Source organism: Callospermophilus lateralis, unplaced genomic scaffold (assembly GCF_048772815.1).
Source record: "Callospermophilus lateralis isolate mCalLat2 unplaced genomic scaffold, mCalLat2.hap1 Scaffold_146, whole genome shotgun sequence".
NCBI lineage: Eukaryota > Metazoa > Chordata > Mammalia > Rodentia > Sciuridae > Callospermophilus > Callospermophilus lateralis.
The window spans coordinates 912058-1056236 of NW_027512598.1; the positions used below are offsets into that span (position 1 = coordinate 912058).

The following is a 144179-nucleotide window of genomic DNA, read 5'->3' on the forward strand; positions in this document are numbered from 1 at the left end:
TTCTTCTCTTCCAGTTTCTCCTCACGTTCTTCCCACAGTTCTTAATTAAATGTTGCTCATCTTTACAACTCACTAAGGCTCCTTGAAACCATCAGTCTTGGTCACTGGAGGTGGCTCCTGTGTGGTTATCTGTTTCCTCTGTAGCCTCCTCCTGCAGCAGCTGTCCACACCATCAGAACCTGCCTCATTGCTCTCTTGCCTACAACACTTGAGCAGCTGCTTATCAGAGAAAAGTCAAATACAAATTTCTTACTTTGCCCATAAAGCCTAAAACAACTAGTCTCCATCTAGTGCCTGCTAGCCTCTGTATAAGTAAGTTTTTGAGTAGCTGTGACTGAAATACCTCACAAGAACAACTTAGTGGAGGAGAAGTTTATTTGGGGTCCATGGTTTCTGAGTTTCAGTCCAAGGTTGGCCGGCTCCATTGCTCTAGATCTGAGATGAGGCAGAACATCATAGTAGAAGAGTGTGGGGTAGGAAAGCTTTCATTTCATGACAGCTGGGCAGCAGAGAGAGCTTGACTACAAGGTGACAGGGATAATGTAATAATTCCCCAAGGGCAGATGGCCAGTGACATACTTCTAGTTATGCTCTGCCTGCTTGTAGTTAACCCCATTAAGCCATTCAGATTAATAGTCCAACAATGGGTTAATCCACCAGTTAGGTTGCAGCTGTCATCATCTGATTATTTCACGTCTGAACATTCCTGCATTATCTCCCACATGAGCTTCCTGGGAACACCTCATATCTAAACCATAACAATGTCCTTTCTTCATTATCCCCTTCTATAGGTTACCCAGGCTCATGCCCTTTTGTTCCTTTTAGAAATCAGGCTAAGGACTCTGTGTTGGCTTTCCTTCTGCCTCAGAGATCCACCTCCTCACTCCTTGCCTTTCAGGCTTAACAGAGATGGCCCCTTCCCTGAGCATTGCATCTAAAGCAATCTCCTCCCAATCTCTCAGATACAGCACATCACCTGGGGTGGTTTATTTTCTTTGTAGTATTTTTCATTTCCTTTCATTTCATTGCTTATTCATTTTGAAAATTTTAAAAATTGCCATCCTTTACCACAGCAATGAGAATCTACCTCTGCTTGAGTTAGGGCTTTGCTACGTTTTTCAGCTCTGTGTCTTTAGGTATGGGAATAACACTTAGTTTATAGCAGGTGCTCAATAAAGAGATGCCAGGATCCCACTGAATTCTTGTGATGCTTTTGGCTCCCCACTTGGTTCAAGGTAATGTACTAGAGTAGGTTTTTGTCATAAAGATAAATTTCAGGTATAGTTCGTAATGTAATAGGAAAATAAAAAGGGATGCTTCTAAATAAAACAGAAGGAAGATGCTCAGTTCTGAAGATTGAAACTGTTCTGGGCTCAGGTGAGATTTCATTTGGAGGGCCATTAATAGGGGAAAATAACCTGTTATTAAAGGCTCCAGCTAGATTATCAGAAACCTCACCTGTTCATGACATAGTCCCATACCCAGGCCTTGATCAGTGTTTCTGTATCTTTCGTTAAGAGGAGGAAGAGAACAACAGACCTTAGGGGATGTGGAACATACCCGCAGGACAGCAACCATAAACCTGAGTTTCCTTTGAAGCCTCCTCCCTTACTTTGAAGATTCGTACAGCTTTTGCATTTTACCCTTTAATGTCTCCACATGGTGATATGGATGCCCCAGGAAGATGTGCTGTGTGAACCCCAGGGCTCAGGTCTCCCAGGCTCTGCTCTTCGGGAGCTCACCCTCCAGTCTGAGCAACATGAAAGACCCTGGATCCTTTGCAGAATTGACTCTGAGAACGTGGGCTTTGTGCTTTAGTGTTTCCCAGCCAGAGTTACTGCCTAAAACTCAGCTTCAAATGCCTGCAGAGGTAAAAATTTGATTGCTATGGAAAGATGAGAATGATTGGAAAAATGTCTCCTCTGGAAAAATGGCTTGCTGAGTAGCAGAGAGCTAGGGGTTTGGGGACAGGAGAGAATGGGGGACAGGAGAGGGTGGGGAAGCAGCCACACAGCTCTCCAACACCAGGGCTTCTGTCAGCACTCCTGACATCAGTTTCCCCCATCACACCAGAATGCTTAAGGCTAATGCAACAGGAGTTTAGTCACATTCCCAGACTCGGTTTACTAAGAAAAGAGTCTTGTACATTTTAGAGCAATTCTCAGGAATACCATTTTTAATGTTTATGTGGACCCTTGATGTACTTAGTTTCAATAACTCTGGGTGGAGGGCCCAGGTATAGGGAGAAAGATGAATCAATGAGAATATGAGTATACAGTATGCAAATTCGAACAGAGGAGGGCTGTCTTCTAATTCTTTTCATATTGTACCCTTACTTTTATGAAAAATAGTTTAGTTACAGTAAGAATAGTTTGAAATGGCATTGAGTATGAACAATTAATATGTTTTGGTTAAAGAAACACTCATCTTGTGAGTATTTGTGTCTCAAGGGTAAATTTGAATTGGAACTTGTTAAGTCCTGGAACCCAAAAGCATTAGACCTCTCTTTGGACATTTTCATTAATAACAAGTTTTTCTTTTCCTAGAAGCCAGGCACATGTCACATATCTGTTCAGAAGCATTTCTCTACTCCAAGGTCACAGTGTCTTCCTCTTTGGTTTTTCTTCCTTCTTTTCTTACACAGGCATTAATATCTTTAATAAAACAAGCGAAAATCATGATTATGTTCTTTATTTTGAAACTCAAATACAGGGACAGTCTTGCCTTTGGTTTCTGTTTAACTGATGTTGAACACTGATTCACACATTTAAGCAAACAAAAATGCTATGGTAAATGGTCCTTTTGTGTGCAAATTAATCCATAAAGCATCCTAGTTATTGCCAGGCTCTTGTTTCCCAAGAGCAGAAATGTTCATATATGACTACATAACCCAAGGAAATTACTAGCACTAATTTACAAAGCTACATATTCAGAATTTTTATTTTCTCATTTGTAAAATTCACTTTATGCAATGTTATAGTAACCTTAATCCATAAATAATTCTATAGTACCTTAAAAGTAAACAGCTAGAGGTGTCTTGTTGCCATAGTTGCTGGGAATTGTTGATCACAAAGACACCTTTAAACCCAAGGAGCACAGTGTTTTCACCATGGCCTGTGATTTCAAGTTCATACAAAATCTGCCAAAATAAGTCTTTCTTAGGTGGAAATTTCCCACTCTGGAACGCTACAAAGGAGGCTTATTTTTCAGGCTAAAACAAATGTGTTAATGACTCGCAAGCAGATTCTAATTGAAAGAGTAATGGAAGATGGGAGACTTCCACCGTGACCCTACTGGGATGCTGCCGTTTCCTGAGAAAGCAATTTATTAGCAGCTCTGAACTTCAGTGTTCCCATCTGTTAAATGGAGATTATGATGAACACCTCCTGTTTGAAGATAAACGAATGAGGAAGTTAAAAGAAAAAGTAATTGGATCTTTGAAGAAGAAGAAAGAGCCTCCTGTTTATCTAGAGAATCTTTCCTTTGCATAAAGTTTACTGACAAATTTTAATTAGACACATCATTCAGAAATTTACTTTTAATGATTTTAAGACGAAGTTATAAATCTCCATCCAAAATTGGCTCACCATTTTATTTGTAGAATACAGCCAGGCATAAGCAGATGGATCATGACTTTTTTTTTTTAATCCCTTTAGCATAAGTAGTTCATTTAATTAAGCAAGCCTGACTTTACATGAATTCTGTGTTGCCATAAGGATACAATAATGGGTTAGGCCTAGCTTTGCCTTCATGTTGCTCATTGTATAGTGAGGGCCAGAGGCTTCCACGAGATACCTCTCAGCCCCGTGATAAGTGATGGATCCAGATGTGTACAAAGGACACTGGGTGTTAACAGTTCTCACCCTTAGCTAATGTCTTCACTGCCATTCTGACTGTGGGACTTCCATTTTTAAGATAGTTTATAATACTAAAAGTAAACTAAGAACAAAATTTGAGATACTCATTTAAATAGTGTAATTGAATTAATACAGAAACAATGGGGCAAAAGTTGTATTTTTTTTGAAAACCTGCATGCTGAATACTTCTTTGATCAATTTCACATTTTACCCCTGGGGGGAAAAATCATGTGGAGTAAGAAGATTGTTTATAAGGAGATCCAGGTTCACAATATTAAAATAACTTGTCAAAAGGTTGGCATTTTAATAGCTAGGAAGGCCCAGATGGCTGGACTCTAAGTTTTTAAAAAGCACTAATATAATTACCTTGCTTAGTGCTAGGTACTAAAATGAATGCTTTATTAATATATAATTATTGGAAGCTACATTCTAATCTATCTTTCTGTCTTGTGGTGGTCTTGGTGTCTCTTTGGGGTGTGCATATGTGTCCATGTGCACGCGCACACACAGCAGTAACAGGCAGCTGCTGGCTGGGTAAGGACAGCTTGATTGCTGAATCCTGCATTCTGAGCTCCTATTCCAGCACCCTTTGATGACACAGAGATAGAGTTGTTCTGGTCCAGTGAGGCTTAGGGTCTGGCAGATGATATAGAAAATAATGGAAACACTGGGCAAGGAACTAAATAAATACTCCTGGCCTATACACGCAAATTTCTAATCAGGACTTCTCTGGGCATCCAGTTAATTACATCTTTAAAATATCATTGTATCAATTTATATTATTTGATTTTGTTTTAATGTGTTATGTATTTCATTTTCCTTGCACATTTAACATTTTATGTATATTTATTTATGTGAAAAAAAAACAAGCTTACTGTATTTGTACAATCTTCTTTTCTATGAGTTCAAAGCAATTCCATGCTCATAAAATTATTATCTTCATGGCTGCCCAAAAAAGAGCAATGAAAAAAATTCATCTTCTTTTAAAATTAAGAGCCACTGATAGTCAAAAGAAGTTAGTGGTTTTCTTTTTTGTAATGGTTGTTTCAACATTTATCACAAAGGCTTTAAAACTAGCCTTTGTTTAGCTTTGTTATTTCCTCACAGGCTTCTTAAAATTAAGCAAATTTACAAAGTGGGATTAATTTTCCTTTAATATTTACAAATTTTCATATATATTCAGAAAAATATAAATATACTTTCCTTAGTTTTTTTTGTCCTTTGTATCTTTCTTTTCATGGAAAATTCTGATGGCCGCCACCACCATCGTCTTCATAATAACTTTTAACCACAGACAAATGGAGAATGTCACATGTCCCAATAAAGAGTGCATCCTTCATGCCATCTGAACAACAGACAGATTCTCTGCCATGATGGGATTTAAAATTAAGTATTCTACTAGATTTAAAATTAAATCTTCTATTTTTGTTTTTTCTAATAGCCTTATAACATAGTGTTTCAAAATCACATCTTTCTGTTGCTATATGCTTAATTAACATCTTGGAAGTGTTTGTATTTTACTGAGACTTACTATATAATAGTTTCACTAATCAAATGTAGTCTCTATTTCTCCTTCAATTTTATAGCTATTAACTTACTACCCTTTGAGTTTTTGACTTAATAATTGAGAAGAACACTTTTGTCCATAAATTTAAATCTCAAAATCCCTCATCTTGTATTGGCTCATTTCTATATTAAATTGAGATGAGCATCTCCACAGACTGCTCTAATTAGATAAGTTTATTATTATCATTCTTTTAAGACTTTCCTATGAGGAATAAGCAGTTTTCTGAGGTCTCTCAGCCAAGTGTCTTGCTCTGCTGCATAATATCCCCTCTGCTTAATATCTGCATCGGCTACTTTTTTGTTATTGAGATTTTTGTAGAATGTACTCTTATGACACTCCAAGTACTCTGAGTCACAATCATTGATCTACTTTATTGCTGTTAAGTTCTCAGATGTATATCAGCTGCTGTTGTGCTTGTCATTGTTGACCCATTGATGGATGGTAAATGGTCAGATTCAACAGTAGCAAATACTGCAAATGAAACAGGAAAACCTTACACTGTCTGGCAGATTTTGAATCATGGAGCTTTTTCTGGCTTTTTCTTGCTCTCTGACCTCATGTGTAACCCTTTCCACATTTTGCACCAAGTTCCAGTCACACTGGCCCTGTTGACTCTTCCTCCCGTGGGCAGACTCTGTCCTGCCTGAGGACCTTTGTCCTAGCTGTTCCACAGCTTAGAACTCCCAGATTTTGGAGAATTTATTCTTTCTTGATAATCACATCTCCGTTTCAGTGTTACTTCTGATAACATCCCTTTGCAAATCATTAAGAAAGGGAGAGGCAAACATTTTGGAAAATATGCCAAGGAAGGAACACTAAATTTAAGAGAAGGAAATCAAGCTGGGCTACATAGATTATGCCTATAATCCCAGTGGCTCCTGAGGCTGAAGCAGAAGGATCAAAGTTCAAAGCTGGCCTCAGCAATTTAGTGAGGCACTAAGCAACTTAGCAAGACCTTGTTTAAAAAAAATGTTGGGGAGGTTGCTTAGTGGTTAAGCACTCCTGGGTTCAATCCCTGGTACCAAAAAAAAAAAAAAAAAAGAAGAAAATCAAAAGTTTTAAAAGAATGTAAGTTGATTTCTTTTTGTTTTTTTTTTCCTTTTTAATTAAATTATGGAATGGCAAAGCATACAAATTTTAACTACTACAATCAGATCTGCACTGCTGGTGGGGAATACTTAGGGATGTGAGGGATGTGCGTTGTGGAATACACACTGGCATTGGTTTGTGAGATGTTCTGCTGATGGTCCTACATTAGAACAAGCAAGCTTTCACATAGTTGGGTAAAGATTCATGTTTGAAGACATTCCTTTCAGTGTTTGAACTGTTGGGATTTTGGAAATAAATTTGGAGTCTACTGGTAGGATGGAGGAGAAGTCAATTGGTTGTGGTTGATGTACATAATAGATCCCAGTGATTAGAAGCCACAGATCAAAGGTACAGCCTGGCTAGATCTTCACCTGGTTTTTAAAAATCACAATAGAGCATAAGATATATAATACAATTCCAAAATACAGGAACCAAATTGCTAGGCTCTTGATCTCAGTGATGGTCTCATGGGTGCTACTATGTAAAAACCCACCAAGCTGTCCATTTAACACAGAGAAATGTTAAAACTCCATTCAGAAGTTTAAAAGATGAGTCCTGTTCCAGACTACCCTGCCCAAGTCTGTTTCTGTAGACTCTTAATAGCACCGATGTCATTTGGTACATTTCGAATATAACTACGTGTGCCACTGTCCATCAACACGCCACCTCCAGATGCTGGAAGAGAGCTCCTCCGTTTTTGCTCATCTTTTGTGCGCATGCATAACTCGCACTGTGCACTCTCTGTTTTTGTTCTGCTATACAATATCCTTTCTCCCTAAGGTCCAATCTTTTGGACTTTTGTCATTGAGATGTTTTATAGACATTCTTTTAAAGGTGATCTAATGGTTTCATGGCTCCTGAACAAATGTTTGCTGGTAGAATGAAAGGAAGAAGGGAAAGGAGAGGAGGGGAGGAGAGGGAGGAGGGGGAGGAGGGGGAGGACGGGAGGAAGTGTGAGGGGACCTGAGCCTGCCCTCATCCTGCCACCTCCAATTATCAGGACCCCTCTTTGCCTAAGTGTGCCCCTTTGTCTTCGCAGAAGCACTTGACATTCAGCACTTGACCTTCCTCGAGTCTGGTTTACATGCTCTCCCATCTTTCCTTTGAGTTTTCCAACCCCCTCTGCAGCCTTCATTTCCACTTCCTCCTGATTCTTCCTTCTTTCCTTTTCCCATTCCTTTTCATCCAAGAGCCTTTCTCTGCACAAGAGTAAAGTCACGTATCAATTCTGGTAGAATTGAGACGACAGTGTCTCAATTCATGAAAATCAAAGGGAGATCAACAGAGGAAAGGGACCAGGGGTAGAAGGTGGGGAGGGAGGGGGGAAGTACTAGAGAGTGATATTGGCCAATGCATATTGTCACATCATGTGCATGTACGAATTTGTTAACGGCAAATGGCATCTTTATGTAAAACTATGATGCACCAATGAACATGTGGGAAAAAAGAAAAAAAATTCAATTCCCAAACTAGAAAAAAATATGAAAGTATGAAAGAATAATTATAATAATGACACTTGGCATTTATTGAGCATTTAGTACCTGCTACAGTAATGCCCTTTGCATGGATTACATATTTAATGGTCACAGGGGCCCCATGATTCTTTCCATTTTACATTTGGGGAACCAGCTCAGTATTAGTACCCAGCTCCAGGTCACAGAGCTGATAAACCAGAGCCAGAGCAAAGCCCACGCTCCTGAGTAATGCTTGTTGCTATCTCCTCACATGATAAGCAAGTATTTACAGTGTCCACATGGTCAGCCATTGTATGTCCATAGTATCTCTTATCTTCTTTAATCTGAAAAATTGGCATTTTAGGAAGGAACCATATAGGCAAAGCACAGGTATTCAGGTGGAGCTTATTCCCATTGAGCAAGGTGGCTAACTTCCCTATAAATCTCAAGGTGATCGTAATGTTTTACTGTGCTGCCAAATTCAAAACTATTAAAACGCCTTTATTCACATTACGGGCTGTTAGGCATGTAATTCCTCTGGTGAAACACCTCTCTGGTAATTCATAGCCAGAAATGAGTTCCTTTTACACCTTGATGAATAGAGTAGTGGAAGAGAAACTAATAAATGTAAAAGAAAAGACTTTCGGAGTTACGTAATGCCTTATTAATTGTACCTTTTCACCTAAATTAACCTTCATATCATAATCCTGCTTGCCTGGTTCCATATGCCCATTCATCTGAGCACTGCTGAATCTGACTTTTCTTGCAGTTCCATTGCCACCCTTACAATGGTGGAGTTTGTGTTGAGAAAGCTGAGTGTAAAGCAGGTATTTGACAAACTTATGGTGGGTGGATACTGTCAGCTAGGGAGGATGTGGGGCCTGCCCCATTTGCTTGGCAGGCTGTGGCTGTTTTGCCAGCAAGATGACAAGGCACACTTCTCCAGGGAAGGAGTGCTTTCTGTCCCTGATTCTTTCTGCTTTTCTGCTTGCTCTCCAATGCCTATCTTTGAGACTGTGTTGTGGAGCTTCCAAATGGTTTATGTCTATTTCTTGATTTTTTTTTCCCCCAGTACAGCTCAAAGCTTTCTGGGGTGTATAGATGGAGGAACATTGACATAGAGAACTGTGGAATTGCAGCCAATTATTCTGTCATGAAATAGGCTTTTCTTCAAAAAAAAGCAGACTCTCAGCAGAGATGAAGTGTAAAATGGCATGCGGTTAGAATTGTTTAACATTCCTCTTCTGTACATATAGTCAAACCCTTTAACAAAAGCTCACATTTTGTGCCCCAGTTCCACCCCAGGTCAAGTGCTGCAGGTCTTGGGAATCCGGGTCTATCAGAGCTGGGAGTCAACTGTTGGAGTCAGGCTCCTTAATGAGATTACTTGACTAATAAATGCCATTTTTGTTCTCTATAGTTCACACAATACTTTTTGAAGATCATTGCATGTAATTCCCTGTAACTTTTAACTACAATGAGAGGTGAAGGAGGCATGTGAGTAGGGGATCAATTTAAAAATAGGACATCTAAAGAAAGGCAAAGGTTTAGTGTTGACTTCTGCAAATGATTATTGTGCATGTTCCCAGGAGTCTTAATTATGTCTTTCAGGAGCTCATTATTTATTTCAGAGAGAATAAGGAAGCTTGCTTTCATTGCATTGGGTTTGGTATCAGAATATTCAGACTGTTTTTCTTTGGCATATGGAAAAGATCTTGGGTTTAAGCAAGAAAAGGAAACACAACAGCAAGACTGGGTCAGTAGGAACAGAACTGTGTAGCTGTGAAGAGCAGGACTTAGAAATCTGCCTGGGTGCAGACTTTTCTTCCCCTACTTGAATTAGTGAGGTCTTACTTACTCTTTATAGGCTCCTGTCTATAGTATGGAGTTGACACAAAGTAGAGATATTGTACCCTGTGTCATAGGAGGCTGGGAAGTAACCTTAATAATGTAGCAGATGAACTGTGAACTGTTGCTGTACCTACTTCAACTATTATTGTTGTCACTTTTACTACTATTGAATAGTCTTCCCAGTATATGTAAAAGCAAGCATGTAAAGCACAAAAATCACATCCCTTTGCAAGTTATTTTTATTTATCATGTTAGTTTATATAAAATAATTTTTATTAGGTCTTTATACGAATCGGGCATGACCTAGCCAGGAGAAAGCAGGAACACCTGATTTCTTTCATGGAAGCAGAAAAACCTCCTGGTTATTGATCCCTGTGTTAAAATAGCTTCCAAAATTAATCCAACTTGTTAAATTTACTGATGCAATCAGCGAGATTTAATTTGATTTAGTCTTTTGACAAATGCAGAAGCAGTTTCATAAAGCTGTCTATAAATGTCTACCGAAATCTATAGTATTTGAGAGACAAGTGAGTCGTTTCTAAAAATTAAAGTTTTATTTAAAATATTAGACTCCATTTCTCCCATCAGTAATTTTCACACAAAGTCAGTTAAAGCTGCATGTTGACAGTGTGCATCCAAACTGAAAAATTAATCAGTCTTGTCGGACAAATGCCAAGAGTACACATATTGATCTCTAATACACAAAACAGCAGGAATTCCCTTCAATAATTAAAGTAAAATGTGGTAACTAATGTAGAGATAAAAAAAGGAAAGTCCAGTGAGCTGGCTGGCTGAGCCCTTATCAAATCTGAGTTCTCTGACTGTATCCAGGACAACCCACCATGTGGACCACCAGCACTTTCTTTGCTGAGATTGTAAAGGGCCAGTCAATTTTCGCTTGTCTGAGTACCTGATGGCAATTTTGTGGGATGCTCTCCAGACAAAGAAAGGACAGATTGTGTGTTCAAGGACTCTTTCTTAGCTGACCCTTGGAATCTCACCTATCCAGAAACCTTATTAAAAATAAATGTAATTGCCAGAGTTCATTTTATGTTTTAACTGCTAGTGAGGGTTATCTTTTCTTCTTCTTCTTCTTCTTCTTCTTCTTCTTCTTCTTCTTCTTCTTCTTCTTCTTCTTCTTCTTCTTCCTCTTCTTCTTCTTTTTAATAAGAATAAAAACATTACTCATTTACCAGAACTATTTTATCTATATCTTAGGGTGTTTTTTCATATTGAGCAGTCATAAAAGTCTTTGAGTATTCATATGCTGTAATTTGCTTTATAGCTAGTTTTAGACTCATATTTTAAAATAGTTGGATTCTAAAATAAATGATTTGACAGCCTCTCAATTGGTATCATAAGAATTTTTTAATTAATATTTGAGGATGTTTTATGAACCCCGAAAGCATCTAACATATTAGATTCTCAGCATTTACAATGAGGACACTTATTTAAATTAATGTCCCTTTGAAATGTATCAGGGTTAACTTTGAATTCTTTTCACTGCCTGTTAGGCACCCACCTTTGAGAAGTAGTCAGGTGATTTTGTCTGAGTGACTTTTTCAGAAGTCCTCCTGGCACTGCTATGGGCTCTGGGGTTCCACAGAGAGGCCACATTAGACCATCCAGCCTCTGCCGTTAGCCATGGGACTCCCAGGGACCCAACACCCACCTTTCCACATCTCCCATTAACCCCAGGCTGAGAGTTCATCAAACAAAAGTAAAGCAAAGGACATTTCTAATTATCAGGGTCCCATTTTATACGTATGATGCCAGAATGTTAAATACAAATTAAGTCTCTTATCCTTCCTCGTGCCATGTGTCATCTTCAAGGTTCAGAAGTTAAGTGGAACTGGGACCTTTTTCTCATTCTCACTGAATATCTGAATCCTACCAAAAAACAAAGAGCTCAGGGATGAGCATTTAATGAGCAGCTGTTCTGATTTCAGAGGCAAAGCCAGTGCCCCCTGTCCTCTCAGGGGTGTGACGAGGTGCTTCCACGATTTAAGATTAGAGACAGTCAACTGACATTTAGAAATGATTGCTCCCATTTGGAAATCTTTCCAAAAGCGAGTTCAAAATAGAATCCTGATCGCTGCTGGGTCCACCACCGTGCAGAGAGGCAGACCCACTCCCTGCTCCCGCTCTGCCACCTGTACTGTGAACCCTGCCTGTGCTACTCACGCCACACTGTCACTCTAATTTAGCAGAAAGGATGCTGTGTTTTGTCATCCCTGCATTTTTAATATCTCTCAATATCAAAGTTCAGCCCTTTTCACTTTTTATTCAGGGTAGAGAAGATTTTTTTTTCCAGAAAAAAATCTTGGCTTCTGTTCTCCTGAGAAGAAAAATTTTAGTTCTGTTTTTCCCCCCTTGCACAATTCTTTTATTTTGACCTATCTGTGCACATCTGTTTGGTTAGTTGTTTTGATGAAAGTCTATTCTGACAATAGCCACCTTCAGCTATTTTACATATAATCGTTGTTATGCATCCAATAGTGTTTATCTGAGTGAAACCAAAATACTGTTAGAAAACAACACCCCATGCCTCGCCCTGCTTGGTCTTGAGAGTCAGGAGTTTCCACACCTCATCACTGTGGAGCATCTCACTGCCAACAGAGCACAGAAAGCCACCTTGATGCCAGCATCCTGAAGTCCCTGGTGGTTGCCTGCCCTCTTGCCTGCAGGATCTGCTCTGGTGGGATTGGGAGGATTGGTTACTGCCCTTGTGTGTTATTCCGCCCTGCCTCCCTGCTTGTCCCACGACATCTGCAGGTGCAATGCTTGACTTCCTCTTAGGATTCTGGTTGAGGAAGTTAAACAGGACAGACACGCAAGCAAAGCCATAACCCTGGAACATCTGTTTAACACCATTTTTCTTAAGTGTGTCTGAATGGACACTGCAGGGAAAGGTAGCCCTCTGCACCCCAAAGTTCTACTTCTGGAAGAGTCAACTGACGATGGATCAGATACATTCCTAAAAAAATGTCTGTACTGAACATTGCAGGTGTTTTTGTTATTATCCCCTAAACAATGCAGACGGTCTCTGATGCACTGATGGATAGTTTCACATACAGTTTTTTGAGCCATATGCCCTCCGAAGAAACTGTCCTTCGAATTTTGAATTTTGCTATTACCTTGGATGAGTGAATGCACCTATGTAGTACAATCCTCTCTCAGTGCTGGGCAGTGGCAGCCAGGTGCAGCTCTCAGTCAGCAACTCAATCACGAGAGTAAACTACCAAGACTTGACCCTGTACCCTGTTGCTAATGTCCAGGGGGTTATCAGAATTTTGACCTATGATATTTCTAGTTGTTGATTTTTTATAGTGACATAACCCCATCTTAGGCATGGAGTACCCATATATTATTGCAATTATTTAGAAGACATTTACATTATATTAGATATCATAAATATAGATGATTTCATTTAAGGGATAGAATAGAGTATGCAAAGGTCATATGCAAATGCCACACCCTTTTATATAAGGATCTTCAGCATTTGCTCATTTTGGTATCTGCAGGGATCCTGGAAACAGTCCCTGAACATCTTGAGGGACAATCATAATGTATTATTTAATCCATACAATAAGCCAGTCTGACAGGTATTTTTACTATTATCTTGACTTTGCAAACAAGGAAACTGGAGCATAAAGTGGAAGAGACACTTGCCCTGACCTGCCCACCTAGCAGGTCCCAGAACCAAAGTTGGATTCTAGTCATGATTTTTATGATTGTTTTAAATTTTAGTTTTTATATGACCAATAGCTGTACTTTTACCATGACTCTAGAATATTTTATAAGAAGTAATACATTTAAAGTAATACATTTAAACATTTAGCCCAAAATAAGCAGGGGGAAGAATAGAAGTGCCATGGATCAGACAATGGGGAATGGAGGGAAGGAAGGGGGAAGGAAATAGGCAAAGGAAAGGCAGTGGAATGACTCCGACATAGTTTTCCCATGTACATGCATGAAAACAACACAGCGAATCCCACCATCATGTACATCCATAAGAAAGGGACTCTAACTAGAATAAGAAAGGTTCCATGCTTGTAGAATTATATCAAAGTGGATTCCGCTGGCATGTATAACTAAAAAGAACCAATAAATAAAAAATAATAAAGGAGATTGAATCTTTGAAGGAGTAGATATAGAAGATCTTAAACACCAGTTGTCACCAACATTTCTGAATTAATGAATTCATTTGAAGTGTCAAAATTTTATTATTGTTCACATGAATGTGTGACTATGTGGAGAAATCAGCTCTGGGCAGGGTTCATGGTCTGACCCAGGCTTCCTAGGTTTAAATCCTCTACTATGTTGCATGGCCATCCACCATTATATTAGTTACCTCATTTGTGAAGTGGGGTGATAATACACGCACTTTGGTGAGTAATGTGAGTAATAAGAAGTTAATATGTATAAATTAAGAATTTTATCATCTGGATCACAATTGGTACTCAGTGCTAGTTATTTTTCTTTTTAATTTTTTTATTGTTGCTATTGATTGACTGGGGATCAAGCTGAGTAACTCATACAGTGGAATGACTCCGACATATTAAGCATGTTTTCCCACTGAGCTAAACCCCTAGTCAAGGATGTTTTGTATTTTTTCAGAGAGAACATATATGGTTTACAAAAGATATGCTGGATTTAGTACCTTTTAACTGATGGCATGGTTTTGCTATTTGTAGTACAATTCACACATTTTAAATAGCAAGTGCTCAGTGTATATTACAGGACATATGAGTGTTCCATCATTCCATCAGCTACAGGTTGTATATGGATCCTCCATACACTGGATTTCCAGTCTTTTGGCAGTTCCACAGTTCTCAGTGAATGCACACCACGCATGTTGGCCCCCAGGACTAGCTCTTCCAATCCTCTCTCTCTTTCTCACAATATTTGTACCCTCTGGATTTCTCTTACCTTGCATTATCTTTGCTGGTTTTCCTGGTTAAGTTATGGAGCACTTCCTTTTATGTCTTACAGGATCCCAAAGGAGACTTGGAGGGACGTCTCCTGTTCTTTCTACCTGCCTCCATTCATGGTCATCTGGCCACCTCGGGTTGATGACCAAATCCTTGTTGCTGAGACTATTCCCATTACCTTTGTGCATATTTCCTCTGAAGAACAAATTGGTGCAATAACAGTTTCATTAATTTAAGTTTGAAAATCTTTCTCTGAAGAGAAGCAATACATTTATTATTGTTAGCAAAGCCCAAGCACGACATGTGTCAATGAGCATTAGAAATGATACATAGCTATGAGGTCACTAGATGAGAAACATTGTAGTCTAAATATTTAACACACTCAAGGTGAAGTTATGAAGTTCATTGCCTGCCAGATGAGGGTCAGCTAATTGAATTAATTAAATAAAGAGGTGAAAGAAATTAACTTGCTCATAAATTGCCCAGAAGATATGTTGTTGAAATAAAATACAATACAAAACCAGTGTGGCAGTTAAAATTCTCAGGGTCCTAAACAACAGGATCTGTAGAAGATGGGAAAACTCTGTAGCAGAGGATTTGAGTGTGACAGTGCAACTAAAATAGAGGCAATGCTGTAACATGCTGTATACCAGTGACTGCCTGACTGTAATTGGCAAAAACAAACAAACAAACAAAAAAAACAGAGATATTTATGTCACCTGACATCATATTAAAGAAAACAATGAAAGGAAACAAGGGAAATCAGCAGAACAACTTATTTCTTATGAATTTATGGAAAAGAGAGATACAGTTTCATTAGGGAAAATATATTGAAGGTGCACTATTGAATTAGTAGTTGATGAAATGAAGTTTACTATTCCTCATGGGGAAGAGGAACAGTGAACATTTATGTCAAACTGTTCAGAATACCTAGGTAACTGATTCTTTACTTTGATCAAGGTGGAGCCCTTTGCTCTTCAACTGCAGGTCTACTTTTTTTTTTCTTGATAGAAAAACTTTGCATCTTGTTGGTTGAAAATTACTTGCATGATGGTTTTTCTTTTCATAAATGGGCCTGTTTCCTTTATTAGAATTGCCTTATAGAGAAATGTCTGAAAGAAGGAGCAGGTGGTTACATTGATTTTCTTTTCTTTGTTCTTTTTTTTTTCTTTCTTTCTTTCTTGGTATTGTTTCAGGTAAATATATTTGGAGTCGACAAAAATTTTTTTAAAGAAAAGCACAGGTGTTTTTACATTCTATTTTAAGTTGTTTCTTTTTTGGGGGGATGCAAATGACAGGAATTAATTGAATTACTAAATATAAACTACTTTAATTTAGGATCAACTGTAAATAGAACCACAATACTTAGATTATATTAAATATTTGGGTCACTTTAAAAGGCCATTCCCTTTTTAACAATTGAGAGTTACGGCATGAATTTTGAAACCTTTTTGCCTGGGACAAAATGAGCTTAGCTGCCTATTTTAAGTTGAATTCTTTTCTTTTTATTTCTTCCTTTCTTTTTTTTTTTAACTCTACCTACCTCAATGGACACTTGCTCTACAGTTTGCAAATTACACTGAAGCTGAAGCATTATATTTTCTTTTTCTTTTTCTCTTCTTCTTCTTTCTTCTTTTTTTTTTTTTGCATTAGAGCATGAGTCAGAATAGTTTTCTCCTTGAGAATTGAGTAGAAAGGTCACTAATCCATTAGCCGGAAAAAGTCACCTGAGATTTGTGCAATGCAGGGACCCAGCATTAGAGAATCCCATGGTCACAATGTGGCCTTATACAGAACCATGTAGTTACAATGTTGCCTGGTCAAAGCAGACCTCCAAATCCCACCCATTCTTACTTATATGCCTTTATTGGCTAACACAGCATATTGGTCTGTTACTGAAAATGGCATATTAGTAAACTATAAGGGGGAATTTTGATAAATAAGAGATAAGGAAAGTCCTTTTAACTTCAAGAGTAGACAACTACTAGTAGAAAACAATTTTAGATCAGAAAAACATTAAAGAATCTCATGTGATATAAACAGCTGTCATTTTCAAGAGGCTCATAAGTAAAAGGTGTGGATAGAATAAAAGCAACATATTATTCTAGCTAAGTTTCATCTAACTGTTCCTTGTTCCTGATCAATGCAAATAGTGAAAGAGAGACTGGGTTACTCTCAATTGTTAGAAAGTAGCTCTCAGTAGTTAGAAAGGAGAATACTCTTTTAAACCAATCCAAATATTTAATTAAGTATGATGGTTCTATTTACAGTTGTCCCTGAACTATAGCAACATTTGTATTTACTAATTGAATTAATTTCTTTCATTTTTCTTTTTTCCCCAAAAGAAAATAGAAGTTGTGAGTATGCTACAAAGGTTCATTCCTTTAGTCATGAATCTTTCCTTGTCCAGAAACTATTCTTTACATTGATTATGGTGTATGATAAAGAGGGAGAGATTAATAAAAAGGCATCTAATGTAAAGTAATAGCAGTATGAGGATTTGATCAATATGCTGGTTGGTCAGTGTAGTAAATGGTTGCAATCAAAGATGAGAATGAAATCATTTTTGGAGACAGAGGCACCTTCCCATGTCCATCTTTCACAAGGACCAGAATGTGGAATCCACCCTTCAACTGGTAGAGGGACCAGAAAATGTGGTATGTATACACAAAGGAATGACATTTCATCTTTAAGAAGAAGTAAATTCTGTCATTTGCAACTGAATGTTCGGAACTGGAGGACCTTATGCTAAGTGAAATAAGCCATGCACAGATAGACAAAGACTGCATGATCTCAGTAATATGTAGAATCTAAAAAACAGAAATTATAGGAGCAGAGAGTAGAATGGTGGGTTACCACGTGTGAAATAGGGGAATGGCCAGGTTGGTCGAAGGGAGAGAAGTTTCATTTCATTAGACAGAGGATTATGATTTTGAGATCTATTGCATTGTTAAAAATAAGGTATCTTATAATTCAGAGTTGCCCAAAGAGTAGATTTTAAGTGTTCTCACAATGAAATATTTAGTATATGGTACTTTTACTAATGATAACTATGATACTTATAAATTATGATAAGTATGATAGTGATCTAATAGATACCATATTCAGCTTGATTTAACCATTTCGTATTATATACCTCTATGGAAAATCATGTCATATCTCATTTAAAAATATATAGTTATTGTCAACTAAAATTAAAGAGCTGAAAAGTTCGCGTAAGGTTCAAACACAATACAAATAAGACATTTCTGAGAAATTTGAAATTGAGTGGTCACACACATGCACACATATCCTGTTTAACACAAGCAGCCTTTTCTTAGGGCTGAATTATTAAAACTGCAGAAAGTGCTGCTGTCATTGTTTCCCAGACTTTGCAAGGAATTTCTACAGTGCAATGGTGAGATAGATATAGATTTTTCCTTATATCTCTGCATAGCAGAGACAGTGGAGGCCTAGAAACTGTTGGGGCAATGAACCAACGAGTGTGTAAGAGTACATATTTATTACTTTGCATAAGAAGCAGAGACCTTGAGGTAGCACAAATGCTGATTTTCCAACTCTGTTTTCTACCACTTTCCTCAGAGCCTGTTAAGTGCCTTCTGTATCTGACTTGAACTCGATGCTGTGTAAAATCTCCAGCCTATCCTTTGAGTCCAAAGAAATTAGCATTGACAGAGCCCTCCTAAGTAGGAGGACACACAGGAATTACTTTTGATTATTGATTTATTTGGGCATCACTTTTCCTCATTTCCATGTTTATTTCAGATTCAGGCTTAATTGCTTGCCCATTTCTAATCAAATATTAAATAGCCACTATTTCTTAAAAGTCAGGTACTTTTACACCGTTTCCATAGTGTAATTGACAATGAAACCATCACCTTTGATTTATCTAGTCATTTGGAAAATTTAGATCAGAAAAGATGGAGCTTCCTTTTAAAATGGTGCTAAATGTGCTTTGATGAAATGTTTGATGTGCAACTGATAGTGAGGGCCAGTGCTCCATGTGGGTGTATACATGGGTGTAAGCAAGACAGGAATAAAGCATAAATTTCTCCAAAGTCCTAAGGGGTCATTTATTATTCCTGGTAAGAAAACAATGTGGCAAGGTGACTTCATCTTCTGCTAATGACCTCATTTCTATTTACCGCTGAAAATGGACATTTTATTCTGCCTTTAAAAAATCAGCCACACAGCAAGAGAACAGTTGAGCCCCATGACATTTCTTAAAAAGAGTTTAAATTTTCATAAAAGAAAATGAGACCTAATGAGGAATGGACAGTTATTGTGATGCTGTTCCTTTATTCCCTAGTCCTTAATTACTTCAGTTATTTTATTGCACATTTTCCCCATCTACAGGGTTCTTTTGTATCATTTGCAGCCCTCTATAGCCCCTCTCCAGAATTAGCTTGTGAGGGTTGATGTGGGAATTATAGCCCAAAAGTACCACCTCTGGATTCATTAAAGGGTGGGCTTCCTCTCGTTAGCTTGTTCTGAAGAAAATTTCCATTTTGCAAGGGCAGTGTAAATTTTGCATATCATTTTAATAGCAAGGCAGGTCAATCAAATTATAATTGGCTCCAATTAGCACTCCCATGAGCTGTAAGATTCTTTACTTTCTCCTGGACTCTACTTAAAAAGAAAATGTTATTTACTGTCACTGAAGTTATAAAAAGTCATCCATTGTTCACTATAAGTACAGAAGAAAGTATAGGTGCCAGCCATACAGCGCTCTAGTGAATATGTGAGATGTGCATACCAACACGCATGTCAGATGGCGCATGCCAGGTGCACCATGTGCCACCGCAGAATGCTTCATTTGAGTGTTCAGGCAGCTATTGGCAACAAAACTTCTAGTCTCCTGCATTGTGTTGGTTTGGAGCTCCTCTCAGATTGATTTAACCCATTTTTCACTGAATCTGAATTCTTTGGAAAAGGTGCATTTTCATAACAAAGGTGAGGAAGCATAGGAAAAAATACAAAGTATATTCTATGTTAAATGCCCCTATTATCATTTGGGGTTCTCTTCTGAAGTCCCCTCCCTCTACACCAAGTCCATCTATGTATAGCCTGGGTATTGCGGTAATTGTTGGGTCTGTGACCTGAGGGAATTGCCAGCTCTTCATAAAGCATCACAGTAACTCTGTGTCGATCTGGTCAGCTCTCATTTTTCCCTATGAACAATTAAAGTCTCTTCTTTGGCAATTGCTATATTTCTTTGGCAGCTTCTGGAAGGAACTAAATGCCTTGCAGTGGTTTTGCTTGTCTTCCTCATTTATTCCAAGCCGTTGTTGAACATCATGCTTTGAGAGTCACTGAGTATGGCCCAAACTTTCAACACCTCATCTTGAGATCTCCTTGGAGAAAGAGGGAAGGGCAGGCTCAATCCTACCCTGGTGATTAGAAAAGGAAAGTTAATTTAAAATAAATAAATCCTTTATGAGAAAAAGAATTCATATATGCACACAAATACATAAAATGGTTTTAGATGTGCTCTCTGTGATTCCACACTAACAAATATGGAGGAAAGAGCTTCACTTGATCATCCCAAAGATGCTGCTAGATCCTTATGGGACCAGGAAAGCGATGGGTCACTTGTTAAGAGCAAAGCCTCCTGCAGGAAGCATTTAAAAGAAAGACAAGGGATGGCAGTACCTTGGAGAGTCAGAGGAGGATGGATGAGGCTGGCACCCACAGAAAACACTACAATCCTAAAAGACAAGGGTGGGACTAAAAATGGTGGTGACAGAGTGTGTCAGAATACTGCGTCCTCTACTGGATGGGTCTGTGACCTTGTGAAATGGCCCACGTGTGCTCAGTAAGGCTGTCACTAAAAAAAGAGACAGAGACTGGAGTTGTGGAGTACTCCCATGTCAGGGGACCTGCAGGAGCTCCCTGAGGGAGGCAGGACAACATGATCGCCAACAAAAAGAGCTGGTATGGTAACAGAGGACAGCAAGGACATTGCCAGGCTCTAACTTGGTCTTTAGATAACACTGACCTGGAGTGGGGTCAGAAAACGTTCTTGAAAGGTCAGATAAATATTGAAAACTTTACCCACCATGTCGTCTGTGCCGCAGCTGCTCAATTCTGCAGTCACAGCATGCAAGGAGCCACAGGCAGACCAGAGTGATTGAACGCTTGTGAGTTTGCTTCAAAATGCTTTGTTTACAAAGGAGCAAGAGTTTAGTCTTGACACCTGGCCATACCAGTGCACACCTGCCATGAGGAAGAAGGAAGAAAGGAAATCCGGTTCCTTTCATGGTTCTCTTTATTGGACACAAGTCCGACTTAGGGGCAGTCCAGATCAGAATGGATTTGGTAGATGTTTATAGTCTGAACTAGCAACCCATTCTCTATGGTCATCTTGCCCCCAAAGTAACCATTTATGAAACAGGTTTTGAAAGGACCCCCTGGCATGTTAGCAGGCCAGCTACATTTCACCCTTCAGTATAGACGTCTTCCTGACCACTGGCCATTTGTCCTTCAAACCTTCAGTCATCTCCCATTTTCCATCATGGTGTTTTAGCTTGTTGAATATGTACTGCAACAGACCTTCTGCCCAGGAAGTGTCATCTGTAAGCACTGGAGCAGAATTCTCTTCCCAGACAAGAATCTTGACTGACATCAGGCAGACTTGCACACACTTTTAAATGTGTCTTGTTTTAAAGTAGGTCAGACTTCCCAGTTGGCACCACAGAAGATGGCCCAAGTGACTTTTACAATTTTGCCAAACTGCAATTTTGTTTGACAGAATTTCTTCTAGAAAATGCCTGGGCAAAGGATTAAATCTCCCTCATGATGGAATTTTATAATGGAACTAGAAATAAACCCTTAAGTGCCAGCAGCATGTGTATTAATATTTCTGCAGGTAAACACTAGAGTGACATATTTCATGTTAAACTGACTGGTTTTATATTTGAGTGACCTGGGTAGGAGTGTGGCCAGAGAACTGAAATCATTCATCACATATTACTTTTACAAAATAGATTGTCAGTACTTCATTTTCCTAATTTATGACTTTGATCGGTAAATCCTCTTAGCTAATAAAAAATATTTCAGATTACTAATATTCACATAGTATTGTTAATATAGAGCCCACTGGCCATGTTGTTTTGGCATAATGTGTTTACGATTTACTCAAGAGGTTGTGAAAGGTTCTGTAAAGTCTAGCTCATTTGAGTATATAAAATTACCATTTTTTATTACAGCTTTTTATTTATCATAGTACATAAAATGATTCTGAAAAACCTCCAAAGAATGCTGAAGTGATATATATTTTCCATTGCAGTATACAATTAACATTTATTGCAAATGCAGATTTTTATGATAAGTAAACTCTGATAGTATTATAACAGATACTTTTTACTTTATTCAGAATGCAATATATCACACAGTTCTCAATTGCTTTTAGAGTGAGGCCCTATATATTTTAACATTGTCATGCAGGCAATAAATGAAAAGTTATTGCAGATCTAAGACATAAAAGTTATGTTTCATTCCATCTCAAAGAGAAAGTCTATAAACAAAGGTAGGTGCTACAAATTTCTGCAGACCTCTCATGACACAAAACCATATTAAATGCAGATTTGATTCTCTTCCATGAGTCTTTAAGGGTCTGAAGTTCTGTAAAAAAATAATCACTAATTCATTTGGTTTGAGCTGCTGTAGTTTGACATCTATCTGCCTCTGCCTCTTTTTGAATACTCTGATACTCCCTCCCTGGATTACATTGATCTTGCCTGCTTCTGCGTTGGCTTTCCCAATACAGGCTTCCTCCAGTTTTTTGTCTCTGCTCATTTGTTTTCCTTTGTAACTTTTATCTAGAGCATTTAGCGTGGTATGTTGTACATTATAAATTCCCAATTGTTATTAGCTGGTCTTATTTATGTTAGTTTCCTGTCATTACTGTAACCAATTACTGTAAACTTAGTCACTTATAAAAACTCACATTTATTGTGTTACAGTTTTGGAGAACAGAGGTCCAACAGGGGTGAGTGGCGACTGACATCGAGGTGTCTCTCCTTTTGGAGATTCAGATCCTGGTCTTTTCTGGCTTCCATAGGCCACTTTCAGTTTTTCACTGGTGGCTTTTCCCATTGTCTTCAATCCCAGGTCACAACGTTTGAGATGCCTCTCTGACTCCCTCGCCTACTTCTTTCTGTACATCCTTTCTTCTTTGGCCTTAAACACCCTGCCTTTCTCTTTAAGGACCCTTAGTATCACATTTGACCTTCCCATGAAGTCCAAGACAATCTTCCCATCTCAACCTCTTTATTTTAATTTGATTTGCAATGTCCCTCTTGCCGTGCCAGGTTACAGGTTCCCAGGTTTCAGGGATAGAATGTGGACTTCTGGGGCAGATACTGTGTTTGCCACACCAGCATTAGGCCCAAACTCTCTCTCAAACGTTTACCTCATTGTTCCCAGCACTCCAAGGACATTTACTTCTGCTTTCCTGCCTCCATCTCAGATTCGAATTTCAGCATGACTGCTTCTAGCTCCAGTGCTCCTCTCCTCTTCCTGTTTCTACTGTTTCTTCTCCTGATCTTTCCTGAAAATCACGTTAGTTTTTCATCATCCCAGCTGAGGATCTTTACTGCCTTGGTTTTCTGAGGCTGTTGCAGAGGAAGACCATTTTATTATTCAGCAGCTCTTTCAAGATATGTCGGAGGTTTGGGGCGTCACCATAGAGGTGAGGGCCCCATAAATGGAGAATTGTTTTCTTCTTCCTGTGGTGGAGCATCCGGACAGGGTCAGTGGATGCTACTGTGGACTGGGATGCCCATGACCCTCCCTTGTCGGGAGGGCAGGGTCTATCTGTCAGTCAGCTCAGGCTGTGCATATTTGGAGAGCCTAGGGTGTGCACAGGGGATCAATTTGGTGAAAGTGAAGAGAGGAGGTGATCCCTAGGAAAGAAAGTCATTGTAGATGGACGTTTTCTGCAGATTCAAAGGGAGGGACATTCCAAATACAGAAGAGTCTGTGACTCAATTTCAGCAACCTTTATCTCCTCAGTTCCCTAAAATCAGAAGTCATAATGCAGTTAAAGGATCAGACTTGAAGAAAAAAAAATAAGATACTGGAGAAGTACCTGTGAAGTGTGAGGGGGACAGCACAGAAACAGGCTGAGTTCACAGATACTGGGTTCCCATATCTGTGTACAAAAAAAAAGAGGAGGAAAACCTTACAGGAAGAAAGAGTGCTGCCCAGCTCTGACAACACCATGGCCATGGTGATAGGGGTGCTCAAGCCACAGCTGCCAGTTGGAGAAAGCTCTGCACTACCCTGGGGGGCGTAGCCAACCCCCACAGGACTGCAGGCAAAGGCTGGGGTCAACTGTGTTCTATGTGGTGGGTTCTCCTAAAATGACACCTGAGTGGAACATCTCTGTCTGCCAGAGTCATCTCCTGGATTTTTTCCATATTTATGTATTCATGCACACTTAGGAAACAACTCAAAATGATTTTAATGTGATTTCTTCATTTTATTTTTCCTAACAACCATTCCTATGTCATATAGACAAAAATCATCATAATCTCTAGAATAATAGAACACTTTAACAACATTTAAATGTTACCAATATTAATTTTAGAATTAAAAGAAAGCCTATAAATATAGTCTTACATATATTGTTTTATGTTGAATATTTTCAGTTAAAATTACATTTGGGTTATTGGTTGCACAAAGCTATTGTCCCTGTATTCTCGTTGCTCTCTGATGTTCTCTTGTATGCATTTACCAGACTGTAGGTTTTTTGCTGCAGATTGTGAGTTCTCTCCATCATCTGTTCTCATTTTAACATAAATTATTTTAATAAGTTGACTTCTTAATTCAAATGCCCAGTAAAAGTGTTGCATGTTGGGGAGCCGTAGAAGTTTCTGGCTGCCTCAGGAAAGAGAGAGGGCAGCCATATTGATTTCACATATAGAACACTTTGGAAAGAAGAGCAAAGTCCCTTGCCTCCCTTCAAGCATGGTAAGTCTGTGGGCATTGGGGATGTTACCTAGGTCTGGATACTGAGAGCAGCAGAAAGACCCCAGAGGGCTATAGATAACAATAGCTGCTAGTTTTAACTGTTACAGAATAAATTCAGCCTACTCTATCAGCATTATTTGTCTTTATAGTTCATTCATTACTGTTGTATTGGTGGTTAAATAGGAATCAGTTTAGGCATGAGAGTAACTGCTGGGTGGAGACTCGCAACACATTTTATTTTCATACAACTCAGTAGACAGCTTCATATTTCACAACCTAGCGCCTGACTCATTAGACCTTCATGAAACATGCTCTACTAACATGACTGAAAAATCAGTTCAACCTTAAAACTAGATTTCTGAGCGTTCCTTTCGCAGTTCATTGGCTGATCTTGGGAGACACTGAGCATTTGTGTTTGCCTTGGGAGTGGAAGTCAGTCATCAGGCTTCATTTCCAAGTTCTTGGCAAGCTTTCTCCATTTTGGCCTTTCACATGCCCTAGGCTGTACCTGAAGTGCTCTTATTCCTTTTATTTGCTGAGAGTTCTCTTGTCCTTCCATGTTTGTTCTTTAGTCATGCAAGACTGTCACCTGTCACTCTGCTTCAACCTATTCTAGTTCTCCTCCAAATCACACACATTGGCCCAGTCTGATCTGTATGATGGTTTCCTGTCCCTAACCCTACCACATTCAAAGATCTTTAACCATCAAAATGATACATTAAATTCCTTTGAACTTGTCACCTAGTAGTTATTTTTATTTGTACCTATTTTCCAAAAGTTCTTTCAGGAAAACATTACATTATTTAACCAGTACGGTAAGGTCAATACAACTGTAAAAAAAAAAAAAAAAAAAAATTAGCAGAGAAGTAGGAGTCCAGGAGCCTCCCACAGCCACTGTGCTTCAATACCCACTGACATCTGAACCATCTCAGCCAACTAGAACCAAGCAGCATGGTATTATTTAGCCCCTGTTATTGCAGAGAACAAGAGCTCTTCTGCATAAAGTTGTTTTCCATAGGCCCTGAAGTTCATGGACACACTCATAGCAGACTTTACTTGCATAGTCAGTAGCATGAATTCATTCTTAATTAACAAGTGTTGATCAAGGACTTATTAAATGCCTTTGGATGCTTCAAGAACTTGGAAATGAAGCCTGATGACTGACTTCCACTCCTAATTTGAGGAGAAAGAGGAACAGTTGGAGTAAAATTAGCATTACTTGTTTATCACATGATAGGAAGACAGATAAGTAAATAGATCATGACTTCTCCGGTGATAAATGCATTCCCTGAAAGATGCCTTGGGTTGCCCTATGTAAGGGCCCAACCGAGATAAAGACCTTTAAGGAAATCTTCCTTGAGGAGTTGATTCCTGATGTTGGAGAGAAATTTTTGCAGACTCTGTGGAAGTCAGCAGAATGCGGTTTGGTGTTTGTTAGTCAGGTGTCTGTCACTGTGATCAAAATATCTGACAAGAACAACTTAGAGGAGGGAAAGGTAATTTTGACTCAAAGTTCTAGAGGCTGCTCTGATCCTGAGATTGGCAGAACTTGGTGGAGAGGTACTGCTCTTTTCATGGTAGCCAGGAAGCTGAGAGAAGGCAGGGGGAAGCTACTGCAAGAAGATATACTCTTCTACAACATACCCTCAGGGACTCACCTCCTCTAGCCCTGCCCTACCTGCCTAGTGACCACCCAGTCAGTCCATCAAAAGTAAGATGGATGGTTAAGATTGCAGCTCGGACAATCTAGTCATTTTACCTCTGAATATTTCTGCATTAAGTTAGGAGCTTTGGGAGGGCACTGCACATCCAAACAATAACAATGCTGAAAGTGAAGGAAACAAAAAGAGAGGCTTTGAGAGACTTTGAGCAGGGACTTGGCCCTGAAGGGACTCCTACTGAGTTTAAGCAATTATGCATTATTCCTAAGAAGATAGAAAGTTGTGCAAAGATTGATGTCAGAATTGCCTTGATTCTGTTGGTAATTTTGAAATAGCATAGAATGCACAGTACAAAAGTACAGGCTAAAAGGGAGGAAGACCCAGGCCAGAGGCTGTTAGGAGGCCTGTGGAGTATAGGTGGTGCTGAGAGCAATATCATGGCTCCCAGAGGGTGCTGATCAACTGTTTCCATCATAGCAGAGAAGGAATGCAGAATCATTTCATCTCTTTCTCTTCTAGAACCACAGCAAAACCACCCAGCATGCCTTTGAAGCGAAGGTAATTTTGTATATTTCAGGTCTCCTGGGAGAAACTGACTTTAATCATGGAATTTATTTCTCTCTCCCCAACTTTTGTTAGAACTATCCTATGCTTGGATCTTCAATGAATATTCATCATTTGTTGAAGAAGATAGTCAGAGATTTGTCTCTCAAGAGACAGGGCACCTCTACATTGCCAAGGTGGAGCCATCTAATGTGGGGAATTACACCTGCGTAGTGACAAATATGGTGACACATGCCAGAGTGCTGGGCTCCCCCACTCCCCTGATGCTGCGCTCTGATGGTAGGAAATGTTTCGGTGTCCTCTGACTGCAAATAGGGTCCTGACTACAGGCAGAAGCGAGCTAGGAAAAGTGAGAAATATATCTGGAAAAATTATCACTCAGAGGGGCAAAGATTATTGATGAGTAGGTGACAGAATTAATTACATAAACCCTAGGTCCTTTACATAATCCTTACTCAGGACCTCCTCCATAGCTTTCATAGACCACTGTCAAATGGAACAGGGGTTCCTCATTTAAATATCATGAAGAATTTCAAGATGGCAGCAGGGGAGCACTGAAGCAGGCCTGAGGACACAGAGCTGGGACCCAGGTTTTGTTCCCATCAAGCCCAGGAAGTCACCTGCTCTGACTTGTCCACTGGAGATTCCTAAAGTGCTGAGTATTTTGTTAGAGATTAAAAGGCATCACTGAAAAACAAAATTAAAAATCTGCTTCATCAACACCTCCATGGCTGCTGTTTTAAGAGTCTGTGAAGCAGCAGTGGGAACAGATTTGCTGCCCCTTAGCTAGGGACCCATTTTAACTAAGTCACATCTAATAGGGCACAATGCCAGAACACACAGTATGGAAACACCTTCCAGGCCCTTAAAATTGAGTTTGACCTCTCCTGTTTATTAAGTCACCATTTCTTGACTCCAGGGAGCCATTTAATAAGTTTAAGGTTGGTGTCTATGCTACTGGGGTATCATGAAGTAAATTTTACACTATAATTTTGGTTCCTAAGGAAGTTTCAGTAAGTCTCAATGCATTCATTGTTTATTTCAGTTTGACTACAAATGTCCACATTGAATACAGAGTGACAGAAGCCTCCCATTTTCTACAGTATAAAATGTACGGTGTTCCCTGTAGTGGGACAACTTGTAAATACTTATGAATCTGAGAATTCCAAGTTCTTAAGTGCTTATTAATGTTGCATGTTTGAGCCAGGTTAGCACCAGTGAGTAACTTAAATCACTGCAAAAAGTTAGTTCCCCATGGAGCAAAATAAAGTTTTATTTAAGAAAACAAGGCAATTTCAAAGGCAGGACTATCAACTTAATATTCTGCATTCACAGGTGTGATGGGTGAATAGGAGCCCAAAATTGAAGTTCAGTTTCCGGAAACTCTCCCGGCAGCTAAAGGTTCAACTGTGAAATTGGAATGTTTTGCCCTTGGAAAGTAAATTTTGTTATGTTCATTCTGTGTGCTCTACCACTGGGTTGCTGTAAGAGATTGGGGTGGATTGTGACAGGTTACCCTTTACTTCTAAAATTTACTTACATTTAGAAGGAAGGAAATAATGCAGGAAAAAATATGCATATATAGTATACATATATAATGTAATTTGAAATTTTCAAGATGATTTGGAGAAAATTACTATGGCTGTCTAATTTCATGAACTAAAATGGTGTTCTTTCTCATGTCCGTTTGTTGTATTATATATTTTAGGCTTTATTTTTTGTTTTTCCTGTAAATCATGAATTTAGTCAAGAAAACTGCAGTTTATTTTTGTTAAAATATCAACTTCAAGGGTTAAATCTTTTGGCCTCATGTGTGTAAGTGAAAACTGGAATGTTATACATTTGAAACCCACCACTTTGGATCTATCTTAACCAAAGCTTTCTTTTTTCAAGTCCAAAAGGCTTCCAGACAATAGCAAACCAATTGATGGTTTTCTTCTTAGCCCTGTACCCCAGATTAACTGGAGAAGAAGTGATGGGATGCCTTTCCCCAGCAAAATCAAATTGAGGAAGTTCAATGGTGTGCTTGAAATCCCTACCTTCCAGCAGGAAGATGCAGGCTCCTATGAATGCATCGCTGAGAATTCACGAGGAAAGAATGTGGCCAGAGGGCGTCTCACCTACTATGGTGAGCATCCCTGGCTTGGGCAAATTGGATTTGCAAATTGTGGGGAGATTGTAGCAGAATCTCCTTTTTTAACTTGTTCTGCATTTTATTCTTTCTTATTCTTCTCAGTGAGGATGGACATCTGTCATGGCAGGAAGGAATTAAAAAGAAATAAAAATATGCAATAGGTTGGATATTTATTTCCTTTGCATTTTAAAATAAATCATATGGTAATGAAGTATTTTATACTTTTTTAAGAATGACCTTTTATACCCTTAATACATTAGAGAGAGATCTCCTTTCTGTCTGCTCTCTTCTCTATGAAAGGAGGTTTTATACCTTTCTTTCTTGTCTTTTTCTAAGCAGAAAAAATTGCCTACTGGGAAGAATTACAATTACTGTATCAGAGAATCCAAATAAACTCAGAATCTTGTTGAGTTTATCAGTATTATTTGGTCCTGTACAATAAAGTATTTGTACTCTATTTGCTGCCTTTAATTTGTAATCACATTTATTTGATGTACTGCTCAATTTGGATAAGGAAAGAATAATAATGTTACCCTTATTTGGAGTCTCTTTGGAGGAAAATTAGATTGTCTTTTTCTTTTCAAAATTCATTTCCAATTTCCTTTTGTTTTAAAAAAATTCAAGCCCCTTGGTTTTGATGAAAATATGATTTGGAAAGTATAAATACATGGTTTTACAAATTGCATCTGTAAAATACATATAAATGTAAGCTCATTGAATACAAATTTGCAATTTAATCATTAGAGACATTGTAAAAACTAGTGTGCATTCACCAATTTTGTGAAAGGCAAATTGGATTATGGTCTATTTGTTTTGGAAACTGAGAACTGAAGCAGTGTGCAGTGTCCACCTGGTTAGCACACGGGGATGTTACAGGGACAAGTGGGGTACACAGACAGTTACTGAAATGGTAGGACTTCTCAGGTCCCCATCAAAAATCTGAAGTCTGTGAAAGCAAAAGCTCTGACAAGATCCATACTTGTTATGTTACCTTGAGCTTTTATGATCTGTCAGAGATGAAACACAGACCTGAACTAGTAGCGCAAGTTCTTCTGTCTTCTGATTGTCTCTTCTTTGACATAAGGAGTTGGGTATGGAGGGAAGCATCTTGGGTGTCCAGGTCTCAGTTGGTGGGACAATGTGGAAATGGTGGAAGTGGTGAGAAGATGAGCACTTAACTTACATGGCTGTACAGCTCAAAGCCCCCACAAAGGAAGTCACCTTTGTTCCTACGTAGGCTAGTGTCTTTTTTTGCTCCCTCCCAGGAAAACAAGTGACTGTGGAGAGAGTGCACAGCAAAGTCCAGCTGTCTTCATGTTTCAGCAGTGTCTTTACCTCTCTGTAGCAGAATCCCTGCCTCAATCATAAAGCACTATATGTCTCAGATGATGGGAAACAGGAATTTGTTATCAGACTGTGGCTCAGTCTCTTATTTTTACTTTTCTTTCCTCATTTGTCCTTTTCCTTTTTCCACAAGTTGGCATCTGCCATAATCCAAAATGGCCACAAACAGTGTGGAGCAGACCAGGGGCAGGAGGGATGAGGTGTCTAGCCACCTGCTCCTCAGATCTCATTGGCTGCATGTTTACCCATAAAACAATCACTGTAACGGAAACTGAATTAGACAATGTAAGATCCTCCTTCTGGAACACAGTGAAAGGTGAAGTTTCCTTGGGGTTTATGGGAAAGGTGAGCAGAGAGAGAATGAAAACATGAGGTTATTTGAGAAATAAGAAAAAGAAGAAAACAATTCACAATAGAAAACCAATATCATCTGCTGTACTTCATAAAGAAGGTAGACTCTTGCTTTAGTCTGTTTTATAGATAATATGATATGTACCTAAGAAATAAATCAGAAATTAAATACATAGAGTTTCACGGAAGTTTCCATTTTAGAAGACTAAGATTGTGCATTCAATAAATGCCATGTAGTTCTCTGTCTGTTCTAATATTTCATGTAAAACGTGGTCTGATAAAATATTTGGATCTCATGTGATGGATAAAGGAGGAAACTGTGATTAATGTGACAGTTATAATCCCAGGGTTGGCTTGGTCCAGCAAATGATCCTCCCATTTGGAGAAGAAGAATACTAATATATACATTGCTTGGAAATTTTTGCTGGCAACTCAAATCTCCGTCAAAATCTTACCCATGAGTTTATTTGAGATCTCATTCCATTTCAGCATGGTAATTCCTGAAAAAGGAAAACGTGTTGTAATATAAAGTGGAGAGCAGTGATTTTGGACTGAACTATACTTCATATTGGGCAAGTAGTTTTATATAAAACAGATAAAAAACAAAAACAAAACAACAAAAAATAAACAAGAAAAAACTTAGGGTGGTACATTTTTGGTAAAAGCTAAATAGCCTGAGTTTCATTTCAATTTCATTTACAAAAAAGCAATTTTATGAGATAGAAATGGAGAGACAAATCTTCCCATGGTCGCAATTAAATAGAAATAGATAAACTGTTCCTCCATATGGGGAATGCAAATATGACTCCACAGTTCACATTGCATGCATAATGCAACATGAAACCAGTAAGACATCTCACCTCCCAGTTTGGGATCTAGATTGCAAGCTGAGACTTGGCGGAATACACTGTGTATATTGAGTGGCTTCCATGGCAAGTGGCACATTGCTTTCATCTGTAAAAAGAATTTCCAAATACCTTGTAAAACATAAATGGAAATGATTAATCTACTCGATCCAACTGATTTGCATACATAATTTAAAGTTGCATCAGTTTCTTCTCTTTCCGGTAAAAATATCATATGATTCAAGTGAAACCAATTTATCCATCTTTTGCTGTTTCATTTTAATTCACTCAGAGGTTCCTGAGACATTCACTGGTTTGTATTTAATTATGAGTTATTTGTAACTTGATGGAAATTGTTTTACTCAGTTATAGAAATTTCTTTCCTATGAAAATTAATATTTAGTTCCTAATGAAGACCAGCATTTTACCGTCAATCACTTATTAAGTTGTCATCACTTGTGATCTCATGATTCAGAAATACACTTGAAAAAAATCAACTTTGTGTACCTGCATTACTCTCTATTAATAGACACCTGAAGAATATCATACAGATCGCAGAGTTTGGAAAACTGAATTAGAAGCTTAATGAATTTGGCTTAGGGAATGAGAGATTGCAGCATCCATCTTCAAATTTTATACGTCCACTCAGTAGATACTTAGTGGATTAAATATGATTCTGTCTTCCTGGTCACTTTAATCTGTTACCTGGAGCCTAATATTCATTTATATTTACCTGGATACGGCTTTTACTTTTTATTTGCTGTTTGCTTTACAGCAAAGCCTCATTTGGTTCAGCTCATAAAAGATGTGGAAATGGCTGTGGAGGAGAGTCTTTACTGGGAATGTCAGGCAAGTGGAAAGCCCAAGCCCTCCTACCGGTGGTTGAAGAATGGAGATGTCCTGGTGCTTGAGGTAAGACAGCCTGCCTGTCATTCTGCCCTCAGCCTGCTCTGTGTTACCTGAATGCTTTCTCTAGTTCCCACTACCAAAAGTGACTCGTGGTTTTCACTCTTTTTCTTTATATCTCAGGAGTGGAATGAATGGAGAATAATAACCCAGTCAAGTACCCAGTCTGCCAATGAGAAGATATTTGCAACTTTGCATATTTTCATTGGCTAAGGGTGATTTGTGGTTTCGTGAACTTAGTCTATAAAATAATACACTATGCTTTTGGTATTGAAACCAGAGAAGGTATTCTTTTATCAAATAAAGAAAGTTTTTCTGTTTTTCAACTTGTATGGCCTCTGGAGAATAATTGTATCTATTACTCGGTTGCCCTGTTACCTGAGCACTGATTTTCTGATTCACCTTCGCTATGTAATCTTGGCTCTTTTTTTTTTTTTTTTTTTTTTTTTTTTTTTTTTTTACTAAGCCAATTATGTTCCTTTGCATTTCTAGACATAATTATCCATACTTCTTTAAAAAACCCTGGTAAATATGTGTGTTTTCAAGAACACTTTTTATACAATAAATTTATAATTTTCCAACTCACACGGTTTTTAAAAACTGTAGTGAAAGTCTTTTCAGTTGATACAATGGAACACCCTTTAAAGTATGAAACTTTAACATGGGTTAAAAATAAAAGGACTTCCATATTTTACTTCTGGATTTATTATTTATTTTACTAATGTACTTTGGGGCTGTATGATGCTTATTCATATTTCCAGTGTGTCTCTCATCTTTCAAAGAAGGAAAAGGTTCAATTTCAGGTGAGCCCGCTTAATACACTGAGGAAAAGGTAGACATGTTGTGTCTGATTGAAATGGTAGTGAGTAGTGCTCATTTTTTCTTCTAAAATTTTGCTCATGCGCAAGACATTTTTGTTATTGTCTAGGAGAGAATACAGATAGAAAACAGTGCCCTTACAATATCAAACTTATATGTGACTGATTCTGGCATGTTCCAGTGTATCGCAGAAAACAAACATGGCCTCGTCTATTCCAGTGCTGAACTCAAGGTTGTCGGTAAGACCAATTTTCTCTGCTCTTCATTGTTCTTGAATCCTTCCTTCTTGCCAGAAACTGAAGTATGTGCTTTACATATTGGATTCCTGCATCTAGTAACACTTAGAGTGTCAAACATGATTATTCAGGGTTTCTAACCAAAGCATGCATTTGAATGATTTCTAAGGAAAAGTAGTGATGAGGGACAAAATTAGAAACCAAAAGTTGAAGTAAATCCACAGAAGGAAGAAAGTGTTGGCCTGACCCATCTCTGTCCAGCTCCAGGTTTGTGGTGAAGGAATGCTTCTTAACGCAAAAGTGATCTGGGCCTTTCCTGCTGATGGGCCATCAAAGCAAATACCAAAATTGAAATCAATACCATTTGATTGCAAAGGGGTTGCTTTTGTCTTTATTCTCGTCCAACACTGGACATACTGAAGCCTTAATTAGCCAAGGTTTCACTAACTGAATTATGAATTCTTTTCTTCTTGTTGCACCAGATGTAAGAGGAGAAATTATATGTTTTATCATGTTTAGGGCAATTTTCCCAAAGGACATTTACATTGCAAATGATGGAAAAATCAACATTTTATCCTGTTTTGGCATAGCATAAAATAGGCAAAGAAAGAAGAAAGGGAGGTAGAGGGAGGGAATGAAAGGGGGAGGAAGGAAGGAGTTCATCAGTCTATGCAATTTAAATGGAGACTGCAGATTTCAGCCTAACTTGATCTAGGGTGCAAATATCATCATGGGTATTAGGTTCCATGTGAAGTTTCCCAAGAAATTGAGTTTATTATCATAGTCAATCCATGGGGAAAAAAATGATGGCTTTCTTAATAGCTTAAGCTCAAGCCATAGCCCTGCGATCAGTGGCCTCAGGTAGCCTGATTTGAGTCATTATGCATCTATCTGCTTATCACTGACCAATCCTTATGGCCAGAGGACAATAAGGCCCTGATTGGGTAGCTCATCGGCTTTCAACAGAACACAGTCTTGCTTCAAAGTGTATTTGGAAATGCCTGCAGATAGTATTGGTGGTTGTAAGTAGGGGGAGGGATGGGGCCCTTGTGTGATATTAGCATTTGGTGGATGGAGGACAGAGAGGCTGCCAGCACTTGTACAGTGCACAAGACTGCCTCTGCACAAATGGTTATCCAAGTGCTGTGCTCTGGTAGTCAGCAGAGGTAAGTCCTAACCTGTCTTCATGGGATGAGCTTTTAAAAGTTTTCTGTACTAAGTGATCTCCTTTAGTTCAGTGAGCTATTTTAAAGCCTTTACAGTCAACATTAAAAATTCCTACAAAAAGTAATTGTTTCAAGATTTAGGGCCTGCCCCAAACACCATAGCACACATTTCTTTTTTAACAGTGAAACCCCATGAGTGGTGCACCATAAATCAAATAAATCTGGTGCCAACATCATGCCTGTCACCTTAAATCTAAACACGGCTGTACTGTCAACCTTTCAGATTTACAGGAAGTTAAAAACATGATCCAGTGCTCATTAAATCGATGATCTCTCATTCTCTCTCCTTTCATTCTTTTCAGCCTCTGCTCCAGATTTTTCAAAGAATCCCATGAAGAGGTTGGTTCAGGCCCAGGTGTGCAGTCTGGTGAGCCTGGACTGTAAACCCAGGGCCTCCCCCAGGGCGCTGTCTTTCTGGAAGAAGGGGGACACAGTGGTGCAAGAGCAAGAAAGGTATTCTCTTGTCCACACAAGTGGCCGCCGACTTCCTTTTCATATTCCGTAAGGTCACAGCAGGTCTTCCACATGAGCCTCAGTACCGTAGCATCTCAGTTGGCCAGGAGGTGTTCAAGAATCAGCACAGTGCTAGTTTTGTTCTCTGATACTCTCATGGTGACAGTCGCATGTTGGTGGAGTCTGAAAACAGACAACCCCTCATCGAATCTCTACCCATATAGAAGCCTGTCTTGTAGCAAGGGGTTTCTTCCCCAGTCCTCTGGGGAAAACCAACCAGAATGGTAAAGGAGTGCCAGCCCCAGAAGCAAGGCAGCATCATGCAGAACAAAGAGCAGATGAAAACACAACAGCCCATGCAGAGATCTATACACACACACACACACACACACACACACACACACGCTGCTGGCCCCTGTGCTGAATCATACACAACACGGATGTTTCCTTTCAGCCAAGGCTTACTGGTTTGTATAATAGCATTTAAATGAAGAGGTAGAATGACCTGAGTTAAAAGCACAATTCAAGAGCCCCTGGGCCTGGCCTCGCATTTTCCTTCTGCCTTTTACTAGCTCAGTGAAGTGACCCCATCTTTCTGGGCCTCATTTGTTAGTGGAAATGATGACAGTTTATGCCTCATGTTGAGAAGATTATATGGACAAACTGCATAAATATTCATAAAGCACTGAGATCAATCCCTGGCAGAGAATAAGCATATGTCCTAGCCGTTATTACTATTTATTAAGTACTTACTATCTGCCAGATACTGTGCTCCCAGCTTGCAATATCACAGTAACAACCCTGAAGGGCCCGTATCCATAGGTTGAAACCACGTGGCTATGTTACAGCAAGTGGTAAAAGGTAAGCTTTCAGATAGAAAGATTAACTTGAGTTAGTTGTATGGGTCCAAACTCACCTGAGTCCTTAAAGGAGGAAGAGGAGGACAGAAGGATGGCCAAGGAGATTTGATGTTCAAAGATGTGATGATCCCAGACAGATGGGAGGTACAAGAAGGATCATCGTGCGTGTGGCTGGATTGTAGGTTGTAGTAGGCACCACTGGCACAGGAACAGGGCCTTGGCTTCATGACCTCCAGGGAGTGAATTCTACTAACAGTCCCAAGGAGCACAGAAGGTTCTAGAGCCTTGGGAAGGAGCTAGGCTCTGCTAACGCCTTGATATTGGCCCACTGAGAACTAGACTGGACTTCTGACCTCCAGAACATTTGAGAATACATTTGCCTGAGTGTAGGCCCCAGAGTTTTGGGTAAATCATTACACCAGCAACAGGAAGCTGAGCAAACAAATTATCTCCTTGAAACATCTCTGGAGCTAAGGAGGAAACCAGAACTTAGAGGGATTGTGTGATTTGCTAAAATGATTCTTTAGTCTTCTCTGATTGACATCTGGGCCTTTTTGACTCTAGGGTGAAACCACTGAGCCTTTTCAGCCTCACTGTTTGTACAGGATTCCAGAATCTTATAGGTGATCTGAAGTGCTGAAGCAACTCCCAGTGATTACTTTTGAAAATGAGAAGAAAAAAAAAAACATGCAGTAAAACCTCAGGACAACATACTCAGATCCCTTTTCTAAAATTGCAAAGTCCTTTTGCAGGCAATCCAGTTGAACTGCTTGTAGATTATGGGCCCAGAGAGATTTTCCTGAGTCAGTACCCCACAGCATGTGCAATGCCACCATTCCTTGACAGCAAACAGCGTCCTAAAAGGCAAGCACAGGGGGACCAGGCAAAACTGGGACCCAAGTGGGTAGACCCAGTCCAGCCCAGTGTGTGCCACACAGAAGAGATTGCTGGAACAGGAAGCTAATTAGTGATTTGGAGTTTGATTTTGTAAACTGGTTTCAATAGGACAGTATAAACCAGTTCCTTTGGACTGTGCTAGAAGCTAAGTCTTCTGAACAATTGCTAACTATGTTGTGGGGACATTTTAGTAGTTTGATTGCATACATGAATTAGAGAGCGATTATTTTCCTGGGACTCTGTGGGTTACACAACAATAAAGCCACTTGTCCTCACAGTAGTATACAGAGTAGGCAGAGGTTCTAATCTTAATTTTAAAAGGGGATTTTAAAAAGATTAAGAGATTTAGCTAAAGACATAAAGGAGAGATTCACTCCCACAATGTACAGGGATGTTGTAAGTTCCGGAGTCTAAACTGGAATTTCTGACTTGGACATGTACAATCCTTAGTTTTTTTCATCTGTTAAATATAGACAATAATTCTGAGCCTCACCTAGTTGTATAATATAAACCTTTAGCATAATGACATTGGTAGAAACATTGATCATTAAGGATAAGGTTATGCTACAAATAAGTGTTGAAAGTAACACTGGCTGAAAAAGGAGTTTCTTGAGTGTTGTTTAGGAGTTCAGTGGTTCCTTGGTCTCTCTGAAGGTAGACATCAGGTCTGCCTCGACTCAGGTACACACACATGCACCAGCCCTCATGCTCTGCCACCATCCTCACCTCATGAACCAAGAAGACTGCCTGAGCTCCAACCTCGCACTGACATCCCAGGCAAACACAAGGAGGATGATAGAAATAGGTATACTTTCTCCATTATAAGAGACTTCTCTGAAATCCCATATAGCATTTTCCCTTGTACCTTATTGATCATCAATTAGTAAATTAGTTCCCTGCTATACTGAATAGCAAGAGAAGCTGGGAAGTTTGGGCTTTTTTTTTTCCCCCTTGGAAGGAAATGGCCCAATGAAGAACTAGGAGTACATTTTCCAGGAGATGTGCTTGCCACTGCAGCAGAGTCCCTGCTAAAGACAGATAGTTCTCTGCCCCTTCGGGCCGACTGTCCCTCCACTTAGCATTCTGTATGTCTAGCATCTCTGCTGCACATAATAAGGAGATTTTTCATATAGGAAGGTAAAGTGAGGAGTAAGAAATGTGTTTAAGGAGACGGTCCAAAAAGCTGCAGTCCTTCCCAGAACTATGGTTTGAATTCGTTTCTGTCTCTTAGACAGCAAAAGTATTGACGAGCCAGGGCCTCGATGCTCAGGGAGAAGACTGCTAGAAGCAATTATAGAACAACGTGCAGATCTGACTATTCTCCAAGTTCAGGGGCAAGCAGAGTGGGCTGCAGCCTTCCCTTGACTTGGAAGCCCCCTGTCTTTCCCTCTTGACTTGGACTGAGGCTCCAGCCAAATCAGGGGAGCTCATCAAATGCTAGATTTGCTGTGGTGGTTCAGCGTTGGGCTGCTCCAACTTATAAAGGCTGTTTCTAGTCTCTTTCAGGGGACAAGTGAATTCATTGGGGGACATGTGAATTCGTGGATGCATTTGAGGATAGAAAGGAAGATAAAATTTTTGGTAAAATGTTTGAGTTATTTATAATAAGATTTGAAATTCATTTGATTTTTTTCTCATTAGTTAATTATTTTGATAGGCAAACTTGGATTCTTCAATGAATAAGAGATATATAATCAGTGGGAATCCATATAACTGAGTGGCTATTGAGAGAAAAATGCATTTTGAATAAGTAAACATTCTACTATCTATAGTATCATTCAAAGCCTAAGTCAGATTAAAAAAAACAAAGTTTGAATATGTCCTTTTTTTGGTGGGGGAAGTTCCTTGAAAATAGATGAGAGATAGTGGAACAGAGGTAAGGATTGAAGGAAAGGAAGGAAGGACAGGGAGGGGGGGAGAACTGCAGAAGGAATCTGATCAAACCTGGGTACACAGTGAACATACCACAGTGAGTGCTGCCTTTGTTTCTAACCATAAGGCACGAATTAAAAAAAAAAAAAAAAAACTCCAAGTAAATAGAAGAATGACCAGGATTGTAAAGGAAGGGGAACGGGGTGGGGAGGGAGGAGAGGGTAGGGAAAGGGAAGCATTGGGGTCCAATCAGAGCCACTTAATCCCATGCTTTATGATTGTGTCAGAATGAACCCCAATATTACGTAAAACTGTAATGAACTAATAAGAAAAAACCTTTAAAATTATGTCTTTTTTTAAAAAAAAATTAAGCTATTTTATTTATAATCAATAAACTCTGCTTAAATTCTTTATATGCATAAACCCACCTCACAATTGTTCCATGTCATGAGATTGACAAGAAAGGACTTTTGCAATACTCTATAAAGTGACATGAATTACTTTTTTATGAGAAATGTCCACATATCACCTTAAAAGCTAAAAAAATAGCCACATGCATTTAAAAAGTAGAATTAGAAAAATAATTTTCAATTTTAGTATAAAAATAGATTTGAGGAAAGGAATAAAATCCCATCTATGTAGCACCATTATCTAAAAATGAAAAAAATATATGATGTAAATTCATCTTTATACCTATTTGCTAAAAATAAGGAAGAGACAACATAATTCTTTTTGTATGTGGGAAAAGCAATACAAGAAGTTCGAATTTTTTGCCTAAAAGGTAGTGATCAGCAGAGATGAGATCAAAATTCTACATGAGCTTAAAACACTAAACACTATTCTCTTAGAAGCATTCTCTATAATATTTAATCAACATAAACGAGGAAGACTACTTTCAATTTCTTTGAATGTTATAATCATTGACCAGAATCCTGGCTTTAATATCCATACTACTTATCAGTAATACATCACACCTTTATTTTAATTACTTATTTAACATGTCTTCCCTGCCAGATGACAGGTCCTGGAAGACAGGAAAAGTGTCTGTAGAAACTGATTTTATTTATATATATATATATATATTCATTTAATACATAACATATAGTATATATTGACATATTTTTATGAATTATGTAATTATATATGTACTATATATAATTAATTGTTATATAAGTCACATAATACTCCTGAGTGACTATAATCCACCTGTTTTTAAAGTTTTTATATCAGCACAACAACAGCTTTGAAATTACAAATCAGCCATGGAAATTGGATCTAAGTCAGTGAGTCACTTACTTAGCAATTCCTGAATTGCTTTGGAGAAACAAGGGTTATTGCTCTCAAGTATGGACAGGATGTGAGTTCTGTTGCAACAAGTGTTCCTGCCCATCAGGTCCTGGAAATGCTGTTCTGAGTAGACACCAGGGCATATAGTGCAAACAGTGAGTCCTGAGCTCTTGGAATTATGTTTCTGTGCATTCATTTGGAAATTCTTTGAGTACCTACTTCATGGACCAGACACGAGGTATTTACTTTCTGTCAGAGAAAGCCACACCATCGTTTGCAGCTTTTCAATGTACAGCCAGGTAGCACAGGACGGTTACAGTAAAATTCAGTTTGCAAGGTTCTGGATATGCAAGGCGGAGATCTGCACAAGCATTCTGGAGAAGACTGGAAAGATCCTGGGGTTCTTGGAAGAAGAATTATCCCGGCCAAAGAAATAGCATGTGCAAAGCACAAAGGCCAGGCACAGGATAAAGTCAACAGAATAAAATAAAGGTAGCAGCAGGCTTATCAAATCAAATTTATGTTGGAGAACGGGGACCAGGGCAGCAGTGGGTATATTGGAGTAGGTGGAACCCCAGTTAGCAGCCCTCCACCAGCCTGCACACGAGAGCAGAACAGACAGAGCTAACCAATGGAGGTGGGATTGGAAAGAAGTTTTTAGAAGTCTGAGAAGAGCTTAATGCTATAGGACCTACTCACTGATTAGACTTGAGAGACAGGTAGGCATGGGGGTGAATCCTGGATTTCTGACTTGGGCATCATACATTGTGGTGGACCCATTCATTGTGACAGGGAACCTCCCCAGAGATGAGGGAGTAGGGCTAAATATGCTGAGCTCCATTTGGGATTGGTTGATTTTTAAATTGCATGTTGAAAAGTGAACTGTGTGTGTCTCCATCCATCCATATACACACCTACCATATCATCACCTTTGTGCAGGGTGGGGGCTTAGTGAATGTGGAACTTGGGAGTTAGGGCTGCAGGCATCACAAACATGGAGATGGCAGTCAGTGCATGGTTGTGTTGGAAGGTAGATGTCACTAAGTGGCTTAAAGTATGCATTGTACCCCTGAAGCACTGCACACTCAGGTTTTAACTAGAGAGACCTGTTTTTTTGCAAGCTCAGTTAGTAATTGATTATTAAATAATCTGAAATTTCTAGCCTTCAGGATTGAGCAAAGATCATTTTTGGATTTTTTTCCCTTTGTGTTTGCATCTTCCATTATTGAGTTACATTGCTGCATTTTTTTCTTCCCTGCAGGAAGCATCTTTCTGAATAAACAAAAACGTCTGGCCTCCTGAACATCTGATAATATTTCACCAGGTGTTGCTGTTTTAATGCAACTCCATTCACTTATTCACTTGAATTCATGTGTTTCAAATAAAAAAAGAGTCAAATTAAAATTGGATATTTTGTCTCCATTAAGGAAACGAAAATTGAAAATGACTCTTGGGAATATGAATAGGCCTGGCTTGGGAGAAGAAATAGCCAGTTGGAATATTTTAGAGAATGATTAGCTTGTCTCTGTCATTCACTGGTACTTAAAACACATTAGCCAATTATTTTTAAAAATGAGGGCTTTCATTTCAATGTTATTGCTTATAATAGTAAATATTTTATTGCAATAGCCTCAGTTCAAATGAAAGTCAAAGAATGGCCCATTATATCTAATTAAATACATTAAAATTGTTTTAGATATTCTATGCAGCATTTAATACTATAGAAATTTATGTGCTTTTTAAAGAAGTAGGAAAGATTTTTTCCCAAAAATTTGAGTAGCCATAATCTAGGTAGCATTTTCAAAATGCATTAATCAATTCTTGATGCATGTGTCTAGTTGGGAACTGGCTTTAAAATGCAGTTAGTATTTTATGCTGTTGATTCCATTTATATGAAGGTCCCAGAGAAAGCTCAGATTTCGTGACAGAGAAGAGTAATTACTGCTTGGTGGAGGTTGGGTGTGGGTGAGGAGGGAGAGTCGGGGCCAGGGGAAGCTTCCAGGGAGAGAAAGCTGTTCTAACCCTTGATTGTGATGGTATTTATGTTCGTGACTGCTTGTATTTGTAAGAACTCACAGAACTGTACCTAAAGAGTGACTTGAACATTGTATATAAATTATGCTTAACATGCATGAAATTTTACATTCATTTCATCCTGCTTCCATGAGTAAGTCCATCTAGCAGTTTAGAAGATCAAGAGATGCTCTCCCAGATGGCCACTTGTTCATCCGAGATACCTTGAATGATTCACCAATGGAGAATCTAAACATTTTCCAGGAACCAGGATAATTGTGACAGAGCTGGGACCACTTGGCATCTCTGTCATGACCTTAAAGCTTTGGTGACGATGTGCCTGGGAGATCTGTGACTCTCCAGCAGGTAGTCAGCTGGTACCGCCCCTCGACCACCATCTTGGCCAGATAGTTTCTGTATCCATCCTTCCTCTTCTTTCTGGCTCCCTGGCTCCTCTAATCACAATGGAGTCCCTTTTCCTTCCTGCTCTTCAATTTGCTGGTGCCTTCCCAGGAGACTTCCAGGGCCTCTTCATCCAAGAGCCTGACTCTGTCCCCTTCCCCTTCACCCATGTGTACTCATCTAGAGGGCAGCTCTCCAGCCCATGTGGGTGCTCAGTGAGCTTCAGTTTTTTCACTTGGCTACACCTGAGGTCCCTGTTAAGCCTGTACTCCTGAATGCTTGCCTCCAAGTTCATTTCTAACTCTTGAACTTTGAAGCACAGGGGAGGATTTTCTTTCATATGAACCATGCTGCTGCTTTAAGATACTGTACATTAGCTGATTAGTCATTGACGTTCCTGTCCTCTACTTGGAGGGAGAGTCCTCCATCTGTCCACTAGTTTGTGATATCATTATGCAGTGCTGGGGACTGTGGACCGACCCCACTGGTAATGTATAGATGAATGAGAAATACCAGGATCCCTCAAGGAGCCTACAGTGGGTGTGGAATGTGGAAAACTAAGCCAATGACCAGGATGGATAGATTTTATGATTAAGGTGACCATATAATTTGTTCTACAAATTGGGACATTTTCAAAGGGAAGATGGTACTGTTAGTACTGCCTTCAGGACAGCATGAATAAACTAGGACAGGCAGAGGACACTGGACACTGCTGTCTTGTCCATGAAGCAGCTGCTTATCCACCAGTAAGAAGCACAGAGAAGAGATTCTGTCTCAGCCCTGGGTCCTGGGAAAGCATTCCTCCAGGAGGGACACCTCACAGGAAGTGACATGAAAGGGAGCACAGCAAAAGAGAAGGGGAAGTAGCATCTACACAGAAAGCATTGCTTAGTTAAGAAGCGAGGCCTCTTAACTATGCCCGTATTCCAGTTGTGTCAGTGGCCAAGATCATCTCTCCTGATCACAAAATCTGGAGAGCCTGACTTGAGACCTTTCCCCATAGACACCCATCCCTCTCCTTCCAAGGAGGTGAATGCTGGAGGAAGTTTAAAGGGACAATGGAGATTCCAGGGTAAATGTGTGCAAGAGTCTCAGAGTGGGGAGAAGAACCTCCTTCCCGGTCTGGTTTCCCAACCTGCACCTCCACGTCACCAATGCTTTTTGTGGGGCTGCACATTAGCCTCATAACTCCCATTCCCCATGAGAAGACTAGGAGCATGTGCAAGTGAAGTCATTGCTATCCAAGGGTTTGGAAGTGGGCTGGGACTCACAGAAGGCATTCTGTGAAATCACGTTCTCTCCACTGTGCCCATCCACCACCCCAGCATGTTCCTACACAGTTTCTGCATTTACTGCAGGGTAGCTAAAGTTTCAGTGCATTTGAATCATTATTTACATGAATCAGTCATACCTAACTGGTATGCATTATACTTTGTGTTAATCATCTGTGTGACATGAAGTTAAATATTAAGTTTCAATGGTTTCTTTATTTAACTTTAGCAGGTACAAGGAGCAATATATCAAATGGGTCATATCTTGGGTCTGTTGCCTATCAACCTGTGTGTTTTAGACAAGTTACATAGGCCCTGAGTTTTGGTTTCCTTATGTAAAAATCCTTGACTTACAGGGTTAGTAAGCCTGTTGGTACCAGTTGCTTAGTATATGCTCTTGGCAATAGGTGGCCAAATGAAATTGGTTGTATCCGACAAGCGGAGAAACACATGGGTTCCTTTGGACAAATTAGGTAGTACTACCCCTGCCCCATTTCTTCCACTCAGTGGAAAGAAGATAATAGTGTTTTTAAAGTCCCTAGCTTCTACATAGGTACTCAAAAATAAGTACCTGATGCCTTTGATACTATTTTTAACCTGACTTGATTTTTTTTTCGTAGTGTCAGACACCTTCAGAGTACCTGAATGGAAAGGAAAGCTTGTACCTTTCTTTATGGTGCAATAATCTCTTTTATATTATTCAAACTTTCTTCAGTAAATGAATTCCACATAAATATCATGGTAAAGACATCAGCGACAAATGGTCTCTGAAAGTGTATCAACTAAACTTTGCAGATGACCAAGTGTTTCTTAAATTGAGCTTCCAGATTTGTTTTTGATGGATTATGAAAGTTGGGAACTTTGTCAATGTTATAATTTCGGTGAGGGAAAGCTGATTAATGAATCTGAATGAGCCTGTCAGAATACACTTCAATCCAGTTTGTTGCAAGAACTGGGTAAATTAATTGATATCCATGCCCAACTCAAATGTTTTATTTGCCTGTCAGAATACACTTGAATCCAGTTTGTTGCAAGAACTGGGTAAATTAACTGGTATCCATGCCCAACTCAAATGTTTTATTTATTTGGAGGATCTTCCCATGCACATCCCTTTAGTCATACTGCATGTCTCACCCAAACCCTAAAGCCAGTGTACACTTGTCCACAGCCCAATCCATTTTCCTTATTTCTGCTCTCACTCAAAATTACATATAGAATTATATGTGTGTGTATACAATTAATTAAAACAAACAAATATATTATGTTTTAATTAATTGTATAAAACCAAAATATCATTGCATACCACTTTTGCATATTTTTCTGCTAAAAAGTTTGCAATAGGAAGAAACAGGAGCTTTCCCTTAAACTAAGCATACTGACTCTTTGGTACCATCAGTGTAGAAGTGGTAGAGCATACACCATTGCCTTTTCAATAACTCTTAAAGAACAAAGGAGGAGATTTCCGTTTACATTCTTCACGTATGCTCTTACAATTTCCTCTGGCTTGAGTTTATTTTCTTCTCAACCTAGGAAACTCCAACTCATGTCTCAAGGTCTGGCTTGGTCTTACCTGCCAATAGCACTCTTCCTGAAGCACAGTGGGCAGCCATAACTGCTCTTTCTGTTTTGCTATTGTGACTCCCTCATGTCTGTCATATCAGTTATCCCACCAGGGAATTGGCAGTTCCTGCAGAATGCAGCGCACTTGAATTCTGGCACAACCCTTGCCTTATCCATCCTGTGTTCCCAGCTCCTCCAACATACATCTTTGTTCATGTCAACCTTCATTCACTCCTCAAATATTCATTTAGCATCTACTGTTCCCACTAATGATTGCTGCATAACAAATAACCCCGAGGCTTAATGGTGTAATAGAACAGCCATTTTATCATCTCTCAGGGTTTCTATGGGTCAGGAGTCCAGGAACACTGCAATTGGCTGGATGGTGCATGCTCAGGCTATCTCAGTCGGGGCTAGAGCAAGAGAAACCAGAATACGCTTCTCAGAGAGACCTTTCTCTCTCCTCCTGCTGTCCCAAGACCTCTCATTGTGGTCTCTATACACAGCTATTAGGGGTTTCCTCCCAAAGGGATGCCCTTTGAGTCAGAATGATTCCTTGAGCATCCACAGGCATGAAAAGTGAGGATTCACAGTAGCAAGATGGAAGCCCAATCATCTAGGCCCCTGAGTTGATTTCCTGTTCTATAGCAAATGCCTGAGAGATCAACTTATAAAGAGAAAAGGTTCATTGTGTCCCACAATTTTAGAAGTTTCTGTCAATCATCACCCATTGTTTAGGGCCTTTGGTGAGGCAGCACTTTATAATGGCAGCATGTTTGAAGCAAAACCACTCTCCTTAGAGTTAGGAAGGCAAAGAGGGGAGGAAAGCTGGGTCCTCCTATCCCCTTTGAAGACCATCCTCATCTACCAAAAGACCTCCCCCAAGGCTCCCCATCCTACTGCTTCTACCAGCTCCCAATACCTGGGGACCAAGCTGATTCCACATGCCCTTTTGATAAACACTTACAATCCAAACTCCCAAGACCCAGTGCCATTTCTCTGCATTCCATTGGTTCCAAAGATCAAAGGAAGAGGAGCTGGACTCCCTTTTTTTATTCCTTCCCTGGACTTTCTTGAGTTATGCTTGACAAGTAAAGGTTGTGTATATTTAAAGAATACAAGGTAATGTTTTGACACACAGTGGGAAATGACTGCTGCCATCAAGCTAATTAATATATCCATCACCCCACATAAGTACCATTTTAATGCATATGAAAGCAGTTAAGATCAACTCTCTTTCCAGATTTCAAGTGTACAGCAGAAAGTTATTAGCTGTAATCACCATGTTGCACATTAGACTTTCATAATTTATTCATACTACATAACTGAGCCTTTATATTCTTCAACCAACATCTCCCCAGTTTTCTTACTCTCCAACCCCTGGCAAACACTGTCCTGCTCTCTGCTATTATGAGTCTGACTTTTTAAAATTCTACATGTAAGCAATGTCATGCGATATTTGTCTTTCTGTGTCAGGACTATTTCTTTCAGCAGGTCCTGCAGATTCATCCATGTTGTTGCAAATGAATGAATTTTCTTCTTTTGTAAGGCTAATGTGTTTATCTGCTGATGGACTTTCTTATGTACTGGAGATTGAACCCAGGGTCTCATGCATGCTAGGCAAGCATACCTCACTGAGTTATATCAACAGAAACCCATTTTTTAAAAATTCTGTTTTGAGACTGGGTCCCATTAATTTGCCGAGGCTGATCTAGAAATTGTGATTCTCCAGGTTTAGCCTCCCAAGTATCTGTGATTATAAGTGTGGGCTGCTGCACACAGCTACTAGTGGACTTCTTAGAGGAGCAAAAGCAAGATGGCTTGGATATGAGGTAATCCCCAAGGAATCATGGTGAAGGCTTTATCCCCAGTGCAGTGATGTTCAGAGTTGAGTGATTAGACCACAAGGATTCTGATTTCATCCATGGTTTAATCCATTAATAGCTACATGCACTATTGGAAAATGGTGGAAAGTGTAGTTAGGTGGGGCACGGTTGGAAGAAGTAGGTCACTGGGAATATGCCCATGGGAACTGTATCTTGTCCCGGGTCCCTTTTCTCTCACCTCTTTCTCTGTGCTTCCTGGCTTCAGTGTGCTAAGCAACTTTCCTCCAACATGACCAACTGCCATAATGATCTGTCCTATGAGGCCTGCCTACCATAGGCAAATCTTTGAAAAATCATGAGCCAAAATAAACGTTTCCCCGCTTTTCCCACCTTTTAAGTTGTTCTCAGGTATTTGTCAAATGATGAAAAGCTGACTAACACACCCGAAAATTCCATGGGTTGGAGATCATGGTATCCATGTTTGGGAAGTGCAGTTGGAAACACGGACCATGTGCTTTGCATTGTTCTGGGCTCTGAGGATAGAGGATGAATTAGAAAGACATGCCCTCTTCTTCATGGGTTTTGCATAAGGAAAAGACCAAATATAAGTAAGCTAAAAGAGATCATTTCTTTAGACATAAAAGAAATGAAAAGAATGATTATATAGTGCATTTGAAAAAGGCCTTATCAATGAAGTAATTTTTTAATAGAAAACTAATCAGGAGCAAGGGCAGTGACACTGAAGTGTCATGGGATTGGGGGGAGTAAAAAACATTAAATCCCACAGATGAACGTCGTTGAAGACTTGGCAAAAATGTTAGATTTTATTTTAAATGGAATGTGAAATCATTTAAGCTGTGAAAGCAAGAGTAACATAATCTGATTAAAAATAACTCTGTCTGCAGTGTGGAGAGTGGTTTGAATAGAAAAAGGAGGAAAGCAATGAATCTGATTAGGAGACAAGTCAGGGTAACTGGAGAATATTTAGAGTTAGATAGTAGAAATGAAGAAGAGGATATATTAGGGAGGTAGAACTGGATGAATATGTTCCTCAGATGCAAATTTTTATATGTAATAATTACACTTAAGTATGCATGAATTACATGGATCCCCTTGACCATTAGAATAGAAGTCTCTAAAGAATAGGATCTATTTCTTACTCATAGTTTTCAAAAATTTGTAGTGCTTTATAAGTACTCAACAATACTTGTTGAAGGTTTTTATCCTCTCTTGAGCAATGTGCGATGTATTAAACATATCTATAATTTTTTTTAATTTAATTTGTTCAACTGTTCCTGCAAAATATGTAAAATTGATTTTAAAATAGATTTCTATCCTTGAGATCTCCTATCTAAAATATGGACAGTTCAGTTATAGTATTTTCTCCCCTTCTGGAAGCCTTTCACAGAAGAAGTGAATGGATATGTAGATGGATGATAGATGGATGGATGATGGGTGAATAAATGGTGAATGAATAGATGAGTGGATAGATGGGTGGGTGGATGAAAGTTTGGGTGTGTGGATGGATGGGTGGATAGATGGTGGACAGATGGATGGTAGATGAATGGATGAGTGGATGGGTGGGTAGGTGGATGGATGGATAGATGGATGCTCAGATGGTTGTATAAGATACAATTGCCATAGCATTTTTATACAAGGAAGTTATCAGGTAGAGTGGACATGATGATTGCTGCCTTCCATATTCTGATGCTTCCATATTCTGATGCTTCCATATTCTGATTTTTCATCTGTTATGAAATTTCTATCAAGTTAGTATACTTAGGTCAACTTTTCACTGCCTACAAAACTTTTAAAAAAATCATTTTGCTCTGTGACCTGTTTTTTACTTTGTGATCTTATTTGTGGATTTTCTAATTCTGTCCTAATGCAGATTTCATTGCTAGGGCAGTTTCTGTGGGAAGATGAGAGTATATGACTATTTTAAAATCTAAAATCCTGGGGGAAAGTCTATATATTAAGGTAGAATATATAAAAAATTCTGTTTCTAAAAAATGAAGAGCTGATTTTCTGACCTTTTACATTTAAGTGCCAGACAAATAAATACCTTTAATTTTAGTGTGAAGATATGGTTAGGCACTGAATTTTTCACAGTATTTATTAATTGACTTAGTTGGAAAAATCATAGTACTTTCAAGTTTGACTTAAATTTATGTTTTTCTAATTTAGATAACTGGAAATTCTTATACCTCAGTATATTTATTATTTCTTTATTACTTTCCCCTGGTTTTAATCACTCTGTGTCTTCTTATTTATGTTATTACTTGTATCATGTCTCTTTCCAAAGCATTTGAGACCGTTTGTGAAAGTACACACAGACCAAACATTGAGAGGAAAATTTGGAGAGAAATATATTCCAGATTTCTAATTGACTTAAATGTGAGTTACATTAGGGTAGCAAAAATCCTTACCAGGGAATATTTATTGCTTATAGCAGAGCATGTTTCATACCACAGGTTTAGAAATGTGCTACAGAATGAATGTGTGAGGTTCATTTATAGAATATGTGCCACCAGTTGTACTCCTTAGTGGAGGTCCACAATTTGGACCCAGAACTTTGTGCCAACAAATGAATGGAGAAAAATACTGCTTATTAATAAACAGTATCCATAGAATGCAATAAAACCATTTGATGAGGAGATATACAACTCTCAATAGACCAAGAAATGCATACATGTGAATCCAAATCTAATGGATACTCATGAGAACCAAGAAAGGCAAAACATCCTTAAAACAAAATTGAACCAATTAATTTTCTTCTCCCAGTCCAGAGAGAACTATCAGTTTTAAAAAAACATTCTAGGGACTGGGGACATATCTTTGTGGCAGAGCATTTGCCTAGCTTATGCAAGCTACTGGGTTCAATCACTAATGCTGCAAGAGAAAAGGCAGCTTGGGGGGGAAGACTCAAGCCTCTGGAAGAGTATATGAGTCATGTTTCTTTTAGCTACTTTTGTGTGATTTTTTTTTAATGTGCATATTTTTAATAAGTTCAAGTGTATGTTCAGCATCAAGAATTTGGAGATCATAGGAAGTTCTGCTGTGAAGATATAAAGTCAAATGCTTAAAAGTCAATTAGGTTAGTATTGAAGTTTCTATCCTCTTACTAAGATTGTGGTGACTCCCCAGGACCTGTGACTGAATAGGCTGTTAGTGCTTCTCTGCATGGAAGAGGATCCAGAAAGTTCAGATTGTAATTTTTGAGATTTCTCTTGGAAAACAGATTGGAACCAACTCCATAGGGTAGACAGATGTATGAGTCTAGACCTGTGTATTTGAGTTATGCAACATTAGCACTCTATTTTTGGGCAAGATGATTTATAAGGAACAAATTCTCAAATGTGCAACAGTCATCATAGGAAAAAAGTCTCTCTGTAAGGCACTTCTAGAAAGGCTAACACTGGAAAATCTAAGACAAAAATTCCAAACATACTTCTGAATCATTGGGTGAGTTGAATTGCTAGCAAAATGTCCCAACCTGATGCCTGGAGAATTGTAGAAGATCTTCTCCATCCTCACTTGTATCAGAACTCTTGTCATGTGTGCATTTGTTCTACAGAGAGTGACCTCAAGAATCTTCAAGTGCTAAAACAAGTTTTATACCCTAGAATGGTTAGTAATGCTGAATGAATTTTCAAATGATGACTTGAATATTGATGAATATCTATAAAGGAGGATAACCTTGGAATTGGAGCATTGGGGCACAACTGTTCTGTCTTGCAAGAACTGAACAATAAGATAGGTGCTTGTTGGTTGCCCTTAATTTATGATTAAGCCTTGTCCTTCCTACATAGAAGATTGTTTCAGTACCATTTATTTTTGTTGAGAAAATAAATGTTTATGGAAAAAAACAGTGTGTGCAAAATACCAATTCTTGGTAGCATGCTTCCTTTAGAAATTTATGAACTCTTTCAAAGAATTGACTGAAGGATTTTAAACAGAATGATTAGACAAGTTACAGAGCCTGACTTTGGCACATAGTTTGAAGATGGATAGTCCAATGACCATAGTGCAGAATACTGCTTCTCAGAGTGTGGTCCCCACTTCAACTCCACCAGATACACTGGGGAATTATTAGAAAAGCAAATCCTTGGGTCATCTCCAGCCTAATCTGACAGTAGACCCAACAACTGCTAATTTAACAAATTCTCCAGGTAACTGGTGCCTAGTAAAGTAACTCACCAGACTTCCCTCAGCTAGGATAAGACAGGCTTCCATGATTTATAGCCCTACTAAGACTTCCCAAAGGAAGATCAGTGTTGTTTCCCCCCCAAAAAAATCAATTTGGGTCCACAAAAATAATTCAGCATCCTCTATAACCTTTGAGTTGATGAAATTCCTCCTATGCACATATCATAAGTCTTTTGCACTTCAGTGTTATTGTTGGAATTGACTTCCTTTCTAGGGTTTCTACTCTCTAAGGAGGAGGACACTCATTAGAGTATCATCTGGGTCTTTCTCCAACTTCTTCATAGGGAATTGTCTGGCTCCTGAATTTCTGTGGAAGATCCTAGCATAATGGGTCTCCTCCCTATTCTCTATTTGGTATCTGCCAGTTGGGTGGGGGTGTATGTCCTGCTGTTCTGTTTATTACACAGTTGGGCCTACCTGTAAGGGTAGCACCACTGGTTTTTCACAAGTGCCAATGAAGTCCAGTCTACCACATTCTGAGATGAGGTGTCAGGAGCCCATGGTTGCTCACTGAAGCAGTTTGCATCACTTTATCTGTAATATAAGCAATAAAGTGGATGGTTTTGGTTTTCATTGATTTGAATCAGGGATCAGAGAAGAAGAGAGCCCAGGGTGGGGACCTCTGAGTCTTAATTATTATACTCTTTGAAGTTTTCTTTCAATATATAAGCCATCAAACCATCATTTATCTTATTTGTCTGGGATTTTTATTTGTTTGTATTATCATTTAATATTTGAGTATTTGTGATATTTGTGGATATTCTTTTGTTTACAGATGCAAATATTTCAAATGAATTATTGCCTGGGCCTCATGAATGAATTAAGTGCACAGTTGAATATAATCATTTAGACTGGAAATCCTCTTTAAAGGTCCTTTTTTTCCCTACAGATTTGAGTCCTCTAGAGAGAAAATTTTTGTCACTTTCATATAAATTCATTTAGCTCCAGATATATTTGACCTGATAATATACATTTAGAAAGAGTGAATTGAAGTGAAGCAAATGACCTTTTATTGTTAGTTCCATCCTTATGAATATGAAGGCATGTCTGTTGGTCTCAATTCAGTGTTTCCCCAGCTGCAGAGTGAAGCCAATCTCCATCTACTCTAGGACTTCAGGTGCCTGCTCCATGGAACATGTGTGTCCGGCAAAACCACAGAGCCACTTCTGATTTCACTGCTACCTTCCTCAAAGATATGATCATTAATAGTTGACTCTTTCCCCTTCCGCTTCTCTTTTCCTAGTAGATTGTCTGACTAATGATCACTAAACAAACACTGTTGGGTTTATAAGATGAAAGACCAGAAAGAATGAAAGTCTAGTATTATTTTTCTAAACACTGTCTGCAGGTGATCTTTGAACTGCAGGGGGGACAGTGCTTCTGCCAAACTTGTAGGTGTGAGAGTAGCTGTAGGTGAGAAGATACCCTGTCTTTTTCTCTGGTGTTTATTTTGTCTCCGTTTCATCAATACATAGTTCCTTTCCTTGACTGTCATTATCTAGCATATGCATGGTGAGTGCTTTTCTCTTGGAACTAATTGTATGCAAACAGGCCTTAGAATACATGCTCAGAAGGCACTACCCAAAATAGCATTGTCAATTTTCTGTACAGCAGTAATCAGTTCGACTTCATGCGGTCTCATCTCTGCTGAGGTGCACTTCCTGAGTAAAGGAGGAGTGGCAGTGTGTTTGTTAAATCCAAGTTGAATAAGTTGCCACCATATTCAGAACACAGGCAAAGGGAAAGCAGTATCTTCAACACCCTGCTTTATATATGGAGCACCCCACACTTTCCATGTTCTGGAACACACTGTTATTACGGATGCTTAAATGCCATCCTAAAGCACAGGTCAGCGTTACCTAGACAACATTATACTTTCTGAGCAAACAGTGTTTTTTAAAAGTCATAAATTCAATGCCATCACTGAATTATAGCATGGATCATTAGAGCAGCTCAGAGTAATTACGTTGTCTTATCCCAAACCATCCGCAGACTGCATAAAGTTAAGGGAAATAATTAACCTCTTGCTACAACAGGAAAGGCCAATAAAAATTACACATAAAGGTATATTATGAAACTGATCAAGAAGTTAAAATGCCACAGTGATTTAAATTGCCCATTACTCAAAGCAAACTGGAATACCATGTTTCTGAATGTTAATCTCAGAAATCTTTATTTAACCTTCTGTGCCAAGACTAGAGTCTCTCATTGTTATCTATATTTTCAGCTCTGTTTGCAGAAAAACCTGTTCCCAGAAAGCTTAGAAAGCAATTTCATTTATAGTGAAGTGGTATAAAATTTTCACTTCAAATCTCTGTAGGGAAGCTTGGCTTATTGAAGGTTTTCTGTTGAGAAACAATTACTTCATCCATTTACTGAATATTGTTTATTTTTATGTTGTGCAAAATGCCCTGTGGGCCTTTTAGAACTTACTGGAAGAACCAATTTAGGAAGAAAATAACCAATTAGCTCAATTTTTATGATACACACAGAGTTTACATTCTTTGAGAGTCATTATGTTTGTTTTCAAGTCCTCCAGTGATTCCTAAGATGTTAGTCCTGGCCTGTGAAGTTGTGCCTCATGTCAACATGGCCACGAAGACAGATTTACCCAATTTTAACTTGAGTTAATATGATGAAGGACTTCTTGTTCTCCCAATATTCCAAATAATTTCTTATTTTTAGTGGAAATTTACTAATTCATAACATGAAGAGATAACTGGAATTACCTATCTTACTTTTGTGATATCAAGATCAGAAGCTATAAATGAAAGCTCAACATCTGATCAGTCAACAGGAGGCATTTTTTTTTTGTCTTTGTTTGAAAGCTTACTAATTCATCGAGTTTCCAGTTCTGTCCCCTTCCTGTCATTCAAACCAGATGAGTTTGCCTCTGCCATTTAAATGTCTCCCTAACCTTCTGATATCATTGGCCAGCTTCCTTTCATTACATAGTTAAAGTCTCCAGCAAATCTTCATTTTCTTTTCATGGGTGACATTTGGAGAGCAGTGTTTTGGATCAAGTGATATTCTCTTTGTGTGTCATGGCCCCCAGATTTTACTGATGGGATCAGCAACTAGAATGTGCTGGGAGCAGTGTCCTTGATTACAGTTTCTCTTTCTTCCAAGGAGTTTCTCGATTGGATATCCCATCACTCTCTTTTCCTCAATTAGTTTCTCAATTTATCCTTTACCTCTCCCTCTATGTTGGCCTTTTCTTTAATAGTAATAGTAATTAGGAATTTTATCTTTGCTTTAGGTAAGTGATTTCTAGGTTTTCAGATTGAGGATATAGTCTTCTTCCTACAGTCAATGAGGTACTAGAGAGGAAAGTCTCAGCAAGGATTGGGCAGGTGGAGGGAGAGAGGCATGATTTATACTTAAGTTTACTCCCCACGGTTCTCAAAATTCCTGATCTATACTTTCATATCTTAAATTTTCATACATCTTTCTACTCTGCAGGGAATTCAGTTATTATTGCATACTAATTTTAAAAAGTCTTTGCTCTCTGGGAGACTAAGATATAAAGATATTTTTTGTAAAGTTCTTTGATTACCTTTTTGAGACAAAAATGGGCTTTTATTTTATACTAAACAAATAGTCACAGTTCATGAAGGAAATCAAATACAATGTGCTTTTCTATTGATTCCTAGGAAAATTCTTGGAATTTTTAAATTTTTTTAATGAAATTTCCCCAATTTGAAATACAATATTCTTGTTCCTTGATTTTCTTAGTAGGCCAAATATCCCAAACTCTTGTTTTTAACCTACCTTGATATAGTTAAGAAAAATAACACATGACTAGCAAACATTCATGGATAGCTCTCCTCAGGATCCAGGATCATGAACAGCTCCTGTGTACTGGTGCTAATTTTCCCTGGACCTCTTTACTTGAGAAAAAGTAGGAGGATGCAAATGAAAGTAAATCACCAGGCTATTAAAAAACCATACAAAATCAATGCTGCCTATATTATTTGATACATAAACTCTACTCACAGTGACTTTTTTTGTGACTCTGTAGTTATAAAGATGTTACACATCTAAAAATCTTGCAACAAATAAGATAATATTTAAAGCCTGAGTTGATATCCTCCATTCTATTCTAATATCCTTGTCATCTTACCTAGCTCTTCTATGGGTGGCCCAAAAAGTGGAAACATGTATTAACCATTCTGACACTGGGGCTCCAAAGCTTTTAAGAAGTTTGCCATCCATTTGCATAAATGCAACACTCATGCATTAAGAATATGAATCACAAAAGATAAAATCCCTTCTCAGTTGTCAGTAGATAGTATAGATATAATAATTTTAGGAATTCAAAGAGAGAGAATATGATCATGAGTAGACAACTTGGGCAACAAAGGTACAAGGATCAGATGGATGAGAGATGATAATCCTATCTTGTTCTTTCTTGGTGCAAGTGACTCCACTTCTAAGAGGACTTCTGAAACCCCCTACCTTGGAAGTTCACATAAAGTAATTCTCCTTCACTCTCTCTCTCTCTCCTTCAGAATACTTCTCAAATCTCTGAACTTTTCACGTTTACTTAGTGGCTTAATGTCTGTGATTCTAGTAGACTGTTATTTCCACAAAGATGGAGACTTTTTATCTATAGGTAAAAAACCCCAGGGACTTTCCGAGTGCCTGTTGCATATAAGACACTTATAATATTTCCTTGATCAATTAGTAAGATGCTAAAGCTTTAAGTATTTCAAATGGATGCTCAAAAACTTAAAAGTAATATTAATCAAAGTTTTCAGAATCTTTACAATAGCTCATAGGTGACCACACAATTTTTATTTTTTACAAAACTTGAATTTTTATTAAGTCAACTGTGACTTTCCTAGTTCATAATGAAAGACAAGCAGGTTTCTTGGTTTCCATATATTTTTTTCAAATTTAAGGGAAATGATGACATGTCTGCTTTTTATTTTCTGAAAACTTACAAGGTTACCCCATGAGTAATCTACAACAATATATATTTTTGGAAAACATTTCACACTTATTTGATAAAGGCATTTACAAATTAGGTGCAATGTTAAGTAATGCTGTTTAGTAGTGCTGCATAAAAACATCATGCAAAGTTCAATTTGGTAGAGCATCTTTTCTTATTCAACTCTGTGTATCTATGCATGTTTTCTTTTCATTTTCTTTATTCCTAAAAGGCCATGGCTTAGTTTATCAGACCTTAACAGTATTAGCATAAGATAATAAATTCTGAAAAAAAAATTGCTATTTATTTTTTGAAAAAAAAAGTTACTATTACACATTTATTGATCAAATGTACTTTTCCTTTAGATTTTCTTTTTTAAAAGATGGAGGACTCAAAATAGACAATGTGACAAAGGCTGACTCAGGAACCTATACCTGCACAGCAGAAAACCAGTTTGGGAAAGCCAACGGGACAACACACTTGGTAGTCACAGGTGCGTGTGTTTCGTCAAGATGGGTTTATCAGAGATGCGTTTCATGACATATATTATTATTATGGTTAAAGAAACTGGGCATGTGTTTTCCACAAAATGTGGTACATTGTGAAGGTAAAAAATGTGTTTGCGCTTGTGTTTCTAACAAGTGATGGTCAAGAACATGACACTGTATACTTCTATAGCACAGCACAGTGGACATGGTGGGGTACTTGGCTACTACTGTGCTGGGATGATGGGAAAATGGCATATGCTGATAATCTTTTATTTTATGTTCTCCTATTGGGTCAGATCTTCTAAGTGTGTTCTCTTTTTCATTAAAATTGGTCTTTTCTGGAGATGTTCAAGCTCATCAAATAACTGTTGATATCGATAAGATTTAAGTTTTGGGTTAATTTTGTTCATTTATCCATTCAGGGAAAAAAAAAAAAAAAGCGAGCACCTATTATGTACCCATTGTTTGAGCTGGATCAGTGGAAACATTGAAACAGAATCTCTAGTCATTCTTCTTACATTCTGCCCAAGATAGAGAAATGAAAATTAGGAAGAAGAAATAAGGAGATCATTAGAAGGAAGTATATTGCAAACAATTGAGAAAGTAAAGAGACTATATGAAGAAATATGAGTTAGAGTATGAATCAAGATAAGTGAGATGGAAATTTTGGTACAAAGACTCCAGGGAGATAAAGGAGTTTACCAGGAGATTTCTAGGGTGCAGTTATGTGGACCAATTGTAGATCTTGCTAAGACTTCAGTTTTCACTTGAATTGAAAAGTGGAACTACTGCAAGGTTTTCAGCAGAGAAATAAGATGATGTGAAAGGGTGACTCTAGCTGTTTTTCAAAGTCTCAGGAGCCCATGACTGTTAACCAACAGGAAGTGATGACGATCCAAGTGAGATTGGCAGCTGAGGAGCTAATGGGATGGGATAAGATTCTGCATATATTCTGAAGAATAAGGTGTTTACAAATTGGATTTGAGGTCTCAGAAAGGAGTCAGGAGGGACTGCAGGGTGTGTGGTGAACAAATGAAAAAAATGGCAGAACAGCTGAGATTGCTCAGGCTGTGGGTTTCAAAGCTTTGGGGTGAAAGAAGAGCATGAGCATAGTTTGGATGTTTAGAATATCGTTAGGATCTTTCCCTGTAAAGCAGATCAGAGATTTGCCAAAATCTTAGTGGATTAAAATAGCCTGGCTTCTCTTTTCATGCATACTGCAAGTCCTCAGTGAGTCAGCTTTGCTTCCTCATTCAGGAACAAAGACCCCCAGTGTCTCCACCATCTGGGACAGTGCACGTCACCACAGAACGGGAAGGAGACACATCACATTACCTATTAGTTCCTGCAGAATTCTGCCTGTCGCTGCTACATGTAACTCTTACATACATTTCATCAGCCAAAGCATTGTACTCTGCTCTGCCTTAATTCAAAAGAGTTAAGAATTTAATCCTACAATGTACTTTATGGGAACTAATGGTGACTAACACCTAAGTGGAGACAGTGAGTAGGTGGTTGGATAGATGACCTTGGACTTGTGTAAATCAAAGATGAAGAGATACCTTTCACAGTTGTTGGCATATAGATGAGGACTTGAAGCCAAGACACCATCTTAGATCACCTTAAAAAGAATTTTAAAAAGGACTGAGCTTGACACATTCATTGTACATTAAGAAATATAGTAGCAGAAGTGAGACCTTAAAGAGAGATACAGAAAAGGAATGACCAGGACAGTAAATAATACTGCAGGAGCATGATGTCCCAAAAACCAGTTGAGGAAAGAGTACGAGGGAGAACCAGTGATCAAGTGTGACAAAGCTTAGAGGCTCAAAGAATGAGACCAAGACTTTATCATTGGGTCTCATAGCAGGGGACCTTGATGAGAACAGGTTAGTCAGGGAGACCTATGCCCAACTACTGGGTTAAAGAGGCTATTTAATCAAGCAAGTACAGACCACATATGCAAGTGACTTTTGAAGACATTTTCTGCCACATGGTGTAACATCAAGGGGAATGGCACTGGGAAAATTGGAGCAAGAAAATTTAATTCAGAAAAGATAGAAGGTTCATGGTAAGGGCAGGCAGAATGTGCCACAGACATTTCCACTAGGGAAAAAAACGACATCAGTTAACATTTTAGCAGAGTGCCCTCCCATTGCGCTTATTCTAAGCATCTCTAAGCTTATTCTGAGCTTTTCAAATCCACGTACACATCAAACGTTTGAGTCTATTTGAATTTTGATGTTAATGTGTTTTTTAGTCATTTAAAGTTGGTGAAAACACAGTAGTTTCTGTTTCTCCCACTATATTTCACAAAACCATAAAACTAAGTTGAAATGGATTTTTCAGTCTTATTATAACTCTTGCTTACTGGTGACTTTCATCTTAAACTTTTGTAACCTGTTGACTCAGATATGCTAATTATTTTCACAAAATTTGGTGGATCCCATGAAATGTATTATAGGACTGCATTAAAACATCTATTTTAACCATGGAGGCTTTTCATTGCATAGATGTGTGTGTATACCTAAGCATATAAAAGCTCACACACTCTAGGGTGGATGAAGAATTTGCCTGTACAAATTGCTTTCATCACAACAGAAAGGCTAAAGTTTTACTTATGAATTATCTCCCTAATAGAACCAACTAGGATAATGCTGGCGCCATCTAACATGGACGTTTCTGTGGGTGAAAGCGTCATTTTGCCCTGCCAGGCACAACACGATCCGCTGTTAGACATTATGTTCACTTGGTATCTCAATGAGGCCCTCACGGATTTTAAGAAAGATGGATCTCACTTTGAGAAAGTCGGTGGGGTAAGTCATGATATTTTTGTCATCCTTTTTCCTATTGCTCAAGTCTGTAACACCTGGCCTTTAAAAAAAAAAAAAAACATCAGGCCCATAGGTGATGCTCTAGAAATGCATATTAAATGAGTGAATCTGGTGTCTCAATTCTGTTTTGATCTAATTTTGTTTGTGTAATTACCAGAAATTGAGCACATTTACTTTAACCTGTAATTTTAATTAAAACTGATGCATGTCGCACTTATACTAAATGCTATTCTTCATGAGAGGTTGTGGTTAGTATCCCAGGACATGGAAATTACTCTCACACAGGTGTTTACTTTGAACAGGTCATATTATGATGAACTGGGGGTAAGTTACATTTGATAAGTATTTTATCTGAATGCCTCACCCCAGTGTTCCTGGTAGCTGTTCTGGACAACAGCATAAGACTCTTCATTGTACAGGTGTACAAATTGAGGACTTGAAAAGTACAAAAACTTTGTTAGAGTCCCTTATCTGGTTACTGGTGGAACTTCAAGCCCAAATCTGTGGGTCTTCTTCAGGGTTCCATTCCATTGTGCCTCCTCACTGGTGAGGGTTCCATGTTAAAAATAAATAAATGATAAAAGTCACAGATCTCAAGGAAAAATTGACACTTGGATAATGGCTCAGTGTTGGTGAGCCTCCAAGGCTGACCATTGTCTGGTTTCATGTGTGTAACTTTAGGATAGCAGGGCCAGCCAACCTGCCATCTTAGTGCCTTGACTCGGAAACTTCCTACTGTATGGAGATGTTAAGCCTGGGTTTGTCCTTATGCATTTACCGTGTAGGCATCCCCTGAAGCAGAAAGCCATATCAGGGTCAATTCAAATACATTCATGTGGCAACACCTTATTAAATATATGTATATGCCTATACAGGTATATTAACGTATCAGGATCTTACACAGTTTTAACGATGATGCTAGGAATTTGAGGGTGTCCTCTCTCATATGTTTTAAACTCCTAATGCCCAATGCCTCATAATATGACCCTTATTTGGAAATAAGAGATTATTGCAAAAATAATTTAGTAAAATCAATCTGAGGTCTTCCTGAGTAACTGGTGTCCTTATAAAAAGAAGGCTCTGTAGACAGAGGCACAGAGAGATGCATACATACAGGGGAAAGAAGGTCATAAGAACATGGAGGAGTCAGAAGTGTAGTTATTCTGCACAGACTCAGAAGTACCTGGGGCACCAGAAGCCAGAACAGGCAAGGAAGAAATCAGAATTACAGGTTCTGGAGGGAGCAGGGCCATACCAGCACCCACATTTCAGACCTCTGGCTGCCACGACCATGAGACGACATAATCTGTTGCTTTAAGCCATCCACTTTGGGGTTTTTCTAAGGCAATTCCTGGATATCAGTATTAAAAAGAGAAAATTTTTAAAAGAAAATGGAAAACTGAGATATTAGACATCTACCTAGAATTATGTACAATTGCAGTACCATTTTTGTTTTCTTTTTCTTTTTTTTTCTTTATTTGGTTTTATAAGTATTAGTTTTCTAATTGTTCTCACTGAATCAAAGCTTTGGAGAACATTCTTAATTGGTATAGTCCCTTAGCCTTTCTTTTACTATAAGTTTAAGTGCCTCCCACTTTTAAAAATTGTGACTGTTTTTTTTTTTTTTTATCACAACAGGAAAAGGCTTGTGCCAATATTTTCAGCTGACTTTCTGCTCCATAGAGTCTTTTGCAATTTCTCCTTCTTGGATGGAAGGTGTGGGAGGGGTAAAAAGTTCACATGTCACTCCCCTGAGGGTCCTTTACTCAGGGTGGGAAAGGCTTCTTCTCTAGCCCAGCTGTTCTCCTAACTTAATCTTAAATCAAGAATTCAGTTTGAGGGGCCAAGGGTGTGGCTCAGTGGTGGAGCCCTTGCCTGGCATATGTGAGGCCCTGGGTTTGATCCTCAGCACTGCATAAAAATAAATAAATAAAATAAAGGTATTGTGTCCATCAATAGCTAATTCTTTTTAAAAAAATTCAGTTTGAAATATTAATTAATTTTGCCATATAATGTAGATGATTATGCTTTAGATTTATCAGCTGGATTCTAAGCTGTTGGTAACATTCCAACCAATATGGCACTCTCTGTCTTATTTAATGCTGAATAAATGTGTATTGCAAGACTGAATATCCCAAGCAGTTTGTCTGTAACATGCACCCCACAGCCACAAAGAGAGGCTCAAAGGCTGAACTCGATAGTTGCTCTCTAGAAGAGGAACTTGTAGTTAAGAACATTGGGGTTGATAATGTAATTTAACTCTCCTGATTTACATGGCACTGATGGGCTTCGCAGAAAGCATAAAATCATCTCTGTGAAGAGTCAAGCATCCGAAACGTGGAATTTTATAAATTAGTGCCATTGCTTGCCAATTCTGTTCCTTCTATAACATGCTAGTTCATGGCCTATGAATTTTTTTATAGACTTGTGCCATTAGTAACTTAATATTCTCCCATCAGTATAAAACAGTAAGCCATGCAAGATGACATTGCCCTTAAGCACAAGCAATTAAGTAAATCTGTTTTCTATTGCATGAGAAGGGAATTATATAACAGCTCTCACCCTCTGATTCTGTATTCATTGCAGCGTGCACATTAATCCCTAGATAGTCTGCTTGCCTTTATTTCCCAGTATGTTCATAGATATATTCCTTGTTTTCCAAAATAGTAAAATGTGATCAAAGAAGCTGTTGAGTGAAGAAGTTACCCAGACAGGTGGATAGTAAGAGCCAAGTTTTTGAAATGGAGGAGTGGTTTAGGTTATAGAAAATCCCCCACTTTGAACCAATTCAGTCAGTTGTCTTTGGGACTATACTAGGTATTCATTACTTATTCATTTTTGGAAGCACATATCTTTTAGGGAAAATAATTCATAAATTCATAAAGCTCCAATAATTTAGACCAGATATATTAGTTAGGCTTGTGCTTTGTGCCAAAGGAGTTTGACAATACTGGTCACAGGTTTCTGCAAGGTCAGAATTATATATTCAGAAAAGCTTATTAAACCAAGTATCTGTAGAAAATTGGCACAAAGGAGAAGTCTATGTCCAAAGAAGTGCTTCAGACTGTGCCCATGGGACATGCTCAAGTCCTTTAATTAAATCAGCAGCCAAAGGCTTCCACTTAAGGGGGACTGTGTGCTAAGCGTGTCTTTAAAGGTGTGGTGTGGGTGATTCAAGAAGTGGGATTCTTGTTCAGAGGCACCAGAGTTCTAGAGCACTGTTGCCTACTCAAAGATGCCTGTGGGTGAGCGGATCTCCTGAGTCTATGTTCCTTATTATCTGATCTCTCTTCACATTAGTGTTTGCATTTGCCTTGCTCTCTCCTTTCTGAGATCCGGTACACACTGGTCTCTGGAATGTAACTTTCTCTCCTGTTTGTCAATATCTACATATGTCCCTATAGCATTCTCTAGGCAGAGAATGTATATATTAGTACATGTGCAGTTGGTCTGCCATTTGCAAAGTGGAATAAGAGACTCAGGTCAAGCAATACGGATTTGGTGATATCCTATATTTAACCAGCCATTGTATGCACTCAGTCTGCAGGGGGTGGGGGGAGAAAAAGAGATTCTGTTATTTACACCTATGTAACATCTTTCTTTTCCTACTTTAAATACAGCTTATTTTCCACAAGTAGGAAAAGGGAAATAATTGTCCAAAGTTTAAGAGAAATAGAAGAGCATCATTGGCTGGTATCTAAACACCTGGGACCTGGCAATTGAAGTCTGAATTCAGGGATATTCAAAGATATTTTTGATGTGCTTAATCAGCTAAATTCTAGGTATAAGATTCTTTTTGTGATAGGAGCTCACTGTGGGATAAAAGCATTCAAACCCAAACACACGAGGAGTTCACTGTGTATGCTCTGAGAATCCTTGGATTGTGTAGGTGCTTTAGCAATGAAGAATGTCAGAATCCATGCTGTGTGCTTTTCCCAACACTTGTGGGATTGGTTCTGTGATGAATTAGAATGTGTGTGGAAAGAAGTCACTTGAAGTAGTAAGAATTTTAGCAGTGACAATCCGCCATTCACTTAACTGGCTCACTTCAATTTGATTGATTTCCACAGGCAACACAGTCTCACTCCAGTTATAGCAGCTACCCGCAAGCTTGATGCTTGAAGTATTTCCTAGCTCTCAGTTGTAGAGAGGAATATCTTTGAAGATGATAAATGGTGTGTGTGATAATACAATGTGGTCACTTTGGCTTGAACTGTTTGTGTGCAAGAACTTAAATTTTAAAACCAGCCATTCTTTACTATACAAAACCAGGTAAAAGATCACTTATAGATTTTAAATATGCATCTGTGGCACTTTTGTGTCACTTTGAGTTTTTCAATATATCCCTTAGTCATACTGTAAGTTTTATATCTTGTCCAAGTTAAAGGTGTTAGCTGATCTAGAAAGATCGTTAAGAAAATGTTCCCAGTAATCAGCCCACAAAATTGGATTTACCAGAGATGCTGTTATTATTCATGTTACAGACACTTCCACAAAGCACATTACCTCCCATACTGCTTCTCAGGGTGAAGATCAGGGTTCCCCAATTCCAGGCAGAAACAGCAAATGTAAAAACACTTCCCTATCTCAGCATTTTCTCAACCACATATGCAGAGACTCAGTCCCTGCTTTGAGTTGTTTTCCTAGGACTATGTTTCTCATGTATGGTATTTATTAACATGAATGGTCCATATCCACCCCCAGTGGAAACCCTGTAAAACAAATCTGAATTTACAACAAGATAAGCAAGAGACAAACCAAGCACTGTGTAATGTATTATACTAAGACCCATAAATACAGCAGAGTTACAATAAAAATCAGACTATCAAGAAAAAACTGTAAATGAAGAGATGTGCAAATATTTATCAGGCAAATGCAACAAAAGAGAGAAACGAATGCTAATTTCAAACAAAGAATAATGCATGGCAAACCTAAAGGGCAGAAAGAGAATGAATGTATTTTGAAAATATTTTTCCATACCATGAAGTTATAATAATCAGAAACCACAATGCCATAAATAATATAACATTAAAGTAGATAAGATCAAAGGGAAGAAATAATGAGAGACAATACTCTTGTGTACATTTTGAGAGCTTTTCTTTCAAACACCAGAAGATCAATTGGCCCAATGTTAAAAAAGGACAATTTGATGCTACCATTAATTGAAGCAACAGATACACATGAACAATTTTTCCTTCCAAAGGACAATGTACATTCATTTTCATTTTTTTACACTTTGTAAAATTTAAGTAACAGAAATTAAGAAACAAATGCATGGAAAGGAGATGGAATTGATATGATCTCAAAAAGCACAAGATGACATCTTGGAAAATCAAAGAAAAATAGTAAAGTTAGGTGTGAGAAAGAGAATATAACAGACAAGAAAGAAACATTAGATCAGAGGATTTTCTGTTTTAAGTTTCATATGTGACAATCCAATTAGTTGGAGAATTTCTGGGAAAATATAAATTATGAAAATATAAATGTTTATTAAAAATTAAAATTATAATCTCCAAATTGCGTTCCAGAGTAGCTGCACCAGTTTGCAATCCCACCAGCAGTGTATAAGTGTACATTTCCCCCCACATCCTCACTAACACTTACTGTTCTTTGTGTTCTTAACAGCTGCCATTTTGACTGGAGTGAGATGAAACCTTAGAGTAGTTTTGATTTGTATTTCTCTAATTGCTAGAGATGATGAGCATTTTTTTTCATATATTTGTTGGTTGATTGTATATCATCTTCTGAGAGTTGTATGTTTGGGTCCTTGGCCCATTCATTGATTGAATGATTTCAGGGTGTTTAGCTTTTTGAGTTCTTTATATACCCTAGAGATTAGTGCTCTGTCTGATGTGCAAGGGGTAAAGATTTGCTCCCAAGATGTAGGCTCTCTATTCACTTCACAAATTGTTTGTTTTGCTGAGAAGAAACTTTTTAGTTAGAATCCATCCCATTTATAAAAACTGGTAATGGAACCACCATTTGACCCAGTTATCCCTCTCCTCAGTCTATACCCAAAGGATTTAGAAACAGCATACTACAGGGACACAGCCACATCAATGTTTATAGCAACATGATTCACAATAGCTAAACTGTGGAACCAACTTATATGCCCTTCAGTAGACGAATGGATTTAAAAAAATGTGGCATATATACACTATGGAATATTACTCAGCAATAAAAGAGAATAAAATCATGGCATTTGCAGGTAAATGGATGGACTTAGAGAAGATAATGCTAAATTAGCTAATCCCCCCAAAATAAATGCTTAATGTTCTCTCTGATATAAAGAGACTGATTCATGGTGGGATAGGGAGGGGTAGCAGAGGAGGAATAGATGAACTCTAGATAGGGCAGAGGGATGAGAGGGGAAGGGAGGAGGCATGGGGTTAAAAATGATGGTGGAATGAGATGGACATCATTATCCAAAGTGCATTTATGAAGATGTGAATTGGTGTGAATATACTTTGTATACAGCCAGAGATATGAACAATTGTGCTCTATATGTGTAATATGAATTGTAATGCATTCCGCTGTCATATGTAAATAAAAAAAATTAAAAAATTAAAAATTAAAATTACATATTCACTAGAGCTAGATAATTTTACTGATTCTTTTTTTAACTTTTAAAGAAACAGACAAATGTTTATATTGTGTACTTTTTGACAACATAAAAAAGTTAAAGTTAATTTTTTTTCCATGGACTTTGTAAAGCTAGCATATTCTTGAGAACATATCCTGGGAAGATAGTAAATAAATCAGTAAATGTAAAAAATTCCATGAATATATTATGAAAACCTAAGTGAAATTTTACCAGTTCAGAAAAACATTATATTAAAGGAACAGGGCCTTCATAAGCTACTAGTTGTCCCAGGAAATATACATATGTCTATATTGATATATCTCATAAAATAGTTCATGATTTTCTTATCAGATATTCAGTAAAATTAATAACAATTACTGAGCTTTAAGTTCATGTTAAAATAGGTATAAGAAGATTCTTTTCTCTCTATTTCAAAATTATCTTTAAAGGAAAATAGTAGAAATACTTTTACTTAACTCAGCAATAAAACAGGGATTTTTACAATGTCATGAATAAAGTCATTTAGAGATGTCTACATGAATTTAATAAGGTGTAAATATAAATAAAAGGTAGCCTTTGAAATAAGGAAAAAAATTACAATTATTTGAGGACATAATGATATTAGTATCATACCCAATAGTATCAACTATAACATTTAAAAAACTAATCAAAATTCAGTTATCTACCATGTTCAGTACAAAGTAACTATGCAAAATGTAATAGTTTATTTATTTATGTATCAACAGCAACCCATTAGAAAGCATAATAGGGAGGATTAAAAACTTCCCTCAAAAGAGAAATAATATGACTGTTAATCATTTACACAAGAAGTTGATGAGGCCTAAATAAACTACAATACTTTCTTAATACAAGTAAATGATTAACGAGAAACAGGAAAGGAAGCATTAAAATTTCAAGATTCTTAGATTAAACAAAACAGGTATATATTGTCAGATTTCAATTTTTCTCTGATTTCTCTGTGGTTTTAAATCTGATCTCAGGTTAAGTAAATGAACCAATCTTATTTCTATTTAAATTATTCTGAGGATTTTTAGAATAAGAAATGAGGATAAAATAGTTAATAGTATTTGAAAGAAGGCTATTGACCCTTGTAGATAGTTCTGGGGTTCTGGAGGTGTCTATTCAGGGAGAGAATTGCCGGGCCAGATTAGAGTTACATGCGAATAGACTCCTTGTTAAAGACCAAAGTGGAGAGCCAGCTTTTGGAAGCTATTTCATTCTCCTATATGCTATTGATCATCAATTCTGTTGGCTCAGATTTCTCATCTGTGAAACTGAGGAGATAATACTGTTTTATTCAGAGGTATATAGAAGGTTCTAAGAACAGTGCAGGTTAGCTCCTATTGTTAGGATGGTAGGACTGCTTTGAATTGTTCTCCAGAAAAGCTTCTGCAATTCCTGCTCCCATGAGTGGTGGCTCCCCAGTGTTCTTTTCTGCACAGGGGTTTTTCCTTGATTTTTCTTTTTAAAGTTTTACTAGACAGATGATTGAAAAACAATACCTTATGGCCAACTTCTCATTTCTCAGAGATCAAAAATCTCCCTAGTTGCTTATTAGTGATTTGGATACTAGGGGAGTACTTAGCATTATAACTGAGTCCTCCAAATGCTACAGTTAATACTACCTCTAATGAAATTCAAGATTGCTCTTTCAGACAGAAGAAAGAAAAAAATAGCTTTTTCTCCCCAAAGAGAGAGATTCACATATGTACTCTCATGTACACGCATGCACACACACACACATACACACACACAAAATTGCCTGATTGTATAGGTAGCTGATTTTTAAAAATCTAGAAATAGAGAATTACCTTCAAAAGTTACAAAAGCAAAATACCTATTGCATTAAAACAAACTTAGCTACACAGAAATTTATTTTGTTGGGTTTTTTTTGGGGGGGATAAATTTTTTTGGTATGTTTTTGTTTTTCCTAAAGACCAAGTAATGAATTTTACATTTGCGTAGATCAGATTTCCTTCTCATCTGTTTCAGATATCCATTGGACAGCTTTCTTTTCAGAGCACAGCAGGAAATCTTTTATTTACACACCAATTCCAATATGTACTGATCATTTCCTGGCTCACAAAATTGCCTGTTCATGCCTCTAACCCCTGGCAACTACATCATGCAGTTGGAATCATGTACTATCTAGTCTTTTCAGATTGGCATCCTTCACTTAATTACAGGCATTTAAGATTCCTCCATGCCTTGTCCTTCATGGCTTGCCAGCTCATTTCTTCTTAGTGCAAAATAATTTCCCATTCTCCAGGTGTACCCCAGTTATTTATCCACTCATCTGCTGAAGAATATCTTCATTGCTTCTGAGTTTTGGCAAATCTGAATAAAGCAGCTATAAACATCTATGTGTGGGGTTTTTAAAGATTTATTTTTGTTCTTTAATATTTGGTAGTGATGCAAAACAGTTGGGTTCATTTGCCATATTCATAAATGTATATAACATAGTTTTCTCCATCTCCATCCCCTGTACTCTTCCTTTACCTTGCAAGGACATAAGTTTTCAATTTATTTGGGTAAATACCAAGAAGTGCAAATGCTGGATCCTATGATAAGAATAGGTTTATAAGGAATAGGTAAAATGCCTTCTGAATGGCTGTTCCATTTTGCATTCCCATTATCAGTGATTGGGGATTCCTGCTACTGCGTGCCTTCTCCTGTATTTAGTGTTAATTTTCTGAATTGTAGTGATATTTTGCTGATGTTTCAATTCACAATTCCCTAATGAGGAATGGATATTGCACATATGCTCATATATTTGCTTGCTATTTGCATATATTTAGTGGAATGTCTGTTTAGGTCTTTTGTCCACTTTTTAATTGCATTATTCATTTTCTTATTGTTGAGTTTTCAGGGTTCTTTGTACATTTTGTATAGAGGTCCTTCATTAGAAGTGTCTTTGGTGAGACCTTTTTCCCAGTCTGTGACTTGCCTTCTCATTTTTTGACATCATGCAGAGAGCAGAAGTTTTTTTCATTTTAATGAAGCCTAGCTTGTCGGTTACTTCTTTCATGGATTGGCCTTGTGGTATTGTGTCTATAAAACCTTTACCATACCCAGGGTCATCTAGGTTTCTCCCCTGTATGACAGTCTAGGACTTTTATAATAAGATTTTCATTTTACATTTAAGAGTGCAACTCCTGTTGATTTCATTTTTGTGCAGAGTACAGAGTCTGTGTCTGGATTCACTGTTTTCATGTGAACATCCAGTTTTTCTAGGACCATATTGTGAAGAGGCTGTCATTTGCTCCTTTGTCAAATATCAGTTGACTGAATTTGTGGGTTATTTCTGGGCTCTCTCATCTGTTGCACCAATTTGTCTGTCCTTTTCACCATGACCATCCTTTCTTGATTTCTGTAGCCTTAATATTAGTATTGAATTTAGGTGTTCCCATGTTCCAGCTTTGTTTCTCTTCAGTATTGACTGGGGTGTTCTGGGTTTTTGTCTTGACATAGGAATTTTAGAACCAGGATTTCAACTATCCACAAATGTGTATATTTTTCAAGTCTTCCTATCCATGAACATAGAATCTCTCTCAGCTTATTAGGTTCTTTTGTTTCTTCCATCAGACTTGCAGTTTCCCACCTAGATTTTGCACATATTTTGTTAGATTTTAACATAAGTATTTCAGTATTTTGGGTGCTGGTGTAAATGGTAGTATGTTTTCATTTCAAATCCCATTTGTACATTGCTGGTATTTGGGAAAACAACTGGACTTTGAATATCAACCTTACCTCCTATGTTACTTGTTAGTTCTGATTTCCTTTTGATTCTTTCAGATCTCATACAGAGATGATCACATAAATAAATTTGCATTTTCTACTTCTCTGTATATTTTTAAATTTCCATTTCTTCTCTTACTTTATTAGTTAGGGCTTTCAATATGATGTTGAAAAAGAGCCAGTCTTGCTTTGTTCCTGGTCTCAGAACTTGGAGTTTTTTGTCATAAAGCATTTTAAGTTGTGGGTTGTTTGTGGGCATTCTTTATCAAGGTGTAGAGATTCTCCTGTATCCCTAATTTATTGATGACTATAATCATGAATAGGTGCCAGATTTTTGTCAAATGCTTTTTCTGTTTACATCTGTTGTTTTCCTCTTCATTTCACTACTGGATGGATTACCCATAAATAGATTTTTAAATGTTAAACCAGTCTTGTGTATCTGACACAAAGTCCACTTTGTTATGGTGTACGATCTTTAAATTCATTGTTTAATTCTATTTGCTGATACTAAGGGATTTTGTATCTAAGTTCATAAAGAATATTGGTGTTATGCAGTTTTATTTTAATATGTTTGTCTGGTTGTTATTAGGGTAATTCTGACCTTATAGAATGTGTTAGGAAGTATGTCTTCTTCCTGGATCTTTTGGAAGAGATTGTAGAGAATTGCTACACTTTCTTAATTAAATGTTTGTTAAAATTTGTCAATGAACCTATTTGCACCTGACATTTTCAGTTTGGTAAGATTGTTAATTATTGATTTGATTTTGTAAATAGATGTAGACCTATTCAGATTGTATGTTTATTCCTGGGTAAATTTTGGCAGGTCACGTTTTTCAAAGAATTGGTCTATTTCATCTAAAGTATCAAATTGATAGACAAGAATTGTTTGTAATATTATTTTATTATCCTTTTATGTCCATGATGTTTTTAGTGATGGCCTCTCTTTCATACATGATAGTAATAATTTGTGTATTTCCTTTTTTCTTTTTTTTTTCATAGTTAGGCTGACTAGAGGCTTATTGATTTTATTGATCTTTTCCAAGAACCAACTTTTGGTTTTGTTGATTTTCTCCACTGACTTCCTGTTTTCAATTTCACTGGTTTTTGCTCTTATGTTTGTTTCTTTTACTCTGCTTGCTTTGGATTTAATTTGCTCTTCATTTTCTAGTTTTCTAAGGTGGAAGCTTACATTATTGATCGTAGATCTTTCTTCTTTTCTGACATATGCAGTCAGTGCTATCAATTTCCCTCAAAGCAATGTACTCACTACATCCCACAAATTTTGATAAGTTCTATTTTCTTTTGCATTTAGTTCAGAATATTTTTTAATAATTTCTCTTGAGTTTTTTTTTTTACATTAACCCATTTGTTGAGTAGAAGTGTGTAATTTTATGTACAAGAATTGGGGGATCTTTCCATTATTGCTTTCTAGTTTAATTACATTATAGTCTGAAAGCAAATGTTGTCTGTTTTCTATGCTCTTAACATTAGTGGGGTATGTTTTAAGACCCATATGTGATCTTTCCTGGTGAATATTACATTTGAACTGGAGTAGAAGGTATTATCTGCTGTTGATGGGTGAGGTAGCATCTAGATGCCATTATATCCATTCAATTGGTACTGCTTTGTAGTTCAACCACGTCCTTCTGAACTTCTGCCTGCTGGATCCTGTCCATATTTATCTCTTTTGCCCAAATGTTCTCTCAGTTTTTGCTACATATTTTTTGTTAGGCACACATACATTGGGGGTTACTGTATCTGCCTACACTCTGGGCCCTTTATCATTAAGAAGTGGTCCATGTCAGCACTGATAACATTCCCTGAGCTTTCTCTTCTGCTCTGACTGAATTTACTGTCGTGACTATTTTATTCTTTCATCACCATTAACACAACATATATTTCATGATTTCCTTTTAATTTCTATGTATCTTTATATTGAAGGTATATTTCCTAGTAGAGAATATACAGTTGGGTCTAGCTTTTAGCTACTCTGAAAATCTCTGTCTTCTAATGAATGCATTTAGACTATGCTGTTCAAAGTCCTTACTCACATAGCTGAATTAATATCTACCATACTTCTCACTATTTTGTTAGTTGTTGTTCTTCTTTTTTTTTTTTTTAGTTTTCTAGACATTATAAGACTTTCATGGTCTTAATTGAGCATTCTTTAGGATTACACTTTCCTTATTTCTTAACATGTTGCTAAAGGGACAAATATTTGTTTTCTCCTCTGAAATTTTTGTGTTGAAACCTCTAACTCCTACAGTGGTGGTCTGGCAGGTGAGGAGGTGGTGAGATTATGGGAACAGAGCCCTCCTGAGTGGAATGAGGTTAATGCCCAAGAGACACCCCTGGTTTCTTCTACCACTGGAGGATATAGAGAGGCACCATCAAAGAATCTGAAAAAAAGCGCTCTCCAGACACCCTGACCTTGAATTTCATAGTCTTCAGATCTTCAGAATTAAACCCAGGCAGACTAGGACCCATAACAACATATCAATTATGCTGCATCTTTTTTCTAAGTGGTAGATCTAAAGTTTGCAATGTACAGACATAACTAATCCAAGTCCATTTCCAGAGTGCTTTGAGATCATTTTCAATTTCATTTCATAGGTAGTGCTTATAATAAAGGTACCTCATAATAAAATCTAAAAACACAAGTACCTTATGATTAAAAAAAAAAAACTAGTATTTTCCCTTTCTTTTTCTGTGTCATTGCCATTCATTTTACTTACACAGGAGCACATATAAGCACCACTGTGTGCGTGCGTGCGCGCGCACACACACACACACACACATAGACACACCGAATCTAATACATGGTCTCTGTCAGTTTGTGCAAAGTATTATTTGTTAATAAATTAATAATAAGAAGAAAATAAGGGTTTGTATTGCCTCCACTGACCCCTTCTCTGGCACTCTTCCTGTCTTTTTGTACATTCAGAATTCTGACTGATATACATTTCTCCTTCCCTGTCAAGAACTTCTAGCCTTTGTTGCAAGGCCAGTCTCCTGAAGCCCTATTCTCCAATTTCTTTTCAGGGGTAGGGGGTACCAGGGATTGAACCCAGGGACACTCAACCACTGAGCCACATCCCTATTTTGTATTTTATTTAGAGACAGGATATCACTGAGTCGCTTAGTGCCTCACTGAGTTGCTGAGGTTGGCTTTGAATTCTCAATCCTCCTGCCTCAGCTTCCTGAGCCACTGGGATTGCAGGCGTGCACCACCATGCCCAGGTCTCCTTTTTTTTTTCTGTCCCAAGAGTCTTTGCTCCTTCATTTCTGAAGAATAATTTCACTAGCTGCAGGAGTCCTTCTGAAGAGCAGTGCTTCTCTCTCAGTGCTTTAGATAATGAGCTCTTCTCCATTTGTGGTTTCTAACATTGGGATGGGATATGCCCAGTCATACTTTGGTGTGTTTGGGTTTTTGCATTTGTCCTGCTTGGGGCTGGCCTTTACAAAGCATCTGCGATTTGGTGTCTGAAATTTATTTGAGGAAATTCTCATATCAAACACGTATTTTTTTCTGTTCCTTCACACATTTTTCTCCTTCTGCTGTTTCCATCCCACATACTCTGCACCTGTGGTAATTGTGCCACAGTCTTTGGAAATGGTTCTGTTTCCTTTCAGTCCATTTGTGATTTTAAACTCCTATTGTCATGTCCTCCGACTTAGAGGTTTTTACTCAGCTTGGTTTCTCCTTTGATGAGCCCATTAAAAGGTTTCTCCACTTCTGTTACAGTGTTTTAGTCTCTGGAGATTCTTTTTTTACATAATATTTATATTAGTGCATTATAGTCGCACATAATATTGGGGACCATTTCCACATAAACATTCATGTATGGAATATAATTGGCTCCATTTCAGTGCCCAGGGCTTACTCTGCCCCTCTATTCCTGCCTCCCCATTTCCCTTGCTACACTCTACAGGTCCTTCTAGTTATTTATTTATGTTTCTTAATTGGTGCTTTATAGCTATACATAGAAGTAGAAATCACTGTGCTGTATTCGTACATGCACACATCATCATTTGGTCAGTTTCATTCCACATTTCCTCCCTTTCCTATCCCTCCTCCTTCTTCCCCCTCAATCTCCTTCCTCTACTCTGCTGATCTTCCCTCTGCTTTTATGAGATCCACCTTCATCTTTTTTCCCCCTTTATTTTGCTCTTGCTTCCACACCTACAGAAAAGTATTCAAACTTTGACTTTCTGAATCTGGTTTATTTCACTTAGCATGATGTTTCTATTTTCATCCATTTACCAGGAAATGCCATTCTTCTTCAAGGCTAAATACAACTTCATTGTGTGTGTGTGTGTGTGTGTGTGTGTGTGTGTGTGTGTGTGTATTATATTTTCTTGACCCATTAATCTGGCTGATTCAATAACTCGGCTACTGTGAATTGTGCCACTGTGAACTTTGAAATGGCAGTATCACTGCAGTGTCTGGTTTGAGATCTTTTGGATAAACACCAAGGAGTGGGACAGCTGGGTCACACAGTGGTTTCATTCTTCAGCAGTTGGGCCACATGGTGGTCCATTTCTAGTCTTTGGAGGAATCTCCATACTACTTTGCAAAGCTATGGCACTAACTTGCCGTCCCGCCAACAATCTGAGTGTGCTTTTCCCCTCATCCTCACCAGCTCTTGTCATTGTCTGTGTTCTCAATGATCTCATCTGGCATCTTCTTCTTTCTAATTTTTTCCGGACATCTCCATTGGTTTGCTTGCAGCATTCCTGTGTTCACCTGTGGTTACTTTTTCCCCACTGGAGCACTTAGTATTTATCATGTTTTTCAATTCCTAGTCTGATCATACCATCACTCCTACCCTGATTGTTTTGCCTGTTCAAACCTTATTTTGTTGTTTGGTTGGATTTTTGCCTTTTTATGTGCCTGTAACTTTGGTGAAAGGCACATATGATGTACTAGGAAATGGCAATGAGATCAATAGGCCTTGAATAAGAGACCGATGGACGAGGTATATGGGAGGGAGGGCTCCATCTTTTAAGTGAGCCCGCACCCCTAGACTCTAAACTTCTCTTGTTCTTTTCCATATCCCCCCGCCCTCTTAACATGGGACAGGATGGCTGGAGGAGGTGGAGTTTGATATTTCCTCCCCCTAGTAGGTTAGGCTCTGATCAGTCCAAGCTGGCTACTTGCTCCTGAAGGCAGACCTTTTAACGGAGAGTAAAACAGTCTGGGATGTTCCTTTCCCCTGCTTCTGCCAGAACTGTGTGGAATTTTTCTCCAGTATTTTCTACAAGGACTTAGTAGACTTGGAAGTAACGTTGAGGTTGTGGGGACCCCTCTATGACTGGGTCCCCAGAGCTATCCCCTCAGCCCATCCTGCAGGTTGTCAGTAACAGGCAGGTTTCCTACTCCAGCAGAGGTTTCCAGGGAGCCTTCTACATGTGGATCTCTGCATCTGCCCAGTTACATCTCCAGTGTTGAGGGACACAGTCTGCCCTGTGACCATATTTCCTTGCTGTAGCTAAGAAGAATTATTTTTTTTAAGTGTGTTTAGATTTTTACCTGTTGTTAAGACAGAGTGGCAACTTCTAAATTCCTTATGTGGTGACTGGATACCAGAAGTCAGAGCAACTGGCCAATTTTCTAATCATGCTGGCTTATATTTTATGTTCTAATTTAGAAAATCATTGTACTGTATAAGATGTGATATTTAATTATACCCATTTAATTGATTAGAACATAGACATGCAAGTAAAGAATGAATAGATCAGTTGGGGTGATTTAAAAATTTAGACTCCAACACCAGAAATTTTAAGTGGTTGGTTTTTAACAACAAAAAAAATTATTATTATAGAAACAGTCTGATTTTTCAATCCCTTTTTCTTATACCAACCTTAAAATTTTAGAACATGTTCTTTATCATAAAAAAATTCTATTGATAGTCACATTTAATATCAAACCTAGTCTTTCCTATTTTATCTTTTTCAATATGACTTGGAGATGAAAAATCTATACTTCTGAAATATCTGGAAAATGGCTGGAATATAATCGACTGCAATTGTAAGGAAAACACTGTGATCTCTTTGGGAGCAACTCTCCTGGGAGAGGGTATAATTTTATACTCTTTGAGCCCTTGGGAGTCTTTTATCTGGTCCATATACAGGCTTCTGACTTAAAAGAAAGGGTGTCTAGTCTAGGGTTTTGCTTTTATGTCTTTGTTGTTTTTTGTTTTTTTCTTTTCTTTTTTTTAACCTATTCTAGGTTCTTGGCACATTCAGTTCAGGCCAGCCCACAAGAGTGACTCTTGGCAAGTACATAGCCACAAGTTACAACTTTCTCTCCCTCCTGTTGAATTTGTTGATAACAGTGTCTAACACTTGCCAATATCCTTTTTTAATTAGCAGAGCAAAGGTCTCTGGCTCAGGGACTTTAACACCATTCAGCTGCTGTCCATATGCATTATCTTGGACAGTGTCCATTCATATTTTTTTCTACTCACTGTGTTCATTTCTGCCATTAACTTATTTTGGTGAGCAAACTCCCATTTAGGTCAAAAATATACATTTTCCCTATCTGTTTCCACATTAATTAAAGAAAGCTAACCAGTTTAAGAAAACATCAAGTGAATAACAGAACTTCCATTCATAGGATGTGTCATATAAAGCTGTAAATGTAACTGTAGTGACCAAAGTGTAGAAAACACTGAGTTGAAGTCTCTGGTAAAAGCATCTTGACATCACCAACTTCTAGTGAGGCACACTAGGACATCCCCTCCCAAAGAAAGTTGAGCAAATTCTTAGCCCAGCTCAGTGGGGCACTCCTATAATCCCAGCACTTTGGAGACCCAAGGATTGTGAGTTCAAAGCCAGCCTCAGCAAAATCCCAGGCGTTAAGCAAGTCAGAAAGACCCTGTCTGTAAATAAAATACAAAATAAAGCTGGGGATGTGGCTCAGTGGTCAAGTGCCCCTGAGTTCAATCCCCAGTACCTCCCCCCGCCAAAAAAAAAAAAAAAGAAAGTCAAGCAAATTCTGATATGAACAGATGACATTTACCTGCCTTAAATATCACCTGTTCAGACAACCAAGTGACTGTAACCACTGTTAGTAAGAAAAATTAGCACAATGTCCCAGCTTGGTCCTGTTTCCATCTTCAGTGGCTGCCTACGTTTTCTATTCCTTGCCTGAGCAGAGAATGTGTGTAAGGAAGGTGACCCTGAGGAGGCTGTACAGGGCGAGTGGGGGCAAGGTTTAATTTGCTTGATCATAAATGCAGAGGCGAGTCATGTCACCATCAGTTCCTTTGGGGACCTTCACAAAGGAAAGCACCAACCAGATTCCAGGAGGAACCTATAGGTCGATTGCTTTCAAGGCACCTGGGTGTGATTTACATGCGGTGTCAGGGTTTGGAAAGCAGGCCTGTGAAGGGACCGATGATTAATTTGGGTGGCTCTGCAGTCACAGACTGCATAAAGTGATAAAAAGGAGGAGGCCCGCCTAGTCAACCTTGCCTTCCAAATAGCCATCAAAATGTATTTTTTCCCTTATACTGGGAAATTATGCTTCTTGGCAATCCAGTGGCAGCATTTATATCGAGAGTGCTTACTAAGGAATTAGTATTTGTGATAATCTGTTTCACTCAAAGTTGAGGCTCTGTTGGCAACATGGAAGACGCTCCCTGATTCCGAGGTTTGCACTGCACCTCGGTTCTTAGCACATGGCAGACACCACAGTGTGCTTCGAGCCCGCCTGTAATTAGTGATGATCGGCTGTTCATTTACTTTCTCCTGGCATGGGTTATCACATCACATACTGCTTGCCTTTCAGTGCAGAGTGGCTTTTAAATTGCATCCCAAATTTCATTAGTGTCATCACCTCAGAAAATACAGGGGAAAAGTTAATAAGATCCTCTTCTGTTTAATTCAGCACACGCTACATTTTCCCTTAACATTCATGTCAAAGATGATTTGGCTTATAAATCTGTTTGCTGCTTGTACCTGTAGCATGTTTCAAAAATGTGTATTTTTTTTCCTAAAAGAAATGTGTATGACTAGGTGAACAAATACTTCAATAAGAAAGTGATTCTAGGGCTTGGGCATGTGGCCCAGTGGTAGAGTGTGTGCTTAGTGTGTTTAAGTCTCTGGGTTCAATCCCCAGCATGAAAAAAGGGGTAAATGGTTCTAGCCAAACTTAGAAATTATAAAATTAGCCCAAAAAGGAAAAAAAATTACTGTCATTTTGATGTAACTATGCATTTGATGTTGACTATAGTGAACTTTTAATTTTGGGGGACAGATAAAGAGTTTGTAGATTAACTATATTCCTGACATCCCTATTCCTGAAACCCTTTTAGCAACCCCCCTGTTCCCCCTGGTAATGGGGATTGAACCCAGTGGTGCTGAACCACAGAATTTCATCTGCAATGCTCTACTCCACACACAAACACTTTTTAAATTTTGAGACAAAATTTCACTAAGTTCCTTAGGTTCTCATTGAGTCACTGAGGCTGGCCTCCAATTTATGATCCTCCTGCCTCTGCCTCCTGGGCCGCTGGGATTACAGGTGTGTGCCACTACCCTACCCTTCTTGAGTCAAACAAATTGATTGTGTCCTCAAGTGCTTTGCATGTAGATATGTGCCGGTGTAGACCACTTCACCCTCTTTTTTCAAGACTTCTGATTACATCGCATGCCTGGGCCCATGGGTTCATTGACTGAAACCCTCGAAAACCATAGACTCTTCTGTGTTCTCTGATCTTAAGTTACACTGTAATTTGACATTGTTTTATGTCATTGTTTGATGACTGCCTCTCTCAGCTGTCAGCTCAGTGAATATAAGGACTGTTTTTTTCTCCCCTCATCATTGTATACCCAGCAACTGAAGTGTAGTAGTTGCTTAATAAATAGTTTTTGAATGAATTATCTTATTTTTAAAAAGGTAGTGCTTTTAAGAAGGAACTCAAATTTGTATCACTTAGGGATTTTTCTCCTGCTGTAAAAGTTTCTGTATGAATCATTGGAATGGACCTTGTCCACGGCCCAGATCTCCTATTTTGAGTAAACCTGTGGCCTGCAGCTTAGAAAAATGGCTTGCTTTCTAGAAAACTTAGAATTGCATGGCTTGGGGGAGGTTTTTAGAGGGAGGTTTTAAAGAAAATCAGGATGAAAGAAAAAGAAAGTAAAAACTTGACCCCTTGCCCCACATCTTGCCAATGTGGTCCAATCTATTCAAGGAGGGGGGGGAGGGGAAGAATACTTAGGAAAATACTACAGACTAATTTAACAGAGAGGAAACACCAAGCTGTTTTTCACTCAAACAATTATTAGTGTGCCTAACAATTTATTGAAAGTTATTAGTATTATAATCTCCTTTATTTGAATTGCTGTATACTCTAAAGAAAAATGCTTCTAAATATATCTATTATGCTATCTCATTAATAAATATATCGAGAAACCTATTTAGAGGAGACCTACTGGTTTACTACATTTTGACAAATTTTACTTAGATTTTCCCAGGCAGTCTTGTCCCACCCACTTTATCCCAGCTACCCAATAAACAACTACATTCTCCAAGAGTGACAACCTGATGTGGAAAAGAGTTGGGTTTGCTATCAGTGAATCTTCCTTTGGGAATTTTTTTTAATGTCTGGAAATAGTTGCATCCTGATAAGAAATGATGGGATAATGTGTGCCTGCCAAGTAGCCCAGTGGATTTTCACAGGAGGAACACATGGAGCATGACCTGCACTTTAGAATCCCCCATGATGCTTCAATCCAGAGTACTTATTCCTTCCCAGGTCACCACAGCTCCCTTCTCTTGGGTGGTGAGATGAGACCAATATCCTCTTTTCTCTCTGGTTGTTTAGATGCAGCTACATAGATCTATGTACATAGTTTTGTCATTTTAATGTCCCAATAGTATTTCCGTAAATGATTATACCACTTATTTATTCATGAGTTTTACTGAGACAGACATTGAGTCCTCTGGTTTTCAGCTGTGTATATCTTGTGGTCGATGCACACACACACATTTCTGCAGGATAAGTCCATTCCTAGGGGTGAAATAATGGGTGATAGATGATGCTTATTTTGTGCCTTAGTGGAGACTTCTGGACAGTTCTCCAGAGGGGTTGCACCCATTCACACTCCTCCCAGCAGCAGGTTCCACACTGTCAGCAGAACTTGAAAACATTCATCTCTGTTGCTTTACAGCTCTCCACACATGGTGTGCCATGTGATGTCCTTTGACCTGAGTTGAACTTCCCAGGTTTGCAGATGGAATCTGCCTCACATGTACATTCCATATTACCCTGGGTTGGGTTTACATCCTGGAGAACAAAGGTCATGTGTCAGGCAGGTCTTAGCCCTTGAAGGCTTAAGCAGGATTGGGTAAACCTCTGTTAAGGTGAATCTTGCTTCTATGAAGCGATGCATTAAGACAATAGATGAGTTGGAGATAGAAAGGGCCAGAAAAGCACAATATAAATACATGTTACTGAACTGGCAAAAATTAAATTCTACTTTCCATTTACATATTTATCTACTTTAACAACATTTTGGTGCTTAAAAAATCAGTGGCTCCCATTTTCTACATAACTTAGTTTATTGCTTCTTTTTCCAACATTTTTTTAGATTTAATTTAATTTTATTATTGGTTCCTTTTTGTTATACATTACAGTAGAATCCATTTTGACATAATTATACAAGCATGGAATATATTTTGTTCTAATTGAGGCACCAGTATCTCTCCTTCCCCTTCCTTCTCCCCAGCCCCTTCTCTCTATTGATCTTTCTGTCATTTACCCATAGTTATTTTATCTTATTTTTAAAAATTAATTTCTTGTGGCATACATGATGGTGAGGTTCACTGTGGTACACTCGTATACTTAGAAATGGTGTGTCCTCTGAACATAAACCTACATTTCTTTAGGAAGACAGTTTGATTTCTGTGACCTGGCTGAGCATTTCTGTCTCTCCCGCTATCAATACCTGAAGTCAATAGAAGCCACATCCTGATACCAAACTCTCCATTACTCCTTCAAGAGACAAGACCAGCGGTGTGCTGAAATGGTACATGCAGATATCCAAAGACTCAGGAGAGCCCTGTTATAATTCTCTTTTACCCAACTGTTTTCAAAGTAAGAAATAAAGCTAGGGAGAATAACAGCCTCATCCCCAATGTCTTGGTGGCATTTAACATCAACAGATTTTTGCTGAAAATTAAGATTTCTATAGAAATGATAATCACCCTCCTGTGACTATATGGAACTCAGAAAACCTGCAATGGTCAGCAAGCATTGAGGGTTTCATCCTGGGAATAAATTTCTAAATAACCCTGAGGAGAAAGAGGGAGGGAGGAAAAGAAGAAAGTTCAGAGTGTGGAAAGTAAAATCTGCAAACTTCACAGTTTCAGGATTATCTTTTAATTGTGGCCATCAATCAGCACGCATCTGGTCTCTCCCAGTGCTCAAGAAGTTCCATCCAAAGCCATATGATCCAACCAACAGAGAATATGTGGCCTATTAAGAATCCTCAGGGTAGGGAGCAATATGGAAGGAAGTACCCTGTAGGTAGTTTTAGGAAATTACCTAAAAATAGGATAACAGATCCCCTTTCAACATATTCTAGGAAAACCCAAGAGGAAAGCTATGCTTTTAATTAACAAGATAAATGCTGCTGTGTCCTGTACCAGGTCAGGCATCAACTGCTAATCTTTTTCAAAGGGCTTTGCTTTTCCAAATTATTTTATTTCAATCTATATTTTTACTAATGCATGAAACCGACCTGCAGTTAGTCATTTTATGAACATGATTTTATATTCTCTTTAAATGAAGACCGTTTAAAGTTGAGCATTTAGAAATATATTTGCTCCATTAATTGGTGCTGAGGGACACCCACAAATGTCTTTATGGATAGCTGATATTTTTAAGGTTTAAAATGTTTCCATTTCTTCTTATTGAGGGGGTTCATTCTGACTGTTCCTAAAGTTCTGCAGCTGAGGAATTAAATGGCATTAGTCTTTTTGAGCTCCAATGTGTTTAGAACAGCGTTCAACTGTGGTAATCCCTGTGTCGCGCTGCATTTATTTCCCACTAGATACCTAAATGGTTTCTGCTTCTTCTCAGGCAGATAATTGCAGTGGGGTTGGAACCAGAGAAAACAGTTGAGCTGATGCTGAGCGGTGGATATAAAATAAGTGTCACCCTGGTGGAAGTAAATAGACTCTGAGAATATAATCTCTGCCCTCATTTATTTTTGAAACCATAAATTCCCCTGGGGAAAGCTAGTCATTTATTTGTCTGCAGAAATATTTATCTGCAGTCATGTATGGTTTTTAACTTGGTGTTATTTCCGTTCATTCCCTTCTTGCATCCTCTGTCTAGTCCCACTTTAGTTTTTACTCTAAATACAGATTCCGTCGCCATGTGTTTCTGGGCCATAGTCTCCAAAATTCTTTGTGTTTTAAAAATAACGGTGTGTCCATCACCGGTTTTCCCAACAGAGTTCCTCAGGTGATCTAATGATCAGAAACATCCAGCTGACGCACAGCGGGAAGTACGTCTGCATGGTGCACACGGGAGTGGACAGTGTCTCCTCTGCCGCCGAGCTCATAGTGAGAGGTAACAGGAACGCCTCCTGGATTTCCTACCTTCACATCTTAGCTGATCATTCCTTACTGGAGGGAGAGCCGTGATGAGAGGGAATGTGAACATGCAAATTATAGTGTTGATTTGAGTCCTCCTCTTGCCAGCAACTACGACAATTCAGATGAGTGTCAATTCAGAGAAACAAGATTCTTGACTCTGCCCTTCAAATAGCTCTCACTGTGACGGGGATGGCTGCCAAGCTGATATGTTCTTGAGCATGCCATCAATCATCAATCAGCATATGGATTAAATAGGAGAGAGAATATGGGGTGTGTGTGTGGGTGTGTGTGTGTGCGTGCGTGAGAGAGAATATGGTGTGTGTGCGCGTGCAAGTGTGTGTATGTCCTTCTAAAAGAATCAGGATTATTTATTCAGGATTCCTGAGAAAATTTGCCAACCTAAGCTACTGTCCAGAGTACTGTTGCTATTGGGATGGAAAATGACCAGAGTGAATCATGAATTAAAACATCACTAGATAACAAGCTGAGAACTACAGAGGTAAACCACTGGGTTTAAGGGAAAGTCAGTGTATCCAAAGCCAGGGGCACTGCATTTGGAAGGAACAGGAATCCTACATACAGTCACAAGGGAGCATGGGGGATTATGGCCTTCTATCCAGATTTAAGATCTAACAATGGAAATATGTGTCAGGGGATATTATTACTAGGTACCTGGCCTTTGTCACTAAGCACTTTCTAAACGGGGACCTCATGGAGGTACTGAAGTGGTCACGGGACATACTCTTCACTTTGGTGGAAGTGGGTGACAGTGGTATGCGTACTCACCTTCTTTAGGTTCACCTGGACCACCAGGATATGTGAAGGTAGAAGAAATCACAGACACCACAGCCCAGCTGTCTTGGAAAGAAGGCACAGACAACCACAGTCCGGTTATCTCCTATGCTATCCAAGCAAGGACACCTTTCTCTGTGGGCTGGCAAACTGTTACAACAGGTAAGGGGAGAGGCAGCCACTGTCCCTGCTTAGGAAAGGATTTCAAGGCCTTGCTGGGCACCACAGACTCTGACAACTCTGAACTGTTCCTTTGTAGTGCCTGAGGTCATCGATGGGAAAACACACACAGCTACCGTAGTGGAGTTAAACCCCTGGGTGGAATACGAATTTCGGGTTGTAGCCAGTAACAAAATCGGAGGTGGAGAACCCAGTTTACCCTCAGAAAAAGTAAGAACTGAAGAGGCAGGTTAGTGTTTCTGTTTTCTGAGTAATGGGTGAAGAGATGTCCCTGGGTGTGCATCTCCAGTTCCCTTGGCCCTGGTCTCCAGGCCCAGTGGGGACTCCATATCCATAATGCAGTGTCACAATTATCTGACTTTTCTAATGAAATCTGCCATATGGCTTTAGTCAACCCATGTAAGTGACTCTGATGTTGTATGACATTTCCAGGAGTTCAATCCCTCCTAGACCATCATTAGTGCATGTTGAGTGAATACATTTTTGTCATTTAAGGTTATAATTACTATCTGACATCGTTACCCTGTTAGTAGGGAAGAGCTGTTTTCATTTAAAACAAACATTGACAAATTGGCAAAACAATGGCATTTGGAATTTTTGCTGCTAGGAAATCTCATTCTGTCACTGAGCTCAGTGAACACACACGAGCTCAAACAATTGATGGGTATTATATTTTGGCTACTCAACTGTTCAATTAAGTAAGAATTATTGTTATTAATTTCCATGTAAGGTAACTATTAATATAAATGGCTTTATGATCCTAAAATTATCCTAATTTTAAGACTTAGAAGTGGAATGCATACCCAGCATCACATTATTGAGACAGCTGAGGGGATGTAAACTTTCCTTTTCATAATCTGCATATTAATTAATATTAACTAATAGAATATTTGAAACAGCAAGCATGTCACTTTAGGAGCTAACTAAGTCAAGATAAAGTCCAAGGATATGTCTCCACATTTTAGTGACGCCGTTTGATTGGCACAGTGCACGTGGTACATGTGGCAGGTACTAGGAGACATGGGGGCCGGTGCCTGCCTACAGCCTGCTCATTTGTTCACACCGCACGTATTCAGGAGTGTCTACTGTGTGCTCAGCACTTTGTAGACTTTGCAGATACAGCTATGGGCATGACAAAGACCCACCTTCAAAGAATTTATATGCTAGCTGTGTCATTGAGTTCACTAAAGGAAAGTTCTCAGCAGAAGTGTGAAAGTCGATGCCTGCCTGAGGTTTATAAATACCTCCTACCAGGATGGGAGGGTCCCAGTCTGTATCCTTCCTCCATAAAGCCACTGTTGTTCTGAAACTCATGTCTCTGCTTGGAATAGCCACAGTTCAGGGTTCATGCTGGAGTGGTTTCCCAGCGTCCCTGGTGAATCCATTTTCCATATTTTATTAGCCTTCACACCAGTCACAATGTCCCTTTCAAATAAGTTTCATTTTTATTACCTCTTGAGAGGTTTTAAATGTTTTATAATTTCAGGTAAAATAAAATCATCTGATGATCTCACCCCAAATATTTCATAATTTCATGCAATATACATTACATTGTTACCTAAGGCATCTGTGAATGTATACATATGGGATATATACACGCACGTGTGTGTGTGTGTGTGTGTGTGTGTGTGTGTACATTAGGTCGTTACCTAAGGCATCTGTGAATGTGTGTGTGTGTGTGTGTGTGTGTGTGTGTGTAATGTGTCAATGATGAAGCTCCTTCATGTATTTTAAAAGCAACAATGAGTCTTCTTTTGGATAAATATTGCTACATGCAAAGAGGGTTTCATCTCTTTCTCTCTGACCCACGCAGTTCCAGAAGTGCCTCCCTCTGAAGTCAGTGGAGGAGGCGGAAGCCGGTCTGAACTGGTGATCACCTGGGATGTAAGTGTCCAGGCAGCACTTCCCTCATGAGAGTGCTCCTATTTTCATGATCCTTATGGCCTCCTGGGTGGTGTCCATGCTGTTAGTGATGCTGCAGGGCTGGTACTGATGGTGCTCCTTCTAAGGATGCTATAGTTGACGCTAGTGCTGGTAGCACTGGTGGTTCTGGTGGTAATGGTACTGGTGCTAGTCCTAGTAGTAATATTGGTGATGGTGCTGGCGATGTTGGCGATGCTGGTGATGCTGGTGACGCTGGTGATGGTGCTTATAGTGATGTTCCTGATTCGAACAGTGTACTGATACCGGTGGTGCAGATTCTGGTGCTGCTGATACTAGTAATGGTGTCAGCGCTATTGGTGGTACTGAACGTGATGTTGTTGCCATGGTAGTGCTGGTCCTTGAGCTGGTGGCACTAGTAATGCTGGAGGAATGGTCCTGTGGTGCTGGTGCTCACGGTGCTCTTGTAATAGTACTGATGGCACTAGGGCTGGTGGCGGTCATAGCGGTGGTGCTGGTGATGCTAATGGATATGTTGCTGGGGGAATGAACTGGGTACTGCACATTGAGTCTGTGCAGTTGCTGGGGGTGCTGGTGGTTCTGGTACTGGTTCTAGTGCTGGTACTGGATCTACCAATAACACCCGTGTTGGAGGTGGCACAGGTGGTGTTGCTTCTGGTGCTGGTGCTATGGTTATGCTGATGCTGGTGGTCCTGCTATGAATGAGATAGCTTTGGCTGCTGCTGGCTCCTACCCTGCTGCTGCTGCTGGTGGGCCTGGCGCTTTTGTTGGTGCTTATGGAGGCAGTGCTGCTAATGCTGCTGAGAGTCGTCGGGTTGGTGACAGTGGTGCTGGGGATGGACTGGTGATGTGGGGGCTGGTGGTGGTAGTGGTTGTAGTAGTGGTGCAATTGGTACTGGTTTTTTTGGTGGTGGGTTTTGTGGCACAGGTGCTAGTAGTAGTGCTGGGAACACAGGTATTCATGGTGTCACTGGTGTGCAGATGTAGTTATTCTGGTGTTGGTGCTGATGGTGCTTATGGTGTGTGTGCTCATTTTCATGGTGCTGGTGATACAGCTGGTGGCACAGGTGCCGCTGCTGGAGGTGTTGGTACTGGTGGTGTAGGTCATTGTTTTGGTGGTGGTACTATTGATGGAACAGGTGCTACTGGTTCTCATGTCTCCAGTGCTGGTGACACTGGTGCTGGGAATTGTGGTACCTGTGTTGGTTGTACTGGTGGTACTATCAGTGGTGCTTGTGATGTGGGTTCTGATGCTGGCGTTGCTATTGCTGCTGATAATGGTACCGCTGTTGCCACTGCTGGTAGCACCGGTAGCAAATATTTCAGTGCTAATCACTGTTCCTGTCATTTTGCAAAAGTTTTCTTATTTCATTCTTGGAACATTTATATATTAAAACACTGAGGCACAAAGATAGTAATTTGCACATGGACACCTGGCTGCTAAACAGAGGGTGAGAGTCAACTCCTGGCTGCTGACTCTTGAGGTTCCCTCACTGCTCTCCTTGCATTCCTGGAATGTCCTGCTGATGATGTCACACATTCCCACAGGTGCTTGAGTCTATATTTCTTTCCTGACCATCTTTTATCCTTTGCTTTTGTCAAGTTAGGGGGAAAATTTAATTAGCATGTATGAAATAGGGGGGGCTAGCACTAAATTTATTTATATTAATTGAATATGTTAACAAACAAATAAAGCATCATGAGCTTGTGATAAATGCCAATAGAATTTTTGGCATGAGTCCATGCATCCTTGAGTTCAGTAAGCTGTATTTACTTTCTTTTGCTTTTTTTTCTTTTTCTTTTCTTTTCTTTTTTCTTTTTTTTTTTTTTTTTTGCTCCTTTGTACTTAATCACTGTATCAAGGTATGATTTCTTTCCATAAAACCAACACTAGGGATTTGATAATTTTTATTTGACTTAAAATATCTAGTATGTTAGACTCAGAGTATGGGTTATTAGAAACCCAGACGTGGACTTAAAGACACTCATATGTCAAATAATCACTGAGAAGTCTAGCTCAGTACCTCAGTGCCTGGTAAGAGTATTATATGTCTCTTAAAAATCAGCTGAATTAAATGTGCCCCTGTTGTTCCTCTTCTTTTTAAAATCTCCGACTTGATACGGTGAAGGTTATTATTTGATAATTCATAGGAAACACTAAGGATGAGGACTCATCACTTTGCTATGCCCTTGTCTTTAAGGGTGACAGAATGTGCCTTTTCTTTACGGCCAGTCCCTGAAGAGCTGCAGAATGGTGAAGGTTTTGGGTATGTGGTTGCTTTCCGCCCTCTTGGGGTTACCAACTGGATCCAGACAGTGGTGACATCCCCTGACACCCCAAGATACGTCTTCAGGAACGAAAGCATCATGCCATTTTCACCCTATGAAGTCAAAGTGGGTGTCTATAATAACAGAGGTGAAGGCCCATTTAGCCCAGTGACAACAGTGTTCTCTGCAGAAGAAGGTGCGGGAAACAAGTTTGTATATCGATAAGCTAGTTGTGCTCAAACCTGACTAGAAAATTCTCTGTGGCTTTAGGGGTATTTTTTTTCCTCAAGTCAACAGTAATCAAACTTGTGGTTATGTCCCCAGGGCAGGTCATAAAGATCAACCATAACTGATTTGAAGTGTAAGACTCGAGAGACAGAGAATCTAACAATTAGTTGCAACCCTGTTCTTCTTGGTTGAAGAATAAAATAGTCCCTGGAAGCTACCCTAGTTCAAAGTTCTGTTGTGGTTTCTGCAACTGAGAAACGGTCACTAGCAAGCCAGAAAGTGAGGGCCAAGATGCCATCCAAGAGATGTACAATGTGAACCTTTGAGGGATATGAGTATCTGTCACTCTGGCCTCATTGCATCATTCTGCTGTGTACACACACACTTCACTAGAAAACCATTGAGTCATTCTCTCCTTTTAAATCTGCTCCACATTCTGAGACATCTCAAGATCACTCTAGAAAATGATAGCAAATCACTATTTTATAGATGACAGCAACTGAATATTGGCCATCTCATGTGGTTCCACCTAACAAAGATTTTAGGGGCCAACCTGTATTGCATGGTTGCCATCTGCCAGGAGTTACCTAATTAGAATTTTCAAATGAAAAGTCTCCCATCTACAAATTAGAAAATGAAAGCCTGATGAAAGAGATGAATAAATCTGCCAAAACTCCTGTAGTAAGAGCCAGGATTTTAACCCAGGGCCATTGGCCTTAAGCATTCTGAGCTCATGCAGTATATCCGAGTGTCTCTCCTAACCTCAGAACTGGCAGTAAATTGAAAAAAAAAGGTCCACAGTTATCATTCCTAAAAATAGACTCCATATTTCTGAGGACGGAGGACGGCCACCCTTATTCTTGTCTTCTCATTTCCCATTGAGTTCTGAAAAGGATAAAAACAGGTATTATAGGCATCTTTGCAAAAGAAAGAGTCTTGCATTCATAACCAGACCCCATTTCCAAGAGCTTCCAGGAATTACAAGGGCAGGTTGTGAGTCTGGGAAGTGATGGAAATTAGCCAGCAGGAGGACATCAGACACTGTCTGCCCTCAGCATCTAGGGCCTGAGAACTGGCTGTGGGAAGTAGGGAACAGACTTAGCCTTTGGCATTTTCCTGTGCCCCTCACCTCCCTTCTCCTGAATCATCCTTATCACTCTGAGGAGTTGGTCAAAGGGCTGTCTGTTCACACATAAGAAAGATATTTAGTTGCCTAAGAAAAAAATGAGGGGCTTGTTGGAAATACACTCAGACATTTCAGTGAATCAGAGGAAGACTTTATCATTGAGCCTTATGAGATTCCCATGAATCCCCAAGAATGTTCATTATAAGGGGGTGTTCTTACTGGAGATCACATGGGCATGTCTACCTACTCCTTCAAAAGAGTCAGTATCCAAAGTCACACCGCCCCTTGTGTGAAATTAGGCACTCAGTGCTTGCTGAGTAAATGAACTTTACTTGAACTTGACTTTGACTTTGTTTGACCCAAATAAGAAAGTAGTATAGGAGTTCCCAAGCAGCTGGTGTGGGGTGAAAGAGAGGGGAAAAAGGGGTAGAGAGAACAGAGGGAAGAAGGAAATACTGAGAAAGAGGTGCAAGAGAGGAAGGCACAGGTTGCTGTGGGCGCTGAGCAAGGAAAACCCCTGTGGCACTGTGGCCACCTCGTCCTCAGCAATAGATCAATGTCTGTGTTTTCAAGACATGGTGCTTGTTTTCAAATATTTTTATGGGATGACTATAAAAGTTTCACTTATGTTAAAATGCTTTCTCAAAAATAAGGATGTCAAAGGATTGTTTTATTCAACTGCAGAAATGATCATTGGTTTTCAATTTCTATTCCTAAACAGAGCCTACAATGGCCCCAACTGAAGTCTCTGCCCATAGCCTGTCTTCTTCAGAAATTGAAGTTTTGTGGAACACCATTCCTTGGAAGTTGAGCAATGGACATTTGCTTGGCTATGAGGTAAACTAACTTGTGTTTGTATGTTACCATGCTACTTTGCTTCTTTCACTAAAACTTCTTCTGAACAATGACAACTTATATGAATTCTGTTCTGGGTTGCTCTTTTCTTACCCACACATTGTGCCATCTGATTATTAGTACATACCTAATTTAACCCTGCCAGGGGCATGAATACCACCTTAGTTGGGGTGGAAAAGGAACAAAACAGTGAATATGAAAGGCAGTCATGGGCACTGTCAGCCAGATCTTATGATGGATTGACTGAAAACTGAGGGTGAGATTGAAAGGCTGTGGTCCTATCATTGGATGGCTATGTCAGTAGAAAGTCACCTTCCTCCAGCTATGGTCTTATGTCCTTGGTTGTGAGATTCTCTCCTGAATTCTAGAGAATTCAGCTGCCCATAGTATAATTTGTGTTTCCAGAGACCTTGATGTATGGTGAAATAAGATGAAATATCCAAAAGAGAGGGCATCATAAGACCTAATATAATGAAGTAGGAATAGTTCACCTGAGCAAGAAGTGTTTGAGGAAGAAGGATGACCCAGCTTTACAGACTTCCAGATGGTAGGAAGGTTTAACCAGGACTTTGGAGGGAAAGGAAATGAATGTAGAGGTACTGAGAACATTCCAGATTGAGCACAGCATTTTGGAGGAGTAAAGGAGTAGAGGCTGTGTACAAAACCAAGGTTACACTGAAGATGATGCCCACCGAGGCATAGGAGAGCAGGTCACAGATGACTTTGAATGTAAGAGGAACTACGTGAACTGTACCCCATATTTCATAGGGAACAGTGGAATTAGGAAGTGGTGAGATAAACACATTTTAAGATTTATCTAGCAATGCTGTTATAGAGGTCATGGTTGTGACTTCATCCCCACCACCCACTGCTGGCTTCTTAGGAAACTGCCCTCATGTGTAATTGCTGATTCAGTGGCAGACTAACATAGCCATATTAGCATGACACAGCCACGTACCCCTCCACTCCCCAATACAGTCTCCAGTGGTTGTATCCCAGTGACCATGTGACCAAAGTCAACTGGTCTGCACAGTGAGCTGACCCAGTCAGATTCTTGTGTGAGATATTTAAGTAAGGAATACAGAGGTTATAGTTAATGAGGGTCATGTGGTCATATGTCATATTTGTAGCCAAGTTCATACTTCTTAGGCCATTGGCATGTAGGAAAAAGTATGTCTGCAAAGATGAGATAGAGCAGATATCTCCCCACTTCACCCTCACAAGGAGAGAAACAAGGTCCCTACAACCTTACAAGAGTAAAATAGAAGAGCTCTTTGACAACTGCCCAATTCTCAAGTGGACTTCTTACATCCTTTTTCATAGTGCTTTGTCCTTCTTGACAGTGAACCCCCTTTCTATCTGAGCAGCTTCAAGAGAGTTTCTGTTCCCTATAACCACATAGCATTGGCCTGAATAAATATTATCAAATGAAACAGAGACAGCACTGGAGCAGTGAGGCTCTGCATACAGGCCATTCAGGGGCAATACCTGAATTTGTAATTGAAATTGAGCTCCCAGTTGTTGGTTCTTGGCTTTGTTTCTTGAGCTTTGGGAATCTTATTAACAAAATGAATGCCTGTACACATATTGTAGAGTGTTGACTGTGTGTTTTCTTCTAGAAGTTGCAATGTTCCTGGTCTTATTCCTAAGTCTTTATTCCACTTTGAGTGGATTTTTGTGCAGGATGAGACATAGACTTCTGTATGGCAAAGGAAGTAACTAAAAACATGGAGAGGTGGGAGAAAGTCTTTGCCAGCTACTTCTCTAACATGGGATTAATAACAAGAATATATAAATAACTCAATAAACTTAACACCAGAAAAAAAAGGAATGACCCAATCAATAAATGGGAAAATTGACTAAACAGACATTTCTCAGAAGAAATGCAAATGGCTAACAATATGAAAAATATTAAGAATGTTCAACATCTTAAGAAGCAGAGAAATGAAAATCAAAACTACATTGAGATTTCATCTCACTCCAGTTAGAGTGGCAATCATCAAGAATACAAATAATAAATGCTGGCAAGGATGTGGGGAAAAGGTACACTCATATATCATCAGTAGCACTGCAAATTACTACTAACCAATTTGGAAAGCAGTATGGAGATTTCTCAATAAACTAGGAATAGATCCATCATGTGACCCAGATATCCCACTCCTTGGTATTTATCCAAAAGAACTAAAATCAGTATACTGTAGTGATACAGCCACATTAATGTTTATAGCAGTTTGATTCATAACAGACAAGAATGGCAGCAGCCCAGGTGTCCATCAGCAAATGAATGGATAAGGAAAATGTGGAATACATATTCAATGGAGTACTCGGCCTTAAAGAAGAATGAAATTATAGCATTTTCTGGTAGATGGATGGAACTGGAGAATATCGTGCAAAGTGAAATCAGCCAGACCTAGAAAGTCAAGGGTCCAATGTGATCTCTCATGTGAAAGAGAAAAGGGAATTTAAAGAAATGAACACATGTGACTCTCCTCAGTGAAGGAGTTGGACTGAGACACAGTCCCACTATGGATAATTGCCCTGTATGAGCCATAATGGCAGAATCATATCCCCAATCTGGTTGTACCTTGTGAAATACTGGAGACAAATGAAGGAGAGGTTACATAGAAGAGTACTGTGGGCTTATAAGCATTGTAGGGGTCTTGAAAGTTGATGGTAGTTAATGGAGAGCATGAGGGCAAGGAGATGCTAATTTTTTTTCCATATCAATTTAAACTGACAAGGACACATCCAGGTAAAAATATTCTATATGAAAATGGAATGGTATCTCTTAGCCATGTCAGGAAAGAGTATTTGATTGAAGGACATCAAAGAATGCTAGTAGAAACTCATATTTTCTAGTTAAGGCTCTACCATTTTGGAATTAGACAGTTCTGCATTCAAAACTAGTAGGTTACTGTATAAGCTCCACAAGGGACAGGAACTCTGTGTGTTTGTTTAATGATATCTCCCAAGTTCACAGAGCAATATCGGGCACATGGGTGACATGCACAAACTATGTGTTGATGGAAAAAATGCAGTTTGGGCTTTGCTATCTCACTGCTGCATGTTCTTAAGCAAGTCATTAAAGCTCTCCAAGGCTCAGTTAGAATAGAGTAACAGTCGTCCATAACTCATAGCATCATTTGAGAATTGCAAGAGATAAAGCAGCCATTGTTAAAACCACCCTGAGAGACTTGCAGCTTCTGCTTTTTTTCTGTTTATATATTGGGCTTCGGGGTGAGATTTCATTGAAAGAAAAGAAAACTGAAAAGCAGCAAAGAGTAGAAGAATACTTTCTACTTTTCACAAGGAAAATACACTCCCCGAGTGACTCTCATGCCTGTTGCCACTAGGGTCAGAGGCAAAAGATGAGAAGGATATGGAACTTTTCTTGGTATCAATTATGGGTTAAAATGCATTGCATCTTGGGGCTGGGATTGTGGCTCAGCAGTAGAGCGCTCGCCTTGCACATGGGAGACCCTGGGTTCGACCCTCAGCACCACATAAAAATATATAAGTGAAATAAAGTTATTAAGTCCAACTACAACTAAAAAATAAATGCTTTTTTTTAAAAAAATGCATCATATCTTATCTATTTGTATAGAGAGTAGCAGACAAAATATTCAAATGTAACATGTATAGTGTATTGAAAGGAAAAACAAGGATTAAAAATTTTTTCCCCAAGTGCTTGGTAGAATATATGAAGAGAAAGACAAGCTAAGAGAAAGATGTGCTAATTAGAAAAAAACTCAAATAATTTATGTAATTCCACCAAGTTAAAAATATGTCTTTTGTTCGTTTCAGTAATGATTTAAAAATTAACCTAGAAAAATAAATGACTTAGCAGAGTATTTAATTATCAGTCCTGTGGCTAACTTTGTGGGTTGCAGTTTCCCCAGTTTGGCTTTAAAATCGTTAATATCTCCTACCTTTCTCTCATCTTGGCGTGAGTTGATCGTGTGCCTCGCAACATGCTGAGCACACATCATCATTAGCATCTAGACTAATTTTCTTTCTGATTTGACCAACCAGTAGTTGAGCTCATTTCCCTAGACTCCAATTTATTTCATCTGCTGTGCCTTTAAACTCAGGCTCAGATCTTTCCTGGTGCCCTTCTGGATAGGAATAAGAGAGGCAGGCCCACAAAAGAGGATCCAGAGCCATTAAGTTCATGGAGAGTGGGCACCAAGAGGAGAGAGCGCTAGAGTTCCTGCCTGGAATATACCATGGCTTTAAAGTCCTTTTGTGCTTAGAAAAAATAAACTCTAGTTCACAATAATCTCTTCGCTGTTTCTATGAAGAACTCCAAGGTTCCAAACAAAAAGAAATGATAACAAGATGGAAAAGATAATTACTCTGATTGATCTATGTGAGGTACACGCAGGCATTAGAGTATTACGCTGCACTCCCTAAATATGTACCATTACTACATGTTAATAAAAGTAAACATTAAGAAAGAATAAACCTTGGGAAGAACAAATTTAATAAGCAAATGAAACAAGTCAACATTTGCAAAATAATAAGAGTTGCATATTTGGGGGGAACCTCATAGGATTATTTTTTATGTGTGACAGAGGAACTTAAGAAATGTAATATATCAGAATGCCAAACCAAACTTTCTAGATGCCTTCCTCCAGCCTCCTGTTCCCACAACTGTATGGAATGTGCACAGAGCCTGATATTTTAATCAGAATAGAAAAAGATGTTAAATACTTGAGTACCTTTTTTTTTTCTTTTGAGGATATGAAAATTCCACTTGAAGAAAAGCTATGTGTCCGGGGTCTCATCTCCTGCTGTCTTGCAGTGAATTCAATTCACTGTGGCATGAGTTGAATGTACATAGGAAAATTGGGTACAGACAGCTGAGATATTCTTACATCAATATCAAAAAAGTAAAATGTGTTTAGGTGAATAAAAGGCAGACTTTGGGAGGGACAGAGGCTCGGTGATACAGCAGGAATGGTTTCCAATACCATGGAGACAAGCAGAAAGGAGAGGGTCCAGTGTGTAGCAGGCTTCACTCTGTGTGGGGGATTCTGGGAATGACCCTCACTGCCCATGTGCTGCTGTGTTCTTTGTTAGAAGGTCCCTTCTAAACCCTGGCACAGCACTATAAATGGTGGGAAGTAAACATCCCAGTCTCTCCTGAGTCCTGCTGATTAAACCCAAAGAGAAGTCAGAGGGCAAGGACGTACACAATACCTCTCCCCGGGCTGAGAGCAGAGGAGGACAGACCTGGACTTATCTCCCTAAAAGACATTCAAATGCATTTCCCCCTCTGGCTTCTGCTGATTTAAATGTGCCCAATCTAATAGCTAAGTTAAAGTGTTCATCTCTCTAGAAATCTGTAAATATACATAAAATTATTTTAGTCTATTAAAAGAGTTTTTCCAACTTAACACCTGTTTCCTTCAAGCCTAAAAAAGGTTCTACTTTTAAATACATTAGTTTTATAAGCTATATTTCATTTTATGTTTAAATTAAATGAAAGATCTGATGCAGTGATATTAAGGAGTACTTGGAGCAGGAACATTAGTTTTGGGAATAACCAAATTACTCACAGAAACTGAAATTATATTTTTAGTTTTGACATTCTTCAAGTTTGTTTCTGTTTATTTATCCAGATAAAAATATATTGACTTGTGAACTGGTTTTATTTTTCTGAAGGAAAAAAATACCATATTATCTCATCAGAAAATTGAATTACCAGTGTTTATAGATGCAGAAAATTTGAGAACTTGAATACTGAGTTTGGTAGATCTCCATGGTCAGAGGAAGGAAACATTTTTAAACTGTTAAGAGTGAAGCCGTTTAAGTCATTTAGTAATTCCACAATATGGAGGGTTCTATCCCTAGCCACCATTCATCCATAGGAGACATGGTCCAGGAACCCCAGTGGTTGCCTGAAACCACAAACAGTAAAGTTCAACTTGTAAATTTGGCACAATAAAGAGATTAATGGCAATAATTAATAATAAAATAGAACAATTATAACAATATACTATAATAAAGATTTTATGAAAGTAGTCTTTCAAAGTATCTTTGTGTATGTTGTTACCCTTCTTGCCTGTTTTTGAAAGAGGGCAGCTGAGACCACAGAGGGAAAACCCATGGATCAGGGGGACAGCTGTGTGTACAGGTCCACTGTCAGCAGTAATGACCAGAACCTAGAGGCCCCTGCCCATCACGACCTGCGTTATTGCTGTCTACTCTGTCAGGAAATGAGGTCCTTCCCTCCCAGGCCCCAGCCTCACCTGTAAACCCCAACTCAGGGGCTCAGGAATGGCTCAGAGGAGCAGACTGGATCCCTCAGATTCTTAGGGATGAAGCATGGTTGAGAACCTAAGGCTGTCTTAACCAACCTCTCCTGTGCCTTTTATTGTTCCCTCACTAAATTCAGAGTTTGCACCATGAAAATGCTCATATCTTCAGCTCTGGAAAGATCTCAGCCATTTTTTCCTCTGAGCGTTGCCTTTTCCTTTATCTCTCCTTTGGGAACTCTGTTTGGAACTTTGCATTCTGTTCTCAATGCCACAGCTTTGCTTTGGTAATTTTCATTTCTTTGCTCAGGCTATTTCCTGGGCTCATTAATTCACCCTTCCACTATTAGTCTATAGCTTTACTCTTATTACTGATTTCCTTAATTTTTTAATCATTGCATTTTTTCAGGTCTACAAGTCCTACTTATTGTTTTTCAAATTGGGCTGATCTTTTTTCTTTATCTCCTATTCTTACATAATAGATTCAATCTCTTGTCAAACAGACTTGGACATTTTAGGTATAGTTATTTTATAATCCATTACTTATCAGTGTATTTAGCTGCCCTGCCTCTAGTCGTATCTACACTGGCTTTTTTATTAACAGGGTGTGTCTTGTGTTTTATTAACAGGGTGTGTCTTGGTAATGTGCATCTCTCTGATCATCCTTTGTAGATGCCACCTTCATATTCTGTCAACTTTATATTCACCCTTTTCTGCACAATTACATTTTCAAAGTTTGTTCCTCCAACATAGACATCTTTCCTTTCCCATCCCTGTATTGTGATTGTGCCCATAAAAATCCAAATTAGCATAGAAATATTCTCTTCTCTCTGTTGGAGTACTTTTATTATTTAAATCCAGAACACAACTGAGAGGAAAATGGGATATTTGTCTTTCTTATTTCTTTCTTAACTATTCCACCTTATTAAAAAAACGATCTAGCCCTATAGAAGCATTTTTGAACAAAATTTCTTGGAACATAATGGAATTCTTTCAGAAAATTGGCAATATTAGTGGCACATCTCTGTTTCCTTATGTTTTAGTTACATGAATATTTATTCAGCTCTTTAAGGAAAGCTGTTTAAAAAGATTATATAATCAGTCTTCACTAACTAGTATCATGTTCAACTTTGTCACAATTTTTCTCTGTGTCTAAATGTTTCTAATACCTCTCAGCAACTAAGATCTAAAAATAAAGCTCTCCTTCTGATGCGTGGAGATTGGTTAAAGTACTTTAAAACAGGCCGCTATCAAGAACTTTCAAGTACTTTCTATAAACGGATTTACAAAAAGAGATTCCACATTACCAATTATAAATTATTTTTATGTCTTCTTTAAATCAGCCTCCTAAGAACATTTTCTTAGGCAACTTGTGTTCAACCAGTTTGATATGTCAGAAAAGGAACAACCCTGACACTGGAACCTGACAGGGGAGGGAAGATTGGGCGGTCCTGATTTTACCACCTGAATCCTCCCTGTTGCCGTCTTACAGTCATATTTATATGCTACCGCCGTCTATGCTGTATCCCAAGCTTCAGGTTTTGTGTCTGGTACATTTTATTATAATTATTGATCTGTATCATTCTTAGTTAATAACTAGACAATGCTCTTAGGAGCAGGGAAATCTTCTTATCATTTACGGCTCATCTAGACCTAACAACACACAGTGTTTTCTCTTGGTGAGTCTACCATATATAAAAGCTTTTAGTATCCATTAACAGGCTATTTGGCTATGGCATTAGAAAAGAAACCATGTATCCTTTTCAATGCTACTTGTTTGGGCTCACATCCTCCCTTTGAGATTCTTATTAAAACTAATAACCCTTCTCTGAGAGAAATTCACATAAAGGCATCCATAGATCAGCATTTTGTGTGAATATAAGGGTACATATCCTTCCATGTGCACATACATAGGGAGATTTTTATCTAGCACAATATATAATTTGCTTTCACTTATCATTTAGGGCCTTAACACTCACCCAGTGGTGTTTTAAGAGAGAATAAGTTGTAGTGTGTTTTGTACAGAGGATTGACACTTGTAATCATCTGTGGCCCATAAGCACATTTTGTTTGATCAACACAGTATTGGTTTTGAGTCAACCCTAAATTTAGGACATTTTACATAAAAATTAGAACTCTGCTTTTTTAAAATTAATTAATTAATTAATTAATTAAATAGAAAGTCTATCCTCCTCCAATCAGGCAAAGCTGAGTAGCTCCATTATTAAAAATCTGCTCTGTCCTATGTCCAGCTTCCCAGTCCCTTAAGCCTTCTTTCCTTTCCTTTTTCTTTCTTCTTTTTTTTCCTTTTTGGCCACTGAGCTATGTTCTTAGTCTTTAAGTTTTTGTTTTTGTTTCTTGTGGTCACAAGCCTTTACCGTTTCCAACATTCTGTGCACTCAGAAGCAATTATTGCCAGTTTCATTGAGCTCAAATTGCTTTTTAGTTGTATAAGTTATAATAATTATTTCCTATTTTTATATTTTGCCTTCAACAGTAAAACATAAAGGCCAGAACAAGGTGGCCATATACTGCAATGAAGAGAGTAGAGCTGGGCGTGGTGGGCACACCTGTAGTCCCAGCAGCTCGGGAGGCTGAGGCAGGAGGATCGCCAGTTCAGAGCCAGACTTAGGGACCACAAGGAATGTGGCAACTTAGTGAGACCCGGTCTCTAAATAAAATACAAAATAGGGCTTGGGATGTGGCTCACTGGTTGAGTGTCCCTGAGTTCAATTCCCAACACCAAAAAGAAGAAGAAGAAGAAGAAGGAGGAGGAGGAGGAGGAGGAGGAGGAGGAGGAGGAGGAGGAGGAGGAGAAGGAGAAGGAGAAGAAGAAAGAACGAGCGAACAGAGATTGTCTATATTTATAAAAGTAAGAAATATGCTTAAGCCCTTGTGAGAACCTAGTAGATCTGCTGTTGTATTTACTATGTGGCCCCTGCTTTAGATCAGCAGATAGTAATACCAGGTCTTATCTACACAAAGAATATGTAAACTTTCCTAAATCATTTATTTGCATAAATTTTTGTATTTACTTTGTTTACTTATAGACAATCTGTATGTTCAAAAAAAGAAAGCATACAAAATTTTATAGTAAAATACTTTATAATGTGAATTGTAAGTACTTAAGAATGTATTTTTATTTTATTCTCTACCTTTTTCCTCCCTTCAGCAAATATTCTCTTATATTCATATTTTTTTACCATATGTTTATATATCTTTCTCTTAATTAATTAATTTATTTTAATCAGGTATAAATGACAGCAAAAGGCATTTTGATTCATTGTTCACAACTGCAGCACAACTTTTCATTTCTCTGGTTGTACACCATGTAGCATCACATCATATGTGCAGTCGTACATGTACCTAGGTTAATGATGTCCATCTCATTCCACCATCTTTCCTGCCCCCATGCACCATCCCTACCCTCTCTCCCCTTTGCAGGACCAAAGTTCCTCCATTTTTTCCATGCCTCCCCCTCCCTGTTATGGATCAGAATCCACTTATTAGAACATTTACCCTTAGCTTTTGGGGATTGGCTTACCTCACTTAGCATGATATTCTCCAACTCCATCCAGTTACCTGCAAATGCCACAATTTTATTCTCTGTTAATGTTGTGTAATATTCCATTGGGTATATATACCACAGTTTCTTTATTCATTCATATATTGAAGGGAATCTGGTTTGGTTTCACAATTTAGCTATTGTGAATTGTGCTGCTATAAACATTGATATGGCTGTGTCCCTATAGTATGCTGTTTTAAAGTCCTTTGGGTATAAACCAAGGAGTGGGATAGTTGGGTCAAATGGTGGTTTCATTCCACATTTTCTAAGGAATCTCCATACTGCTTTCCAGATGGGTTGCACCAACTTGTAGTCCCACCAGCAATGTATGAGTGTGCCTTTTCCCCTACATCCTTGCCAACACTATTGTTTTCTGTATTCTTAATAGCTGCCATTCTGACTGGAGTAAGATGAAATCTTAGAGTAGTTTTGATTTGCATTTCTCTAATTACAAGACATGTTGAACATTTTTTCCTATATTTGTTGATTGAATGTATATCTTCTTCTGAGAAGTGTCTATTCAGGTCCTTAGCCTATTTATTGATTGGTCAGTTGGTTGGTGATAAGTATTTTGAGTTCTTTATATGTCCTGGTATGTCTAAGATCACTTTGCGTGGCCCAGGATAATGAAATATATGAAAAATATTTTAATGCCCATTCCTATTGAAAATCAGCCCTTTTAACTGCTTTTACTCCCTCTGGTGCAGCTCTGTGTGCACTGTTAGTCACCTGACAGTGGCTGGCACTGCAGGACAGTCAATCTAATAATGTTTTCCTCTGACAGTTCACTTTCTTCCAGGAAGGAACCTCAGCTGTCCATAGAGTTCGTGCCTTTCTGCCAGTGTTCTGGACTTGACCTTGGGCTCAGTTGGTTAAGAGTTGAGAAGGCAGGCAGATTTCCCCTTCCTTCTCCCACTGTGATATCATAGTCTGATCATGCTCAACACTCTGAATTTATCTGCTCTGTCTGTCTACATGTTTGTCCTCATTCTCCTCCTAGGGTTCCTTTCCTGTGTGTACACTGCTGTGCCACAGAGCCTAATGCAGCACCTGGCACACAGTAGATCCTCTGGAAGTATTTGTCAAATAAAGAAGAAAGTAAATCACAGTCCTCATTTTAATGAAAACCACAGAATGAGGAAGGTGGTGCTTTGTCCAGCCTTCTCATCTGGTGCATCTTCCTCACCAGGTGCGGTACTGGGTCAGTGTGGAAGAGCAGGAGTCCTCAAGCAAGGTGAGAGTGGCCGGAAACGAGACCTCAGCCAGGCTCCGGGGACTGAAGAGCAACCTTGCCTATTACGCGGCTGTCCGGGCATACAACAGTGCAGGCACCGGCCCCTTCAGTGCCACAGTTAACGCGACCACCAAGAAAACCCGTATATATTTTCCCACCTTTTGAATATCTAGGAAAATAGTCTGTATTAAAAATGATGGCATCCTTCAACATTTTCAGTGGACTAGTCAGGTCATTAATCCCACTGAGTGATATAAACCTGGTCCAAACCCTTACTCAAGCCCCACATAGTCTAGTCTTCATGATAGCCCTAAATATTTAAATGGAGGCTCCATATGAAAATGAATAAGCACCTTTTGATAAATCTTATGGTGCACTGTTCTTTTTAAATGGGATGCATTTCAATGGGTTCATTTCCATTAAATTTTAGTTCCCCCAAATCTTGGGTGTTATTGATAAGCAGAAATAAGTTTAATAGCAACGACTTGGAAGTGGTATTTTTTTTCGCTCTTTAATTTTCTTTCTCACATTATTCAAAAGATGGCAATATACTTTAACAGGTAATGCTCAGAGATTCTGGTGCACACGTAGATATTGATACTTTGAAAACTGAAGCAGAGATAGCTGTGTCACCTTCAAAGCTGAGTTTCTGTTGACTGTGTGTTCACAGGTAAAACTCACCTGCAGTAATGAGCAGTTATGATTTAAGTAGCCTATGAGAAATCATCAGTTTACATTTTGGAGTGTCCCACGGAAATTTCAGTTGAAATGTTCTCATGATGCCCAGCTGATCGTGGTGTCTCATTGCTGCTCTATCACAGCACACCCATCTGAGTTGTGCTGTTTATTCTTTTATAGCCAAAAATGACTGAGAGCATTCATGAGCCAAGCCATCCATGTTCAGTTCCTTCTTATTTTCGTTCTACAGGTGATAAGAAAGGGGAGCGAAGAACTTAGGGGATTTTAGCACATTAATATTTTTGCTTGCAGAAAACCATTTCCTTAATTTAATTTTCAAAATTTACTCTAGTAAATTTATCTGCTTAACTGATTTTACAAAGGAGTGAGGCAGTGATTATGTTTTGTCACCAATTTCATTAGTCCACTCCTGCGTTCATATGTTATTTCCAAATTTATTTGAAAGCATACATTTACTGGCTAAAATGTCTAACAACTTTAATTACATGAAATTGGATATAATGGGCCAGCATTGTTATTGATAGTTTAAAATATATATAAACATAATCCTACTGCTTTAGATGTTAATTGATAAGCATCAATTTTATCAGGGAAGTTTGCACATTTATCTTTGCATTATGTATAAGGGGGGAAAGAGCATGGCTGGTAGCTTACCAGCATAATGAATATCACAGAGCAAAAGTTTAGCAACAAAACATTTTAGTACCTTCACAAGCAGCAGCTCCTATGGCAGTTGAACATTATCCTTGCCTGATCATGAGGGAAGGCTAACCAATATCATGCATATCATGTGGCTGCTCTTAGAAAAAAGGAGAACATTGGCTTGGAAATACGTACACTGAAAACGTTCTGTATTTACAACTTTTTACTAAATATGTTTGTCTTTCCCAGTAACAGTTCTGAATTAGTAAAACATATAAATACCCCATTATTTATATATTGAAATTCTGATTGTGAAGATGTATGCAGACAGCTTTGTTGAGCTCTTTCTTCAGACTTGATAATCGATGTGATTACTCATTGGGAAATATGGTCACACAAGATGGTTTAATGTCATGATGGAATTGGTGAAAAACAGTGAATTGGGAAGACAGTTCACAAAGGAAGAGGCCGATTATAAGTTAGTGAGAATGTAACAATAACATACAATGAATGAAGTAAAATTGCAAGAAGAAGGAAAAAACCTTTTATAATTTAGATATAGCATATAAATAACCAATTTAAAGTACAAATTTGTCCGTAACAGTGATAATGATAATTATACTATGAATGACTAATACTTAGTGAGCAATTTCCAGTCACAGTTCCAAGTACTTTTCCTGTATTGATTCTTAATTCTCACAGCGACTGCATGGCCTGGAAGTGGTGAGGATCCTCACTCTAGAGATGAAAGGGCTGTGGCACATAGGGCTAGATGACTTTACAGAAAAAGCAGAGAACGTGGCAGGACAGCCATACAGACCCAGAAATGCTCTTAAGCACTCCTCTAACCATATGATTAAAATATTCATGACTCATGTGGTGCTAGTATCTATTTTGAGTTTGCTCTGTGCTTAGGAGCTGGGTAAGGTAATCACAGATAGACAGGGTTTCTGTGCTGATAGATCAGTCCTCTGATAGGAATTTCAACAACTGAATAAAATCTCTTCAAAATTATGCCCTCCTGGTGCTTCAATTTGCCTACACTCCACATGGTGACCTGCAGATGTTATTAAGGAAAAGTTTGCTACAATGTGTGGGAAATCCATAAAAGATCATTAAAACCCCTGGGCATATTAAATGGTACATTTAATTTTTAAATTTTATGTTAACAATTGTTCAAACATGTGCCAAAATAGAAGTAAAAGTGACTCTTTTAAAACTATTCCTACTAATCATCCTAACCTTTGACAGGGTCCAGCTCTAAATCCTGTTTAAGAATTATAGTAATGCGCTTGTGAATATTACTAGGAAGAAAATGATCTGTATCCCTGGTGCATAAAGAACTAAGATGGCATTTGTTTTTTACGTGCTCTCTTTCTCCCCCTTCGATATGTCACCCTTGAAGGGAAAGAGTCCTTCCAAACTCACTCACCAGTCCAAACCTAGCACTCATTATCTGTGGAAAGGCTGGCTGAGTGGTTGAATCCTCAAAACCTAGGTCAACCTGGAAGTACTACCATTAATCGGATGAGCTTCTTCTTGTCGGCACATTGCAAATTCGGAACACACACTGCAGCCTTTTACCACCTTGCTTCCAAGGCGCGACTATCACCTACTCAGAATCCTGGAATTCTATATGCAAGGCTTATATCAGCACAGAGCATAGGTGATATTTCTGATTAACGTAAAATAACACAAGGATTCTCAAGGATAGTACTGTAGCTTCCATTAAACACTTAATTTTTTTGATATCCAAATACTTGGGCTTTTTAAAAGCATTTTTAAGTTAACATTGATTAGCCTCTTGAAGTAATCTAAGTTGTGTTTCTGTCACATGCAACCCAGAGAGTGAGCTCTTGACAACATCATCGTCAGTGAGGCTGATGAGGAATAGTGGCAGATGGCTTCAAAATGGAAAAATTTCGTTATTTTCTAAAAGGAGACTTTGTCAGAGTTTTACATCCAGAATTCACAAGAAAGAATCTGTAGGACCAATATTTTGCTTTGCATAACCGAAAATTCAAGAGGTAACTGTGGTTGTCAATGTGGATGGATCCAGGCCCTCGACATCCTCAAGAATTATCTAATAAGAACTCAAATTAAACATTTCTTAAATTGAGCTCTCGATTGCACTCCCAGCCATTACAAACCTGTATCTTCTACAATTTCAGCAAAAGCTGAAATTAAACATTTCTTAAATTGAGCTCTCGATTGCACTCCCAGCCATTACAAACCTGTATCTTCTACAATTTCAGCAAAAGCAACCCCCATTATTTCAGTCCCTTGGGCCAGCGGATCCCAGTCGTCATTAACGCTCTTTCTCTCATACCCTACAATGGATGCAGTATCTGACTTTAAATTTGCTGAGAATCTACCACTTACTGCATTCACCCTAGAACACACTACCCCATCTCTCCCATTGATCAGGGTATTGGCCTTTACTGTCGAGATGTTCTGCCCTGGGTCAGAGTGATCCTAAAGGTGTCACACTGTTGCTCAGACCTCTCCACTCCCTTTCCATCCACTCATTTATTTATTTTTTTTATTGGTTATTCAAAACATTACAAAGATTGCCACTCTTTATATAAATCCTTAAAATACCCAAAAAGGTCTTCTACAATCTATCCCCACTTCCTGTTCCTGCTCATTTTCTCCTGAGCTGACTTGCCATTTCACTTTTCCTGTGGGGCCTTGACCTTTGCTGTCCAGATGGCCAGGAGACACTCCTACCTCTCTTAGGCCCTCCCTGAAGTATGTCCTCAGTTCCCCCTGAGTCCATATTTAATCAGCAGCCCTGCGTCTCCTGATATCCCCTTATCCTGCTATGTTCTGGGGCACCACTTAGAGCCACGTGCATACCACATCTTGCATGTGGTCATCTGATTGCTGCCCCCACTCCTTGCTGGAGTCTCATCTCTTTGAGGCATAGACATTGTCAGGTTTGATCATTATTTAACTCCTGAGTTCTCCCAAGTAATCAGAGCTGCTGCCCAATGAGTATCTGTTCAACAGTGACTCTCTCCAGGTCTGTTTCTCTTCCTGGTGGAATTGGTTTAGTTTAGTTCCCTCTTCAGGGTAGCAGTATTCCTACCAGAATGCTAAGGACTGTTTTCTATCATCCGAACCCTCTGGGGAGAGTGGGCATCTTAGTTTCTGAGTTTTGGATGAGTCATAAAGTAGATGTTTCTGTTTCAAAACATGGTGTCCATTTCCTGTGATCCAAAGATTTAAGTCCATTTATAATACTTTAAGTGATTCTGAAATGAATCTTTCTCCCTGTTGGACAGAAAGTAGCTTTTGATTACTTGATTTCTGCCCAGTGCCACATTTTTGGGCAGCTTGCTTACTAATGTTGATGATCATCTCAAGGGAAGTCCGTGCCGAGTGTATTTTTCAGCTACTGCTGACAGCATTCCCTTTCATAAAAGTCATCTTATTACCATCAGGTGTCCAAGAGAAGGAGCTGAGAAACATACTGAGTTTTGTATAATTAATCTCTGCAAGTATATGTTCTTGAAATCCCATATTTTTAAAGGAAATGCCAGGTACAGTCACCAGTATGGAGACATTATCCCTGAAAACTCCACACAACAATGTTCTCCAGATGAACAACCTCTATTTTTTATTATATGGAGGAAAACATATTTACTATAGAAAATTTGTGGGGGAGAGGGGGAGAAAATAAAATCACCCACAATACTATCCTGTCGTGCAGAAATAAGATCATTAAAATAATTTGTCTTTTCCTCCCAGACTTGTGTTCCATGGATTATTTCTCTTACATAAAACATCTCTTGAAGGTTATGCTGTGTATTTAGTTACCTCTGTATCATAGTACTATATCTTATTCTTTTGTGATAACACCCCACAAATTATTTAGTCATTTTCCTATTGTAGGAATGTCTTATATTCCTCACTTTATTTGGTCTTAGAAATATCATAGTGGCCACTTTTTGCATGCTGAGTTTACAGAATAAGTAAATTGATAGGGCTGATATTGAGGAGTGACAGTCAACCCAGAGGGCCTAAGAAAAACCCTCCAAGATAAAACTATTTTGTTATGTAACATTTAAAAGTATCCACATAATCTTATAGCCTGCCACTCAGTGTTATTCTACAAATCTTAGGAGATGCTGCCTTTATACAAAATAAATTCATTTGTTGCCACGTTTTCTGTCTTAGCATACTGCAATAATAGAAATTGAACTGACAGAGGAAAAAATCTATAAGATATGATTGTTGATAAATAATTTCCAAAAATATTCAAAATGCAGACCACACATCAAGTTAGGCCCCAAAACATTTGAAATTGAGTCAGCCTATTCTGGGTTGTGTTTCTGCACAGAACAGTAAAATGAGAAGTCCTAGGAGAGATGCGCTGTCGAGATCCCCTGCCCATTCCCACTTCACACCTTCTCTGTGCCTTTGAAGTTCACAGTGCGCCTTCAAAGCTCTATAGCCTACTGGCCATATCAGTCACATAGGGCCAGTTCAGTGCAGTTCCACAGGTCCCCACTCCTCAATGGCTTACAACTAAATAGTGTCTCTTTTCTACTAGTCACCAAATGTTGATCATGAGTGAGATTCAGACCTGATCTGTTCCATCTTTACTCCATGGCCCAGACATTAGGAACAGCCACTCTCACTGATGTGCTGGTCTCATGGCAGAAAGAAGAAAGGCCAGTTCAGTTCCCAGCACTAAAAAAAAAAAAAAACAGAAAGAAGAAAGGCCAGCCACGCCCTTCCATTTTTTCTTAAAACTCCCTCATTGAAACCACCTGTTTCTTATTTGCTCTTATTTCACTGGTGAAAGCATATCCAGTAATGAAGCCTGAAGTCCCCATGATGCCAAGGAGCAGGGTGGTGCGTCCTCTCCCCAGAGGGGGCAGCAGGAGCCTCACAGCCCCACCTAATGCCAGGTAGAAAAGTATAAGGTCATCAGGGTCCAGAATTAAACAGAGCTGTTTTGAATCCACATAACACCCCTTCCTAGTTAACTATCTTAGGATTGTGTTAAAATTTTTAATTGTACTGAATTATATTCATAAGTTGGAATTTACCATCTTGGCCATTTTTTAATGCACATTTGCAATAGGGTTAAAATAAGGTTAAGGGCACTGATCCAGCTGTGTGAGATGGTCAAGACCTTCTCCACTGCACAGAACTGAAGCTCTCCATCCATGAGACCAGGTCCCATTCCCCTCCCCAGCTCCAGGCAACTGCCATCCTACTTTCCATCTCTGAATTTTACTATTCCATGTTATCATATATAAACAGAATCACACAGTATTTCTTTGTATGATTGGCTAATCTCATCTAGCATAATGTCTTCCAGGTCCATCCATGTAATAGAACATGTCATGATGTCATTCCTTTTGTTTTATTTTTGTTTTTTTTGGTACCAGGGATTGAACCCTGGGGCATTTAAGCACTGAGCAACATCCCCAACCCTTGCTACTTTTTGTTTGTTTGTTTGTTTTTTGATACTGGTTCTCAATAGGTTGCTTATAGCCTTGTTGAGTTGCTGAGATTGACTTTGAATCTTCTGTCCTCCTTTCTGAGCCTCTAAAACCACTGGGATTACGGGCATGGGCCACCATGCCTAGATCTTCATTCTTTTTAAAGGCATATGCATATAGCCCCCTTTTGTTTATCCATTCATGTGCTGATAGATTGTGAAAATGATTGTGTTAACCTTTTCATTGTTGTAAATGAACATGAGTGACAAGTATGCATCTTTGTTTATTAACTCTGAGTTTTTCAAATAGGTACCGTGACAATGCAGGGAATTTTTAAAAAGAATATTCTGGAATTTCTCACACTTTATGGACATTTACTATGCATTTGTTACTAGCAACAATAGAACCTTGAAAATGGAAGAAAGTTCATCTGGCCCAGAATCTCCCACATAGTGTCATTCTTCCCTGTCATAATAAGGCAGATGATTATTCATGTGATTGTAAAATTCTAAGTGAAATATTAGTTTAATTTACTTTAAATACTATCAAACAATGTAATTAGCACATCCAGCTCATTATTATGTGAATGTTAATGTTTAGAATGTGGCTGAAATAAATGTTTATGCTTTTAAACAAGTGCGTTTTTCAAAAATAGCAAAATGATCAAAATGGAACATGTCTCTCTGGTGCTCAGGAAACACTGATATGATTTGAAAAGAGCTTTGAAACCCTCTGTTTTTCCTCTTTCATTTTTCAGATTTTTTTTTCTTTTTGTCATTTCAAAGAGTATTCATATTCATTTCAGGCTGAACTCATTCAAGTCATCTATTTTGGGACTCACACAAGACAAATCCCAATTTTCAGTCCTATGTTCTGCCAGCCTGCTGTTGGGGGTCAGTGTATTTACCCAAAATTACTCAAACTTTCTATAACTTGTAAGCACCCATATTTTGGTAGGCCAAACCATGCTGAATGAAGGATGTTTTCTGAGCTCCATCAAATCAAGCTGTCCTTTTATGGCGCTGTCAGCCACAGGGAATCACAGGCGCTGGGAAAGTGTTCTAACAAGTGTGGGTTCATAGCATCTGGACTGGGCAACCAAATCCCTAGTATTTCAGTCCTAAGCAATTGCCCATATACATTCTTACAGATGTCTTATCACAGCATTGCAGTGTAGACAATCTGAGCTGATCTGTTAGTATCACATCACAAAAATTTAAAGGCAACAGAACAGTGTTAAAGAGGACACAATCAACCAAAGAACCCACCAGGAGGACAGTCTTGAACGGTGTTATTAGCCACATAACTGCACATGAGAGCTTTTTCCATCTGTAAGTCCAGTTGTATTTCCATCCTGGCGTGAGTCAATGATGTTTAGAAATTCCTCTGGAGAGGTAATTGTTTATATCACTTTCCCATTACAAATTCAGTTAACCAAATCACATTCTGTGCTTAAATCCACAAGAATAAGATATTTCAGCATGTTTTGGGCAATTGTGATGCTGTTGAAAAATGAGTAATATGTTTGCTGTTTTGCAATTGACAAGGAACTGAATCCCTAATGTCCCATCCATCCATATTAGGGAGTGCTTCTGACCACGTCCACCCGAGTCCCCCAGAACCAGTTTCCTCTCCAGGTTGCTAAGCTGTGGCTCCATGTTTATAAACCTATGAGAGTTTCATTAATCCTCTAATGGAATTCTCATTAAATTTTTAGTGTTTTGCCTTATTTTTCTCAAAAATTGATTTGAACTCAGAAAAAAGACTTTAAAATATGGATTCTCTGTGGCAATTTTTCACATGTGTAGCTATTACTTCACGAGAATAAATCTAAGTAATTCTTATTTTTGATTGCCTCTCATTTTGCCCATCTCATCTTACAACACTGGCTTGAAAATCATCCACACTTCATTTCATGTGACTTTAATCTGCTCCTTTGGCAATTTCTCTCAGCCTCTCTGTGTGTCAAAACAAGTCCAAATGCCTGCTTTTCCTGGTTCACCCTCAAGCATCCCTCTAGTGGTGGATAAAGGAACTTGTGTCTCTGTATTGTCAGTTTGTCTTCTGGGAGACTTGAAGTGCATTAAATCCTTAAAGTATGTGTTGAGCCAAGTGTGGTGGCACAAGCCTGTAGTCCCAGCAGCTTGGGAGGCTGCAGCAGGGGGATTGCAAGTTCAAAATCTGAGCAACTTAGAGAGGTTCTAAGCAACTAAATGAGACTTTGTCTCAAGATAAAACATAAAATCAAGAGATGGGGATATGGCTCATTGGTGAAGCGCCCCTGGGTTCAACCCCTGGCCGCAAAAAATTAAAGTAAAATAAATTATGTGTTGAATATGATAACATGCAATTTCTCACAGTTTAATTGAAATTCCCCTTTTAAAGGAAGTTTTTCTATTCTGTTAATTTTTCTTTTTCCTGATTCCATCTACATACCATGCCTTACCAGAGAGTCCCTGCAGTCACCTCGGTGCTCAGCATGTATCTGCTCATGTAAAACAGTACTCCATGCTCAAATCAGTTTTAATTTCTCCTTTTTGCATTGCAAGCTCCCAGTCAGCCTCCTGGGAATGTGGTTTGGATTGCTACAGACACTAAAGTGTTACTTAATTGGGAACAAGTAAAAGCAATGGAGAATGAATCAGAAGTAACAGGCTATAAAGTAAGTTGAATCATTTGCAACACTGTATTTTCCCTTTTTCACTTATACTTTGCAAATCTTTAAAAATTTTGATGATATTATTTCAGTAATCCAATTTTGACATAAACATCAAGTTTTTCATAAAAGGGTATACTACCAAACTCTCTGAATTGTTAAATTCAGATTTACATGAAATAATGCTGCTCACATGGGAATTGTGGACACGATGTTTGTGCATTGTGTTAATCAGCTTTCTATATTTCTAACAAGCTCCTCCAGGGCAGAAAGCTGCTCTTCCCCACCTCCTTGATTTTGAGAGCATAATGATCCTAGTGTCTGCTAATCCATAATCCAGGACCTATGCATGGAGCTGGGAATGTGTTTTTGTATTCTGATGTGGACAGAATGACAAAATAATTTCAGAGCAACGAGAGTATGTGAAGAAAGTAAAAGAAGGTAATGTAAGAATGAAGTGTATTTGTTCGTGCGTTTTAGGTATTCTATAGGACTAGCAGTCAAAATAGCGTGCAAGTGCTGAACACAAACCAAACTTCAGCTGAACTTGTGCTGCCCTTTCAAGAGGACTACATTATTGAAGTCAAGGCTACCACAGATGGAGGGGATGGCACAGCAGTGAGCAGATCAGGATTCCAAGAATAACCAGTAAGTTGGTTGGACTCAGCTTCCCCTTGACCTGCGTCAGTGTTGTTAGCCACTAGGAGCCCATCAGCTACTGCCCCTCCCTCCACCCACCCTTTTCTCCCAGCATGCCCTTCATGTGAACACAAGGTGATTTTGCAACATGAGCAAGTAAAACCAGGAAGAAAACCTCTAGAGTGGTGCAGAACAGGGAAAAATATGAGCACAGAAAGGAAAAGTAGTTTAAAACTCCATTCATTTGAATTATTTCCCTTATTTATTGCACCTATAGATTGCCTAGAATAGGATTCCCAAAGCAGTTCTCATGGGCAAGCCTTAACCCATGCCCTGTTTTTAAGACCTCTGATATTCCAGTTGTATGCCTCCTAAAAACTATATATGGATCTTATCAATTCTTTCAGTAGGAAAATCAGCATTGGCAAAGTCATGAAACTTTTACACGTGGCACACAAAAAAAAGATGACATTTTTAAAGAAATGTGTTCCAAGTTTCAGAGGAATTTCATGCTCTTTCCTCTTAAAATCCTAATGAAAGCTATTTCACCATTGAAAGTACACTTTTAGGGGGCTGGGGTTGTGGTTCAGTGGAAAAGAACTTGCCTGACATGTGTTGAGGCACTGGCTTCCATTCTCAGCACTGTAGATAGATAGATAGATAGATGATAGATAGATAGATAGATAGGTAGATAGATAGATAGAAATATGAATAAAGGTTCATTGACTACTAAAAATATTTTTAAAAAAATAAAGAAAGTAGACTTTTAGAGTGAAGAGGAACAAACCCCAGCATACATATTTTTATCAGTGACCATGGAAGAGAACTTGTATCTTCACTTTGAAATCCTGTGTCTGGAGTTTTCAGGCCTCAATTTAAGTAACATGGAGCCTACCCTGTCTTCATAGTCTATTCTACAATCCTCAGTGATGTAAATAACTTTGTTCCCTGTTTTCATTTATAGACTGTGGTTTAGTCTATATAGTAGCAGGTGACCAAGACTGAAGCAAGTTTCTTTAATCTTGAAAAAGAAAATGACTGAAGAAAATGGGAGAGACCAACCCTTGCAGGAATTCTCTCTTTCTATGAAATCATAACCTGCCACACTTGAACTAAAAGTAATAAGAAAATGGGGGCTACCTGTCTGTAAATAAGTATGTAAACAACTATTTCAGACTGCAGAGATTTGTACATCTGTGTGTGCTTCAGGAGACCCAAACAGGAATCAGGTTGCTAACTGTTATCTGCTGAGGCTTTACAGTAGGGAATGCTCCTTGCTTCTTGCATTGTGCAGGGTGTCAGAATTAGCATAACAGCGTGGACAGAGGGGCACTGTTCGAAGAAGCAGCTTCTGTGCTTTTGCGGGGACAGACGCCACCGTGGCATTTTCAGGCTGCTGAGTCAAGAGCAGCCTTTTCGTCTGATGTCTGTGGACTTGCTGAGCTTGCACAGACCAGTGCCTGCACAAGGCCATCTCTGAAAATGGAGCTTTCATCGATTGCATTTTAAAAGGTGATGTCTTGTATTAAGTACGATAATTCATCTGCATAAAATAGAAACAAGTAGATTTTCCAGACATTCATCCAATGACGTTTTCTTTCATTAAACCATCAAGTTATCTGAAATTGTTTGTGACCAGGTATCATTAATAGCAAAATGACTGACTTGGATTTTTTTCAATTTCAATTAAAGTTAAATAATACTAGATAAACAAAGCTTAGATTCATTTAAGAAATCCTAAACACGTCGGTATTTTTATGGATACCCTTGGTAACACCTATGTGTTACACTGATCGATAAAATAAGGACTTGTAGTGCCAGGTTAGGTTCATGCCATGATTTGATTTTGACAGGAAACCCATCACTTTTGTCTGCGTCTTAGTCCTTCAGAATGCTGTAAGAATACACCCTGGACAGGGTGTCTTATAACTACAGAAATTTAACTTTTCACAGTTCTGGAGACTGGGAACTCTTATATTAAGATGCAGCTAGTTCTGTGTCAGTTGTCAAAAGCTCATTTCCTAATGTCACAACACTGGAGCTAGGATGTCAATGTGTGATTTTTGGGAGACATATGCATGCATTCTCTACCACTCTGACTACCTGTTAATACAGTCCTCCTTTATTTTTTTATTTATTCTAATGAGGTCTATATGACAGCAGAATGCAATTTGATCCATTGTATACAATCGCAGCACAACTTTTCATTTCTCCAGTTGTACAGGATGTAGCATCTCACCATATGTGCAGTAATACATGTACCTAGGGTAATGATGTCCATCTCATTCTGCCATCTTTCCTGCCCCCATGCACCACCCCTACCCTCCCTCCCCTTGGCCCAATCACAGTTCGACCATTTTTCCCATGCCCCCCCACTATGGATCAGCATCTACTTATCAGAGGTATAGTCCTTCTTAATGAGCTGTTTATCATCTTTGACAGATATGGATGCAAGAGGATCCACATCAGCCATCTCGAATGTTCACCCTGTGTCAAGTTATATACCTATGGTACTATTTTTCCTTGTAAATGCCCTATGGTGATATTTATTCTTTTTTATTATTTACTGGAAAGTTCATTGGTTACCATAATAAGTGCTTTCATGAAACACAGTGATTATGCATGTTTTTTTTTCCAACTTTGTGTTTTTAACTTTCTACTTCATTATAGGTAAAATAAGAGTATAATAAAACAACAGTAAATCCTTTTAGAGGAATCTGAAATGCCTTAATATTTACTTGATAAACCAAAGGAATTTACATGTTACATACTGCAAACTTTTGATACAAATGTTCTTAAGCTATGAGTTTAAGCACTGCCTATGGAGAAAAACCTCCACCCCGACATACACACACACACACACACACACACACACACACACAGAGTTTCTTATTTGCATTGGAAAACTCTTCATTTATTCCAAAAACTCTTTTCCAGTTATGAAAGCATTGTTTGAAGAGTTAATAAGTATCATTTTAAAGATTTAAATGATTTAAACTCCACGGGTTGAAAAATACATTTAAACACTTACCCTGCTGGAAGCGGGTGGTGTTTGTGATTCAGGAGTGTTTTTGGAAAATGCTGCTCTGGAGCAGAGGAGGGTGACCTGGTTCAGTGTACTCACTACTAAATGGCTGTGAGACTCTAGAAATCACTCTGCTCTCTGTACCTCTCAATTATTCATCTACAAAATGTGGAGGTAATAATAACCATCTGATCTGCCTCTGCCCCATGAATTAATGGTTAAAAGATAAAGAAGGACCCACGAAAGGGCTTTGTCACCCCAAATGCCATGTCCCTTTGCGAAATACTGGCATGAATTTCCCTGAGCATTTGAAAGTCATTTTCTAAACTTGCATTCCAGTATGCTTTTTCCTTCAATGATAGAAAATGGAAATAAGCACATTTTATCCTTTCTCAAAATTTAAAACAAAACTAGAACAGGAATTGTTTTCTTCACACCTGAGAATAAACTTACAGGCTTTATTAAAATGCAGTTGAGAAAATAAGTAGCACCCTGAATGTCAACCCAAATGTTAAACAAAATCCACACAATTCTTCCTTTCCAGTTTCTGATTCCATTAAAGGACCCTCTCTCTTTTGGATGGCGGAGATTTTTTTTTTTTAATGAAATCTCACTGCCTATTGCAGTGAGTCAGGCAGGCATTTTAGTTCCTGAGTTAAATTGGTAATAGAACCACAGCGATGTTGCTGGCTTTGATGTGTATGACTCAGTCTTTCAATATGTGGTTTTCAAAGCATCGTTGGAGACACGGCTTCATAGCAATATGTAAAGAATATATGAAAATCAGCAGATGAGTGTTAGTCATTCAAAATCAGTTTTTTTTACCTCTTTCCTACCAATTTCACATTTTGCTGTAACTTGTTCGTCTTTCCAGAGATATCAGAATTTGAAACCAACAAACAGTTCATCTCTCAAGAAAGATAACGAATTAGCAAAATTCTAATACCATTTTATATTTAGATTACATTTAAGATAAACTCATTATATACAAAGGAGAAAAGTATGACTTTATCTGTAGTGTCTGTATATACTGTATATATCTAGAAAAAAATCTGAATGACAAGTAGATTTCATATGACCATTGTTATTTCCAGTCAAAAAGTTGGGAAACCTTCTCCAATACTTGTATTTTATTCTACATGTAATGGAGTTGTACCTTTTTATTATCTAGTAATTCCTATAATATGCTCCTATACTTTTCATTTTCAAGATGATGACTCTTGTTCCATGTTATTTCTAGCAGTATATCTCCATGAGATTTGGACATTGTTTCATATTGAAAAGGATGAAATTGATCTTTAAATTCCTGTGTGTGTATCCTATGGTTATCTGTATGTATTATTTTCTATTATTCTAATAAAATTTATAACCTTCAAGTGCTCCTGCATTATTCATTGTGGTAAAAGAAGAATAACTACCTGGAAAAGCATTTTGTTGCTGTGACCTAAAGATCTGGTAAGAACAACTTAGAGAAGGAAAAGTTTATTTTGGCTCAAGGTTTCAGAGATTTAGTCCAAGGTCGGTGGACTCCATAGGTGTTGACTGAAGTGAGGCAGAACATCATTGCAGAAGACAGTGGAAGAGGCAAGCAGCTCAGAACAACCAGGAAGCTCTATTCAAAAGGGATAAAACATAAACCCTAAGGGCATGCCCCATGACCCATCTCCTCCAGCTGTATTCTACCTATCTACAGTCACCACCCAATTAATCCATTCAAGTGGATTGATGCACTGACAAGGTTACAGCTCTCATAGTCTCATCATTTCACCTCTGAACATTCTTGAATTGTCTCACATATGAGTTTTGCGGGGGACATCTTGTATCTAAACCATAACAAACTGTAATAGCTGCACTGATGCTATCCTTTCTTGTATTTTCAACCAGCATTAACTTTTCATCTTTTAACAGGACATCGTTTAATTATTTTATACCCTACTGATTCAGTAAAATGAGCAATTTGTAACAGTGATCTCTACATTAAAGCTATTTCAGCTGTAAGGTGAAGAGAAAGAAAGAATAAAATTTACTTTATATAGTTAAGATATCTAATTTCTTTTTTTTCTTTAATGAACCAGTTTTTTCCTCAAATTGTTATCAATTCATGACACTGTTCACAGACTGTCTCTTTGGTATCAATGTTATAGTACTATAACATTGATATTAGTGCTATAAAAAAGATTTTAGTTTTTAATTAGTAAGCATTCTAAATGTTATTGTTAATATAAGGAGAATGATAACTAAAATTCTAATTCAATCATTTTCTTTCTTGAGGATTGAATTTGTGTAAAATCCAGTGAGGAAACTGTAGGGGTATGTGTGTGTGTGTGTGTGTGTGTGTGTGTATGTGTGTTTAAATTTAAGGGGAGTTGCAATGGGTACATTTGTCTACCTGTTGAAGGGGAAATAATTAGAAAATATGCAGACAGGGTATCTCTAGCAGTCCTGTCCAGGGCTAATGGACATGCAGAATCAAGTTCAGCCTGAGTCATGCTTCCTGGATTGTGGTAACAACTTCACCAGTCCTGATTGTGCAACCTTATTCAAGTTTCCTTGCTTCTTTTAGCTTCACTTTCCCTACATGCAGAATGGGGACCATGGTAATGTTACACTCACATGGTCATGAGATCTTTAGCCAATGAATTGAAAGCTTCCTCTTACTGGGGCTGGGAGGTAGGAAATGGAATGAGATGAGCAAGTCTGTGCATTAGAGCTCAGCTTCATTCTTCCCACCAATAGGAAATGAGCAACAAGGATGGCAGAACTTGGTTTCTCTTTTGAGCTCTCCTTCAATGTCTGTTCACCGTGAAGAGAGCTGTGATTCCAAGAATTTCTAGAGGATGGAGTAAAGCGATTCTGGGATCAGATTATTATTTTTTTTTTTTGTTAAGATGCAAGGTTGACAATGTTAAGTAACATAAATGTACTGTGTGTGCCAGACACAGAGCTAAGCCTTTACCTGTGCTAAGTTATCTGCCTCTGATCTCACTGGGGATGTTCTCATAGCCCATTGTACAGAGTAAGAAACAGGCTGAGGAAGATTAAGTGAAGGTCATAGTAAAATGGGGTTCAGGGAAGATTTGGTGCAACCCATAAGCTCTTAACATGGGTAGGCTGTTAGTCCCTCTTGAAATCAAATCCATAAGCTATAGACTCTGAGTAAGAATCTTCAGGATGAATTTGTGGTGTACTTTATCTTCTATTATGGATCACAGTTCAAATTAGGGAACTTGGGTATCCTTAGTTTTCATTATACATTTAAAAAACATTTTGGAGATGGCTTCTGCTGTTTTTCAAAAATTTCTCCATTTCCAATGAAAACCAAACAGTATAACAAACATAAAGAAAATGTTAAAATGAGAGGACTGTATCAATTTTTTTTAAAATTTTAAATCCCCTCTGCCATTTTGTACTCTTATAATGCCAGCATTTTTATTAAAATGAATCCTAATTGGGTTCTTTTTTTCTAAAGTATTTTACCCTTTTAAAAACTGAAAATTGCCCTGTTATTATTCATTGTAATTTGGATACATTTCAGCAAATATTGGAGGTAAATCAACTCACAACAGCAATTACAAAATTAGCAATTAGTAAATTGTACCATTCTTTCGAAAGAAAATATGTAAACAGATTGGAACATCGCTCATTTAAACTGTTAGGTTTTTCTGCTGTTCAAATGTAAACCCAGTGCCCTAATTTAACATGTCTTGCTTACATGGAGGAAGTAATTACCTTGTGAGCTTGCACAGAATTAATGCACTGATAAGAGAATTAAACTTGTAAGAGAAGAATGCTTCTCTTATTTGTCAGTGTTCATTCTTTACTCCCACTCTCTGCCTGTTGAAATTATCTTAGAGCCTTGATCATTAGTAAGTGGGAAAGGAAAAGAACTAGATACTGTATAATTGGGTATTACCTTGGAAATTTCAAAAGAAAAACAGGGAAATGATAAGGATGGCAAATTAGCAGATGTACTTTGGCATCATACAGTAGAATGTGACAGACGCCAGCTAATAAGGAGTGCATCTCATGGAAACCCCATTGCGATGTCATCGCTGCATTGGCATTTCCAAAGTATCCAGGCAAAAAGGACTTTCCACCCAAGGCGACATTGGAGGATGACACCAAGATGCACTCACTAGGGTCTCTGTCTGAGGTACAGTACTCTCCTTGTACAAAGTTCATCTTCATGGGCTCAGTACCTACTTGTGGAATGAAACCAGTAAATTTCTCACCATTTCTTCTTACCCTCTCCTATTTTCTTCACTTTTTTCTTGTCTCCCTTGCTGACCCTGGAGATTATAAATGTTGATCAATTGGAGAAGAAGACTTATTATATACCATATTGGAAACAGTGGCAAACAGACCATCTGTACTGAGGAAGTTAACAGATTTGTGAAGACAGTCGATCCCAGTGGTTAATAACAATTGTTTCTAGATGTCTAGTTAGAATCTTAATCATGTCCTTCCATAAGTGTGTGACCATAAGCAAGCAGGTGAATCCCTACAAGGAAAGAATCTTCATCTCTGAAATGGCACTAATGGACAGACCTGTCTTGTAGGACTGTCACCTGAGCTGATTCATCATTGTCTCATGGGTAATCAAGAACATACTCTAGTAAGTTAATAACATCATTGTCATTATTATTAAGGCTTAAGTTCTGGATGAGTCTTTAAAGACCAACCATTGCAGTATCTCCCTTAAAGCACGTTCCATTCCATCATTAGGAACTAATGATGGAGCTCCTCTCGGGGAGCTACCTTCAGTAATAAAAGTGAAGAAGGTACTGGTGTTTGGGAAGACTGAGGTGGTGTTTCCATAGCTTCTAACACAGGGGTGGGAGCATGCCCAGAACTCAGCCTCTCCAGCTGTTGTCCTTCATCCCTCAAGGCAGCTCCCAGACGGCCATAGCTCACGATGTGGCCACTGACAAGACCAGCAATGTGACTGACCCAGAAAAATGATGAATAGGAAACTAAAGCTTTACTTGTGCTTTAAGAGTGCCTCTGCTTTTAAGTAAATACAGCCAACATATAACTGAGCTAAACAAGCGCCACTAGACCTGGAAGGGCTGGTCTAGTCCACAGAGAAGTCCTGTACATTAGTCCTGAAAGCCTGATGACCTGGGAGCATTAACAGTCTTGGCACAGAGGAATGAGATTGAGGAAAAGGATCTAGTCGCCTGAAGCCATTGGAGAGCACCTCACAGAGGCCCCTTTTCAGAAGAGCTTGCTATTCTTGTGTTCTTACCTGGGACAGGCTCCCTCAAACTGCTGGGACCACCCCCACAAGGGACAGAGAAGCTCCCCCCAGGCATAGAAGCTGAAAAGGCCAATGTCTTTAGCCTCCTCCTTCAGCAATTCCACAGCTGCCTCTGTGCACCTCTGACTAGGCCCTTTTTGTGCAAAAGAAAGCCAGCCTCTCCTTGTTATTCTCCTCTTCTGTAAGGGAAAATGCTACAAAACACATAAAGAATGGGGTTGGTGTGCAAAAATATAATTGCCTCATTCCATACTTTGAAAGATTCAATTCACTGTAATAAAGTAAATCTCAACAAGGAGAGAATAATGGGCATGAGTCAAGATTTGAACCTTCTCAAGTGAAGGATAAGGGGAGAATGAGTGGTAAGTCTACTTTCCGATGTACTAGTGACTGAAAATATGTCACTCATTTTCAACTGACATTTACCTTTTGCAGAAGTCAAAGAGAATTTTTTTTAATGCACAGCCCCCTATGTCCACCCATGAGATTCATTAGGTACCACAGAAGGAATCCTGTTTGCAACCCCCGTGCTCTTTAAAAGCAGGTAACAGGCTACAGGTGTTGCTCAAGGTGGTGGAGTCTCCTGGGTAAGCATAAACACTGGAACTTAGCATGCTCCCATGAAGCTGCCTGGGACACACCGCAGACAGGAACTTGCCAGGCAAAGATTTTCCAGATCTGAGCAACAGGGTTGGTAGGAAGGAAGTTATGCAGAGCTTTGAGGTCTACAGTCTCCTCTTGGTATGTTATATATAAAGTGCCCTCTTGAAGTTATGATAGAAGAGAGTCTGAGAAATGATTCTGGGCTTTGGAATCAGCCAGCCAGCAAGTAAGTTCTGGAACTGTCACTCAACTGCCTGGAGCACTTAGAGTAAGTTGCCGAATTTCTTTCTACCTTATTTCTTTCCCGTGATACAAATATTTTAGAGCGTTTTGGACTTGAATGCACAGGTAAGATAATTTGTTTTTAAAACCTACCAAGAGACTGGTGCTCCCTAACAACAAAAGTGAGGGTAATTTTAAAACCCTGTTTTAGGTAAATATATATTTTAACAGATAAAGCCATATATATGAATTGAATGTATTAATGAGGTAGTATGTAATGGTAACAGGTGAATATATTAGGTAGTGTTCAAATCAGGCTAAACATATCCAGCTCTTCAAGCATGCAACTCCTTCTTTCCCGTGAAGATCTTTGTCCAATGCTTCTATTCAGCAGCTTTGTCAAAAGTCAGCCCTCTGTGGATGTGTGGTTGACTTCTGGGCTATTCCATTGCTTCCCGTCTTTGTGTCGTTTGTGCCCGTCCCCAGCTGTTTGGATCACTACATATTTAGACTATGTTTTGAAGTCAGGGATTCTGATACCTCCTGTTTCCTTCTTTGTGCTCAAAACAGCTTTGGCTATTTCACATTTTTTTTTTCATGCTTCCACATAAATTTAATCACTTTACGTTTCTTTTCCTGGCATATAAAATGGAGCTGAGATGCTCCTGCCTGGGTTGGTGTGATCATTAAAAATAATCTGAGGGCTGGGCTGGGAGGTAGCCCGGGCTGCGAGGTTGCACGCAGCTTGCACCCAGCCTGGGCTTCGACCCCCCAGCGCACCAGCGCACGCATGCGCGCGCAGCCCCCACCCCACCCCCCACCCCCCACCAAGGAAGAAAGATGCTGGAGCAGCGGGAGGAAGCCGGCTAGGACTCCTCAGCGGCCGCCGCTGGCTGAGGAGAAAACTGCACCTCAGACAGGTGAGTAGCCAAGGAACCAGACAGAAACGTCCTAAATGGTAAAACAAACAAACAAATAAAAAAACAAAAACAACAACAACAAAAAAAACACCAACGGAGGGGCCGGGGTGTGGCTCGTGGTGAGGGCTCAGTGAATGCTCACCGGCACGTCCACCTCAGCCCCGAGAAAAATAAATAAGTAAAGGTATCGGGCCCTTTTACGACCAAAACATTAAAAATAATAATAATAAATAAATAAATAAAAATAAGCAGAGAGGCCCAGGGGCCGGCGAGGGGCCCGGAGCCAGCAGAGGAGCCAGGGCGGGCAGCGAGAGGGCAGGGGACCAGAGGCCAGCGCGGCCGACACCTCCCTGGAGCAAGGCTGAGGCGGGCCCGGGGCCTCTGGGGAAGGGGCTCAGGAAAGCCTGCTCCAGGGGTCCCAGGGGGTCCCCCGGGGTGGCCCGCGGGAGCCCTCCTCAGCCCGAAAATCCAAGCCCTTCCTAGAAATCTGAGCCCTTCGCAGGTGGGAAGACGCCCTGGGGCTTGGGAGGTAGAATTTACATCTTGAAAAGGCCTCATCAGCAAAAGCACTAGGCAGATTCCATGCAGTCCCTCCAAATAAGTGACATTCTTCACAAAACTAGGAAAAATAAAAAATAAAAAATCCTTAAGTCCATGCAGAAGTGACCCAGAATAGCCAAAGGAATCCTAACAAGTACAGAGAAGCAGTACCTGGTCTGATATTATATTACAGACCTGTGGTTGAATGAATGAATGAATCAATCAATCAAATTAAAAATTAAAAAAGCAGCATGGTATGGTCACCAAAACAGACATGAAGACCAATGTAACAGAATAGAACACAAAACCTACACCCATCTGATACTTGACAAAGGTGCCAAAAATCTATGTGGGAGAAAAGACCTCCTACTCATCAACTGGTGTTGAGAAAAAAATTGAATAGCTATATGTAGAAAAAAATGTGACTAGATCCCTATCTCTTACGCTGCACAAAATTCAAAATGGAACAAAGTTGAGGAATTAGACCCAAAACCTTGCAACTGCTGGAAGAAAATATAGGGTTAACACTCCAACATATAGATGCAGGCACCACTTCCTTAACAAGACCCCCAGAGCACAAGAAATAAAACCAAGAATCAGTAAGTGGGATGCCATCAAACTAAAAGCCTTCTGCACAGAATGACTGAGAGTGTGAACAGAGCCTGCTGAACAGGAGAAAATCTGGGTTGCCTACTCCTCTGACAGGGGACTAATATCCAGAATATACAAAGAACTCAAAAAACTGAACACCAAAAAATACATAAGTAACCCAGTCAATAAATAGGCAAAAGAACTAAATACAAACTTCTCAAAGATTAAACACAAATGGCCAATAAAATTTATGAAAAAATAAAAGTCAACATCTCTAGCCCTCAGGGGAATGCAAATCAAACTACACTAAGATTTCACCTTCATTCAGAATGGCAATGATCAAGAATGCAAACAATAGCACATTCTGGGGAGAATGTGGAGGAAAATGTACAATTGTACATTGTTGGTGAGACTGTAAACTAGTATAACCACTAGGAAAGAAGTAGGGAAATTCCTCAAAAAATCAGGGTGGAACTACCATATGACAGATACCCATTCGTTGGTATTTAAAAAGAAACGAAACCCTAAAATCAGTATACGAGAGCCATACAGCCACCTCACAATAGCTAAATTATGGAATCAACCCAGTTGATGTTCAATAGATGAATGGATTAAGCAAATGTGATCGAGATACACAATGGAGTTCTCATTTACCGTAAAGAATGAATTTCTGGCATTTGCTTGTAAATGGATGGAAATGGAGACTACCTGGCTAGGTGAAATAACCAAACTCAGAAACTCAAAGGTCGAATGTTTTCTCTCATATAGGGAAGCTGGAGTAAAATGAAGGAAAGGAGGGGGAAGGACAGGATAGCATTAAGATACAGGGAAGATCAGTAATCTAGTAGGAGGCAGAGAGGCAGAGTGGAGGAATGGGAAAGGGGAAGCAACATGGAATGAATTCTTAAACAACCATTTTCTGTGCATATGTAAGTAAACTTCACGTTTATAAGTAAAATGTGCCAACCAAATATAAATAAGCGGAGGAAAAGGAAGTTAACAGAGTAAAGAAAACAGGGGAGGGGAAGAGGACAGGAGGGAGAACCATGAACTGAATTCAAATTCCAGGCAGGCATGATTTTGTTGGGATGAACCCAACTACTATTATGTAACTATAAAGCTGTGATTTAAAAAAAAAATGTCAGTATAAAAATATCACTTAACTTGCAAGACAAATGACTGTCAAATATATTCTGTAGATACACTGGGCATTGAATAGCTGTCTAGTCTAGAATCTAATTTCATCCTTAAAAATTATTGAAAATCATAGATAGTTTATATAGTTTTCTAGAAAAGGGTAAACGTTTTGGGAATGCAAACTTCAGAACAATCTGTCAGTGGTACTTAGAAATTGATTCTAGACAATCATGGGTGAGGTTTGGGATGACAAAAAAAGCATTAATATGAAAGCTTCGTGTCTAAAATAAATAAGAATATGATATGAATTGGGGAAGCGTGAGAGGTTTACATAATGAACCCTTAATAAGATATATTTTCTTCCTTCACAGTATTATGTATTTTCCTATTTCCAAGTTAAAAAAAAAATCTTTTCTGTTACGTATCCATATCCTAAGATGGGTAGTGTTTATTTTTTCAATGAAATGTGCCTTTAACATTGTGCTACTGGCTTATAAAAGCATCTGACGCTGGCTTATTTCAGACTACTTTATTTTCTTAGAAATTGGGTATGTGTCTGAATCTTGAAAAGAGTTTCATAAATACCATCACTTACAGGAGTTACGAGAGCTTGTTTATTATTGGTTTACTTGTCTACTCACATAACAGCCAGTGTCTCTAGGGCAGGGAATTCATTTGTTTGCTTTGGGCTTTGTGTTTTTGGCATATTATATGCAGCTTGGTAATTGGTAGGCAATCAATAAATAAAAGCATTATTAAAATGAATCCGAGAATGGGAGTTCCGGATCATTTTCTTCCATCTTTCAATCAGAGGTAATCTCCTTATTCCTATTCCCTTCTAAATGATATCCATGCATGAATCATGGGAAAAGACATGAAATGTCTATTCTCTTAATTAACCAAACACTGCAGAGTTTCTCTTTTCCTCCAGTGAAAGACAGATGCTGAACTCAGAATCACAAGTGATCAGGCACAGTGGGGGTGAAATGTGCCATGCCTTCTCTCATCAGCCCAGACGATTTGCTGAAGTGTTCTTGTGTCTGATGCCTATTGGGATAAAAGACGCTAGATTCCCTAATATGTAAAAATGAGACTATAACCATCACAGCCACTCAATAAGGTTGTTATGAGAATGAACGGCAGGACTGAGGTCACAAGCCAAGTGCAGTGTGCATACACAGGAGTTCAATAAACAGTCGTGATTCACAGTGACTTGACCTTGTGCTGCAGGGTGCTTCAGATCAGGCTCCTATTGAATTTGGGGACAGGAAATCAGTTGTGTAAACAAAATCATTCTGTTCTTCAACTCGCCTAGACTTTCTCAACATAAATAATAGTTGTTTTTTTTTCCTTTCCTCTTGGATGATTGCCATATTTTCCTTACCTTGTCCATCTATATGTACTCTCCCACTAAAAATAGTATATTTAAAAGAAATGTTTAATGGGGACATGGGACGTAATGCAACATCTAGTGTTTGTGTGTGTGCAATTTATGTTATGGTCTTATTCCTCTTGAGTGTGCCTCCTGTGTCCATTATATGGCTCTTCATGCTGGGGCTAGAATGTAGCCCTTAGCCAGGGAAACTATAGCTGTGTCCTCACAGAGCTTCTGTTCTGTGAGGAGTAGGAGGCAGGAGGCCAGTGAGCCAAAGATGAATTGAAAACACCAGACAGGGAAAGAAACAAATGGATGTGTTGGCAATAGGAGAAAAGAAGGACTTATACCTAGCAACTTGAGAGGCTGAGGTAGGAGGATTGCAAGTTCAATGCCAGCTTCAGCAACTTAGTAGGCCCTAAGTAACTTAGCAAGACTTGGTCTCTAAATAAAATATAAAAGAGAGGTGGAGAAGTGGCTTAGTGGTTAAGCACTCCTGGGTTCAATCCCTAGTACCAAGAGAGAGAGAGAGAGAGAGAGAGAGAGAGAGAGAGAGAGAGAGAGAGAGTCTCTAAACAGAAGCTGACTTATCAACACAAAGGCTTTGAGGCAAGAATAAAGATTGGATGGGGAAAATAGACCAGATTAAATAGATGAGAATCCAGAGAGTGTCTAGGGCCTTAAAGACTGTGAGAAGGAAGTTGGGTTTTATGGTCCAATAAAATAGAAAGCAATATAACATTTTATGCAGAATTTTTTTTTTTTGGCACCAGGGATTGAACCCAGGGCATTTAACCATTGAGATACACCCCCAGCCTTTTTAAAAAATGTTTTTATGTAGAGACAGGGTCTTGCTGTGTTGCTTAGGGCCTTGCTAAATTTGCTGATGCTAGCTTTGAACTCGAAATCCTCCTGCCACAGCCTCCCAAGCTGCTGGGATTATAGGTGTGTGCCACTGTGCCTGACTTAATTGGCTTTTTAAAAACATCCTCCTGGCTGCCTGTCGGCACATGGATTGAGTTGGGGAGACCTGCCAGGGGTTTCTTGTGATAGTTCCAGGGGGAACCTGTTCTGGGCAGGGCTCAAGTGAAGGAACTGTGATGGACAGGAGTGAAGTCACTTTCCAGAATGGGGGTTCAGTTTAGTGTTATATTGAAGAATTTGATGGAAGAAATGAGAAGATAGAAATAAAGAGTGACTGTTAAAATTGTTTTCCTCTTGTTTTTGCTTAATCATCCAAAGTAAAACTCAAAGGACAACACATTTTAGATCATTCCAAAAAATTCCCTATAGAATAACCCAATTTTTTCTTTCCTTGGGTCCTTGGTCTTTTTATTTGTACCACAAGTGATTAGCATATTCTCTTCAGATAAATTTAAATTTTTAATTTTTTTTAAATTGAGTTTATCTTAAAAAGGCAGTATCAAATTATTTTCCAAATCATAGCACCTTAGGAAACCCAGATGAGTTTTTAACTGTATAGTGTTTCTAAGACTGGTAGTATTTTTCAGCATACCAGTGCTTTCTGGTTATATATAAAAGGTGCATGATCCTATTGAATTTTGTAGATTTTTCAAGTTCTTCTAATTTATTAGCAGACTTTTTTGTTGTTGTTGTTTTGGGGGAAAAAGAGGCTCAATAAATTTATCCTAATCTTTTTTTTTTTTTTTTGGCAGGGGAGTTCCTGGGGATTGAACTCAGGGGCACTAGACTACTGAGCCACAATCCCCAACCTTAGTTTGCACTTTATTTAGAGACAAGGTCTCACTGAGTTGCTTAGTGCTTCACTAAATGCTAAGGCTGGCTTTGAACTGGAGATCCTCCTGCCTCAGCCTGAGCTGCTGAGATTACAGGTGTGGGCCACTGTGCCTGGCTTATCCTAATCTTTCTAATAATGAAGATCCCACTCCATAGAGATAGGTTAGACATTTGCAGTCACAGAATGAGTAAAACCCAGAGGTGCTGGTTTCTGAAATTCCCTGTGTGTAGGTCCCCAATTTTCGACTAACCATCCATACCAGTTTATTTTGGCAAAGTATCGAACAGTCATTAATGTAGTGATTTAAACTAATCTTAACATTTTAGAAAGCTTACTTGGTAAGATTTCTGTCTGCGACATTGATATTTTATCAAAAGTTTTATCTGATGGTGTCTGGCAAAGAGAAGGGCAGCATACTATTGAACCACATTCAGTTTTAACTTGACTAAATACCAAAAAAGTTCCACAAGTCAGCATTACATGTAGAAGTAATAGCTTACTGCCCTTTCACTTCTATATAACACTATGTCAAAAACATTATATCTGCCAATATGTGATTCCGCAAGCGACCTTTGGAATTTGGAGCATGTATTCTCAAGCATCATTAGAGATTTCATGCCAAACCCAATAACATACTTCTGTGTTGTTTTCAAATGCCTCCCAAAGCAAAAGGTTAATGATCACTAAAACGCACTGAAATGGTTCTTTTTGTTGCCATAGCTCATCTATTTCTCTTTTCACTCAATCTCCACGTGCTTTTAATATTTCCTAAGCAGCTTTTGTTTTTTTCACTTAATGAAGAGTAACTAATGTGGCATTTCTCTTTTTATAAAATAATACTCTCTAATAGACCTCAGCCTATGGGGATCAGTTATATCCAAGATGCCTTTCATTTGCCCTACGACAGTGGGTTACCTCACCATTTGACAATTGTGTGCCTTTAAAAATTAAAGGTCATGCATAAAATCTCCCATTTGCATGAGTTTGCACAAAATTGTAAAATTTATTTAAATACTATCTGGCTTTGAAAGCAATAGCTCTAGTTTTGGACGATAAAATGTAATGTAAAGCAAAACTCAGAAAACTGTGGCCCTCACACAATGTGGCCCACCATTTACTTTTTGTAGATAAAGTTTTATTGGCACACATCCATGGCCATTTGTTTACATTTGTGCTTCAATGGCAGAACTAAATAGTTCCAACAGAGGGCTTTAAAGTTGAAAGTATTTATTTTTTTGTCCCTCACAGAAAGAAAAAAAATTGGACAGTTCCTGATCTAAGTAAAAACAGGGCCTCTGTCACTTCTGAGATTATACAGTCACAAAAATGTAGACTAGTTGACATCTATATTTCATGAAAACCAAAATGTTTGAATATAAAAGTCAATTTGCAAAGCAAGTTATGCATTTTCTTTTTTAAAATGTAAATCCCATTAGTCAATGGTTGCATATACCTCAGAAATACACCCAGAACAATACATGTTTTTAGTTGAGGAGAAAGGAAGGAATTTTAGCTTTTAATTAAATAACCTATGATAGTTCTGGAATTACACCACAGTAGGCATGTGATATGTTCTAGTGTATGTGGGAATATTTTTTTAAAAAATAGATAGGTAGTTACTAACAACTCTGTCCTTTGGTAGCGCTATTACTATCTGCTGCAATATGACTAGTATTTTGTTCTATACTTCAATTAGGAATTTTCAGCATTAGTATTAAAATATTATAAAATAATTCTACTTTATAATGTGAAACATAAGACTATCACAGGCAATGTTACCTTGGGCATTGTTGCTACCCGACAAAATGAAGACAATAATTTATTCCAGACAAAATAATAATAATAATAATAATAATAATAATACTTGGAGTACACTACTTTGTAGGGATGTACAGATGAGGATGGCCATTCACCTCCTCCCTGATGTTAGAACAATTGCATAAAATATCCATCTGAGTTTGGTGCTGTTATACCTGCTTTTTTTTTTTAAAGGGGGTGGGGGAGATTAGGTTGAGCTATTAGATCCTAGATAAGTAATCAGATATTTGACATTGAACAACAATGTCTGCCCTCCGCCATTACTGTGTGGTGATTCTTAATAGGTTGAGAGCTTACATTTGAGCTAGAATGGCTTGATCAGATGTATTTATTGATGTTGTGTGGATAAGGTGCTGTAACAGTTTCTGAGCCTTTGAAGAATTACACTAATCTTACTGAATACCATCCTAGATGCTATATAAGTTTTTTTAAATTCACAGGAAATTTAAAAACCATCACTTCTCTGTAATCCTAAACATCAAATAACTCTAATAATTTGTCTTGTTCCCCTCCCTATGAGAAGCATTACTTTTGTAAGTGTCCTAGTTAATTTCTGTGCATATCTATAGGCAAATGTTCCAGAATAATGAGATTGCAAGGTCAAAAGGCAAACATCTTTATTTTTATTTATTTACTTTTTGGCAGTGCTGGGGATCAAACTCAAGGCCTCACACATGCTAGGCAAGTGCTTTACAACTGAGCCACATCCTCAGCCCCAACATCTTTATTTTGATAGGAATTGCTACATAGCACTCCAAAATGGTTATAACAGTATATTCTCAGTAACGTTTTACCAGGATAACCATTTCCCCAAGGTGTAGTATTTATTGCGATATGTCTTTAATGAGAAGCATTAGCATCCTTGGTTATTAATGTTCTCTCAACAGCTGGGTATGGTGACACACTCCTGTAATCCCAGTGGCTCAGGAGGCTGAGGTAGAAGCATTGTGAGTTTGAATACAGCCTCAGAAACTTAGTGAGGGCCTAAGCAATTTAGCAAAACTCTGTCTCAAAAATAATAACAACAATAGAGGGCTGAGGATGTGGCTCAGTGGTTAAGCACCCCTGGGTCCCATCCTTGGTACCAAAAAACAGAAATAAAAACAAAATTAGTACAGACTATGCCTACGTCTTGATTAAGAACTTAACAAATAAAAAAATTTTTCATTGTTAACTCTTAATTTTGATTTTTACAATTGTCCAATAATTTGTATTTAAACCTTTGAGAAGGCAACATACATCATAGACCTGATCTCTCTGTGGTCCCCTGCTTGAGGGAAAACTCCATTGCTATACATATGCTCGTCAACACGCTGATCAGAGCACATACTTCATTTTTGATGGATGAAGGAAATACAGCATGTGACTCTCAGCTTTACTTTGTATGGATGAAAACATGCAAAACAGCAAACAAGGGTATTATTCAAGTTCTGATTTCTAACCTAAATGGAACATCACTGATGTTACAAATACAGAGCGGTTTCGCCAAGGTTCTTCATATTTTTCACCATACCCCAGGAAGAGTTAAAAAAAAATTGTTAACAGTTCAGTTAAAAAATAGCTTCAGAGATTGCTGGATGTAGTCTTTAAGAATATAACCAAATTCTGAGTATACACAATAACTCCAGTATAAAATGTATATAACTTGACATTTTTAGAAGATATTGAATTTATATATTCTTCTCTAAGGTTATTAAGTGTTTATCATGATAGATGACTAAGTTGTTGAACCATAACCAAGAAGTCTACCTCTCGAATTTTACTTTTTTACTTCTTTAATGTTTTCTGGACTTAAAAAAAAAGGCAATGTTCCTTTGAATTTTAGCTCATTCACACAACAAAATTTGACCACCTTCTATATTGGAGGTACAACTCTGAGGAGAAATCTAGGAACTAGGAAAAACAGCTGGTAAGGGAGGCAGAAGAAAGTCTGTTTTGTACTTGGGGAGTTTTGTGAGGTTTTGTTATAAAGTACAGCATTTGAGTATATTAGTACTTCTTTTGCTTTGAGATACTCATACTTGATACTGTCAGAATATCTTTTCTCTTATTGTTCTGGTTAGTAAGACCATCACGTCCAGAGAAATACCTTGATCCAAAATAATAAATCCACTCTTGCTGAAGATGAGTGATATTTAATCTGCATTCGTCTCAGACACTTTAAGGATCTCATGTAAGCAAAATTCCTTACCCAGGAGAGAAAAATACATTTAAGTCTTGTGCACTTGGATTGCGCCAGTCTAAAGGCTTTCACTGGAACCAGCATGCTTGATGACTCATTAGAATTAAGGATTATATGCTATTAGATATTTATTAAGATATTTGAAAATTATCAATCCATTATATAGTATATTCATCCAGTGATTTATTTATTTATTCACCACATAGGTGATTGAATTTTAGTGTTGTTATATGATCAACATATAACAACATTATGTTGGACATTGCCATTACTCTAAAAATAATTTTATGTAATTATTTAATGTGAGTTTCATCTTAAACCAATCACTAGACCCTCTAAAATGAGGTTCAGTATTTCTGTGAAATTCAGCATCAAACATTTGTGCATTTGCCACATGTCAATCCCTTCTGGTCTTATCAGGACTTAACCAAATAAGAGAAAATTTGTTTCTTACTTTTATCAGGGCTGAAAGAATATTTGATTATGTAATTATTTAGAAACTATATTTCATACAAACAAGGAAAAGTCAAAAAACACTGTGGAGTCACTCACGTTACCTGCCAATGTATTTTTTCAGTGAGTTGCAAGGTAATTACATAAAAGACTACAACGGAAGCTGTTTTCCACTCACTGATTTTCTAAAACAAGTGACTCAATCCCTCTTACACCTGTCAAGTATCTGTGATAATCTGGAGCACCACATTAAATGAGGCATATTTAAATTAACAGTTTAATTTTTCCAAGTGGCGTCCGTAATTTTTAACATAATAAGCATTACCAACTTTGGTTCAGGTCTTGCTGAGACCCAGTGACACCAGAATTACAAGTAGGAGAGGATCTGTTGTGGAACGAGGCACTGATTTAAAATCAGTACACTCAAGAGATGGTTACAAATGAGATTCCAGCCCCGAAACTGCCTTCTGTGTGACTTCATTGTCACATCCGTGGCCTGCTCCTGTGCATAATTATGTAGTGATAAGAAACACAGAACTTTCTTTCTTCATGTCACAAATGGGTTGCAACTGTAATCCAGAGAGACTGCAACATCTCAGAAACTGTCAGTTTCAGAGTCTTTTAGTCTCAAAGCTAGCAGGAAATATATGTCTTTATCTGGACCTGTCAATAAATCATTAGTTCCTAAAAAATATGAAAACAAAAGCATTGATCTTCATTCAATAAAAAGGAAATATACATGAAGAAGGGGAGGCGCCTGTAAGCCTAAATTTCTTCTTCAAGGGTAAATTTTAGGATGATCCACATCATAGGTAATCCTTTTCCCTTAAATTAATTTTAGAAGTGCCTGCTATCAACTTTAGATTTTAGCTCAACAAACAAATAGGGTAAAATGGATCCTTCTGGGTTCAGTTCTGAGCAATGTGGAAGATAAGCTAGAACCAACCCTTCTGTTGAAAAGAATAAAAAATAAACAGAAGTAAAGAAATGCATATGTAGTCTAGCAAGAAAACACCAAGCTGAGGCCAACAGGAAGCCAGCTTTTGCCTGAAGGCATATGCAAATCACAGTTGTCCCAACTATAATTTTTTTGACATTTCTCCATATGGAGGCTAAGTATTGGGGCGGGGCAGGGGGAATTCTAAAACTGAGTCAAATTGGGAAAGTCAAATCAGAGATCCTCTCATCATTGGGACTCCAACATATTATACTATCCATGTAAGGGTGAATTCAAAATAAGTATGACCCAGGGAAAACATGGAAATTCCTCCAAATTTGGTACTGCCCAAAGAAGGAAAATACTTCCCTTAAAATATGTTACCACAAGGTGACATATGAACAGGTTTATAACATGAATTCCTACTACATGGTCAGTCTAGAAACTTCCACAGTGAGAAATGGAGATTTAAGTAGCCCTATGTTGAAGACTGCTGCTAGGACCAGTAGCAAATCTCCCTCAGACAATTCTTCCTCATCTGAAGCCTCAGAGGACTTCTGAAGGTAACTTTAACCAGTGAAATGGGCAACAGGTAGCCAAAGCTCAGTGGCCACCTGAGTAATTAAGACATCCCAAACTAAATCCAGAAAAAAATGACAGAACAATGTAAGTCACCTGACATATAAAATGCATGAATTGTCATCATTAGGAGGAAAGTAGTAGCCCACTCCCTAAGAAAATGCTTGGCTTCCTAAGATGGCACTTATAAATAAGTTTGAGAGTAGAACCATTATCAGAGAGGCTACTATCCTCAGGGGACTATTTTTTATTTTATTTAGGTTTTGGGACTTGAAATTAGACAAAGATTTGTAATCTTGCTATATACTTGCCCAAGGTTGCAATAAGTAATGTCTTTAAGCTTTGTATGTTTGTTTGGAATTGGTCTTATGATGTCTGTATATTGAGTTGCTATGTAATTGTAGACCAAAACATGTATTTGTCACAGCTTACCATATAGCTGGGTTCCTGTTGGCTGTAGCACCCATTCCTCCTTTTTCTGACCTAGCTCCATTAAATGGGGGTAATTTACTCCTCTGTGTTTTAAGGAGGATCCACTACCCCCATCATTGTAAGTTAGTCTGATTTATCTTGTGCATTCACCTTGTATAGGGTGATGAAGAGCCAATCTCCAGGTGGGTATGTGAGGCCTTATACTTGGGCTTTCAGGGATGAGAGGTGGGAGGGAAAGGGAGAGAGAAGGGAAATTGCATGTAAATGGAAGGAGACCCTCAGGGGTATACAAAATTACATACAAGAGGAAGTGAGGGGAAAGGAGGGAAAATATAAGGGAGAGAAATGAATTACAGTAGAGGGGGTAGAGAGAGAAGAGGGGAGGGGAGGGGGAGGGGGGATAGTAGAGGATAGGAAAGGCAGCAGAATACAACAGACTCCAGAATGGCAATATGTAAATCAATGGTTGTGCAACTGAAGTGATTCTGCAATCTGTATATGGGGTAAAAATGGGAGTTCATATCCCACTTGAATCAAAGTGTGAAATATGATATATCAAGAACTATGTAATGTTTTGAACAACCTACAATAAAAATTAATTAAAAAAAAAAACTGAGTGTCTACCAGGTGTGAGAGAAATCTAAGGACTCATTTGTCAGAAAACAGAAAACAGAAGACTACCACTAAATAGAGAAGAGAGGTGGGAGGGAAAAAGAGGGAGAAGGGGAGTTGCACAGAAGATGGAAGGGGAACCTCATTGTTATACAGAATACATATATGATGTTGTGATGAGAAAAAGAAAAAAAGTGTGTCACATTAGATTGGATAGAGAGAAAGGATGGGAGAGGAGGGGAGGAGTAGACAGGATAGGAAGGGCATCAGAATAGAATAGACAATATGATCGATGTATGTACATTCCATGTATGTATTATATGTCAAAATTCATTCTACTGTCATGTATGACTAAATAAATAAATAAATAAATAAAAATAAGTACAGAAGATCCAGCAAAAAGAAACTAATCTATTTGGCCAATATTCCATGAGGAGACACCCCCAATGTTTCACTGCTAAATTTGTAACCTTTTATTGGTTAATTTAGTAATAAATATCAGATATACAAGGTAATAAAAGCAGGGGTGAAGATGTAGCTCAGTGGTGGAGTACTTGCCTAGCACACACAAGGCCAGGGTTTGATCCCCAGTATTGCATCTACTGATGACAATGAGTTTGTCCCCAAAAGAACATTTTTGCACATACTGTCACTGTTTCCTTAGAGTCATTCTTCTGGTTCATTACTCCACTATTTCCCTTATTTCTTTTCTGAGTTTTAAAAAGCCTTCAACCCACTAACACTTTGCTTATTTAACACCACTTTATTTATAAATTAATTTACAGTAAAAACTCAAAAAAAAGAAGAAGAAGACAGTAGAGTGAAGTAGTCACACAGTCCTGCATGTACCCTGCTTAAGCTCAGGTACCCTCAGATGGACTGTCCTCCACATGAATGGCCTGCACACCCTGGTGGGCTCCAATGTGAGTCTTCCACAGTGTGCTTAACTCTGAGATTGCTAGCAGGCCACCCTCCACGCTAACCCAGACTCACTGATGGTCCCTCCTGTGCCTCTGGTCCCCACCTGGATCCCTACCATGCCCACTTGCATTTGAGGACTTTAGGCCTGAACTACTTCTGAAGGGGAGAGGGAGAGCTAGGCCAGGCCATGTTAAGAGTCATGTAGGAGGTGCTGCCAATCAGTTCATTAATCTCCAGCCAAGTCGAAAGGACCTTAATGTTTGATTTAAACATTAAATTTAGAATTTAAAATTTAAAATCAGCATGCTATAGAGACACAACCACATCAATGTTCATAGCAGCACAATTCATAATAGCTAATCTATGGAACCAATGTAGATGACCTTCAATAGATGAATGGATAAAGAAAATGTGATATATATATATATATATATATATATATATATATATATATATATATATATATATATATATATATATATATATCTGGTGGAGTATTACTAAGCCATAAAGAAGACTAAAATTATGACATTTTTTGATAAATGAATGGAACTGGACAACATAATACTAAGTGAAATAAGCCAGACTTAGAAAACCAAAGTTTGAATGAATTTCCTCCTATGCAGAAGGTAGAGAGAAATAAGAAAGAGAGAGAGAGAGAGAGAGAGAGAGAGAGAGAGAGAGAGAGAGGATCCTATGAAAATAAAGGGCAATCAGTAGAGCAGAGGAAGGAGTTGGAAGGGGAAGGAGGAGGGACTGGAAAAGGGAGGGACAATGGAATTAAAGTGACCAAATTCTATATGTATACATGTGACTATATGTATACATGTGACTATGCCAGAGTGAATTCCACCTTTATATCTATGTATAAAAGCAATGAAAAAAAAGAGCAATTAATATATAGGAGGACCAGTTGAGTAAAGAAAGGGGACTAGGGGGAGGGAGGGGGAGGGCAAGGAAAAATTCTGGGGACAGGATTGGAGCCAATGATACATTTTAGTCGGCTTCTTTCCTGCTGTGACTAGAAGATCTGACCAGCACAATTTTAAAGGGGGAAACGTGTACTGGGGTGCTCACAGTTTTAGAGATCTCAGTCCATAGAAGGCCGGCTCCATTTCTTGGGGCTCCAGGTGAGTCAGGACATCATGGCAGGAGAGAGTGGCAGAGGGAAGCATCTCACATGGTGATCAGGAGACAGAAAGAGGAAGAGTCTACCCTCCAGATACAAAATATACCCAAAGCCACACCCCAGTGCCCACCTCCTCCAGCCACACCTACCACTTCAGTTACCACTCAGTTAATCCCTATCAGGGGATTAAATCACTGATTGGGTTAAGACTCTTACAACCCAGTCATTTCTCCTCTGAACCTTCTTGCATTGTCTCACAGGTGAGCTTTGCGGGGACACCTTATCTCCAAACTGTAACATGATATTCTGTGCATGTATCCTTACATCAAAATGAACCCCAATATTATTTCAAGTATAATTCACTAATCAAAACATAAAAATAAAAGATTCCAACCATGTTAGCATTTCTGCATGTGTTTTTCTCCCAGCATCTTCTGAGAACAACATTTTAGACTCAGTGAAATTTTCATTCATAGCCAAGGCTCTTGGATCCTGATATAGGAGGTGTTAATATCCAGGTTTCTCACTAAGTTACACCCTTCACCCCTGGATAGATGGGAAACCTTATCCAAGCCCCCTTCATAGCATGACATAACTTCATATGAAATTTCCAGTATAATTCTCCTTTTATGACCCAGCAGTTATCAAGGAAGAGCTGTGCATTAAAATAATATGCACACAGTGAGTGGCAGGATTTCTACCTAGGAACAGGTTAGACTCACACTCTGAGGTCTGTCATGTGTGTGGATAGACTAGACGTTCCTATTGGCTTGCAAATGGAAGCTAGGCTGTTAATCAGCTTTGCGGATGTACAAAGAGACTGTATTTGAATATTTCTTGATTATTCTTGGAAACATAGCTCCAGTGCTTTAATACAAGTTTTCAGCAGCATTACTATATTTTATTTGGACTCAAAAGAGAGAGAAGGTGGTGATTTTTACATTCTCATATAAATACAGTGAGAAATAGTCTGTGGGGATTTATTAGAATTGCATGGGTGATGCTTTTCCTGAATAATTTACAGTTGGAAAATGAAGTGAAGATCTGGGAGAACCGATCATTTTTAAAGACAAGTATTTCACTGCAAGTAGCTGCTGCGGCTGCTGCTGAACACGTTGATGTATTTCTCAGTAGTTGCCGTCAGTCTGGGAAAATGATTCTATATTGGGAGACCAAGCTACCTAAGTTCCACATACCAAAGGCCAGGCATTAAAGCATTTTTGGAGGTGGCTTTCAGATTTTGATTTTGGATCTTAATTCAAATCTTCAGTTCCTTCAGGGCTAAACAATTGTCATGAATTCTGTGAAATCTTATGAGATTGTGAAATTTTTGTGAAGATAACAATGATTCTGAAAAATATCTACAGTTTTATTATGAGGAACTCTGGTTGGGGTTCATACCTCATATGCTTCAGGTATCTGAAATGATTCTCAGCAGCTGGATTAACCTTCACTTGACAATTTAAATATGCAACTATGTATTCTATATATAATAAAACTTAGCTACTAAATGTATATTTGTTATAATTACATAATATGTATATATGTTATATTTATGAGTTTCTTTATACACACACACACACACACACACACACACACACACACACACACATATATATATATATATATATATAATGACTGACTCTGAAAATGATTAAGAATTAAATTATATTGCACTGCAAATAATTTATTATCATTGGTGGTGAATAGTATATCTCGTGTGTGTGTGTGTGTGTGTGTGTGTGTGTGTGTGTGTGTGTGTGTGTGTCCAAGCAAAATGAGTTCTTCCAATCAGAGGTTAAGGTATAAGGAAAATTATTTTCCGTAGTGGAGAAACATGTTCTTTAGCTGTGGTCAGTTCAGCAATTTACATTAACATACTCTGTTCCTAACATGATTTTGCTATGAGATTGTCTTCACCCTGAGACAAAGTAGGATCCCTCGCAGACTAGGACATACAAGGGAAAATGAGGTCTGTGTACATATACAGTATATATATATATATATATATATATATATATATATGTATATATATACAGATGTAGAATGATTTCTTAGCATGAAATGGATTATTTCTGGTGTTGGGTTGATAGTCTGAGAATTTTGCTTATGGGCTTTGAATTACCAGGAGGTTGCTGTTTCCATAGATCGAATTTATAGCTCTGCCAATGAGATCCTTGGAGCAAACTGATTAGGTTATGACATTGCTGTAATGCTGATTGTTGCTACAATCAGAGCCATTTTTATACAGATATGCTAAAAAATTATTCACTGGGATGCTAAGCAATTTGAGTAAAAAAAAATATATTCTCCAAAGCAAAATTGAGCTAGTGTTTGTTTTGATTATTGATCCTGTTGAGTTTACCCTCCTTATCTAGCCTGCTCTCAGTCATCTGGTCAGAGCTAAATGGAAATCCATTCTGTTTATTTCTCTTGGTTTCAAGGTATAGCCCAAGACAACCGTAAAACTGAGCTTATTGTGTTGGTACTCACAGAAGAGAACCAGAAAATCATTTTTTAAAAGGAAGTTCCAGGGCTGGACAAAAAAGTCTTTCCTCAGGGATTCCTATCTCTTTGGTCCTGTCCCCAGGCCTTTGACTTGAAAGTCTAGCTGCTCTGCTCTTTCCTCTGCAGACATCAATGACTACCATGGTTTGAAGTTCAGTCAACTTTTCTGAACCTCAGATGTAGAGAGAGAGGCTGCGTACTTCTGAGACCCGCTCTTGGCTGGTCCATGGGCATCTCCAACTGAAAACAACTTCTTGACTGTCCCTTCCCTGCTCTTGGAGTACATGATGCTCCCTTCCATACCCCTGATAGATCCCTCCATGTCAATATCCTGTGCTCATGTCACCACCAGGTTATCTTGAAATCATTGCCTTCTGGATGCCTGGCAATTCCTCCCCCCATATTTCCTCATTTACTCTCATTGTTTGAGTAAGAGTCTCCATATGTCTGGCCTGAAATCTGGAAATGGTTCCTCATTTCCATGCCAGGTTTCTCTAATCCATTCTTCACTCTCCAACCAAAGAAAGCTTTTTGAAAACTGAACCTGTCCCTACCCCCACCTAACTTGTAACTCCTTGGATCTCTTTTTTTTGTCCTGAATCTTCAATAAGGTCACCAGTGCTGCTCAGGGTCCTGTCCTCTTCCTGCCCACTTGGCTCCAGCCACACAGCCTCTTCTCTCTGCAATGCACTGCTCCAAATTGAAGGCTGTCTCTCAGACTTTTCTCCTCCCTGTGTTATTCCTGACCCACTCTTAAACCCTTTCCTGAAAACCTGGATTTCCCCTCAGAACATCTGTGTTGTGATAGCCAGAATGACACTGTGTTCATTCATAGCCCTGGAACCTAGCCCTATGCCTAGTATAGTATATGTGCTTAATGAGTTGAATACATGAGAGGCCAAGGAAAGGTGAGGGTATAGGGACTTTTAGATCACTCGCTTCCAATGGAGGGAGCTTCTTATAAGGTACACCAATTGTTTCACTAAGGTCCTAAGGAGGAAAAGTGATTAAATCTCAGGTAGAGGAATTCACACATGAAGAACTTAGCCAACAGGGACATGAGAAAAAAATCTGTTGAAGATCTAAGATATTCCCCCAGGCTATCTGTATTGGTGCTGCCTTCAAACATCTTGAGAGCTAATGACTATAGAAAAACATATGGTGATGATGGATACTTGTGAGTTCATCATGATGTCGTCTGTTTACATGTGAGACAACTTACAAACCATCACTGACATCTTCATCTAGCTGAGTCTTTTAACACTTCAAGGCTGCTTTGCAAATCCTTGCATCCTTACCTCTTCATCATTTCTGCTGGCTTGCACTAAGAGAGAATAACCTGGGGGCACTCCTGCAAAAGTTGAGTTTCTGTTGTAGATTCTTTGACCCAAGTCATTTGGGCTGGGTGATTTGCGAGCCTCAAGGATTCACAGCATCTAGATTTACAGCATAGTAGAAAGATGCCATTATTGAAAGGTGCATAAACAAGCTTGCCCACTCCTTTTTTTAAGCAAAATGGATCCTTATGCTCTCTGGCCATATGCCCAGCTGCCTCCTGATATGGTGGGGTGGGGCTGAGGAGGACCAATGTATCTTGGGCACAGGAGAGATTTGGTTCCTACTGTGGTTTGCTGTTGACAACCAAGGGAAAGCACCAATCAAAAAAGGTTCTGTAAAGTCTCCTTGCATTGGACATTTATTAATATCTGATTGTTGAATTTCTTGGTGGACTGATTGGTGCAAAGGGAATGAACTCACATGGTGCAACCACTGTTTAATAATATGCAGAAGTGTTTTTAAATAGCAACAACCAGCATAGATAAGATTATCAGCAAAATACCAATTCTGATTCAAGCTGTTTCAAGGAATTACATTTGATCCCATATAAGTCTCACTGGCAACGTTCTGTTGTTTGCCTTGGAAATCTTACTTTGTATTGACGATTTTGAATTTTAGTTGGAATTTCCAATTGAGTTTGATCATTTGCTAATGATGAGATGGATCATCCTTTAGATGAGTGGTTCTCAAAGTGTGGTCCCCAGACCAAGGACATCCTCAGCACCTTGGACTTACTAGAAAAGCAAGTTTCCTTCTCAGAAGTATGGGGGTGGGGTCAACGATCTGAGATTCTAGAAACCCTTCCTTATTTCTGATGTGCCCTCAGGTGCGAGAGTCGCTGTATTACATCATCATTGTACCTGAGTTGTGTCAGAATACAGTCACTGTGACAATTTCTTAGCAATGTGACTGAGTACCTCTGTTAATGAGTGTAGGTATTTGTGAGCTCCAAAGCTGTGATCATTAGTCAGGTGACTTATTCTTGAGCTTCAACTCCCAGCAGGCAATTCAAATGCAGTCTTAAGAGTATCTGACATATGAGTATCTGTCATAGACATTGGTAGTCACTGCTAATTGTCCAAAGCATGAAATATAAGCCTGTGAATGTCAGTGGTCTACTGTATACATCTTAAGGACTCAATTTAAGATGGTGAAAACAATTTTGAAAAGCTCAATAATTAGCAGAATCTGTGATTGCATTCATGTTGAATTTTTTTAAGTAGGTAAAATAAGTACTGCTACATTTAAAGGTGCCACAGAAGTCAGGTTATTACTGTGTCAGGGAAGAACATGTCTATAAAAGAAATTCATGGTCATTGTACTGTCCTCAAAAAAAAAAAAAGAGCTTGGAAAATTACACATAGAAAATAAAGATTAGGTTCCAAATCATTTTCAATGGAAAAAAAAAGATACAGTTTTCCTGGTTACTTCTGAGTTTATGAAATTTTTAACATCTCTTTTTTAAGAGGTCCCAATTCAAAACATCACCACATACAGCAGTGCACACCCTTAACCTTAGCTCAAATTTTGGTTCAAAATGTTTTCACTGTAAATGCATTTCTCTTCTTTAAAGGGATATACTAATTATATGTCATCTGCTCATTAGGTAGAAATGATAGTTTAGCATGGACAGAAAGTTCAAGGGTGAAGCTTCTAACTATTCATAGAAAAAACAAACACTGACAAAGTACAGGATGAACATTCACATTTCAAGGAATTAATCACAGTTCCAGTTATACGACAGGTATGAGAACCCCTGGATATTCACTAAAAGAGTCTTTGTTCCTCTATGCATTTTTCTTTTCACTACCCAGGGGTCCACCTCCATGGTGTCACGGTTAGGTCCACTTTGGTCTCCGTTCCTTTGTCCGCACGTGGCTGCCCTATAGAGCATACATACATGTCCCATACTCCTTGCTTTATTACTTGAAAGGTCCAGTTCTGGTTCTGCCTGCAGCCATCACTCCCTTCAGCCTTTGGAGGTAGAATGTCAAACATTGTGCTCCATGATGAAGGAAGCTGGCTGTAATTAAGATCATAGATTACATAGAAAGGTGCTTATTTAAGGTGTTTCAGAATGGTCTATGATGTGCTCTCTCGCTGCATGGTCAACTCGTACATACTCAGTGAGTCTTAAATCTGGCTAGATTTATTGAACTCCCTCAGCCCTTCTTTTTGCCAACCTATGACATTGGTGCACATCTCTAATCATAATCATGTGTTTTTGGCTCTGTCTTGCTGACTACACAATAAGCATCCTGAAAGGTGTGGGAACTGTTCCTTTTGTAGTATGCACAAGAAATAAACAGATCTTTGTTGAAGAAATATTTTATTGAATGAATGACTGAATTTCCAGTTCTAGAGGTTATCATGCTCTAGTAAACAAATGGCTAGAGAATCTATATCAATGAGTGAAGAAATAATAAACATAAAAGAAGATCAAATACTAAAATAATACCATTCCATATATAGCTCCCAGGTTAGATGAAAAAGGGTGCATGATTTTGCATCAAAGATAAAACCATGATAGTTGTAAATTGAGCCAATGCATTAAAAGGAAGATTTCTAAGTGAAGAATTAACATATCCAATTTCATAGTGTAATATAAGAACAAGTCAAGTAAACTCATAAAATCTGAAGACTAACAAGGATAATAAAGAAATCACTTCACAATCCAGTGTAAACTGTGCTATTCCAGCTAGATCATCTGCTCTCAGATCTAGAGCAAAGATCAGAAGAAATGTTCTTCCACATGGAATTGATATGTAAATAAGAAATAGCTAACACTTGTGAGTATTTGTGATGTGCCACGTACTATCCTAATATCATTATCGAAGCAAAACTCAAACACAGTTTGTTGTAATTAGTAATCCTAATATTACCACTAGATGTATGACTACTTGGATTGAATGTTTGTATGTGAATACCAGATTTCATGTATTTTTGAAAAATCTCATTTCAATCCATTATTTAAAATAGTAAACTATTTTACTTTTTATTCACCATACAGTCTATTCATGCATCATCTCTATATACGTAGACCCAGGATACACCTATTTTTATCCCCAAACTCTAAATGATAGGGTTTCAAAACATGCTCCCTGAAATGGTGGAAGAAATACGCATGTCACCTGCTTCATGTATTCTTTTCATCACATCATCTTCAGTACACAAAATGCAAAACTCACACTTATCTTATGATTCTACCAAAGCCTAATTTTAATGACAGCATAGATTACTAAAATCATCTGAGTCTGCATTGCCTATTGTTTTCAAATTTCAATTCTATGGTGAGTATACACTTGTTTCTTCCTAGAATAGTGTATTCAACCATCACCCTGTTGAAAATATCCCTGATCCTATCACTCATTTTATACCTTGCCCAATCTCCTAACATCCCTATTGATATCTTTTCCCCAAGTGCCTTGTTGTGACTGACTCTTCTTGTGTGCTGACATTCCCATTTACACTTTAATAGAAATTCATTGGATTGCAAAAAGGGCCTTTTGTCCAAATCCTAAACTCACTCTTTTTCCTTACCCTAGTCTGGAATCCTGCCTACTCTATTTCACTGGAAGTTCTCTTTTACATTCAGTAGTGCCAGGTACAAGATCTCATGCCATTGTATATGGATTTAGAGGATTCATCTCTGCAGAACATAATTCAAAACTATGTATCCAAATCAAGGGAACAATACCCTTGTGTGCTTCAGATCTTGCCTAGTTTTCTATTTTCATACTTACATTTCACCTTACATTCTTATAAATATCCCAGTTGCCCAATACCCGTATTCATCCAGCAGAATGACTCCTAACCCAAATCGAACATGATATGATTCTTAACCATACTCTATTCCCTCAATCAATTTTCACATAACAGCAGGTCCTGAGTTGATCTTGCCATACAGGTATGTAGGGAATGCTACAGCTGCTGAGAGGCTCAAAGGTAGATGCAGAAATAATCCCTGGAGCAAATGTAGGCAGCTAGGTAGGACCTGTGAGGTCTAAAGTCATCTTCCAGGGCCAACAACCCAGTCAGGATGAAGGGATGTTGCTGAATCAGCCTCTCTCTTCTCAATGCAGGGAAGATGAACACAATCAGGCCTGTGTGGATTGCTGATCCCAGGCTCCTAGGGTATATAGAGCTTTATGTCTTGTGAAAATGTCACAGAAAGGTGGGGCAGCCTCCATCTCATGGGACCCTTGGAAACAATTATTAGGACAAAGTGGTTGCCAAGGCAGTGACCTCATTCACTTCCCTGAAGGAAGTGACCTCACCTCACTTCCTTGGTGATGGAACTCTCTGAACTTGGGATCCAGGAGACAAGGCACCCAGAGGCAGTTCCAGTCTCAGTGGGCTCACTTGTTTGTCTGTACCAAGGCCAGAGTCATCCTTTCTTGGCACCTAGTGACATGTGGAGAGCCAAATGCCTTAAATGGTCTGAACAGGGACCTTTCCTGAGAAAGAAGTGTTGGCTCATTGCTGGCTCCTGACAACTACACAGAGATGGCCAAGGAGACCAGATCTGAGACAGGGCAGGCCACAGCTGGGGAACATAGTTTTACCCACCACTCAGAGAACAGAGTGGATAGATGCAGACCAAATACAGGGGCAGTTTGTGTGTCTTAGTGGGTGTGTGTTTCAATTTGTCATTTTGTCT

At 38.6% G+C, this 144179-nt stretch overlaps 1 pseudogene; it reads left to right on the plus strand.

Annotated features, from left to right (window-relative positions):
• Nucleotides 1-20663: 20663 nt before the first annotated feature.
• Nucleotides 20664-113721, plus strand: LOC143387615 (contactin-3-like; annotated as a pseudogene).
• The last annotated feature ends 30458 nt before the right edge of the window (nt 113722-144179 follow it).